The sequence below is a fragment of the Indicator indicator genome, unplaced genomic scaffold (assembly GCF_027791375.1).
Source record: "Indicator indicator isolate 239-I01 unplaced genomic scaffold, UM_Iind_1.1 iindUn_scaffold_99, whole genome shotgun sequence".
Lineage (NCBI taxonomy): Eukaryota > Metazoa > Chordata > Aves > Piciformes > Indicatoridae > Indicator > Indicator indicator.
In genome coordinates, this window is record NW_026539215.1 from 3,030 (window position 1) to 136,328 (window position 133,299).

Below are 133,299 nucleotides of genomic sequence, written 5' to 3' on the forward strand. Positions count from 1 at the left end.
ATGAGACCCGGCCTGGCACCAGGGAGGTGCCACCAGCAGCCTGTCCTTGTCCCCATCCTGTCCCTATCCTGTCCCCATCCTGTGCCCATCCCCATCCTGTCCCCACCTGCCCTCATGCCCCACCTTAGGGGGGTCTCTGCAGGGGGCAAAGTCTCTGCATTCCAGAGGGGCATCAGGGCACTGGGAGGGGCTGGGCTGTGTGTGGGGGTACTGGGGGCATCAGGGACAGTGGCACACTGGGGGGTGTTGGGGACACCTCTGGGGACACCACTGGGGACACAGGTACTGGTGCTGGTGGCACTGGGGACACTGGGGACTGGTGGCATGGGTGGTGCTGGGCACAGTGAGGGTGCTGGTGACCGGTGCCATGGGTGGTGCTGGGCAGAGTAAGGGTGCTGGGCAGACTGGGGGTGCTGGGCAGAGTGGTGGTACTGGGCACAGTGAGGGTGCTGGGCACAGTGAAGGTGCTGAGCACAGTGGTGGTACTGGGCACAGTGAGGGTGCTGGGCAGAGTGGTGGTGCTGCGCACAGTGGGGGTGCTGGGCACAGTGAGGGTACTGGGCAGAGTGGTGGTGCTGGGCACAGTGAGGGTGCTGGGCATAGTGAGGGTACTGGGCAGAGTGGTGGTGCTGGGCACAGGGTGCTGGGCATAGTGAGGGTGCTGGGCAGAGTGGTGGTGCTGGGCACAGTGAGGGTGCTGGACAGAGTGGTGGTGCTGGGCACAGTGGGGGTGCTGGGCACAGTGAGGGTACTGGGCAGAGTGGTGGTGCTGGGCACATTGGTGGTGCTGGGCAGAGTGGTGGTGCTGGGCGCAGTGGTGGTGCTGGGTGCAATGAGAGTGCAGGGCACAGTGGTGCTGGGCACAGCGGTGGTGCTGGGTGCAGTGAGAGTGCAGGGCACAGTGGTGGTGCTGGGTGCAGCGGTGGCGCAGGGCAGGGGTGAGGCAGGGCTGGGGTGAGGCAGGGGAGGGGTGAGGCAGGGCTGGGGTGAGCAGCTGGCACTGTGCCCCCCGCAGGTGTTCGACAGCTCTGGCTCCTTCCTGTCCTACATCAACACCACTGCAGATCCTCTCTATGGCCCCCAGGGGCTGGCACTGGCCCCCGACGGCCACGTCCTGGTGGCTGACTCTGGGAACCACTGCTTCAAGGCATACAGATACCTGCAGTAGCCTTGGGGACATGGGCACAGCCCTGGGCACAACCCTGGGGACATGGGGACGCAGCCTCTGCTTCAAGGCCTACAGATACCTGCAGTGGCCTTAGGGACAGCCCTGGGGACCCCTGGGACAGCCTTGGGGACATCGACTCAGCAACTGCTTCGAGACCTCCTGCTACCCACAGCAGCCAGCACCATGGGGACAGTCCCAGGGACATCGACCCAAGCACTGCTTCGAGGCCTACTGCTACCTGGGACAGTCTTGGGGACCCTGGGGACAGCCTCGGGGACAGTGACCCAGGCACAGCCTCAAGGGCTGCCACTGCCTGCAGCAGAGCTGGGGACAGCCTTGGGGACAAGAAGTCAACCACTGCTTCGGGAGCTGCCACCATGACGGAGACACTGGGGACAGCCCTGGGGACAAGGTGGCAGCCACAGCTTCAGGAACTCCTAGCCACAGCAGCCAGCACCTTGGGGACAGTGACCCAGCCACAGCTCCAGAACCTGCCACTGCCTGCAGCTGTCACCACCAAGGGGGCACCAGGGGCAGGCTGCCAGGGACAGAGGCCACCAGGCCCCCAGAGGGTGCCCCATGGCCACCCATAGCCACCCCTGCCCCCTGGCTGCTGTTGGCCCCCAGGTGCTGCCCCACAGCCAAAGCAGCCCTACAGCCACCATGGCCTTTGTCACCCCCCTGCTGTCACTGACTGCCAGGTGCTGCCCCACAGCCACCATTGCCCCCCAGGTGTCACCCCCCCAAGTGCCACCCCCTTGGCCTCTGCGTGCACTTTATCTGGGGGGGCAGGGATGGGGCAGCCATGAGGCTGTGCTCATCCCCCCCCAAGCTCCTGCCCCAGAGCCCTGCTGCTGGGGGTGCAAAGGGGAGCTGGGGGGCAGTGGCAGGTCCTGGAGCTTCCTGCTGCAGAGCAGGGTGGGGTGGGGCTGGCACACACCAACTCTGTACAAAATAAAGTCTGCTGGAGGTAGCCTGCCCCAGAGATCCTGCCCCAGGGATCCTGCCCCAGGGATCCTGACCAGAGAGTGTGCCCCAGAGACTCTACCCCATAGATCCTACCCAACAGATCCTGCCGCATGGAGGTCTGCAGGTCACAACCCCAGCAGGTCACACACTCAGCAGGTCACATCCCCTGCAGGTCACATTCTCAGCAAGTCACATCCTGAGCAGGTCACAGTCCCTGCAGGTCACATCCTCAGCAGGTCACATCCCCTGCAAGTCACATCCTCAGCAAGTCACATCCGCAGCAGGTCACAGTCCCTGCAGGTCACATCCTCAGCAGGTCACATACTCAGCAGGTCACATCCCCTGCAGGTCACATCCTCAGCAGGTCACATCCCCAGCAGGTCACATCCTCAGCAGGTCACATCCCCTGCAAGTCACATCCTCAGCAGGTCACATCCCCAGCAGGTGACATCCCCTGCAGGTCACATCCTCAGCAAGTCACATCCCCTGCAGGTAATAGCAGGTCACATCCCCAGCAGGTCACATCCTCATCAAGTCACATCCTGAGCAGGTCACAGTCCCTGCAGGTCACATCCTCAGCAGGTCACATCCCCTGCAGGTCACATGCTCTGCAGGTCACATTCTCTACAGGTCACATTCCCTGCAGGTCACATCCCCAGCAGGTCACATTCCCTGCAGGTCACATCCTCAGCAGGTCACATCCTCAGCAGGTCACATCCCCTGCAGGTCACATCCCCAGCAGGTCACGTCCCCAGCAGGTCACATCCCCAGCAGGTCACATCCCCTGCAGGTCACATCCCCAGCAGGTCACATCCCCAGCAGGTCACAGTCCCTGCAGGTCACATCCCCAGCAGCTCACATCCTGAGCAGGTCACAGTCCCTGCAGGTCACATCCCCTGCAGGTCACATCCCCAGCAGCTCACATCCTGAGCAGGTCACAGTCCCTGCAGGTCACCTCTAACCCAGGTCTATCAAAACTCACATCCTGATTGGAGTCTGTTACAGGTCACCCAACCAGGAGGAGGAGGCAGAGGAAATGTTCTATAAGCAGCTGGAGGCTTTCTTAGGATCTTCAGGCCTTGTCCTTGTGGGGGACTTTCACCTGCCAGACATCTGCTGGGAACTCAACTCAGCAGAGAGGAGGCAGTGCAGAAGGTTCCTGGAGCCTCTTGAGGACGGCCTCCTGCTGCAGCTTCTGAGTGAGCCTGCCGTGGGCCAGGCTGGGCTTGATCTGCTGTTGTCACATAGAGAGGGGCTGGCAGAGGTGTGGTGGGGGGAGGCTGTCTAGGGTGCAGTGACCACGAGGCAGTGGAGTTTGCAATGTGCAGGGAGATAAGGAGGAGCAATAGCAGAAGGAGCAGCAGTAGCAGAAGCCTCACCTTGGGCTTCCAGAGGGCAAACCTCAGCTTGTTGAAGCAACTTATTAGGAAAGTTCCCTGGGTAGCAGCCCCTAAGAACAAAGGGGTCCAGGAGGGTTGGACCTGCTTCAAACAGGAGCTCCTGAAGGCACAGGAACTGCAGCTCCCACGTGCCAAAAGATGAGCCCAAGAGGAAGGCCTGGATGGGCAAAGAGCTCCTGAAGGAATTAAGGGAGAAAAAGAGGGGAAATCACCTTGGGAAAGAGGGGAGGCAACTCCAGATACATTTAAGGATGTTGTTAGTTAGACCATGTTAGAAAAAAATCAGAGAGGCAAAAGCTCAGCTAGAACTGAAACTGCTCACTGCTGTGAAAGATGGATAATAAAAAGCATTTTCATAAATATTTTAATGCTAAAAAGAGAGGCAAGATAAACCTCCACTCCTGATTGGACCTGGAGGGGAACACTGTAACCAAAGATGAGGAAAAGGCTGAAGTGCTAAACACCTTCTGTGCCTCAGTGTTCAACAGCAAGGCAGGAGGACATCAGGACAACTGACCTCCTGAGCTGGTAGATGGGGTCAGGGAGTGGTGTAGTATCCGTGACTTCCAGGAGGAATTAGTTCAGGACTTGATGAGCCACCTGGATACTCACAAGTCCATGGGACTGGATGGGATCCATCCTAGGGTGCTGAGAGAGCTGGCAGAGGAGCTGGCAGAGCAGCTGGCAGAGGAGCTGGCCAAGCCTCTCTCCATCGTTTTCCGCCAGTCCTGGCTCACCACAGAGGTCCCAGATGGCTGGAAGCTGGCCAAGGTGATGCCCATCCACAGGAAGGGCTGGCTGGAGGATCCTGGAAACTCCAGGCCTGGCAGCCTGACCTCAGTGCCAGGGAAAGTTATGGAGCAGAACGTCCTGGGGGCGATCACTGAGCACCTGCAGGACAGCCAAGGGATCAGGTCCAGCCAGCATGGATTTAGGAGGGGCAGGTCCTGCCTCACCAACCTGATCTTAGTCTGTGCTCAGGGGAGTGCCTGCTGGATGTGGGGCAGGCTGTGGATGAAGTCTGCCTGGACTTCAGCAAGACCTTTGGCACTATCCCCCATGGCAAACTCCTGGCCAAGCTGGCAGCTTGTGGCTAGGACAGGAGCACTCTGGGCTGGGTTAGGAACTAGCTGGCGGGCAGGACCCAGAGAGTGGTGGAGAATGGTGCCCAGAGAGTGGTGGTGAATGGTGCCCAGAGAGTGGTGGTGAATGGTGCCCAGAGAGTGATGGTGAATGGTGCCCAAAGAATGGTGGAGAATGGTGCCCAGAGAGTAGAGGTGAATGGTGCCCAGAGAATGGTGGAGAATGGTGCCCAGAGAGTGGAAGCGAATGGTGCCCAGAAAGTGGTGGTGAGTGGTGCCACATCCAGCTGGCAGCCAGGCACTGGTGCTGTCCCCCAGGGATCAGTGCTGCACCCCATCCTGTTCAATATCTTCATTGGTGATCTGGAGGAGGGCATTGAGTCAGTCATCAGTGAACTTGCAGATGACACCAAGCTGGGAGCAGTTGATCTGTCAGAGGGTAGGAGGCTCTGCAGAGGGACCTTGACAGGCTGGACAGGTGGGCAGAGTCCAACAGGATGGCATTCAATGAGTCCCAGTGCCAGGTGCTGCACTTCGGCCACAACAACCCCAGGCAGTGCTCCAGGCTGGGGACAGAGTGGCTGAGAGCAGCAGGCAGAAAGGGACCTGGGGGTGTTGGATGGCAGCAGCTGAACAGGAGCCAGCAGTGTGCCCAGGTGGCCAAGGAGGCCGATGGCATCCTGGCCTGGATCAGCAACAGTGCGACCAGCAGGAACAGGGAACTCATCCTGCTCTGTGCCCAGCACTGGTGAGGCCACACCTTGAGTGCTGAATCCAGTTCTGGGCTCCTCAACTTCAGGACATTGAGAGACTTGAAGATGTCCAGAGAAGGGCAAGGAGGCTGGGGAGGGGTCTGGGGCACAAGGCTGGGGAGGGGTCTGCAGCACAAGGCCGGGGAGGGGTCTGGAGCACAAGGCTGGGGAGGGGTCTGGAGCACAAGGCTGGGGAGGGGTCTGGGGCACAAGGCCAGGGAGGGGTCTGGAGCACAAGGCTGGGGAGGGGTCTGGGGCACAAGGCTGGGGAGGGGTCTGGAGCACAGGACTGGGGAGGGGGTCTGGAGCACAAGGCTGGGGAGGGGTCTGCAGCACAGCCCTGTGAGGAGAGGCTGAGGGGGCTGGGGGTGTTCAGCCTGGAGAGGAGAAGGAGGATCAGGGTGACCTCATTGCTGCCTACAACTCCCTGAGGGGAGGTTGTACCCGGGGCGGGGGTTGGGCTCTGCTCCCAGGCACCCAGCACCAGAACAAGAGGGCACTGCCTCAAGCTGTGCCAGGGGAGGTTTAGGCTGGAGGTGAGGAGAGAGTTGTTAGAGGTTGGAATGCGCTGCCCAGGGAGGTGGAGGAGTCACATCCCTGGAGGTGTTCAGCAGGGGACTGGCTGTGGCACTTGGTGCCAGGGCATAAGGCCGTGGGTGACAGCTTGGACTTGATGACCCTTGAGGTCTTTTCCAACCTGATTGATGCTGTGATCCCCAGCAGGTCACAGCTCTTCACCCAGCACAGAGGGCAGCGCCAAGCCCTGTGCCAGAAGCTTCTGAAGGAGCTGTGGCAGCGCCAAAGGCTTGACCAGAGCCCAGGCAGGTGCTGCCCACGGCCCTGCCCACACCACCACATGGGCACCGTGCTGCAGAGCAGAGCAGGGTAGGGCAGACAGGACCTGCCCCTGCCCAGCCCCTGCCTCCTGGGCCCAACCCTTGGCACCCTGCTGTGTGCCATGGCATGGCCCTCAGGATACCCTGCTCCCTGGGCTGGCACCCAGCTCAGACTGGCAGGCCTGGAGCTGCCCAGGCCAGCCTGGCCCTGCCTGTCGGTTGGCATCACCCCCAGCCTCCAGGGCCCCTGCAGCTCCAGACGCTCCTGGACACTGCCCCTGGGCACCCTGCCCCGGGTGCCCCTGCTGGAGCTGGCATGGGGCTGGGTGGGCTCCAGAGGTGCCCCTGACCCCTAGGGTGGGGCTGAGGCTTTCCAGGACCCCAGCCCAGGGCTGGAGGTGCCCAAGGCCAGGCTGTGCCAAGCCCCAGAGGCTGCCCATGCCCAGGCTGGGGTCTGAGCCCGGTGCTCCCTCCCCATGCCCCCAGCCCAGCAGCAGCTCCAGTGGCTCTGATTGGTACCAGTTTTATTCTGGGGGAGGGGCTGGGGAGGGGGTCACAGGATGGGGAAAATTCACAAAACCCTCAGGTTTTGCCTCAAAAGTGCCCAAGTGCTGGGGAGGGGCTGGGGCTGAGCCCCCCCGGGTCACAGCCCCCCCAGGACACAGCCACCAGCGTTTGGTCCCTGCTTGGAGCCCCACAGCACCCCCCATGCCAGGGTAGGGGGCAGAGGGGCACAGAACCCCCCCCAGCCCCAGAACAGCTCTGGGGGGGATCGGGACCCTCTGACCCCCCCCAAAAGAGCCCTCCCGGTGGGGGGTGGAGTGTGGAGGGGGTGGAGTGCAAGAGCAGCTGCTGGGGGGCAGCTGGGAGGGGACCCTGGCATGGGGGGAGGTCAGGGGGGGCTGGGGACAGGCTGGGGACACAGAGACCCCCCCCCAGGGACACGTTGGGAACCCACAGACACCCCCTGGGACAAGTTGGGGACCCATGGAACCCCCCCGGGACAAGCTGGGGACCCCCAGCCCACCCTTGGGCACCCTGTGCCCCCTCAGTCAGTTTGGGTACCCAGAGCCCCCTCCAGGGTCACCCTCTGAGGGGGGAACAGGGCTGGAGCCAGGGGGGGAGGGCAGGGCAGGGGCCCTGGGGGGCAGCACCCCCCCAGCCCACAGCAGCAGGGGGGGGCACTGCCAGGGGGGCACTGCCAGGAGGGGCCCAGGGGGTCAGGGCCAGGACTCCCCCAGCCCACAGCAGCAAGGGGAAGGGGGGGCAGGAGGGGGTCTCCAGGGGGGTCACTGCTCCTCTGGCCAGGAGGGAGTCCCCGTGGGGGTTCCCAGGGGGGTCCCCAGGAGGTCATTGCTCCTCCAGCCAGGAGGGGGTCCCCAAGGGGGGGTCCCCAGGGGGTCACTGCTCCTCCAGCCAGGAGGGGGTCCCCAGGGGGCTGTCCCCAGGGGGTCACTGCTCCTCCAGCCAGGAGGGGGTCCCCAGGGGGCTGTCCCCAGGGGGGGCCCCAGGGGGTCACTGCTCCTCCAGCCAGGAGGGCTTCTCGGCGCCCGGGGGCCGCAGTTTGATGTTGAACTGCCTGAGGCTCTGCTCCAGCTGCTGCTGGTTGCCAGCGAAGTAGGCAGAGATGGCATTGTGGAAGAGCAGCAGCTGCTTGTGCATCACCTTCACCTGCGGGCACCAGCGGGCACCCTGCCACCACCCACAGGCACCAGCAGGCATTGTGGCACTGCCTACGGGCACCACCCACAGAGCCAGCATGGCCTGGCACAGGGGCAGGGCAGGGGAGGAGGGGGGGAGGGAGTGATGCAGGAGAGGAGGAGAAAGGAGTAGACGAAGAGGAGAAGGAGGAGGAAGAAGAAGCAGAGCCAGGAGGAGAGGAAGGAGCTGGAGAAGGCCAGAAGCAGCCAACAGGCAGAGGGGGGGACGCTGGCAGAGAGGGGGATACTGGCAGAGGGGGACACTGGCAGAGGGGGACACTGGCAGAGGGGGACACTGGCAGCTGCTCCCTGGCCCCTCCTTGGGGGTCTCTTGGCTGCCACCCACCCGAAGAAACCTCAGTGACACAAAGAGCACCTGGCAAAAGTGGCCACACTGTGCCCACCCCATGTCCCCATCCCAGCCCCACGCTGTGCCCACCCCATGCCCCCATCCCAGCTCCACACTGTGCCCACTCCACAGCTCCCATGCCAGCCCCACAGCTCCATCCCAGTCCAATTCTAAGTCCTTCAGCCCCATGCCTACACCCTCAGCGCCCTGCCCAGGTGCCAGCCCCATGCCCACACCCTCGGCACCGTGCCCGGGTGCCAGCCCCGTGCCCACCTTGTTCTCCTCCAGGAACTTGAGCTTGATTGCCACATCAGCTCTCAGCCTCTCGTATTTGTCCTTGTGGCTCTGGAAGTGGCTCTGGGCACTGTCCAGGCGGCACAGGCTGCTGGCATCCCGCGGTGCCAGGCTCAGCTCCTCCAGGTCTGTGCGGTATGCATCATACTCCAGCCTGGCACCGCGGGCAGGGCAAGAGCAGAGGGAGAAGAGGAGGAGGAGAAGGGGGAGGAGAAGGAGGTTAGGGAAGAGAACAGGAAGAGATGAAGGTCATGAGATCAGTACAGCCACAATGGCACAGCCAGGAGGGCAGCACAGCCAGGAGGGCAGCACAGCCAGGAGGGCAGCACAGCCAGGAGGGTACTGCAGCCACTGAGCCACAGGCATGAGAGCACAATGGGGGCAATACAGCCATGAGGGCATGGGCAGGAGGGCACCACAGGCACAAGGGTGCCACAGGCGTGAGGGCACAATGGGGGCAGTACAGCCATGAGGACACCACAGCCATGAGAGCACAACACTAAGGGCACCACAGGCACAATGGCAGCACGGCAGGAGGGCAGCACAGCTCCCCACACCCTGGGGGCGCCCGGTGCCAGCCCCGGTGCCAGCCCCACCTGGCAGTCTCGTACTGCTTGACAGTCATCAGGGTGTCCTCCATGGTCTTGTTGACCAAAGTGTTGATGCTGGAGACGAAGAAGTTGACAGCGCCCAGCAGGGTCTCTCCGTTCCTGCACAGCAGCTTCTGCGTCTCCGCGTTGTACCCAAACTCCTCCTGCGGGCACGGGGGCACAGGGACAGGGCAACAGTTGGCTTGGAGAAGATCTGCCCCAGCACCACCACCCCATGGTCCTCAGCACCACGGCTCCAGGGCTGGGGAAGCACTCCAGCCATGGGGACTGCACCCAGGGCCAACCCCAGCACCCAGTGCCTGCCCCAGCACACAGTGCCAGCCCCAGCACGTGACGCCCAACGCAGCACCCAGTGCCCAATCCAGCAGGCAGTGCCCACCTGCAGCTCGGGTGACTTCTGGCTGAGGTCGGCGAAGGCGTCGCCCAGGGCGTGCTGTGTCTGCACCAGGCTGTAGAGGTGGGCAGTCATGCCCCGTGCCAGCTGCAGGATGCCCTCGTAGCGCCGCTTGGTCTCGCGCAGGAGCTCGATCTGAGCCTCCAGCTCCAGGTCCACTGTGCGAGAGCCTCTCCCGAAGCGCTCTGACAGCAGCTGCTTGGTGCACTGCGGGCACAGGGAGCACGGGGGACATCAGCGGCACCCATCAGCGGCGCCCCCGGGCACAGCCTGGCGCAGGGGGGTGCCCACTGACCTTGTAGGTGTTGATGCCCCACTTCTTGACGATGTCGAACTTCTCCACCGCGATGCCACGCACCAGCTCGTCCCCGCCAGGCACCGGGCTGGCATGGGGCTGGTGCAGCGCAGAGCCTGTGGGCAGGGCCAGGGTGGGCACAGGGCACTGCCAGCTCAGCCGTGCGGTGGTGGCACAGGCTGAGTTCAGTGGCAGTGCCAGGCTCAGCACAGTGGCAGTGTCAGGCTCAGCACTGTGGCAGTCTGGCACAGGCTGAGTTCAGTGGCACTGCCAGGCTGAGCACAGCGGCAATGCCAGGCTCCCCGCACTCCCTGGCCCACCCCCGTGCCCGGACAGCCCCGGGTCCCCCTGGCCGGGTGGTACCTGCTGGGGGCGGCCGTGCCATCCTGCCAGCCGCCACCACACTGGGGGGCAGGGCTGCTCCTCGGGGCGGGGCACGCAGGAGACTGCCTGCAAACGGGGCAGGGACGGGCACCGGGATGGGCACAGGGACGGGAATGGGCATGGGGGAGGGCACAGGGATGGGCACAGGCACACAGGCAGGGGCAGCAACAGGAGGAGATGAGTGACAGGGACAGACGTGAGGTGGCTGCTGACAGACAGATGGACACCCCCCAGCCCCCCCCCGGGCACAGGGGCATGGGGACAGACCCAGAGCCAGAGTGCCAGGGCCAGGGGCATGGGCACAGGAGAACAGAAAGAGACAGACGTGATGGGGACAGGGACAGATGGACAGGACAGAGGCACAGACCCATGGGGATGGGCAAATGGGGACAGGGACAGACCCAGAGCGATGGGGACAGGGGCACAGGGCCATGGGGATGGGACCAGCCCCAGTGTGCCAGGGCCAAGGTGCCAGCCCCGGTGCAGGGTGGCACTGTAAAGCCTCCACTCACTGCCAGGGAAGCAGCCAGGAGCCAGCACCCAGCAAAGGGCAGGGACCAGCAGGGGCACCCAGAGGTCACCAGGGGCTGGCAGGGATCACCAAGGGCCCACCAGGGGCTCCCAGGGGCACCCAGCCCAGAGGAGGAGGAAGCTGAAGATTAGAGAAGGGCTGAAGAAGGCTGAGGGAGGAGGACGAGGAGGTGAAGTAGGAGCCACCTTGCCCAGGCAGAAGGCACTGGGCAGGAGCCACTGCACCAAGGGGCAGTGCCAGGGCAGACCCAGGTGCCACAGCCCAGGAGGGGACACCACAGGAACCAGCCCAGCTCCAGCCTCGCCTCTGCCCAGGTGCCCACACAGGACCTTCCCACCTGGCACCATCACATGCCAGGGCCTGGCTCTCCACCTTCCAGCACCACCATCCCTGTGCCTCCCCAGCTCTACCTCAGCACAGTGCCAGTCCCGCTGGTGCCATCCCCAGTGCCAGGCTGTGCCCACCTTTGATGGTGCTGGTGGGGATGATGCCCTCAGCCGTGCCCCCGTAGCCGCCCGACACGATGCTGGTCTCGTTCAGGTTGGGCCCTGACACCATCACCTGCTGCAGGTCCTGCCAGGGAGCAGAGCGGGCACCTCAGGCCTGGCACTGCCTGGGCAGCACTGCTTGGCATGGCCTGGCAGGGCTGAGTACAGCCTGGCACAGCCAGTTACAGCCTGGCATGGTCTGACATGGCCTGGTACAGCCTGGCACAGCTTGGCATAGCCTAGAACAGCTAAACACAGCCTGGTATCAATGAATCAACCAGGTTGGCAGAGACCTCCATGATCCTCCAGCCCAACCTCTCACCCAGCCCTGTCCACTCAACCAGCCCCTGGCACCAAGTGCCTCATCCAGGCTTCTCTTGAACACCTCCAGCAATGGCGACTCCACTCCCTCCCTGGGCAGCACATGCCAATGAGCAGTCACCCTCCCTGTGAAGAGCCTCCTCCTGACACCCAGCCTGGACCTCCCCTGGCACAGCTTGAGGCTGTGCCCTCTTGTTCTGGTGCTGGCTGCCTGGCAGCAGAGCCCAACCCCCTCCTGGGTACAACCTCCCCTCAGGTAGTTGCAGACAACGAGGTCACTCTGAGCCTCCTCCTCTCCAGGCTGAACACCCCCAGCCCCCTCAGCCTCTCCTCACAGGGCTGTGCTGCAGATCCCTCCCCAGCTTCGTTGCCCTTTTCTGGACACCTTCCAGCACCTCAACATCTCTCTTGAACTGAGAGGCCCAGAACTGGACACAGGACTCAGGGTGTGGCCTGACCAGAGCTGAGCACAGGGCAGAATAACCTCCCTTGTCCTGCTGGCCACACTGTTCCTGATGCAGGCCAGGATGCCATTGGCCTTCCTGGCCATCTGGGCACACTGCTGGCTCATGTTCACCTGCTGTCCACCAGCACCCCCAGGTCCCTCTCTGCCTGCCTGCTCTCAGCCACTCTGTCCCCAGCCTGGAGCACTGCCTGGGGTTGTTGTGACCAAGCTGTAGAACCTTGCACTTAGCCTTGTTCAATCTCACCCATGGTACAAGCTGCCACCGCTTGGCATGGCCTGATACAGCCTGGTACTGCTTGATGCAGCTTGGCACAGCCAGGTACAGCCTTGTATAGCCTTGTGTAGCCTGGCACAGCTTGGCACAGCCAGGTACAGCCTGACACATCTTGGCACGGTCAGGTACAGCCAAGAACAGGCTGGCACTGCCGGGGGCTCAGGAAGGTCCCTGCCCGGGCACCCACCTGCTCCAGGCCATCGTCCTCGGGCAGGCTGCCGGTGTCGCCGTTGCTGCTGATGGGGATCTCCATGGTGGCTGCTTTGCCCAGGAGCCCGTCCGACATCCTCGGGGCTGCGGGGCACCGGCACACTGGCACCGGGACACCGGCACGCTGGCACCCGGGCACAGCACACTGTCACCGTGACCCCATCGCCTGAGCACCGGGACCCACCCCCTACCCCGCTGCTCTCGGTGGGGCCGCCCCTGGCCCGCAGCCCGCGGCCACGTCCGCAGCCAGGCGCTGCTGCGCTCAGACCGGTCCGGGCACATTCCAGGGCGGGCGGTACCTGGCACCTGATCCGGGCCGCGGGCTCCGTTAACCGCCCGGCCAGGCGAGGTTACAGCCCCGGGGACCGGAGAAGAGCGCCCGAGCGGATAGGGCTGGCGGCTGCTCACCGAGAGAGGCGCAGCAGGGACCGGGACCCAGCACCAGCCCCGCAGCGGAACCGCCCGGCCCGCGGCCAGAACCGCGGCGTCTGTGAAGCCGGTCCCACTGCCAGACGGTGTCCAGCCCAGGGCGGCCCCGAGCAGGCAGCGAGTCCTTCCCGGTCGAACCTCCCCCAGCCCCAGGAGCCCCCAGCAGCCAGGGACCACCGGGGTCCGGCTCAGCTCCTCCCGGAGAGGAACCGCGGAGCCCCGCCCCGCCGGACCGGGGATCCTCGGGAGAAAGGAAGGCGCCAGACCCGGGGGAAGCAACGGCAGACGGCCGCGTCGCCGGCCCGCTCCGCCGCTCTGCCCCCCGTTTTCCCGGGGCCCGGCTGTCCCGGTAGGGCCCTGCCTGCAGCAGCCAGCACCGGCACAGCCCAGGCCCGACAGGCCGCATTCACCGGCCCCGCTTCCCCCGGCTGCCCCCGGCCCCTCGGACCCGCTCTCGGGCCCAGCCCCCCTCGCCCTCGGCCCTTCGAGCTCTCCCGGCGGCCCCGTGCCGCTCCCCCGCCCACCTGCGCCGCCCGGCCCCGGCCGGGCCCCGCCGCCCGCAGCTCGGGAGACCCGGATCCGCCTCGGTCCGGGCCCCGCCGGAAGTCGCGTCACGGCGCGAGACGAGACCGGAAGTGTCGTCACCAGCAAGAGCCGCATTGCCCATTGCGCCGGAAGTGACGTTAGCGCCACCGGAAGCGACGCCGTTTGGCCCCCATGAGGGCGGCGGGACCGGGCCGGGGCACCGTGGGATGGACCCCGCGACCGAGCAGCAGCAGCAGCTGCGCAGCGTGAGTGCGGCCCGGCCGGGCCGGGAGTCCCCAGGCTGGGCGTCCCCAGGCTGGGCTGGCAGTCCCGGGGGCGCCAGGGCTGGCGCGGGGTGCTGGTGGGCGGTCTCTGGGGTGCCGGAGGGTCCCGGTTCTCGAGGACTTCAGGGGGTCTTGGGTACACGGGGAAGGTACCTAAGGTGCCGAGTCCCGGGAGGGTCCGGGAGGGGTTGAGGGGTGCTGGGAAGACCCGGGTTGGGTGGCTGTTGGGGGTGTCCAGAAGAGTCCGGGGTTGGTGGGAGGTGTTGGGGGCGGCACAGGTGCGGTCCCGGGGTTGGTACCGGCTGCCCAGGGGCTCTGAGGGCAGGCCCCAGAGCTGTTGAGGGTCCTTGGGGCTGCCTGCCTGGCTGGATGCCGGGGAAAAGTGTCCCATATGCTGGGGACCCCAGGGGTGCTGGGGGTGTCCCGGGTTGGCAGGAGAGCCAGAAGAGGTCCCGGGGATACCTGGTGGGGCTTTGGGGGGTCTCAGGGGTGCCTGGTACCGAGCAGCCCCTGCCGTAGCTGAGGGACTTCCTGCTGGTCTACAACCGGATGACCGAGCTCTGCTTCCGCCACTGCGTCTCCAACCTCAACTACCGGCTGCTCACCGGCCAGGAGGTGAGGCCTGGCCCCCACTGAGCCCCCCCTGTTCCCCCGGCACCCCCCTGAGGCCCTGTCCCCGCAGGAGCGGTGCCTGGAGGGCTGTGCCGGGAAGTTGGTGCATGCCAACCACCGCTTGGTGCGTGCCTACGTGGGCACCATGCCGAGCATCCTGCAGCGCCGAGCACAGCAGCTCCAGGAGCCACCACCCGCGGCCTCTACTGACCCCCTGGCAGCACCGGGCCCTGGGGAGCCCTCACAGGGGGGTGCCAGTGCTGGGACGTAGCCCTGGGTGCCCCCCGTGCCCACGATGCCAGCGGGAGATGCCAGGGCCCGGTGCTGCGGTGCAGGCCTGGCACGCAGTGCCTGTCCCAGCGTGGAGCTGGGGTCCTGCACCAAGACACAGTCAGAAGGGGCCTGAGGGTCCATGTCCGACGGTGCTGGCACCAGGAGCCCCCTGGCAGTGGCTGTGCCAGGGTAGGGGACACCAAGAATGGGCACCAGCAGCCCCACCCGCCCCAGAGATGCCACCCAGGCTCTGCCCCAGTGCTTCCCTGCTCCAGGCCTGGGCTGGAGACAATACTGGAGAGAATAAAGGTCCTGTGGGTGACCTCCTGCTGGTGGGAGCTTGTGAGAGCTCTGCTGGGTCAGGGTTGGACTCCATCACGTTTGAGGTTTCTCCAACCTCCCCTGGGATCCAGGAGTTCCACTCTGCCAGGGCAGCACTGGCCCAGGGAAGTTGGAGATGCCCCGTGGCTGGCACCGTCCCAGGTCAGGCTGAACCCCGGCTGAGCCATGCCCAGGTGAAGGTGCTGCAGCCTCCAGCTGATGACTCCAGGCTGAGGACCGCACCAGGGGTGCAGGACAGCAGCTAGGCTGAGGTTGGGCTTGGGAGAGGTCTCCACCCTCCTGTTCCTGCCCAGAATGGGGCAGGAGGAGCCCCAGCCAGCACCAACCCAACAGGGCCCAGTGCCAGGAAAGTGCTCAGGAGGAGGAGAAGCAGAAAAAGGCCCTCAACAACCTGCTCTAGTTGGGAGGTGTGGGCAGGGGGTTGGCAATGGATGGTCTTTGAGGTCCCACCTGACCCAAATGATTCCATGACATGGAGAGAAGGAGGTGGAGATGGAAGAGAAGAGAGAGGAGATGGAAAAGAGGGAGGAGAAGCAGGAGATGGAGCAGAAGAAGACTTCTCTACACAAACAGAGTCTATTGCTGAGGCCCAAAAGGAGATGGGCAAGGGATGACCAGCAGGAGACCTCTATCCAAATAGAGTCTGTGATGAGGTACAAAAGGAGATGGAGCAGGATGGAGCAGCAGGAGACCTCTCCACACAAATACAGTCTGTGATGAGGTACAAAAGGAGATGGAGCAGGGGATAGAACAGGAGGAGCAGAAGGTGACCAGCAGGAGACCTCTCTACACAAATAGAGTCTATTATGAGGTACAAAAGGCGCTGCTGCCCTGAGCTCTGCGCCATAAATAAGGCCCCAGGGGGGCCCTGCGGGGGCCGGTGCCAGGTCCAGCCCCGCCGAACCCCCTCCCCAGCACCCCCCAGCCCGGCCCCGCCGGGTCACTTGAGGTCCACCTCGAAGTCCAGCACCAGCAGCTTTGTCTCCTCGGTGCCGTTGCGGCTGCCCACAGCGCAGACCAGCTTGGTGTTGGAGGCGCGGATCCGCCAGACGACGCCGCCGCTGCCGCCGCTCTCTAGCGCCACCAGGTTGCGCAGGAACTCTCCGGTGCGCAGGTCCCAGAGCTTCACGGTGCCGTCGTCCGAGGAGGTCACCACGAACTTGGAGCTGAACTGCAGGCAGGTCACGGCGCTCTGGTGCTTGCTGGGCCCTGCGGGACCAACCGGCTCAGCGCTGCCACCGCTGGCAAGCCCGGGACCGACCGGCTCAGCGCTGCCACCGCCGGTACCCACTATGCCTGCGGGACGGACTGGCCTCAGTGGTGCCGCTGCCGGCGGGCACGAGGTGCTGCACTGGGCAGAGGTAGGGCAGGAGAAGGTGGTGGGAAACGAGAAGATGGAGAACATAGAGACAGCAGGGGAAGGAGGAGATGGAGAAGAGAAAGGACAAGATGGAGAAGGGGAAGGAGCTCCACCCTGGAGTCACCAGCACAACACAACACAGCACAGCACAGGTGTGGACCTGCTGAAGCACCTCCAGAGGTGCCCCCAGAGACCAGCAGGAGGAAGCTCTGCTGTGGGGAGAGGCTGGGATTGGCTGCTCTGGGAAACCTGCTCCAGGTGCAGAGGCCTCTGCTTAGGGCAGGGCTGGCAGTGGGTGGTTCTGGAAGGTCCTTCCAACCCAAAGCTGATGTGGTTCCATGACTCCATCAGGGAGCAGAGGGCCAGGGGGGATGGTTGTGACTCCAAAGAGACCCAGAGCAGAGAGAAGTTCTTCAGGAGGCTGGGGAGAGCCTGGCAGCGCCAATGGTGCCCCCAGACTCACCCTGCAGGGTCTGCAGGCACTGCCCTGTCTTGATGTCCCAGATCTTGACGGTGGAGTCGGCGTTGCCAGACACCAGGATGTTGTCCCTCAGCTCCATGCCACTGGTGAGGGACTGGTGCCCCATCAGGGTGTGCAGGCAGTTACCACTCTCCACATCCCAGACGCGGATGGAGGTGTCCAGGGAGCCGCTGACAATGTGGATGCCATCGAACTGCCAGGGACAGCAGGGGTCAGGCAGGGATGGTGCCCCTGGGCTGGGCACAGTTGTGATCCTGGGGGCAGGGTTGGGCCCTCCCTGCCAGAAGGACATTGAAGGCTGGGGCAGGGCCAGGGCAGGGCAAAGAAGCTGGGGAGGGGTCTGGAGAAGGAGGAGAAGGCTGTGGAGCAGTTCTGAGGAGCAGCTGAGGGCCCTGGGGGGGGTTGAGGCTGCAGCAGAGGAGGCTGAGGAGAGACCTTGTGGCTCTCTGCAGCTCCCTGAGAGCAGCTTGCAGCCAGCTGGGGCTCAAGGGCTGCTCCTGGGGGCTGGGCCAAGAGGAGATGGCCTCAGGTTGTGCTAGGGGAGCTTCAGCTTGGCCCTCAGCAACCATTGGTGCCCCTGGGGGTTGCCCAGGCCTGTGCCAGGCTGCCCAGGACAGTGGTGGAGTCCCCATGGCTGGAGGGGTTGCCCAGCCCTGGAGCTGTGGTGCTGAGGGCCACGGGGTGGTGGTGCTGGGGCCAGGCTGGGGCCATGCTTGGTCTCCATCACTTTAAAGGTCTTCCCAAGCTCAACCACTCCAAGCACACTCAGGTCTCCTCTGGACCAACAGGGACCTGGCTGCAGGGCTCTGGGACAGGATGCCAGGGGAGGCTGTGGCTGCGCCCCCAGGAGCTGTTCAAGGCCAGGAGTAGCCTGGGCTGGGGGAGGTAGAGATAGAGGAGAAGGGACTGGAACTGGCTGATCTTTAGGTGCCTGCCAAGCCCCTCCATGGGCACAGGCTGTGTGTCACTGTGGTGGCACAGGGGTTCCTGTGGTGGCAGGATGGTGGCACAGGGCTGTCCCCTTGGTGGCGGGGCAGTGGCACAGGGGTTCCCCATGGTGGGGGGGTCACAGGGGTGGTGCCCCCACAGGGGGTGGGTCACAGGGGCGGTGTCCCCCGGTGCCCAGTACCTGCAGCGAGTAGACTCTGTTGGTGTGCCCCTGAAGGGTGTGGGTGCAGCTCTCGGTGTCGGGGTCCCAGACCTTGACGGTGTAGTCGTAGGCGCCGCTGACCACCCGGTGCCCATCGTACTGCACACAGCGCACGGCGGCCACGTGCCCCAGCAGCACATGCAGGCACTGCCCGCTCTCAATGTCCCACAGCCGCAGTGTGGCGTCCCGAGACCCACTCACCACCCTGCAGGCACCACGGGCACACTCACCATGGGCACCATGGGCACCCTCACCATGGGTACCACGGGCAGCTTCACACAGGGGCAATGCAGCACACCAAGGCCAATGTCACCGCAGGGCAGCATCACTCCCCACTCCCATTCTCATTCCTGTGCCCTCTCCCATGCCCATTGCCATTCCCATACCTTTCTTATTCCCACTCCAGTTCCCTTTCCCCTGCCCATTCCCATCCCTATGCCCACAGTGGGTACCTCTTCCCACGCAGGTGCATGCAGCGCACGGTGAAGGTGTGCCCATGGTGCCCATGATGCCCAGCCTGTGGGTACCTGGTGCCGTGCAGGTGCATGCAGCGCACGGTGGAGGTGTGCCCATAGAGGGTGTGCAGGCAGCGGCCGCTGTCGGCGTCCCAGACCCGCAGGGTGCGGTCAGTGGAGCCACTGATGACGGTGGAGCCACGGAGCTGCGACGACCACACTCCCCCGGTGTGCCCCACCAGGGTCTGGATGCACTGGGAACATCATGGGACAGTGTGGGCACATCGTGGGCACTACCCATAGACTGCCCTGTACCCCCCAGTGTGCCCCACCAGGGTCTGGATACACTGGGGATGGCACCCAAAGGCTGCCCCTGCACCCCCCCGCGCAGTGCCAGTGGAGCTCAGGATCCCCCCAAGCTTCCTGCCCACCCATGGCGACACCTCTGTGTCCCCCTCAGAGCAGCCCTGGAGCTGCCAAGGCCTCTCCCCAGCCTGGACACAGCCAGCAGGAGCTGACCCAGAAGGGAACTTCTGATGGCCTTCCTGTGCTGGAAGGGGGCAACCCGTGGAGACAAGCAGTGCCAGGGGAGGGGTTTGGCACCCAGCAGCCCTGAGGAGGTTCCTCAGCAGGAGGCTGGGGAGAGCCTGGCACAGGGTGCCCAGTGAGGTGAGAGATGCCCCCCGGCTGGCACCAGCCCAGGGCAGGTTGTTTGTGGCTCTGAGCTGTGCTTGGGGCTGTCCCTGCTGGCTGCAGTCTAGCACTGGCTGGCACTGGCCGTTCCCTTAATGCCATGGTGCCATAGCCTCTGAAGGTGCCCTGACCCTAACCTCCCCCCGCCCAGCTCTGCACCATCCCAGGAGCAGCTCTGGGGCCTCTGGTGGGGCAGGGGAGCAGCCACGGGAGAGGAGAAGGGGATAGGGGTGGTGTGGCCATGCCCATGGGCATATCCTGGGCATGTCCTTGGGGGTGGCTGTGCCCATGGGAGTATCCTGGGCATGTCCTCAGGGCTGCCCCAGGGGTGTCCGGGTGGTGTTCTGGGGGTGCCATGTGGGGAGCGCCATGTGGCTGTCCTGGGGCTGTGGGGGTGCCTTGGGGGTGTCTCAGAGCTGTCCTTGGGCCTGTCCTGGGGCCATGGGGGTGCCCCGGGATTGTGGGGCTGTGCCGGTGCTGCCCCCTGGCGGCGCTCACCTCGCCGGTGACAGCCGACCAGACCTTGAGGGTGTTGTCGTCGGAGCCGCTCACGATTCGGTTACCGCAAAACTGCAGGCAGGTGATCACGTGATCGTCGTGGCCCTTCAGCACCTGGGGACGGACAGACAGACAGCAACTAGGGTGGGGAGCTGCCTGTGCCACCCACCACTGCCTCCCTGGGGGCACTGGCAGGAGCCAGGGGCCATTGGCTCAGCTGGAGAAGGCTCAGGGGGGACCTGCTGGCCTCAGGGGGACACTGCTGGCCATGGGCCAGCATCCACAGGGGGCTACAGAGCCACCCTTTGCCCAGGGGTCCCATGGAGCAGACCAAGGGTGGGGAGAAGGACTCCTGGGGATGTCCCAGCTGGGCACAGGAGGAACCTTGGTGACCCCAGGGACAATCAGCCACTGGAGTGACCATCCCCGGGGCCCCAGTGGAGTCCCCAGCGCTGGACACTGGGAAGCTTCAGCTGGGCAGGGGCTGTGCCAGGCTTTGACCCAGAAAGGTTGAGCCAGGTACTCCTGGAGGGTGCCTCAGACCACCTGGGGCCCCCAAACCATGGTGTGACCCTGCTGGCTCCTGTGGTCAGAGCTGGTGGTGTGCCCTAGAGTACAAACTGGTGCCCACCACAGCTCCTAGTCCATAGGAGCCACTGGGGAAGCTCCATGGAGGTCATGGACCTGCTCCCTGCAGCACCCTCAGGAGCCAGCTGGGGCTCGAGGGCTGGGCCAAGAGGAGATGGCCTCAGGTTGTGCCAGGGGAGCTTCAGCTTGGCCCTGAGCAACAATTTATGTCCCTTGAGGCTGGCCCAGGCTGCCCAGGGCAGTGGTGGAGTCCCCAGCCCTGAAGGGTTCCCAAGCCCTGGAGCTGTGGTGCTGAGGGCCACGGGGTAGTGGTGCTGGGGCAGGGCTGGGGCCATGGGTTGCAAATGCTGGGGGGCAGTGCTGAGGGCTATGGGGTGGAGGTGCTATGGGCGGTGCTGGGGCGGTGCTTGTTCCCCAAGGCCATGCCAGCCCCAGCCGGTGCCCACCTTGGGGGGCCGCAGGTCGCCACTGCGCCAGTTGGCATCGATGCGGTGCTGCCGCAGGAATGCCAACTTCCAGGGGCTGTGCATGAAGCCAGGGCTCAGCAGGCGGCGCCGCCGCAGGGCCAGGGGCTCCTCGATGCCTGTGAGGGCGACACTGGGTGCTGGCACTGGGCTGGGGGTGCGGGGCAGCCCGGGGGGCACCGGCAGGGGGTCCTCACCCTCCTCGCGGCACTTCTCCCTCCAGAGCAGGTTGTCCTCGGCCAGCAGCCGCCAGTAGCGGCAGGTCTGGGCCGCACGGAGCAGGTCCCGAGGCTCCAGGAAGGAGAGGACGTAGAGGGCGAGCTGCAGGGAGCACCGGGCACTGCCAGGGCTGCTGCCTGCTGCCCAGCCCCACCGGCACCCTGCCCTGTGGCATGGGAGCCAGCAGCGCCCAGGAGAGGTCCCCAGGAGCTGCCAGCCCCCAAGACAGGTCCCCAGGAGCCCCCCACCGCGGGTGCCCCCCGAGCCCAGCCCGTGCCCACGCCATGCTCACCTCCTTGGGCAGCAGGGAGATGAAGTCCCTCTGGAACTGGGGCTCGATGACCTGCATCATGTGCCGGATCTGGGGGGGCTCGCAGCGGTCGATCAGCTCGTCCAGGGCCAGCAGCTTCTCCTGCCCGCTCCAGCGCTGCGGGCACAGCAGGCACCGTGCCAACAGCCCCCAGGACAGTGCCAACCCCACCCTGGCAGTGCCGATAACCCCCCCGGCACCGTGCCAGCACCCCCCTGGCACCGCCACCCTCCAGCTGGAGCTGGCACTGGGATCTCCTCAAGCCCCACGAGGTGGAGCTGGGGTGGCAGTGGGCACAGCCCTACAGGATGGGCACCAGGACCCCTCCTCTGCGCCCAAAGGCACAAGGCCCTCGTGGGAGCCAAACCCTCCCCAGAAGGCTTCCCGGAGCTGGAGCCCCAAGGCTTGGCACCATCAGCGCCCAGCTCCTCAGGCAGCCCCTGGCAGGGCCTCAGCAGCTACCTGGAAGGTCTGGAGCCAGTCCTGGAGCTCGGGCGGGGGCACCACAGAGGGCATGCGGCAGCGGCGGCCTGGGGCCCCCTGGGCGTTCCTCAGGTCCCCAAAGGTGGTGGTGGGGCTGGGGGTGCAGGGACCCAGGGTCCTGGGGGCACCAGAGCACAGTCAGGAGCCCAGAAGTGTCCCCACAGACCCCCAGCACCCAGGAGAGGTCCCCAAGAACCACCAGCACCCAGGAGAGGTCCCCAAGGACCACCAACATCTTGGAGAGGTCCCCAAGGACCCCCAGCACCCAGGAGAGGTCCCCAAGAACCACCAGCACCCAGGAGAGGTCCCCAAGGACCACCAACATCTTGGAGAGGTCCCCAAGGACCCCCAGCACCCAGGAGAGGTCCCCAAGAACCACCAGCACCCAGGAGAGGTCCCCAAGGACCACCAACATCTTGGAGAGGTCCCCAAGGACCCCCAGCACCCAGGAGAGGTCCCCAAGAACCACCAGCACCCAGGAGAGGTCCCCAAGGACCACCAACATCTTGGAGACGTCCCCAAGGACCACCAGCACCCAGGAGAGGTCCCCAAAGACCACCAGCACCTTGGAGAGGTCCCCAAGGAACACCAACACACAGGAGAAGTTCAGAGGTCTCCTGGTGCAACCTTGGTGGCTCTGGTGTCTCCCCAAGGATGGAGACCCCACCAGCCCCACTGAGAGACCACCGGGGGTCCCCAGGGGGTCTCTGCTCACCTGCTGAACTCGGAGCCCCTGCAGAGCTTCTTGCCCGGGGCCAGGGCTCTGCCATCCCCCCCTGGCTCCGACTTTCGCTTCCCCTGCAGGAGAGGACAACCAGGCTGGGCTGGGGCAGAGGGCACCATGGGCAGGCTCAGGGCTCCAGGGACTCTCCAGGCCACCAATGTGCCAACCACAGTGCCAGGGACCCAGCCTGGGCACCCCCTGAGCCCACGCCCATGCTTATGGTGGGGATCTGCAGAGAAGCTGCTGGGTGATGGGACCATGGAATAGGACCTGGGAGGTGCTGGAGAGATTTGGGTCAGGGGCTCTGAGCACCTGCTCTGGGCTTGGCTGAGGCCTTCCAGCTGCCCCCCATGGCCTCTCCGCAGCCACCCTGGCACCAGGGGCAGCCCCACACCAGCCAAGGCTCCTCACCAGTCGTCCCTCAGAACCCCCTGAGATGCCCCCAGCAGGTACCTGTGGGTGCAGGTGGCGCAGGAGGTGCCCCCCATGCTGGCAGTGGAGCCAGCGCTGCCCCAGGCTGTAGTAGAGATAGAGATTGCCTTCATCTTCCTCCTCTTCCTCCTCTTCCTCCTCCTCATCTTCTTCATCTTCCTTCTGCTCCCCACCAACCCTGGAGAGGTCCTTGGGGCCACCAGAGCCACAGGAGCCTGCGGGCACTGGTGCCAGGGTCCCTTCCCCACAGTGCCCAGAGTGCCAAGAGCCAGAACCTTCCTCACCCTCCTCATCCTCAGCATGGGGCACCTGTGGGGGACACTGGGAGCTGGGGGGCGACACTACGAGCACTGGGGGAGGCACTGGGAGCTGGGGGGGAGGACACACTGGGGGCACTGGGGGGGAGGAGACACTGGGACTCACCTGTGCTGGGGGTTCTGAGCTGTCCCCAAGCCTGGCCGTGGTGCCCCCAGGGCTGTCCCCATCGGTGCCCCCCGTGCCACCCTGGTGCCCACAGCGCAACCGCTGCCAGTTGAGCTCCAGCACCCTCTGCGTGATGCCCTTCACCTGCAGCAGCTCCTCCAGGCAGCTGAAGCCCCTTAGCTCCTGCGGGACACAGCAGTGCCCTTGGTGGCCTCAGGTGGCACCAGGGAAGCCATGAGGGGCAGCGACTGCCCTTGAGGGGTGCCCACAGCTGGCCCAGGCTGCCCTGAGTAGTGGTGGAGTCTCTAACCCCACAGAGGTCTCCAAACTCTGGAGCTGTGGTGCTGAGGTTGGCACCTGGGGGCTGTGCTCACGGATGGGCTCCAGGACCCTCTAGCCCAAGGGCACAAGGCTCAGCGTGGAGCTGTGAGCCCCGGGAGCAGCCCAAGCAAGTCGCAGCTTCTCCATCCCATGCCTGCTTCTGGGGCTGGTATCACCACCAGCTGGCTCCAGGGAAGGCACCTCGGGGTGCTCCAACCGGGTGGCACCTTCACACTGCTGCCACCCCAAAGAGCTTCCCCAACCCTGCTGAGCCCCAGGTGATGTTGGCACCGCCCGAGGAGCCCCTGAGCTGCCCAGAGAGGCTGCGGAGCCTCCTTCCCCGGTGGGATTCCAGCTCCCCCTGGACCTCCTGCCCCTCGGCACTGCGCTGTGGGTGACCTCCAGAGGTGCCTCTGACCTCACGGCGCTGGGGGCTCCGAGGCTGGGCGCCAGAACCCTCTGCAGAAGCTGCCCCAGATGCTTTCGACGCCTCCGACACGGACCCCGGGCGGGTCGCAGCCACCCCTGGGCCCATCGCGGCTCTTCCACGGTTCTCCCGCCGCCGGTGCCCGGCCCGCTATTCGTCCCCACCCCGGGTCCCTCCCCGGTGTCCGCCGCGCGGTGTCCCGGGCACCTCCAGCCCCAGTGCTCCCAGTCCGGCCGCGGGCCCTGTCCCGCCAGCTCTCCCGGTGATAACGATGGAGATGACCCTCAGCCCGCCGCCAGCCCCAGTCACCCGGTGCCTAACAACCGTTCGCACCGGACTCTGCACCCAGCCCTCACGGGGACCGTGAACGCCGCGCCGGGAGCAGCTATGACAAGTAGCGGACGTCGCTGTAACGACGGGCTACCCTCGCTCGTCTACCAGAAGGGGCCCCGCCAGCACCGGGGAGCGGCGGCCAGGCTCCTGTATGGCCCCAGCTGTGAACTTCCGGCTCGACTGTGCGGACCGGGGAGGCCAGCGGTGCCGGCCACACCGGTGCTGGACACACCCGTGCGGTTACACCCCTCCCGGTGCCGGTCACTCCCATCCCATCCGACCACCGCCACGGGCTCCGGCTACCGGAGACGGTCGGCGCCTCTCGGCCGCGCTGCGCAGCCCCATCCGTCCCCGGGCAGGGCGGCTCCGCTAGCCGGCGGCACAGTGCCCCCAGCCCCAGGCCCGCACCCCGCTGCCCCGGCCCGCACCTCTCTCTTGCGGACGATGCCACGCGCCCGGCGGCGGCCGATACCGCTGAGCGCTCCCTGCAGCTCGGCCACACCGGCGCGGTTGATGTCCAGCGGCCGTGCGCCGGGGCCTGGCCCGCCCGGCGCCGCCATCCCGGCCCCGAGCCGCCGCGCAGGCCCCGCGCTCAGTGCGCAGGCGCAGCCCCGCCCACACTGCGTGACATAACTGCTAGCACGCTGTTTTATTGGCTACCGCGCCTGTGCGGGGCGGGACCACCACGAGCAGGCCCTCCCGGAACCCCTACCCCCGCAAGTTCATTGGTTTGACCACAGCGGGGACGGAGCCATCCCACACAGCCCCCGCCCCTGTGTCCGTGGGTGGGTCGTGGCGGGGGCGAGGCCGCCCCGTGTAGCCCCGCCTTCTCGGTACCGTGGACCAATCGCAGGTGGGGATGGGGTCGAGGGCGGGATCATGGGGGCAGGCTCCGCCTCGCTTAGCGCCGCTTGTAGAGGCAGGGCAGCAGCCGCAGCCCGGGCACAGGGCGACGCCGGGGGGCTCCGGTCTTGGTAAACTCCAGGAAGTAGAAGAAGCTGCTGGAGAGGTCCTGGGGACCCCACACCCCATCACCACCTCTCCCAGGGCTTCGGGACCCTAAACTCTATCACCACCTCCCCCTGGGCTCTGGGACCCCCAAACCACCCCCAGGACCCCACACTTCATCACTGCACCATAGCCCTGCGGGCCCCAGGACCCTAAACCACATCCCCACTGCCACGGGACCTCCACATGCTCCCTAACCATGTTCCTGTGGGCCCCAGGACCCAAAACCCTACACCCCTGCCACTGTGTTCCCCAGGACCATCGCCTGCCTACTAGGATCCCAACTTGCACTTCTACCTCACTGTGGGCTCCAGGACCCCATGCCACGTGCCTGCAAGGCCCCAGCCCTCCAGCCTGTTCAGCTGCTCCTAACCCCCAGATCCCCATCACAGACACCCCACCCCCTTCCCCCGCCCAGGTCCCCCAGACCCTGTGCCCAAGGACTCACCTTGGAGACACTCCTGAAGCCCAGCTGCGCCATGGCACTCAGGAAGGTGCGGATGCTCTCGAAGCGGCTGGCAACCTCAGCTACCAGCAGCGTGCCCCTGTGCAACAGCCCAGCCCGGCTGACACCTCTGGGGCATGGCCTGGCTCCTCTGCTCCCCACTACCCACTCTGCTGCCCCCCCCCCCCGCACCAGACTGGCACCGGCATCTTTACCCACCCTGGCTTCAGCACGCGGTTGGCCTCCTCCAGGATCTCCTGCAGGTTGGTGCCCATCAGTGCCAGGCAGAACACGCCAACGTCCACCGACTCGGCCTCCAAGGGCACCTGAGGAGGGGGTGAAGAGGGGTCAGGGGCCCCTGGCCTTCAGTCCCTCCCCAGGCTCTGCCTGGAGGGCCCCCATTTTCTGTGCTGCCTTGGCACAGAGGACCCTCGAGATGCCCAATGACCCCCTCAGGGTAGCTCCCCGGTGCCCACCATACCTGAGCCATGTCGCAGACAGTGATGCGGGGGCACAGTGGGAGGAGGTCAAAGCAATGCACCTGGTTGGGGACACTCCTGGCGACCCTGCAGTCCCCGCACCCGAAATCGGCCACCACCAGCGAGGCTGGGCTGGGGGCACAGCAGTGCTCAGGACGCTCCTCCCCCACACCTCACTGGCCCCTGCTCCCCAGCCCTGTCGCTCCCCGCTGCTCCCTGCTGCTCCCCAGCCCTGTCGCCCCCTGCTGCTCCCTGCTGCTCCGCAGCCCTGCCTCCCACCGCCGCCTCTCGCTGCTCCTGGGCCCCACCGCCTTCCACTTCCGGTGTCCTCCCGCTGCTCCTCCGCTCACCGCTTCCGCAGGTACCGGACGATGCGGTCGGTAGGGTTCTGTGGCCAGCGGGCGACCTGCCGGGCAAAGCCCCGGTGGTAAATCTCGAAGGCCTCGGGGTCGCTGCGGAAGAGCTGCGCTGCCTCCCGGCTGCTGCTCGTGTACAGCCGCTCGTTCAGGTACCGGAACCGGGCACCCAGCAGCCGCTCCTCCATCCGCGCCCGCAGGGTCTCCGACCGATCCGGGGCAGCCGCGTCCTTGCCAGGCAGCCCCGGGGTGACCGAGCCCAGCCCCGCTAAGGGCTCCGCCAGCGGCTCCTTCTTCGGACCGCGCTTCTTCCTCCGCCGCTTCCGCGGCGGCTCCCCGGCGGTAGCTCCGGGTGGAATCGGCGGCTTAGCCGGTGCGTCTGAGGGGACGGACCGGGGTCAGGGCGGCGGTGGGCGGCCCCTGGCCCCGCTCCCAGCTCCCCACCAGCCGTACCTCCGTCGGGGCCCTGCTGCTGCTCTCTCTCTCGGGGCTCCCCCGCCGCAGCTCTGCGCTTCGCCGCCTGCCGCCTCTTCCCGGGTGGCTTCCGCGCCAGCTCCTCATCCTGACCGGTCCCGGCCGTGCAGACCCCCGGGAGCCCCCGCCGCCGCTGCCGCTTCCTCGACGCCACCGCGGAGGCCTGGGGAGGGCGCGGGACCAGTCACCTGCGCCGTGCCCGGGAACCGGCCCGACCTGCCGCGGCCCCTGCGCTTCCCTTACCGGCCGGCCCGGGGCCTGGGGGGCGCGGCGGGGCCCTGCTCCATCGCTCCACTCCTCCTCCTCCACGAACATGGCCGCGAAGCCCGCCTGGGTCGCCAACGGCAGGGGCAGCTCCGCCAAGAGCCCGCGGCCCTGCCCGGTACCGGAACCACGTGTGGGGAGCGGCAGGGATAGAGGGGCCCTTGGAGCAGCCACGACATCGCTGCCCCCTAGCGGACGGGATGGGGAGCGACCTGGCTCCGCCCCCAGGCGCACCCAGCCTGCTTAGCCCCGCCCACGGCATGTCTAGTCCCGCCCCCAGCCTGTGTCCCCCGGCCCCTGCCCGGGCCTGGCCGTTCTCAGTCCCCCCCTCTGCCGCTGCCCCGTGCCGCTGCCCGGCCCTCCAGGCCGCCTGCGCCCGGAGTCCCGAAGAGCCCCCGGTGCCGCTGCTGTGCAGCAGCAGGCCGACAGGGGGCGCTGTGCGCGCTCGGTGCCCGGGGCGGAGCCTATGCGCTGTCCCGCGCCCGCCGCAGCCGCCGCCCTGCGCCTAGCACCGGAGCGGTGAGAGCGGCCGGCACCGGCACGGGGACGGGGAGGGGAAGGAGGGGGTAGCTCCTGCCGGGATAGGGACCAGGATCCTGTTCGGAGGGCTGGCGGCCGGGCTGGGCCCCGGTGCGGCGGGGCTGGAGCGCGGGTGGAGCGGAGCTGGTGGCGGCCCGGGGCTGAGAACGGAAGAACCGGGCCCAGGGGGTGTGAGCCGGCGGGACCCACGGCTAGGGACGGAGTCAGCAGGCGGAGCGGGGCCCTCACGGAGCGTCCCGCGGACCGGGGCGAGAGAGACCGGCCTAGGGCTGCCCGGGGAGATTCGGGTTGGGCATGGAGGGCAATCGGTGCTCCGGAGGAGTGCTCAGGCCGGACCCTGGCTGCCCAGGGCAGTGGAGGAGCTCCCGTCCCTGGGAATGTCTCCTAAACCCCGGAGATGCGGTGCGGAGGGCACGAGTTCGGGACAAGGGATAGGGCTGGGGGCAGAGGGTGGCGGTGGCACGGGGGTACGGGGGTACTGAGTGCCCCGGGTGCCCCAACCCTAGTCCTGCTCCGGGATGCGGGGATGTGAACGAGCCCGGTCTGGTGGCAGTGCCACAAGTGCCACCAATGCCACCCTGTGTCCTGCAGCCGCCCAGCTGGGAGCATTGGAAGCGACAGTTTGGGGACCTGGGGGGTCCCAGCTTGTCAGAGAAGAGGAGACTGGGGGGGTCTCGGCGGTCCCGGTGCTCAGAGGGGGGCGTTTGAGGACCTGGGTTCTCAGGGGGAGTTTGGGGACCTCGGGAGGGGTCCCGGCTTTCAACGAGGGCGACTTTGGGCACCTGAGATTCAGGTTCGCGATCCTGCCACGGTGCCAAGCCTAGCCCGAGTCCGGGCCGGAGCTGGGGGGGTCCTGTCAGGAGGTGCTGCCCCCCCAGACCCCGGAGCTGCGGCCGCGGGCTCCGGCTGCCCCCCCCCGATAAGCTAGGGGTGCCGGAGCCGCTTCCTGCCGGCTCGGCCGCGAATTTCCCCTGCGGCTGCCAGCCCAGCGCCGTGCCCGGACCGCGCCGTCCCCCGGGGCTGCCCGAGGGGACACGGAGGCTCCCGGCCCTGCGTCCGCAGAGCAGAGGGGCTGCGGGAGGTCCCGGGAAAGGGGGGACAGAGGCCCAGGGACCCCTCCGTGTCCTCACTGCCCCCTCCCCGCAGCCCCTCCGCCATGGACGACATCTTCACGCAGTGCCGGGAGGGCAACGCCGTGGCCGTGCGGCTGTGGCTGGACAACACCGAGAACGACCTCAATCAGGGGTGAGCGGCGGCGGCCGGGCGGGGAGTGCTGGACGGGGCCCAGAACGGCTTCCGCCGCGTCCGTGCCCGGGCAGCGGCTGGGGCTTAGCTCCTCCTGGCCGGAGGAAGTTACGGCACCGCCCAGGCACGACGTGTCCGGCGGCCACCGCCTCTGCGGCGGCTCCGTGTCCCCTGCGGGGAAGTGTCCCCCCACGGCTCAGTGTCCTCTCCATGGCTCAGTGCCCCCCATATCTCCCCGCACAGCTCAGTGTCCCCTCCTTGGCTCTCTATGTCCCCATGGCCACCGCTGACCACGCCTGTGCCTGAGAATCCCCTCAAGGCAGAGCAGCGGTGCCCTGGGCATGAGACTATCCCTTGGCCTTGGCTCTTGGGCCCTCCTGCGGGTCCCAATCACCCCCAGCTGTCCCAGACCAAAGGGGTGCCAAGGGTCTGCAGTGCCAGGGGCAGTGCGGGGGAGTCTGTAGTGCCAGGGATTGGCAGTGCCAGGGGTCTGCCATGTGGGGAGCTGGAGGGAAGCAGGGTCACGCTGCCCCCCTGCCAGGCCCCAGGCTCCTTTTAAGGCCCCCTCTGGCCCTGGTCTCCTCCTCCTCCTCCCCCGTACTTGGCCGCGGGCCGGGGGCGGGACCTGGCTGCTGCCAGCGCCGCTGGGCCAGGGCTGGAGAGGAGACAAGGATGAGGCCCTCCTGGGGGGGCAGGGACATGGATGAGTGTCCCCCCGCAGCTCAGTATCCCCCCCCCGGCTCAGTGTCCCCTCCGAGCTCAGGATCCGCCCCCGACTCAGTGTCCCCTCCCAGCTCAGTGTCCCTCCCAGCTCAGTGTCCCCTCCCAGCTCAGTATCTCCCCCCTGCTCAGTGTGTGTCCCCCCAGTTCAGTATCCCCCCCCGGCTCAGTATCCCCCACCCCACCTCAGTATCCCCCCCGGCTCTATATCCCCCCCCCAGCTCAGTATCCCCCCCCAGCTCAGTGTCCCCCCCAGCTCAGTATCTCCTCCCTGCTCAGTGTGTCCCCCCCCCAGCTCAGTATCCCCCCCCCAGCTCAGTATCCCCCACTCCACCTCAGTATCCCCCACTCCACCTCAGTATCCCCCCTGGCTCTATATGTCCCCCCAGCTCAGTATCCCCTCCCCCAGCTCAGTGTCCCCACCCCCAGCTCAGTATTCCCCACCCCACCTCAGTATCCCCCCCCACCTCAGTATCCCCCCCCACCTCAGTGTCCCCCCCCCCAGCTCAGTATCCCCCCCCAGCTCAGTATCCCCCCCAGCTCTATATCCTCCCTCGGCTCAGTGTCCCCCCCCCTGCTCAGTGTCCCCCCCAGTTCAGTGTCCCCCCATGGTTCACCTTCTCCCTGTCCAGCTGTGGTGGGTGGCTGATGGCAGCCCCCAGGCTGTGTGACAGTACTCATGGTGCCCCCCGGGCATGAGCCTCTCTAATCCAGAGGGATCTGGAGGGGCTTGGGAGGTGTCCAGAGCAGGGCCAGCAGCAGCAGAGGGCTGGAGCTGCTCTGGAGCCAGCCTGAGGCAGTTGGGGTTGTGCAGGCTGGAGAGGAGAAGGCTCCAGGAGACCTTCTGGTGGCCTTGCAGCATCTGAAGGAGGCTCCAGGAGAGCTGGGAGGGGACTTCTGGGGGTGCCAGGAGGAGGGGGGGGGGATGGAGCAAAGCTGGGAGTGAGGAGGTTCAGATTGGAGGTGAGGAAGAAATTCTTCCCCAGGAGGGTGGTGAGAGCCTGGCACAGGTTGCCCAGGGAGGTGGTTGAGGCCCCATCCCTGGAGGTGTTCAGTGCCAGGCTGGAGGTGGCTGTGAGCAACCTGCTGTGCTGTGAGGTGCCCCTGCCCATGGCAGGGGGTTGGCACTGGGTGAGCTTTGAGGTCCCTTCCAGCCCTGACTGAGTCATGATTCGATGATTCTGTGTGGGTGATGGTGCCCACAGTGCCCTTGGGGCTGTGTGACTGTGCCCACGGTGCCCCCAGGGCTGTGTGACTGTGCCCACAGTGCCCCCAGGGCTGTGTTACTGTGCCCGCGGTGCCCCTGGGGCTGTATGACTGTGCCCACAGTGCCCCTGGGGCTGTGTGACAGTGCCCACGGTACCCCTGCAGGGATGACCACGGCTTCAGCCCCCTGCACTGGGCATGCCGCGAGGGCCGTGCCAGCGTGGTGGACATGCTGATAATGCGTGGTGCCCGCATCAACGTCATGAACCGCGGTGATGACACCCCCCTGCACCTGGCAGCCAGCCACGGGCACCGTGACATCGTCCAGAAGGTACCCACCCCCCGGGCACCCCAGCCCCGGCAGACCGGGCACAGCTGAGCTGCGGGCGGCAGGGCCCTGCCAGGCTGATGCCCCTGTGCCTGGGGGAGGTGCGGGTGGCAGGGCCCTGCCAGGCTGATGCCCCCGTGCCTGGGGGAGGTGCGGGTGGCAGGGCCCTGCCAGGCTGATGCCTGTGGCTGTGCCAGCTGCTGCAGTTCAAGGCAGACATCAACGCGGTGAATGAGCACGGGAACGCTCCGCTGCACTATGCCTGCTTCTGGGGGCACCAGCAGGTGGCAGAGGTGAGGAGCAGCCCTGGGCACCACGGGAGGGCCCTGCTGGGCACCAGGAGGGCAAAGCTGAGGGCCTGGCCCTCTGTGCCCGCAGGACCTGGTGGGCAGCGGTGCCCTGGTCAGCGTCGCCAACAAGTACGGAGAGACTGCCCTGGACAAGGCCAAGGCACCACTGCGGGAAGCCCTGCGAGGTGAGGGGTGCCAGCTGCCCCCTGCCTACCCTGTGCCCGACTGAGCCCTGTGCTTGGCACTGGCCCCCCGCTGCCACCCTGCACCCTGCTGTTATCCCTGTGCCCCGCTGCCACCCTGTGCCCCCTACTGAGCCCTGTGCCCTGCTGTCATCCCTCTGCCCTGCTGTCATCCCTCTGCCTCACTGCCCACCCTGTGCCACCTGTGCCCCCACAGAGCGTGCCGAGAAGCTGGGGCAGAGCCTGACCAAGATCCCCTACAAGGACACCTTCTGGAAGGGCACCACCCGCACCCGGCCCAGTAAGGACAGCTGGCACTGGGGGGACACGGCGGGGGCCAGCTCAGCTCTCCTGGGGGTCCTGGGCAGGGGATTGGCACTGCCAGTGGCTCTGCTTGGAGCTGGAAACATCTTCAAAGAAGGTGGCACTTCGGGGGGCAGGGGTCCCATAGCCACTGTCCTCCCATGAGGGCATCCCTGGCACCAGCTCCATGTCCAAGGGTTGGTCCAGTGGGCACCAGCTCCATCTCCAGGGGCTGGTCCATGGCACCAGCTCCATGTCCAGGGGTTGGTCCCTGGCACAGCTCCCTCTGCTCCCAGGGAATGGCACCCTCAACAAGCTGGCTGGCATCGACTTCAAGCAGCTGAGCCTCAGCCAAAAGCTCAACGAGAACCAGTCAGGAGAGGTAAGGTTGGGCTGATGCCAGCCCAGAGTGACTGCACCCTGTGATGATGGGCACCATGTGATGGGTTCCTCATCCCTGTGTGGAGCTGTGCCATCACCACTCCACCTCCTGAGGCCCTGTTGGTGCCCAGGGTGTCCTGGGGTACCCTGGTGACCTGCTGCCCCCCAGCTGTGGAAGGGGCGCTGGCAGGGCACCGACATAGTCGTCAAGATGCTGAAGGTCAGGGACTGGACCACGCGCAAGAGCAGAGACTTCAATGAGGAGTACCCCAAGCTACGGTGAGTGCACCGGCAGGGCACCAAGGACACTGCACAGGTCACCAGGGACACCGGGCTCTGGGGGGTGAGGAGGCTCTGGGGGGGGGAGGAGGCTCGGGGGGGGGAGGAGGCTCTGGGGGATGAGGAGGCTCGGGGGGGGGGGGAAGGAGGCTCTAGAGGGGGAGGAGGCTCTGGGGGATGAGGAGGAGGTCTTACAATGAGGCCCTGGGGAGCTGCAGAGGCCCTGGGAGGCTGCAGAGCAGCAGCAGTGCTGGGGGGGCTGTGGGCACCCCCCCCGTGCTCAGGGCTGCCTCCTCCCCTGCCAGGATTTTCTCCCACCCCAATGTGCTGCCAGTGCTGGGAGCCTGCCAGGCGCCCCCAGCGCCACACCCCTGCGTCGTCTGCCACTGGATGCCCTTCGGCTCCCTCTACAACGTCCTGCACGAGGGCACCAGTGAGTCCGGGGCACCTCTCTGGGGTATCTGTGCAGGGGGGGCACCTCTCAGGGGGGGTGCCACCCTGGGCAGCTGATCCAGGGGCTTCTCAAAGCTCATCGAAGGGAGGGGAGGGGGAAGGCAAGAGACTGGGGCCTGACCTCCTCAGGGGTGCCCAGGGGCATCAAGGGGCAGGCAGGAGGTGCCAGCAGGAGCAGCTTGTTTGGGGTGAGGCTGCTGGAGGCCTGGAGCAGGCTGCCCACAGAGACTGTGGAGTCTCCTTCTGGGGAGAGCTTCTAACCGCCCCCCCGGGCAAGCTGCTGGGGGTGCCCTGCTGGGGCAGAGGGGGGTGGGTTGGCCTGGGTGGGCTCCAAGGGTCCCTTCCTACCCCCCCCAGGCTAGCCCTGGGGCGTTCCCAGGCGTTCCTGGGGTGGGCTGGGGCTGAGGAGGGGTTTCCAGGCCCTGTGTCGCACCCCCCTGTGCCCCCTGCCCTTCTGTGGCACCCTTCCTGTGCCCCCTGCCCCTGTGTGCCACCCCTCTGTGCCCCCTGCCCGCAGACTTTGTGGTGGACCAGACACAGGCAGTGAAGTTCGCGCTGGAGCTGGCTCGGGGCATGGCCTTCCTGCACACGCTGGAGCCGCTCATCCCTCGCCACCACCTCAACAGCCGCAGCGTCATGGTGGGCACCCCCTGCCTCCCCTGCCCCCCACCCCGCGGCCCCGGGGGGCTGGGCGCAGCCATGATCTCCCCCCCCCTACCCCGTGCGCAGATTGATGAGGACCTGACGGCGCGGATCAGCATGGCTGACGCCAAGTTCTCCTTCCAGTGCCCGGGCAGGATGTATGCCCCGGCCTGGGTGGCACCAGAGGGTGAGTGGTACCTGCCCCCCGCTGCCCCCCCGTTGCCCCCTGCCCCCCCTGACGCCCGGGGCCACTGCAGCCCTGCAGAAGAAGCCTGAGGAGATCAACCGGCGCTCGGCTGACATGTGGAGCTTCGCCGTGCTGCTGTGGGAGCTGGTGACCCGCGAGGTGCCCTTTGCAGATCTCTCCAACATGGAGATTGGCATGAAGGTGAGGGCTGGGCACAGCCAGGGGCACGGCCAGGCCTCGAGAGGGACCTCCAGGCTCAGGGAGCCCAAGCATGGCCCCAGCACCACCACCTGCTGGCCCTCAGCACAACAGCTCCACACCTGCCAAACCCCTCCAGCCATGGGGACTCCACCACTGCCCTGGGCAGCCTGGCACAGGCCTGGGCAACCCTCCAGGGGCACCAATGGTTGCTGAGGGCCAAGCTGAAGCTTCCCTGGCAAAACCTGAGGCCATCTCCTCTTGGCCCAACCCTCAGGAGCAGCCCTTGAGCCCCAGCTTGCTGCAAGCTGCTCTCAGGGAGCTGCAGAGAGCCACAAGGTCTCCCCTCAGCCTCCTCTGCTGCAGCCTCAACCTCCCCAGGGCCCTCAGCTGCTCCTCACAACTTCTCCACAGCCTTCTCCTCCTTCCCCAGACCCCTCCCCAGCTTCCTTGCCCTGCCCTGGCACTGCCCCAGCCCTCAATGCCCTCTGGCAGGGAGGGCACAACCCTGCCCCAGCATTGCAGCTGTGCCCCGCCAGGGGCACAATCCCTGCCCTGCTCCTGCTGCCCACACCATTGCTGCTCCAGCCCAGGCTGCTGCTGCCCTCCTTGCCCCCTGAGCACCCCGTGGCTCCTCTCCAGCCACTGGCTCCAGTTCCCCAGGTCCTTTCCCAACTGGTAGTTTCCAACCTTTCCCCAGCTTGGAGTCTCCAGGAGCTGTTGGCACCATACCCCCAGCCTGAGCAGTTCCCAGCCTGCAGCTCTCAGCTCTCCATGCTTGGTGCCCCCAGTCTGGACCTGGCTCTCAGCCTGGCCAAGCTCTGGCCCAGAGCAGCAGGAGGGGGCAGATGTCCCAGGCAGTGTCAGCTGCAGGTCCCCACTCGTGCCCCATGCCCTCTGCAGGTGGCCCTCGAGGGGCTGCGCCCTACCATCCCCCCTGGCATCTCCCCACACATCTGCAAGCTGATGAAGATCTGCATGAACGAGGACCCTGCCAAGCGCCCCAAGTTCGACATGATTGTGCCCATCCTGGAGAAGATGCAGGACAAGTAGGGCACTGCCAGCCCTGCCCTGCTGCCCCCTGCCCTGCCCCCCTCAAGTGCCTTCTCCACGCCTCTGGGGCCACAGCAGCTGCTGCCCCTCGCCCCGGGGCACACGGTACGGACACGCCGCGGGCACGCTGCCACCACAGGCACAGCGTGGGACCATGGGCACACTGCTACTATGGGTACACTGTGGGACCCTGGGCACACTGGCACACCATAGGCACATGGTGACACCACGGTCACACTGTGGGACCACACACTTCCAGACCATGGGCATGCAGTGGCACCATAGGCACATGGTGGCACCATGGGCACACTGCAGGACCATGAGTATGCTGGGGGGAACATGGCTTGGGCAGCTCCTGTGCCCTCCTGGCAGCCACGGGCAGAGGCCCATGGGGCTGTGAGGCCATCCTGGCCCTGCTGCTGCCACCTGGTCCTACGGCGGGCAGTGCCCAGAGCCCCACTCCAGCAGCAGGCAGTGCCCAGGGTCCCAGCTCCACAGCGGGCAGTGCCCAGGGCCCTGGTGCCCTCCTACCCAGCATGGCGGGGTGCAGCTCGCCCAGCACTGCCCCAGCTTTGCGCTTCACTTGGCGCCACGGCCAGCACCAAAATAAACATTTCTGAACCCAAAGCTGCTGCTGGTATGGGGCAGGGGCAGCTTGGGGGCACCCAGCTGGGGGGCACCAAACCCCTCCAGGGCTGGGCAGGAGGAGAGCTGCCCCCTCCTCCCCCCTCCCCCAAGGGGCTTCTGCTGTGGGTCAGCACAGACACCAGGGAGCAGCTCTGCTGGGAGAGGGTCAGCACAGAGCCCAGGGAGCAGCTCTGCTGGGGGAGGGTCAGCACAGAGCGCAGGGCAGCTCTTGGCAGCCTGGGCCGTGGGGCACAGAGGGCACTGCAGCCCCCCAAGTGTTTATTGGCACACAGCAGCCCCCTCCCTGCTTCCTCCTCACGAGAAGTAATGAGGCTTCTTCACGTTGATGCCGTACTCAGCCAGCGCCGGCGTCAGGTCCTCCATGGTCAGGGTGTACTTCTTGTCCTGGGGGCACAAGGGGGGGCATCAGCAGGGGCACCTCGAGCTGCTGCAGCCCCTCAGCATCCCCTGGGGTTGGGACGTGCCCCCTGGGACCTGCCCAGCTCCCTACAGCAGCAGTTGTGGCTCTCGGCAGCTCCTAGGTGGCCTCAGCTGGGCCATGAGCAGGACACGGGGCAGGACTGGGCACCAGAGATGCCACCAGCCTCAGGCCGTGGTGCCAGCTGGCAGGGCGGAGCACCCTCTGCGTCTGCTCCCCACTGAGGCTCCTGCCCAGGCATCAGCATTGCTGTGCCCCCAGAGGGACACACAGGGCTTGGGGGCCCTTGGGTGGTTCTGCAGTGCTGGAGACGCTGCAGATGCCACCTGGGCACGTTCCTGGGTGACCACTGGTGACCCTGCCCAGACAGGAACAGCCCCAGAGGGCATCACTGCCCAAAGAGCTCAAGGCGCTGTGGTCAGGCAAGAGGCTGGGGCTGGCAGCTGCTGAGTGGTACCCAGGGCTGGGCCAAGGGGAAGCAAGGGGCAGGCAGGAGGTGCCAGCAGGAGCAACTTGTTTGGGGTGAGGCTGCTGGAGGCCTGGAGCAGGCTGCACACAGAGGCTGTAGAGCCTCCTTCTGGGGACAGCCATGGTGCCCCTGGGCAAGCTGCTGGGGATGCCCTGCTGGGGCAGGGGGGTTGGCCTGGGTGGGCTCCAGAGGTCCTTTCCCATCAGGCTGTGACAATTCTATGGCAGCTGCAGCTCCTGAATGCTCCTGAAGCCACCAGCCCAGCTCCAACCAGCCCAGCTCCCACCAACCACCTCCCACCAGCCCAGCTCCCACCAACCACCTCCCACCAACCACCTCCCACCAACCACCTCCCACCAACCACCTCCCACCAACCACCTCCCACCAGCCCAGCTCCCACCAACCACCTCCCACCAGCCCCGCTCCCACCAACCACCTCCCACCAGCCCCGCTCCCACCAACCATCTCCCACCAACCCAGCTCCACCAACCCAGCTCCCACCAGCCCAGCCCCCACCAGCTACCTCCCACCAGCCCAGCTCCCACCAACCACCTCCCACCAGCCCCACCCTGCCCATACAGCCCCTGCCCACCACCTCCACCCAGCAGGTCCAGCACCCCCCAGGAGGACACTGAGCAGGACACAGCCCTGGGAGGGCACCACCTGCCCCCAGGAGAGCACTGTCTGGCCCTAGCATGCTCAGCAGGGCACCAGCCAGCCCTGCCCCCCCCAGCACCTTGCTCTTGTTGCGGGAGCTGCCCGAGGCAGTGCCCTTCATCTTGCAGTGCTGCAGAGCATCGTTGGCGATGTCAGAGATGAACTTCTGTGCTGCCAGCGAGATCAGGCGGATGCTGGGGAGCAGAAGGCACCTGCTGGGCACAGCTCCCAGCTGCTGCTGCTGCCCCTAGCCCTGCCCCCCACAGACTGCCCACCCCCACACTCACATTCGGGGGTCCGAGGCCTCGAAGCCTGCCCGGTTCAGGTAGTATCCAGTGACGGCGTCTGGGATCTGCAGGGACAGAGGCTGGAGGAGCCCTGGGCAGCTGGCACAGAGGGCACCCTGCAGACCACCCAGCCTGACCCCTGCCCCCAGAGCAGGGCCACAGGCCACCAAAAGTGGGGAAAGCAAGGACAGGGCCACCAGAGAGGACACAGGGCAACCAGAGAGGGGACAGAAACCAGTAGAGCTGGGATGGGGCAAACAGAGAGGGGACAGAGGCCACTAGAGCTGGGATGGGACAACCAGACAGGGGACAGAGACCACTAGAGCTGGAATGGGACAACCAGAGAGAGGACAGAGGCCACCAGAAAGGGCACAGGGACACCAGAGCAGCCTGGGGCAGGCTCCAGGTGCCGGTACCGTGGGAGTGTAATCCTCCAGCTGCAGCAGGAAATCCACCAGCGGCGTGGAGGACACCACCGGCTTCACGTCGCCATTGGCCGCGCTGGGCGGCATGTAGACGCCGTTGGACATCGCCCCTTCGCTGGGAGCCGCTGCCACCCCCGCCGAGACCGGCACTGCGGGCACCGGGGCTCAGCGAGCGGCACAGCACCGGCCCGGGGCCGGCGCCCGAGGCCCGCTGCCGGCCGCGCACCCCAAGGGAGCCTCCGGGAACAAGGCTCAGCCTCTGAACCCACGGGACCCGCCGCGGGCGCTGGTGTCGTCCTCCACCCCCCATCCCTACCCCCAGGAGCCCGTTCCGTCCTCCACACACCCCCATCCCCGTCCCCCGGGAGCCGGGCCCGTCCTCCAGTCCCCTCACCCCGCAAGTCCGCCTCGTTCTCCGGTCCTCGCACCCCGCCCATCACGGACACTCCCCGTGGACGGTTCCCATCCCGCCGGTCTCCCGCGACTCTCCGCCGGCACTCCCCCACAATCCCTTCCCGCAACGCTCACCAGGCCCCCTCCCGCCGGCCGCTCCGCCCTCGGCTCCCCGCGCCACAGCGCCCACCGCGCCTGGGGCGGCCCCGGTACCGGCACTGCCGAGGGCGGCGGGGCTGGGCTTGCTGTCGGCGGCCGCGGCGGGCGGCGCGGGGGCGGCCGGAGGGGCCGCGGGAGCCGGATCGGCCTCGGCGCTGCCGCTCATGGCCAGCCGCCTCCTGCTCCGCGCCTGCGCACGGCGCGCTGCGCCATTGGCTGTGCCACCCGGCCCGCTTCACCGCATTGGCTGCGCTGCTGACTTCGCCCCGCCCTCCAGCCGCGACCCGCCTCGCCCCTCCCCCCGCGGCCCAGCGCGCCCCCGGGGGCCAGAGTGATACACAGCAGCAGCGGCGGCGCCAGCGGCTTTATTGGCCCGGGAGCCCCGCGCCGTCCCGGTGTCCCCACGCCCCGGTGTCTCCATGTCTCGCGTTACGGTGTCTGTCCAGTATCCCCACGTCCCGATATCTGTCCCGTGTCCGGTGTCCGTCCCTGTGTCCTGTGTCACGGCGGCAGCAGCGCTCGCAGGAGCTCGGGGAAGTTGGGAGTGCCCCAGCCGGTGACCGGGTCCCAGCCGGGGCTAGCGCAGAAGCCCTGGCCCTGCACGGCGCCGTCCAGGCAAGACAGGTGGCAGCCTTGCGTCACCTGCAGGATTGGGCATCAGCGGGGGCACCGGGGGGGTTCCCGCAACGGGACCCCCTCAGCGGGGACCCCTGGCTGCACCTGACCGGAGCACAGCGGGACACTCACCCCGGCCACTGCCCGGCGGGGCAAGGGAACCACCCCACGGCACAAAGCAGCAGAGGGACCCCCGGGATTCCCCCTGGAAGCCCCCGCACTGGGACCCACCAGGAACACCCTCTAGGACCACCCTGAGACCCACAGAACAGGGGAACACCCCTAAGACGCTCCCACAGCAGGACAAGGACCCAAATTGGGACAGGGACCCTCAGGACCACCCCCATAACAGGCCAGGGACCCCTGGGAACACCCTCTAGAACCCCCACGCGATCGGGACCCCTGGGCACGTCCCCTCGAATATGTCCCCCAAAGGCCCCAGAGGGAGCCCCAGGATGGGCCCCCGGGACACTCTCACAGCCCAAGAGGGACCCCAAGGCAGGAGCTGCTCCTCCTCAGGCAGCAGTGGTTCCACCTCAGGACCTGCCCCAGCACAGTACCAGCGCCCCCCACCAGCGCAGAGCCCCCTCTCCATGCATCACCCCCTCCCCAGGAGCACCAACCCCCCCCTCCCCAAACAACCCACGGGTGCCCACCCAGGTGCCCCAGCCCCGCCCTCCCGCAGGCCCCCGCCCCGCTCACGTCGCGGAGGGCGGCGCCGTGGCCGCTCTCCTGCAGCCGGTAGAGCGCGGGGTTGAGGAAGCCGAGCGGGGGCAGCCCCCGCTGCAGCCGCCGGTCGTTGATCAGCGCCACCATGCCCCCCACCACGGGCGTGGACGCCTGCGGGGACAGCGGGCACTCAGCCGAGGAGCAGGGACGCCACAGGGCCACCGCGCGGTGCCCACTTGGCCGGCAGAGGGTGCCTGCGGTGCCCACTCACCGAGGTGCCCGACACCCAGGGCAGGGGGATGCGGTTGGTCACCACCCAGTAGTTGTCGGAGAGCGCTGCCAGGTCCGGGTAGGCTCTGCCACTGCCGTTGAAGTAGGAGCTTGGGGGTAGTTTGGGCGCCTGGCGCAAGAACCGACTGACCGCTGCCGCCTGTGGGGGGTGATGTCAGCAGGGCACCCTGGCACTGCGCTGCCTGTGCCCCCTGTGCCCACCAAGCTCAGGACGAGCAGTGGCACTCTGGCACCTCACCTTCCATGCCCTCTGCCCCAGGGCTGCCCATGTCCTCCACAGCCCAGTGCCACCCTGCCCCAGGGCTGCCCCTGCCCCCCACAGCCCAGTGCCACCATGCCCCAGGGCTGCCTGCATCTCCCTACAGCTCCCAGCCCCAGCTGGAGCTCAGCTCTGGCCAGATCCCAAACCCAGCTGCAGCCCCCAGCCCCATGCAGTGCCCTGGCCCCAGGCAGAGCCCCCCAGGGTGCCCACCTGGTATCTGGGCATGGGGAAGACGTTGCTGAAGCCCCCCCCGCTGATGTAGTCGCTCACCTCGGTGGTCACCAGGAAGGGGTTCTTGAAGGAGGTGCCCCCCACCGTGGTGACATAGGGGCTGGGGGACAGGGGGAAACAGGTGGGCTCACAATGGTACGGTGGTCCTGGGCAGCACCCCACACAGCAGCCCCCTCCCCAGCAGCTGCACAGTGCCCCCAGCGCCAGCGTCCCCACACACTGGCAGGGGGCACTCGTGTGCCCATAGGGGCACAGAACAAGCTGGAGGCAGCAGCCAGGCACGGCCCAGGGGTCACAGTGCCCCCAGGAACTGTGGTGTCGCTGAGCAGCCCTCCGTGCCCAGGGGCCACCCCCACCCTACCTGGAGGCTGGGAAGCTGGGCCGGAAAGTGTGGTTGCCACCAGAGACCCTCCTGCAGCCAGCACCATCGTCACCTGTGCCAGGGCATGGGGTGACCGCAGTGCTCATGCTGGGCTCTGCCCATTTGCCACCCAGATGCCCTGTCCCAGGCTGCCACCCAACTGCCCTGTGCCCAGCTGCCACCCAACTGCCCTGTCCCCAGCTGCCACCCAGCTGCCCTGTGCCCAGCTAACACCCAGCTGCCCTGTGCCCAGCTGCCCTGCCGGTGCAGGTGCCCACGGGCAGGGCGCACCTGAGGCGAAGAGCACGGAGAGGCCGCGGGCAGCTGCCTTCATCAGCTCTGCGTTGACCCTGCGCAGGTAGGGCAGGGAGAGGCTGTCCTCATCATCCCCATAGCTGACGGAGTGCACCCAGGGCACCGAGCTCATGTTGGTCAGCAGCAGCAGCCAGGCCAGGAAGGGCTCCTGGCTCTCGTGCCTCCCTGTGGGGGCACCGCGGGTGTGAGGGACCCGGGGGCACCTCTATGGCATGGGAGGGCCCCTGGATGCTGCCCAAAGCAGAGCCCTGGCACAGCAGGTTGGCATCGTGGGACCTCCAGGGGCATCAATTCCAACCTTCAACCCAGCACCACCATGGCACCAAACCAGGTCCCCAGGGCCCATGCCCACAGGGTTCTGGAGCACCTCCAGGGATGGGCACTCCACCACCAACCTGGGCAGGCCTGACCACTCTGGCAGGGAAGAAACTGTTCCTGTCCGATCCAAACCTGCCCTGGCACAATCTGAGGCCATCTCCTCTTGGCCCAGCCCTCAGGAGCAGCCCTTGAGCCCCAGCTGGCTGCAAGCTGCTCTCAGGGAGCTGCAAAGAGCCTCAAGGTCTCTCCTCAGCCTCCTCTGCTGCAGCCTCAACCCCCCCAGGGCCCTCAGCTGCTTCTCACAACTTCTCCACAGCCTTCTCCTTCTTCTTTGCCCTTCTCTGCTCACCCAGCTCCTGCACCCAGCAGACACCTGGCACACCTGGCTGGGGAGGGTCCTATGAGCTCTGCCCCAGGGAGGCCACAGCTGCAGTGCTGGGGCCAGGCCTGGGCTGCCCAGTTCAGAGACTGGGAGCTGCTGGGGAGGGTCCAGGGGAGCCTGGGGAGAAGCTTAGGGCCTGGAACAGCTCTGTGAGGAGCAGCTGAGAGCCCTGGGGCTGAAAGCCTGGAGAAGAGCAGCTCCAGAGGGGATCTGAGCTGTGGGGGGCAAGAGGCTGGGGCTGGCATCTGCTGAAAGGTGCCCAGGGCCAGCAAGTGGCATGCAGGAGGTGCCAGCAGGAGCAACTTGTTTGGGGTGAGGCTGCTGGAGGCCTGGAGCAGGCTGCCCACAGAGGTTGTGGAGTCTCCTTCTGCGGAGAGCTTCCACCCCCCCGTGGCCATGGTGCCCCTGGGTGACTCAGCTGCCCACACAACCCTCACCCAGCTCCACACCCTCATGCCCAAGCACAGGAGGAGGTGGCAGCAGGGCAGGGCTCTCCCTGCTAGGTGTCACCTGCTGCTCAGCTGGTTCCCAATCTGGGGCAGATGGCACTGGGTCCTGCAGCACCACCCCCACGCTGGGGCAGATGTTTTGCATCCTGGGGTTCCACAGCTGCCTCCCTCTGCTGCAGCTTGGAGCCAGAGAGAGCCTCAGCCCCAGAGCAGGAGAAACACCAAAGCAGCCTTGGGCTAGGCCAAGAGGAGATGGCCTCAGGCTGTGCCAGGAGTACAGGGCCGGGGAGGGTACAGGGCCGGGGGGAGGGAAGGGGGTGGAGGGGGGGTACAGGGCCCTACCTGCGTTGCTAAAGACCCAGGTGGAGATGTTGGCACCAGTGCTCATGATGTACTCCACATCCAGGCTGGCCTCCAGCCCAGCCTTGCCCCTGCCCTGGTGCCCGACCACGCGGTCGACCTGCGTGCGGTGAGCGAAGCCACGGCCGAAGAGCTGCATGAACTCTGCCAGGTCAGCCTGGTGGAAGTACTGCTCCAGGAACTGCACAGGGCACACAGGGGCACAGGGACAGAGGGGCACACGACTTGTTGGCTTCTGGAGAACCAATGCCAGCTCTTGGCTAACCAAGGCCAGCTCCTGGCTCACCAAGGCCAGCTCTCACCCCTGGCTAACCAAGGCCAGTTCTTGGCTCACCAATGCCAGCTCTCACTCCTGGCACACAAAGGTCTGCCATGGGCCTGTTGCACAGCCACTCTGCAGCCACTGCCAGCAGCCAGGGAGGAGCGCCTGGAGCAGGGCAGCATGGGCAGTACCTGGGCACAGGCCTGGCTGTTGTTGGGCAGCTGCCCCACATCGGTGGCACTCAGGTTGTATCTCTGCCGCAGCACCGCTGGCGTCACACCCAGGTGGAAGCTGCCCTGGTGCCGCTGCCCTGCGTCCTGCCCAGCCCAGGCTCGTGCCACCTCCTTCCGCTCTGCAGGGAACCGGTGCAGGCCTCCCACTGCCAGGCACACAGCAGGGACATGCACAGGCTGGGACCTGGAGCTCAGGGGGAGGCATCACTGCCCCGTGGGCACCCCTTCAGCAGCTGCACCCAGAGAAGGGACCAGAGGAGGCCACAGCCATGCTGGGAGGGCTGGAAGGGCTCTGCTGGGTGCCCAGGCTGGCAGAGCTGGGGGTGCCCAGCCTGGAGAAGGCTCCAGGGACAGCTTCTGGTGGCCTGGCAGGGCTGGAAGGGGCCCAGGAGCAAGCTGCTGCCAGGCTGTGGGGCAGGAGCTGTGGGGCCAGGCCCAGGGGGGATGATTTGGAGCTGCCTGAGGGCAGAGCTCAGGGAGAAGTTGTTCAGCAGGAGGCTGGGGAGAGCCTGGCCCAGGGTGCCCAGGGAGGGGAGAGATGCCCCCTGGCTGGCACCAGCCCAGGGCAGGTTGTTTGTGGCTCTGAGCTCTGCCTGGGGCTGTCCCTGCTGGCTGCAGGCTGGCACTGGGTGCCCTTGGAAAGTCCCTTCCCACCCAACCCATGCCAAAGCTGACCTCGGACAGTGCCAGGGATTGGACATTGACACCACCTGCAGGAAGCTCCTCAGGGAGCTGAGGGGCAGCCAGGACCTCTCCCTCTGTCCCCCTGTCCCCTGGGGCCCAGCAGCCTCCCCCCGTGGGGCCATACCGAAGTCCAAGTGCGGTGCCAGCTCCTTGGGCACGGTGTAGGGCACTGGGGAGCGCACGGCAGTGAGCTGCCCCTTCACATAGCGCTGGAACCGGGCACCAGGCAGCAGCCGCTCGGCTGTGCTGCAGGGTGGGCACAGCCCCCACAGGTGGGCATCAGATCATGGCCCCTGCCTGCCACTGCCCCAGCTCTGCCACCATCCCTAACCTGCCACTGTCCCCAACCTGCCACCACCCTGTGGTGCTTCCAGGGCAGCTGGGGGTGATCTTGGCTCCCCCCCAGCACCCCACAGGCACAGAGACCCTCCCAGCCCAGCCCCCCCTGGCACTCCCAGCCAAAGCCCTGGCACCGCAGGGGCCCCTCCAGCTCCATGCCCAGTTCCTCATGGAGGCTCTGTGGCCCTGTAGAGGGACAGGGCACGGGTGAGGCTGGCACAGGCTCCTCATGGACCCCTGGCTCCCAGCACCCCAGGCACTGGGTGGGTCTCCCCCACACTGGGGATGGGCAAAGCAGCAGCCAGGAGACCCCAGCCCTGGCAGAAACATGGCTCTCTTGGCACCTTGCCACCCTCAGCCCCTCATGCCCTCCAGCCCCTCACCCTCAGGCTGTGCTGCAGCACCCCAGGGATGGGGAAGCCTCAGCAGCCAGGGTGGGCTCCAGCCACTCCCATCCCTGGGCACAGCTCTGCCAGCCTGGCTGTGCCCAGGGCTCACCTTGCTGGCATGTGGCAGTCCAGGAAGTCCAGGGTGGTGACGCTGTGGCACCGCTCCACGCCATGGCCCTGCAGCCACTTCAGCACTGCCAGCAGTGTGCCCGGGGAGGGCTGCACCAGGTCCCGCAGCTGCTCCAGTGTCAGGAACTTGCCTGCCAGGGCACCAGGCTCAGGGCACCAGGCTCAGGGCACCCAGGTGAGAGGCAGCCTGCCCGTGCCACCCACCGGGTCAGAGGGGAGGGCAGGGCCCTTACCATACTGTGGCGAGTGGGGGTCTGAGATGGCATCAATGAGCTGTGCCAGGCGCCCCAGGCCGCGCTGGCGCAGTGCAAATGTCAACTGCAGGTCCTGCCCAGGGCTCACGGCGCCCACATGGCTCCAGCCGGGGGGCACCCTGCGGGCAGCCTGTCAGTGGGGGCCAGTGCCACATCCCACTGACCCCCATGGGTGCCAGGGCCCTGTCCCAATGCACTGACACCAGCAGGTGCCATGCTTGGTACCATCTTACTGACCCCCATGGATGCCAGGGCCCTATCCCAACCCACTGACACCAGCAGGTGCCATGCTTGGTACCATCTTACTGACCCCCATGGATGCCAGGGCCCTATCCCAACCCACTGACGCCAGCAGGTGCCATGCTTGGTACCATCCTACTGACCCCCATGGATGCCAGGGCCCTATCCCAACCCACTGACACCAGCAGGTGCCACGCTTGGTACTGTCTCACTGACCCCCATGGGTGGCAGTGCCCAGTCCTGTCCCACTGACCCTGGTGAGTGCTGTACCCTGTCCCAGCCACCAACCCCAGTGGGTGCCATGCCCGGTCCCACTGACCCTGGTGGGAGCTGTGCCCAGTCCCATTCCGACAACCCCACGGGTACCGTGCCCAGTCCTATCCAACCGACCTCAGTGAGTGCCAGAGCCTCATTCCCCCATCAGCCCCGGTGGGTGCCGTGCCAGCTGTCATGCCCAGTCCCATCCCACCAACCCCACTGGGTGCCGTGCCCAGCACCGGTACCCACCGGAAGGGTTGGCCCTCCTCCAGGCCCCTGGCACAGCTCCAGACCACCGCACACAGCGCCAGCAGGGCAGGGACCCCCCGACACCTGCGGCGAGGGTCAGGGCACGGCGGGCACCGGCATGGCACCGGGACGCCCGGTGCCGCAGTACCTCCCGAGCCCCATCGCCGGGGCCCCCCCGGCCCGCCCTGTGCCACCCCGGTCCCCGTTACCGCGGACCAAGGAGCGCCTCCTGATCGCCTCCGCTCCCGTCCTCCCCGATCCCCTCGGTGCCCGCTGCCCGCGCTGCCGCCGGGTCCCCGTTATCCCGGATCTGCCCGGGCTTCCCCGTCACCCCCGGGGCGGGGGAGTCCCGCCTGACCTCACCTGACCCCCCAGTTCGCCTGGTGCCCCGGTTCCCGGTCTCGCCGTTACCCCTCGTACTCTCCGTTGTCTCGTATCGCTGCCCGTCCCCCCGTTACCCTCGGGTGCCCCTCGGTACCGCCCGTTGCCCACCAGCAGCCCCATTCCCCCCCGTACCCCCCCGCTGCCCCCCACTGCCCTCCGTTACCCCGGGGCCATGCCGCTGCCTCCCGCCGCAGCGCCCCAGTCACGTGCTCGGGCGCACGAGCTGGTCACGTGAGGAGGTGGGGATGCGGTCACGTAATGGACGGTGCCCCGAGCCTGCCAATCACCGGCCAGCACCGGGACCGGGACCGGGACCGTTCTGGAGGCCCAGAGCGTCGAGGCTGTGCTTGTGGCGCTGGCGGCGAGCACGGAGCGGGGTCCGGGGGCCGCTGATCGCTCCGTGACTCGCTGGCGGGGCCGGGGTCCGCTGATCGCTTCGTGACTCGCTGGCGTTGCCGGGGATCGCTGATCGCTCCGTGACTCCCTGGTGGGGCCACGCCGCCTCGCCTGGGACGGGATCCGGTCCCGGTCCATGTCCATGTCTCGGCGGGGCTGCTTGATGGAGGCCCGGGGAGGCTGTGCTCGGTTCCGGTCCCGGTCCCTTCCTGCAGAGCTCGGAGCCCGGCCCGGGGCTGCAGCCGATGCCGAGAGTCCGTACGGGGCCTTTGCCGAGAGCGGCGGTGGTTGGGGCTAGCCGTGGGGTAGGTTTGGGTTGGGAGAGACCCCAGAGGCATGGAGAGAGCCTGGCAGTGCCGAGGCACCACCAACCCGTGGTCCTCAGGGACCTCTCTAGGGCTGAGGACTCCACCACTGCCCTGGGCAGCCTGGCACAGGCCTGGGCAACCCTCCAGGGGCACAAGTTGTTGCTCAGGGCCAAGCTCAAGCTCCCCTGGCACAACCTGAGGCCATCCCTCTTGGCCCAACCCTCAGGAGCAGCCCTTGAGCCCCAGCTGGCTGCAAGCTGCGCTCAGGGAGCTGCAGAGAGCCACAAGGTCTCCCCTCAGCCTCCTCTGCTGCAGCCTCAAGTCCCCAGGGCCCTCAGCTGCTCCTCACAACTGCTCCAGAGCCTTCTCACAGTACCTTAGAGGTTGGGAGGGACCTCCAGAGATCATCCAGTCTAAGCCGCCTGCCAGAGCAGGATCCCCCAGGGCAGTCTGCACAGGAATGCATCCAGGTGGGTTTGAAAGTCTCCAGAGGAGACTTCACAACCTCTCTGGGTAGCCTGCTCCAGGGCTCTGTCACTGTGAAGAAATTTCTCCTCATGTTAAGGTGAAACCTTTGATGTTCAAGTCTGAACCCATTGTTCCTTGTCTTATTACTGTGCACCACCAAGAGGAGCTTGGCCCCCTCCCCTGCCCCCCACCCCTCAGGTACTGACAGACATTGATCAGATCCCTCTCAGCCTTCTCTCAGACTAAACAGCCCCAGGGCTCTCAGTCTCTCTCCTCAGGGGAGATGCTCAAGTCCCCAGGTCACTCTCGTGGCTCTCCCTTGGACTCTCTTCAGCAGGTCTCTGTCTCTCTGGAACGGGGGAGCCCAGAACTGGACACAGGATTGCACTGTGGTCTCAGCAGGGCAGAGTAGAGGAGGAGAAGAACATTCCTAGCCCTGCTGGCCACACTCCTTCCTTAGACCCCTCCCCAGCTTCCTTTCCCTGCCCTGGCACTGCCCCAGCCCTCAATGTCCTTCTGGCAGGGAGGGCACAACCCTGCCCCCAGCATTGCAGCTGTGGCCTCCCCAGTGCCCACCCCAGGGGCACAATCCCTGCCCTGCTTCTGCTGCCCACACCATTGCTGCTCCAGCCTAGGCTGCTGCTGCCCTCTTTGCCCTCCTGGGCACCCCCTGGCTCCTCTCCAGCCACTGGCTCCAGCTCCCCAGGTCCTTTTCCACCAGGTAGTTTCCAACCTTTCCCCAGCTTGGAGTCTCCAGGGGGCTGCTGGAGCCTGGATCCAGGGGGTGGCTGCAGAAAGCACCTGAAGGTCAGAGTCCTTGGTGGGGTCTGCTCCTCTGTGCCCACCCCAGGGCTCAGGGCAAGGAGCCATAGGAGGGGCTGCAGGCAGGGGTGCCCAGGCTGTTCCCTCTGCAGAGGTTGGGCATCACCAGTGGGTCCAGATGAGCCAGGAGGTGTGGGGCTGGTGGCAGAGCAGAGCTGCACAGCCAGGGTGTCCCACGCCCTCCTGGGAAGGTCCCAGCAGCAGCTCAAAGCATCAACAAAGGTGTTGAGACATCACCAAAGAGGTGTTAAGACACCACCAGAGGTATTGGGACACCACCAGAGGTGTTGGGACACCACCAGAGGTATTGGGACACCACCAGAGGTGCTGGGCACCACCTCCAAGGGATGGTGCCCAGGTTGTGGCAGGGAGAAGGTGCAAGGCTGAGGCTATGCCACTCTTCTCCCTCTCTACTCCCAGGCAGTTCCAGCTCTGCCAGAGGTGGAGGTGCCCTGTGCTCAGGTGAGCAGTGCCTGCTGCAGACTCCTGGCCCTGCTCCCCTTGGGTGAAGAGAGGCAGCCAGGAGACCTGGTGGGGCTGAGCTGGCACCTCCTGCTCACCAACCACCACCCAGCAGCTGCAGGAGCCTGGACCTCCCCTGTGCTCCTCAGGCTCAGCCAAGCACTGCTCTGGGCTCCAGCTGCTTCCCTGGTGCCCTGGGGCAATTTCTTAGAGTCATGGAATGGTTTTGGTTGGAGGAGAACTTTAGGACCATGGAGTCCAAGCATGGCCGCAGCACTGCCCAAGCACCACCACCCCATGGCCTTCAGCACCACAGCTCCAGGGCTTGGAAACCCCTCCTGGGTTGGGGACTCCCTGGGCAGCTAGGACCAGGTCTGGGCAACCCTCAAGGGGCACAAATTGTTCCTCAGGGATAACCTCAACCTGTTCTGGAACAACCTGAGCCCATCTTGTCTTGGCCCAGCTCACAGGAGAAGACCTTGACCCCCAGCTGGCTCCTAAGGGTTCAGGCTTAGGAGGCTGCTCAGAGAGGTTGTGGAGTCTCCTTCTGTGGAGAGCTTCCAACCTCCTCTGGGGGGCAAGCTGCTGGGGGTGCCCTGCTGGAGCAGGGAGGTTGGCCTGGGTGGGCTCTAGGGGTCCCTTCCAGACCTGCTCCTGCAAGGCTGCACTGCTCCTGCAAGGCTGTACAGCCCCACAGCAGCCCCTGCAAGGCTGCACTGCTCCTGCAAGGCTGCACAGCCCCACGGCAGCCCCTGCAAGGCTGTACAGCCCCACGGCAGCTCCTGCTCTGGGCTGTGGAGATTTCAGGGGTGGGCAGTGTGCTGGAGGAGGACTTAGTTGGAGGATGGCATCCAAAGGGCGGTGGTCAGTGGCTCAATGTCCAGGTGGAGATGGGTGGCAAGGGTGTCCCCCGGGGCTCCAGACCAGAGCTGTTCAACACCTCCTTCAGTGGCACAGGAGGCTGAGGCAACCTCAGCAGTCTGCAGATGGCACCAAGCTGAGCAGAGAGGTTGATGAGACTGAAGGATGGGATGGGGTCACCCAGAGGGACCTGGGCAAGGCTGCAGAGGTGGCTGAGGAGAACCTCAGGAGAGTCAGTAAGAGAAAGGGCAACATCCTGCTCCTGGGTCAGGGCAATCCTGGTGTCAATCCAGGCTGGGAGTGATGAGATCCAGAGCAGCCCTGCAGAGAAGGAATTGGGGGTGCTGGGGGGTGAGAAGCTGGAGAGGAGCCAGCAATGGGCACTGGCAGCCCAAAGGCCAAGGACAGCCTGGGCTGCATCCAAAGCAGTGTGACCAGAGCTGGAGAGAGAGGATCTTGCCCTTCTGCTCTGCTCTGGGGACACCTCCCCTGCAGGGATGGGTCCAGATCTGGGGCCACAAACAAAGGAGAAGGTCTAGAGGAGGCCACAGAGATGCTAAGAGGCTGGAGCAGCTCTGCCATGGGGACAGGCTGGGAGAGTTGGGGTTGCTCAGCCTGGAGAAGGCTCCAGGGAGAGCTCAGAGCTGCATTTCAGTATCTGCAGGGGAAGGCTGGGGAGGGGCTGTGGGGGTAGGACCAGGGGCAATGGTTGGGAACTGGAGCAGGGCAGGGTTAGGTTGAACATCCGAAGTTCTGCACCATGAGGGTGGTGAGACCCTGGCACAGGCTGCCCAGGGATGTGGTGGAGGCCCCATGGGTTGCTTCCAACCTGATGCATTCTGTGGCTCTCTGGTCCCAGCTTGCATGCCCCAGGAGCTGCCCAGTGCCCATGGCAGGGTGCAGGTCCTGCCTGCCATGGCACGGCACTGGTGGCCCCACTGTGCCCAGGGCTGCCCCTGCCCACCATTGCAGCGTGAGCCTGGCACAGCAGCCATGGCACAGTCTCCATACAAAGTGTGGTTTATTAAGGCATTTTGGAGAGGTTGGCACTTGGGCACAGGCTGTGCTGGGCGCCCGTACATGCAGCTCCGATACAAAAGGTACAGATCGAGTAGAAATGGGGGGCTGGGTACAAAGTCTACAATAAATAACTGGCGGCTCCCGGCGGAGGCGGGGCCGCGGTGCGGCGCCCCGGGGATGCCCCTCCTGCGGCTGCCGGGAGTGACCCTTTCGTGATCCCCTGTCCCAAACATGCAGCGAGGAACGGTCCCCGCCCCATAGAGGGCGCCCGTGGCACCCTCGCCCGCTCCGCGCGGTGCCCGTGAGCGGGACAGCCCTGCCGGGAGGGAGGACACGAAGGGTGCCCTCCCTAGGAGCTCCCGCGGGCTGTCCCTGTGCTGAGTGCTGTCCTCCCTGCCCTCCCCACCCCTGTGGTCCCCATGCAGCCATGGCCCTGCGGCCCCTTGGTGCCACCATCCCCGTCCTGTGTTGCTGCCCCGTGCCCAGGGCAGCCCCAGGGCCGCCCGCAGCAGGGATATGGGCACATTGCCCGCTGTGGGACCAGCCATGGGGCAGCCCAGGCTGGAGGTTCAGGACTGGGACAGTGCCAGACGGGGCTGAAGCCACGGATGGTGCCCAGTGGGAGATGTGGGTGGGCAGATGTGGACGGTCTGGGTGCTGTGATCAGAGCCCGGGGATGGGTTGCAGCATGGGGCTGGGAACAGCCTGAGGGAGGAACCCCCCGAGGCCCCTCCTCGGGGGACCAGAGTTCCTCCTGGATGTGCCCAGGCCAGCTGCATTCATGGGGCTGCCTCACTGCCCCCATGCCTGCTCCCAGCCCTCACTCTGTGCCCGTGGCCATGTGTGGGGCACAGCACCTGGGGGCACCCTGGCTCATAGTGGCAAGACATGACCATGCCTGTGCCACCCTGAACAGCCACGGGGCGAGGACTAACCCCAATGCTGGGGTGAGGATGGGGACCAGCCCCATGGCAGCATGGCTCCATCCCATGTCCATGGCATGGCACAGAGCAGCTCCTGCTCAGAGCTGGGGGTGCTTTGGAGGTGTCCGGGGGACACTCTGTCCTGGCAAGCACCACAGGGCCCCAGGGTAGAGGGCAGCTGCCTGGTGCCCCACCCTGACACTGTGAAATACTGACTGCGACCATGCCAGCTTCGGGCTCTCTGGGGCACCTCTCACCCCTCCTCTGCCCACCAGACCCAGAGCAGAAGGAACAGGAGGAGGCCACTGGTCTGTGCCACCGAGTGGCCACAGTGAGGCCTCTCCTGGGGCCCTGGGACCAGTGCTGTGGCAGCTCTCGTGCTGTGGCTCCTGCCAGTGGGTGCCTGGGCAGTGCCCGTGTCCAGTGCCCATGTCCAGTGCCCATGTCTGGTGACGGGGTACAGTGCCCATGTCCAGTGGCCAGCCTGCAGCCCAGGGAGGCACCTGGTCCCTGGCATGTTCTCCAGAGCCACGGTTGTCATGGTAAGCCTGCCACCTGCCTGCCAGCCTGGCACGGAGCAGCAGCTCAGGAAGGTGCCCTCAGAAAGGTGATGTGCAGTGGCAGGAGTTGGGAGGGGCTGTGAGACCCCCAAAGGAGCCTCTGTGCCCCCCACCAGCCATGGGTGGTGAGCAGAGCATGGGCACTGCTTTCTCCTCCTCTCCAGCCTGGCCTGGCATGGGGCACCCACTGCTTCCAGGAAGCAGGTTTGGCCATCCCATGCCCACAGGAAGTGTGGGTGGAGTGGCAGCTGCCATGGCTGTGTCCCTGTCCAGGGACCCACCCTCACCCTGCTGAGACCCTCCTCAGCCCATGGAGCTCCCGTAGGGATGCTGGGCCAGCAGGCATGGCTCAGCCATGGGCACGGCTCTGCCATGGACTGCTGCACCTGCTGCTGGGCACCTGGCCGGGCACAGGCAGGGGCTGTGCCCCCCAGAGCACTGGGTCCCGTTTGGCACCGTTGGATGCCGTGAGCAGCACAAGGAGTCATGGCCCCGGGGCACCGGCCCCAGCAGTAGCGGTCCGTAGGACACCGAAACCGGCACCGAATCTGCCAGACTGCCAGCGGCCCCAGAGGGCACCACCCCGAGGCTGTGAGCAGCGGGATCGGCCCCCGTGCCCAGCGGCCCCAGGCTCGGCCCCGCTCCCAGCCCGCTGCCGGCGCCGCGGCGTGGGGCAGGAGTCCTTGGGCCCAGGCTAGATGCGGAGCTCGGCCTCCTCGGGCGGCTCCAGCGAGTGCTCGGCGCTGATGGCCGAGGCCGAGGGCCCCTGCGCGACGCCGAAGGGAGAGACCACAGGGGAGCGGGCGGCCAGCGGCGACAGCGAGGGCGAGAAGCTGGGCGACATGGCACAGGAGGAGGAGATGGAGCCCTCGTGGCTGATGGGCGAGCGGCGCAGCGAGCCGGGCTGCGGGAAGGTCCTGCCCGGCGGCGGCTTGGGCGGCACGGACTTGGCGCCCGGGTGGGCGACGGCGGTGATGAGGGGCGGGGGGTCGATGCGGGGCTTGGGCTCCGCCTTGGGCTTGGCCGGGAAGGGCTTGCGCAGGGAGCTCTCGTCCTTCAGCCGCGCGATCTCGGTGAAGACGCTGGCCAGGGGCTGGAACTGCGGGCACCAGTCGAGGAGGTAATCCCAGCTGTAGCTGCCGCGCAGCTCCTCGTCGCCGGCCACGATTGCGCTCAGCGAGCCCTCGGCCGGGGGCTTGCCGTCCTCAGGGAAGGCGTAGTCCTGGGGCGGCGAGGAGACGCCGAGCCCGCAGCGAACGCCCAGGAAGGCTCCGCCGCCGCCGTCCTCGCGGTAGAGCTGCGGGGGCGGCCCCGGCAGCAGCAGCCCGGAGCCCTTCTTGCTCTTGAACCACTGCGCACCCTCCATGGCCGCGGGCTCGCAGGAGATGTCGGAGAGCTGATCGGCGTCCTGCTGGATGCCCGAGTCGGGGCCCCGCGCCGCCAGGTGCTCCTGCATGGAGGCCGTGATGCTGGCCACGCGTGGGTACTCGTTGATCATCCGGATCTCGTCGTCCTCGGCCGCCTCGGCCGAGCCGCGCCCGCTGGAGTGCGAGGGGTCCAGAGAGCCACCGCGCGTGTAGGGCCCGGCCGGCTCCGCGCCGTACCCCGGCAGCGCCTGGTGGTAGATGTGCTCCGCGCCGGACAGCGCCGGCTCGTCGCGACCCAGCTTCTGCAAGGAGCCGCTCTGCCCGCGGCCCAGCTTCTGCAGGGAGCCGCTCTGCCCGCGGCCCAGCACACCCTCCCCCTCCGCCTTCTCGCCGCCGCGGCGCTGCCGGGAGCGCACCAGCGCCAGCACGATGGCCACGGCGGCCAGCACCACCACCACCCCCAGCGAGGCGGCCACGGCCACCAGCAGCAGGTTGAGGTCCGGGGCCAAGCCGAAGGAGGTGTGGGTGACGTCAATGGTGACCTGCGCCGAGGCCGAGCGCGAGGCGGGCAGGGGGCCGCGCGCCAGCACCTCCAGGCTCATCTCACGCGGCTCCCGCTTGGCATGGCTGGCGCCGGCCTGGGGCTGGCTGTCTGCCCGCAGGTAGATGGTGCCCGTGGTCTGGTTGATGGCGAAGTAGGGCGAGGGCTTGGCCAGGGAGTACAGCACCACGCCGTCGGCCCCCTCGTCCTCATCGGTCGCCAGCACCTGCCCGATGCTCTGCCCCGTGCGGGCGCCCTCGGGGACCTCGAAGCTGAAGGAGGGGCTGAGGAAGATGGGGTCGTACTCGTCCTCCCCCGTCACCAGCACCCGCACCGTCACCGTGGCCGAGGCGTTGCCGGCGTCGGTGGCGCTGACGAGGAGCTGGAAGGCTTTGGCCCGCTCGTAGTCGAAGGCGAGGCGCGAGCGCAGCTCCCCAGAGCTGCCATTGAGGGTGAAGGCCTCACGGCCCTCGGCCAGGCTGGGCTCTGCTGCCGACTGCTCCAGCACTGTGTAGCGCAGCTCCCCAAAGATGCCAGCGTCGGAATCAGCAGCGCGCAGCGTGGTGACCAGCGTGCCGGGGGGCAGGTTCTCGCGCAGGCTGGCGCTCAGCATCTCCAGTGGGAAGTAGGGCTTGTGGTCATTGACGTCCTTCACCTCGATGGCCACGGGCACCAGGGCGAAGTGCCCACCTGGCTCGTCGGCCGCCTGCACCACCAGGGCATGCAGCGCCTGCGCCTCGCGGTCCAGTGGCTGTGCCAGGCTGAGGGCGCCGCTGGCCTCATGCAGCCGGAACAGCCCCCGCGGGTCGCCCGAGGTGATGGTGTAGCGCAGGCGGCCACGCGGCCCCGAGTCGGCGTCGTGTGCCTGTAGGCGCAGCAGCTCGGTGCCTGGTGGCGCTGCCTCGCTGACAGCCGCGCGGTATGCAGCACGCATGAACTCCGGTGCGTTGTCGTTGACGTCACGCACGGCGATCAGCACCGGCACCGTGGTGCTGCGCTGCGGCACGCCCCGGTCCGAGGCTGCCACCGTCAGGTTGTAGAGCTGCACGGCCTCGAAGTCCAAGGGCTCCACCAGCACCAGGGCGCCCTGGGTGCGCAGCCGCCCCCCGGCCCAGCCCGCACGGCTCTCCAGCTGGAAGGCATTGCCATTGTTGCCGCTGACGATGGTGAAGTCGAAACCGGAGTTCTCCCGCAACAGGTCGGCGTCGGCCGCCTCCAGCGTCAGCACCGTGGTGCCCGGAGGCAGGTCCTCAGGCACGCTGGTGTTGTAGTGCGGTAGCTGGAACCGGGGGCTGTGGTCGTTCACGTCCAGCACCTGCAGCTGCACTGCCACCCAGGACGAGAGGCTGGGCGAGCCCTGGTCATATGCCTCCACCACCAGGTCCAACGTGGGCTGCCTGGCATCGAACTCCAGTCGCCGGATGGTGAAGAGGGTCCCTGCGAGGGCACAGAGCCAGAGTCAACGTAGGGGAAGAAGCAGGAGCCGAGAGGGTTTGGGGTCAGCGCAGGACACCTCCATGGTATGCTCCATGGCCACCCCACCATGCCCACCTCACTGGCCATCCCAGATGGTGCCACCCTACTGTGCCCCCCTCAGTGTCCACCCCAGATAGTGACCTAGGAGGGCCTGGGCTGTGCCAGCGTGGAGATCCCTCCCTCTGCAGGCCCCTCCAGAGCCCTTCTTCAGCCCCCACCCCACGCACCGTTGCTGGGGTCGATGGTGACGTCAGGGCTGGGCACAGCCAGGCGGAAGGTGACATCCCCGTTGCTACCTGTGTCCGGGTCGGTGGCGCTGACGGTGAGGATGGCACTGCCCGCAGGTGTGTGCTCTGGCACCATCACCTGGGATGGAGGAAGCTCTGCTCAGCACCATGGCCCCCACACCAGGGCAGACATGGCCATGGCTGGACAGAGCCAAGGCGGCAAAGCCTGGTGCTGTGCCAAGGCCACCAGGGCTGTCAGGGGAGCAGACCTGTCCTACTGGCCTGTCCACGCCCTCCTAGTGTGACCCTCCCAGTGCCAGCCCCCTGCCCTGCCCTCTCCTCCACCTGCTCTGCGCTGCTGAAGAACTTCTGCTCTGAAGAACCAGAGAACCACAGCAGGGTGTGGGCTGGCAGTGACCTTCCAGATTGAGTCCAACCAGAACCAATATGCCAAGGCTGCCACTAAAGCACCTCAGGAGCTGGCATCTACTCCATGGCAGCATTCTCACCACCCAGAGCATTCCCTGTCCTGCTGCTGTGCCAGGCAGCACCTGCAGACTGAGGGGTCCCCAACCTGGTCTCTCACAGCCCTGAGGCAGTTCTGTGCCCTCTCAGAACGAGGCAGAAGGCACCAGCTGCAGGCACCTCCTGCTCTGGTCACGGCACCCAGGCTGTGCTCCATGCTCCAGCCTGGAAGCTACTTGAGTCACTGAGCAAGGATCCTCTGAGACCCTAACTCCACAGGGCTCCTCTGGCTGCTGGTGACCCCCACTTGCTGCCCCAGTACCCCCCAGGGGCCTGCTCAGGTGCTTCTCAGGCCCTGCTGCTGAGGCACTTCCCTGTGCAGCCAGAGGCTTAGCCTCGGAAAGTGGCTAGTTGTGCAGGCTGGGAGCCACCTCCCACCACTTCTGTCCTTCCCACAAAGCTCTGCAGGGCCACAGCTGCTGCCTGCGTGCTTCCAGCCTCCTGGCTACTGGGCACTCCTGATGACATCACAGTGGGAGTCAGGACATGGATGGAGCCCAGGAGAGGGGCAGGATGGGCACAGACACATCCTTGGGGGAATCTCATAAGAAAGTCCCTCCCTGCCAGAAGGACATTGAGGGCTGGTTCAAGACCAGAGAAGGGCAAAGAAGCTGGGGAGGGGTCTGGAGAAGGAGGAGAAGGCTGTGGAGAAGTTGTGAGGAGCAGCTGAGGGCCCTGGGGGGGTTGAGGCTGCAGCAGAGGAGGCTGAGGGGAGACCTTGTGGCTCTCTGCAGCTCCCTGAGAGCAGCTTGCAGCCAGCTGGGGCTCAAGGGCTGCTCCTGAGGGCTGGGCCAAGAGGAGGTGGCCTCAGGTTGTGCCAGGCAAGGCTGAGCTTGGCCCTGAGCAATAATTTGTGCCCCTTGAGGCTGGCCCAGGCCTGTGCCAGGCTGCCCAGGGCAGTGGTGGAGTCCCCAGCCCTGGAAGGGTTCCCAAGCCCTGGAGCTGTGGTGCTGAGGGCCATGGGGTGGTGGTGCTGGGGCAATGCTGAGGCCATGGCTGAGCTTCAGGGTCTCCAAGGTCTCTCCCACCCAAAATGGTGCCATGGTTTGGTGCCCCCTGAAGCTGTGTGCCGCAGGCAGCAGAGGGGCTGGCATGGTGCCAGGCACCTCTGTGCAGGGTACCTGGTAGCAGGGCTGGCTGAAGGCTGGGGCATTGTCGTTGACGTCCTCCACCAGCAGGGTAAGGTTGGCCTGGCCCCGGTGCTGCCCGTCCCAGGCGCTCAGCGTCAGGCTGTAGCGGCTCTGCCGCTCGTGGTCCAGTGGTGCTGTCAGTGCCAGGCCACCGCCGTAGCGCAGCACGCTGAACGTGCCTGCGGCCTCCCCTGGCACTGCCAGTGTGTAGGACAGCGCCGGGCCCGAGTCCACGTCGTTGCCAGTCAGCTGTGCGATCTGGGTGCCCAGCAGCGCATCTGCGGGGACGAGAGGCCCAGCGCTGGCACCAGTGCCTTGGCGGAGACCCCAGAGCCAGGCACAGGAGCTGCTGCAGGTGAAGGGCTTGGGAGCTGGGCAGGGGGCAGCTGGGGCAGGACAGGTAACTGCTAGCACAGGGCAGGGAATGTCTCTGGGGCAGGGCAGGTGACAGCTGGCACAGGAAAATGCAGCCATTGCCCCACAGCATGGGCAGGGCCAGGGCATGCAGCTGGCATCTCAGCAAGTTCCATCTAGACACAGCTCCAGCACAGGGAACTCAAGCTAGGGTTGGCACCAGCCAGCCCCCGGCAGAGGGTGGGTGAAGCTCTCTGGGGTTCCTGCCCAGCCCGGGGTGCCCACCCTGCCCTGGTGCCCTCCTGTGGGGCAGCACTTACTCTCAGGCACCCGCACCTCAGCGGGCACTGGAATGGTAGGGCTGTTGTCGTTGATGTCCAGTACCACCACAGTCAGCGTGGCAGAGCCCACCAGGGGCGGTGTGCCCCTGTCCATGGCTGTCACCACCAACCTGTGGGCAGGCACAAGGTCCTCAGGGACGAGGGCACATGGGTGAGAGAGCGGCACGGACATGCCCAGCACCCAGGATGTGCCTGCAGGTGCCACACTGTGCTGGAGCTCTGGGACCCTCAGGAGGAGCTGGGCTTGGGCTGAGCCTCTGGAGCTCATGTGTGGGCAGTGGCTGCCTGTGGGTCCCAGTGTGGCAGAGCATCAGATGGGCACAGACTTGAGGGGTGTCTGGAGGGCAGCAGGACTGTTCCCAGCACCTGGAACATCCCAGTGGGGAGAGAATGTGGGCACAAGGGTCTGGAGCATGTGGTGGGCAGCAGGTGCACAAGGGACAAGAGACCCCACACGTGGCTAGACGCTGTGCCAGGGGAGCTGGTGGCACCCAGAGTACATCTAGTCTGAGTCTGGATCGTGGTGGGAGATGGCACAGGGTGGGTGCAGGGGATGTGTCTGGCACAGAGCTGGGTGCTGGGCAACACCTGGAGCCTCTGCAGTGGTGATGGTTCTGTGGGTGGCAGGGGTGCCCAAGGCCTGTGCCCAGGGGGAGTGCACAGGGACACGTGGCCACCAGAGCACAGGCATGGGGGCAGAGACCCAGGCCGGGGTGGGGTGGCAGAGGCTGCGCCTTCCCTCTGAACCAGGCAGGTCTGGGGGATTTGCCATCGTCTCACAGGTGTGGCTGGGGGTGGTGGTGCCCAGGGCACCTGGGCTGGCTGCAGGAGGAGCTGCAGGAGGGCTCTGCAGAGCATGGTAAGGCAGCAGGCTGTGATCCTGGGGTGTGTGGGCAGGCCTGGATTGGTCAGGCAGGAACAGGGCAGGAGCCCACTGCCCCCTTACCATCTCCTCAGCCCATCTCATGGCCACCTGTGCCACCTTTGGTGCCATTTCTTCTGCATGTCTCCACCATGCCTGAGGTCCTGCTGCTGGGCAGCAGCATTGCCTGAGCAGGGCTGGGACAGTGTTGTGTGGCACCAAGCAGCAGAGGACCCTCTGCAGCCGTGGCCAGGACACCTGGGGCCAGTGCCACTCACCGTGTCTGGGACCAGATCTCCCTGTCCAGGATGGCAGCCGTGGTGATGGTGCCAGTGTGAGGGTCGATGTGGAACAGGCCGGCAGTGGGCAGTGCGGGGTCAATGCCGTAGGTCACCTGCCCGTTGGCTCCCTGGTCTGGGTCATCTGCCAGCACCTGCCGAGCCCAGGGGAGGTCCAGCAGGGCACTTGTGGGGCTCTGCAGACCCCACCAGGGCCAGCCCCGGGCCCGGCAGAGCCAGGGGTGCCCTGCCCGTGCCCCCTACCTGTATAAGGGGCGAGTGGTAGCTCTGGGACTCGCGGACGAAGGCAACGTAGTGGCACAGCTGGAAGCTGGGGGCATTGTCGTTGGCATCCTGCAGCAGCAGCGTCACCGCCGTGAAGCTCAGCGACGCTGCAGCCTCTGCCTGCACCACCAGGCGCAGCCGCGGGCTGGCCTCGAAGTCCAGGCTGCTGGGGTCCTGCACCAAGATGGCACCTGGGGGGGCACAGCAGGCAGGGCTCAGGGGGTGGCATGAACCGGGAGATGCCTCCCTCAGCCTCCCTCTCCTCCAGCCCTGGGCTCCTCTGTTCTCCAGCACACAGAGCAAGTATTGAGCTCTGCTGGGCATGTGGGCCATGGGCTGCAGGGGGCACAGGCACCGTGCCAGCTTGGGACTGTCCCAGACCAACCAGCCAGCGAGCACCAGAGGACAGGGTTGTGGTGTGAAGCTCCAGCTCCATGTGTGGGCTGTGAGCAGCTTCCTCATGTCATAGGATCACAGAATGGTTTCGGGTGAAGGCCCCTTGGAGGGTCACCCACTGCAACCCCCTGCAGCCAGCAGGGACAGCCCCAAGCAAAGCTCAGAGCCCCAAACAACCTGCCCTGGGCTGGTGCCAGCCAGGGTGCATCTCTCCCCTCCCTGGGCACCCTGGGCCAGGCTCTCCCCAACCTCCTGCTGAACAACTTCTCCCTTCCCTCTGCCCCCAGGCTCTTAGAGCTCCAAACCATCCCTTGGCCTGGCCCCACAGCTCCTGCCCCACAGCCTGGCACCAGCTTACTCCTGGGCCCCTTCCAGCCCTGCCAGGCCACCAGAAGCTGTCCCTGGAGCCTTCTCCAGGCTGGGCATCCCCAGCTCTGCCAGCCTGGGCACCCAGCAGAGCCCTTCCAGCCCTCCCAGCATGGCTGTGGCCTCCTCTGGCCCTGTCCCAGCAGCTCCCTGGCTGTGCTGAGCCCTCCAGAGCCTCCCCAAGCACTCAGGAGGTCTCCCCAGCCCTGCACCCCCAGCCCGGATGGACCCCAGGGGTTGTCCCAAGCTAAGTGGTGGTCCTGGCCAAGTCTTGTGCAGGGCCTGGGAGGTTTGGGGAAAGGTCCCACTGAGCGGGGACCAAAGCTCTGCTGGGAGCTGCACTGCCAACACCAGGGCAGCAGCAGGGCAGTGCCAATTCTGGCACCATTTCCTCTGCCGGTGCAGGGGTGTGGAGGGTGGCACGGTGCCCGTGTGGCTGTGAGCCGTGGGGTGCTGAGGAGCAGCAGGGGTGGGTGGCAGGGGGGCTGAGGCCGTACCTGAGCTGGGCTGGATGCCGAAGGCGCCGCGCTCGTTGCCGCTGACGATGCTGTAGCTGATGCGGCCAGAGGAGCCCCCGGTGTGCGCTGCCTGCACCCTGGCCACCACGGTGCCTGTAGAGAGACGCCAGGGCAGCACTTGTGGCACCACCTGTGGCACCACCTGTGGCACCACGGGATGCCCAGGGCTCTGCTACCAGGAGCCGATAGAGACCTGGGGCTGGGAGCAGGACTTGTGGGGCCTATCCATGGCTCCCTTGGTCTCATCATGACCCCTGCAGATCTTCCAGGAGCGCCTGAGGCTTCCCAGGGCAATCTGACCACCCTGAGATGAGCCCACAGGGATCAGCACCCTGAGTAGCCTGGGCACCACTCAGACTGTGCCATCCCCTGGGTCTACCCAGAGCCCATTGGGGCCTCCCAGGAGCCTCCTGTTCTGAGCTTAGAACCAGAGAATCATGGAATGCTTTGGGTTGGAGAAGACCTTTAAGATCATGGAGTCCAACCATTCTCTACCTCTGCCGAGGCTGGTGCTGAACCATGGCCCTCAGCACATCTCTGCAGCTTTAAAACCCCTCCAGGGATAGGGATTCCACCACCTCCCTGGGCAGCTTCTTCCAGTGAAGAATTTTCTTCTGATGTCCAACCCAAACCTCCCCTGCAGCAACTTGAGGTCACTTCCCCTTGTCCTGTCCCTTCTTGTTATCAGACCCCAACCCCACCTGGCTCCCAGCTCCTCCCAGACAGCTCCTTCCACCAAGGCCAGCCCAGCATCCCCCACCCCCAGCAGGTACCTGGGGCAGGGTTCTCGGGCAGGGTCACCTCGCTGGCAGCGCGGGCGAAGCGCAGCCCCCGCTGGGGCTCGTCCTGCAGCAGGATCTGCACCACGCCGGTGGAGGACAGTGCCGGCTGTCCCAGGTCGGCGGCCAGAACGAAGAGGGTGCGCTGGCGCGGTCCGAGCGCGGCCAGGGGCTGCAGCAGCTGGATCTCGCCCGTGTAGGAGTTGATGGTGAAGGCGGCATTGGGCATGGCCAGGCGGTACAGCACCGAGGCATTGGCGCCCGCATCGCGGTCCTCCGCCCTCATGGTGGCCACAATGTGCTTGGGCGCGGCGTGGCGCGGCAGGGCCAGGCTCAGGGGGCTCTGCGGGAAGGCCGGAGCGTGGTCGTTGACGTCACGCACGGTGACAGTGACCAGCACGGCCGTGCTGCGCGGCTCCCGCGGCGCCCAGTCCACCGCCGTGGCCAGAAAGCTGTAGCTGTGCTGCCGCTCGCGGTCCAGCGCCAGGGCGCTGCGGACGTGGCCACTCTGCGGCTCCACCTGGAAGGCGCCCAGGGACTCGTTGCCCAGGTAGTAGGAGACCTGCCCGTTGGTGCCCTCATCAGGGTCCTCGGCTGCCAGCTGCAGCACCAGGGAGCCTGGGGGCAGGTCCTCCGGCACCTCTACGGCGTAGGCGGCCTGGGCGAAGCGCGGAGGGTTGTCGTTCAGGTCCAGCACCCGCACGGTCACCACCATGCTGGCGCTGCGCGGGGGGCTGCCCTGGTCCTGCACCACCACCGTCAGCAGGTACGAGGCCACCCGCTCCCGATCGAGGGCCCGTGCCGTGGAGAGCACACCGGAGACTGGGTCCAGGCTGAAGTCCTGCCCGGGGTCTCCGTCTGAGAGAGAAGAGATGCCAAGGTTGACACAACCACAGAATGGGTTGGGTTGGAAGGAACCTTCCAGATCGGTCCAGTTCCAAACCCCTGGCCCTGAGCACCTCCAGGGAGAGGGCAGGCACAGCCTTGCTGGGCAACCTGTGACATGGTCTCAAGATGGGAGGTCTGGGGTGTCAAGGCAGCATCATGACAGCTGGTGCAAGGAAGGACCTGCCCTGCCTTGCCCAGATGTCAGAACGGAACCCACACCAGCATGCCCTGGCAGGGAGGGCAGAGGCTGCTCTCTGCAAGGCCCCAGGCCGGAATCTCCTTGATCCAGCTCCCTAAGAGCTGCCATAGGCAGTCCCAGGCCACACGTGGCATGGACAACTGCACAGAGCCCACTTGGCAGCCCCTGAAGTCAACAGCTCAGAGTGGCCAAGGGTGGTATGGACCAGACCAGCCTGGGGAGCCAGGCAAGAGCCTGGGGAATGAGAGCAGCCTGTTCAGATTTGGGGGTGCTCCTTCCTGGGCACAGACTAGCTCCCTGTGGTCTGGAGCACTGAGGTAGAAAGGCCAAGAGCCCTGGCGCTGAGAGTCTGGAGCAGAGGAGCCCCAAAGGGGATCTGAGCAATGCTCAGCAAGAGCTCAAGGGTCTGTGGGGGGCAAGAGGCTGGGGCTGGAAGCTGCTGAGTGGTGCCCAGGGCCAAGGGGCAACAAGTGGAAGCCAGGAGGTGCCAGCAGGAGCAACTTGTTTGGGGTGAGGCTGCTGGAGGCCTGGAGCAGGCTGCCCACAGAGGTTGTGGAGTCTCCTTCTGGGGAGAGCTTCCAACCCCTCCTGGCCATGGTGTCCCTGGGCAAGCTGCTGGGGGTGCCCTGCTGGAGCAGGGTGGGGGGTTGGCCTGGGTGGTCTCTAGAGGTCCCTTCCCACCCCTCCTTGCTGGGATTGGGAATTCTGTGAACAGGAGCTGCCATGGGTGATGCTCCCCTTGGCTGTGGGCAGCCCAGGGTGAAGAGCCCTGGCTTTGCTCCCAGGAGGGCCCTGGAGCTGGCCCTGGTGCCCACCTGCCAGGTGGTACTGCAGGCGGCCGTTGTCGCCGGCATCAGGGTCAGTTGCCCGCAGTGTGTGCAGTGCCACACGGCTCTGGTTCTCGGGCACCTGCAGGGCACAGGCCTGGCTCTCCAGCTGTGGGGCGTGGTCGTTCTCGTCGCCCACCCTCACCAGCACCGTGGCCGTGGATAGCCTGGGTGGGAGGCCTCCATCCCGGGCGTAGACTGCAGGGAGACAGCAAGATGCCACCTGCTGATGGCACCTGCCTGGCCTTCCGGGCCTATGCAGATGCCCAGAGGGTGGCTGTGTGGGATCACTGGCACTCATGGAATTAGAGAGTCCTTTGGGTTGGAAGAAACCTTTCAGATAATGGAGTTCAACCATGCACCCAGCCCTGCCAGGTCAGAACCAGCCCCTATCCTCCAGCACCACATCTGCACAGCTGTGAATCACAGAACCATGGAACTGTTTGGGTTGGCAAAGCTCTCTGAGGTCACTGAGTCCAACCACAGACCCAGTACCACCGTGGGCATCAAACCTTGCCCAAGGTGCCATAGCCAAGGGTTCTGGAATACCTCCAGAGACCCCACCACTGCTTATGCTTTGCACACTGCTGTGCTCTGCACACCCAACCCCTCCAACGGTCCTGGTGCCCCTTAAGGCCCACCCTGCTGCAGCACCTCTGTACCCCAGCAGTGGGCAGCCACATCTGCCCCATGACCATAGCATCTCTTGCCCAGCACCACCTCACCCTAGCACCCCCTCACCCTTGCACCCCTTGCTCCAGCACCCCTCACCCCAGCACCCTGGCCCAGCACCCCCTCACCCCAGCACCCCTCGCTCAGCACCCCCTTGCCCCAGCACCCCTGGCCCAGCACCCCTCACCTGTCAGCAGGTACTGCTCCTGCTCCTCGCGGTCCAGGGTGCGTGTGGTGACAATCAGCCCTGTCTGGGGGTCGATGGAGAAGGGTCCCCCAGCCAGACCCCCATAGGATACCTGCCCATTGGCACCTGCAGGGAACAGCAACAAGGTCTGGGGGCACCCCAGCAGCCTCTCACTTGGCTGCACCTCCCGGGCCTCCTACCCAGCGGTCACACAGGGTCGGGAGGGGGTGAAAGCCAGGTAGAGAGGTGGGCTGCAGGGAGGTCCCAGACCAGTGTAAGGGAAAAGGGCTGAGGAACCCCCAAGGAACAAAGGTCGTGGGGGGCAGAGGGGACCACAGCCCTCATCCCCATCTCTGCTTCTCCCACCGCTCATCTCCAGGTGATGATCCCCCTCCATGGCCAACCAGGGCAGGGGCAGGGGCAGGGGCAGAGGGCAGGGGGCAGGGGGCAGGGGCAGGGACAAGAGCAGAGCACACCCAGCCGCGGGTGCTGCACCTCCAGAGGGGTCCCTAGCGCCCTGGGCAGCTGTCCCTGTCTGTGTGCTCACCCAGGGGCAGAGGCAGAGGCAGGGACAGAGCATACCCAGCCGCGGATGGTGCACCAGAGGGGTCCCCAGCACCCTGGGCAGCTGCCCCTCGCCGTGTGCTCACCCAGGTCGTGGTCGCTGGCCAGCACCCGCAGCACGGCGCTGCCCGCGGGCAGGTTCTCCATCACCTGCGCCTCATACTGCGGCCGCTCGAAGGCCGGCGCCTGGTCGTTGGCGTCCAGCACCAGCACTGACAGCAGCTGCGTGGCCGAGCGCCGCGGCAGGCCGTGGTCCGTGGCCACCACCGTCAGGTTGTGCTGGGCCACCTCCTCCCGGTCCAGAGCACGCACAATGGAGAGCGCCCCTGGGGGACAGGGAGCGGCGGAGCTGGCACTGTGTGGCACCAGGACGGCGCTGGAGCCATCACCGCCGAGAGTCAGGGAGACAGCAGTAGCCGGCGACAGCAGTGCCAAGGGACAGCGGTGCCATGCCAACCAGGCGCTGCTCTCGGGACTCGCCACACTCCGTGTGCCCCTCCCGAGGCTCCTCCAGCCCAGTTCTCCTCATGTGCCCCAAACCGCAGCCCCCGTGCCCGCACCCCCTCCGGCCCCCCGCTCCCGGCGCCGCCGCCCGGCGCTCACCGGTGCTGGGGTTGAGGTGGAAGCTGCCGTCGCCGTTGCCGGCCCGCAGCGCGTAGCTGACGCGGCCGTTCTCGCCCAGGTCGCCGTCCCGGGCCACGACGTGCAGCGCCACGAAGCCCGGGGGCTGGTCCTCCGGCACGGAGACGGCGTCGGGCGACAGGAAGCAGGGAGCGTGGTCATTCTCGTCCGTCACGAACACGCGCGCCGTGACGGCGGCCGAGCGCCGCTGGCTGACGTTGAGCGCCTGGTCCGTGGCCTCCACCACCAGCAGGAATGAGGCGGCGGCCTCCCGGTCGAGGCCGCGGCGGAGGCTGAGCACCCCCGAGCGGGCGTCCAGCTGGAAGGGGGCCCCGGGGGGCTCCTGGCGCCGCAGGGCGTAGCGCACCTGGCTGTTGGGGCCGGCCCCGTCCCCGTCCCGCGCCTGGAAGGTGAAGATGGAGGCGCCGGGCCGAGCGCTCTCGGGCACCACGATGGTCACCGGGTCCTCGGGGAAGGCTGGCGCCTGGTCGTTGCGGTCCTGCACCTGGACCTGCACCAGCAGCAGGCGGCTGCGGGGGTAGCCCTGCCGCCGGTCCTCGGCGCTCACCGTCAGCAGGTGCCGCGGCGCTGACTCGTAGTCCAAGTCCCGAGCCACCAGCACCTCGCCGCTCTCGCTGTCCACCACGAAGCTGCCGTCCCCGCCGCCCCCCACCAGGGTGTAGGTTACCTGGCCCCGCGCCGGGGCATCCGGGAGGGCCACCGAGCCGATCACCGACCCCGGCCTCACCCCTTCAGGGGGGTGCAGGGTCAGCACCATGGCATCCGGCCGCGGCAGCACCCGGGAGGATGGCAGGACCTGCGAGGAGGGGCGGCGGTGAGGGACGTGCCACGGGGACCACGGGGACCAAAGTCTCAGCTCCTGTGGCCCACAGGTGAAGAATGGCCTGGAGAAGGCTCTGAGAAGAGGCTGGGTGAGGGAGCCAGGCTGTGTGATGGAGCCAAGCTGGGCGAGGGAGCCAGGCTGTGTGATGAAGCCAAGCTGGGTGAGGGAGCCAGGCAGGGTGTGAGAGCCAGGCTGGGTGTGAGAGTCAGGCTGGGTGTGAGAGCCAGGCTGGGTGAGGGAGTCAGGCTGGGTGAGGGAGCCAAGCTGGGTGAGGGAGCCAGGCAGGGTGTGAGAGCCAGGCTGGGTGTGAGAGTCAGGCTGTGTGTGAGAGCCAGGCTGGGTGAGGGAGCCAGGCTGTGTGATGGAGCCAAGCTGGGTGAGGGAGCCAGGCTGTGTGATGGAGCCAAGCTGGGTGAGGGAGCCAGGCAGGGTGTGAGAGCCAGGCTGGGTGACAGAGCCAGGCTGGGTGACAGAGCCAGGCTGGGTGAGGACAGTAGAGCTGCTGACTGCCAGAGAAAAGCCTCTGGAGCCATTGATGCCTGCAAGGGTGCCACAAAGACAGAGCCAGGCCCTTCCCAGTGCTGCCCAGGGGCACAAACTGGAACACAGGGGCACCCTCTGGACATCACCATTCTGAGGGTGACCAAGCCCTGGCACAGGTTGCCCAGGCAGGCAATGGAGTCTCCATGCCTGGAGATCTTCAAAAGCCACTTGGACATGGTTCTGGGCACCTGGTGGGATGGTCCTGCCTGAGCAGGGCTGGGAGGAGACACAAGGAGACCTCCAGAGTTGCCTTCTCTACCAGTCTGTGACTGAGCTCAGTACTGGAATGACAACAGAGCCCAGCAGCAGCAATGGCAAGAGCCGACAGGAAGAGCAAGCGGGAGAGGGTGCACGGATTAGGGACAGCAGGTTGAGGTTGGCCCTGAGGAACAATTTATGCCCCTTGAGGGTTGTCCAGGCCTGGCCCAGGGCAGTGGGAGTCCCCATTCCTGGGGGTTTCCCAAGCCCTGGAGCTGTGGTGCTGAGGGCCATGGGGTGGTGGTGCTGGGGCCATGCTTGGACTCCAATGGACCTTCCAAGTCTCTCCCAGCCCAGGGGACACCTCGGCTCCGCGACCGCCGGGGGCGCCGGGAACCGGTACCTGGATGCGGAGGCTGGCGGCCGTGCGGCGGGGCTGGGCGCCGCGGTCGCTGGCGGTCACGGTCAGGACGTACTCGGTGCGCTCCGAGCGGCGCAGCACGGCGGCAGTGCGCAGCTCCCCGCTTGCGCCGTGCAGCGAGAAGCGGTCGGACCAGGCGCCTGCGGGACAGCGGGAGAGGGCGAGGGGGCAGGGGGTGAGAGGGGGAGATGGTGTGGGGGAAATGGGGGGAATGAGAGGGGGAGATGGCGAGGGGACAGGGGGTGAGAGGAGGAGATGCCATGGGGGACAGGGAGGGATCAGGCCGGCCGTCAGCAGCCAGGGCAGGGTGGCGCAGGGCAGGGCAGCCCCTACCTGCCAGCGAGTACACGACGGTGCCGTTCTCGCCCTCGTCGGGGTCCTTGGCCTGCAGCGAGGCCACCAGCAGCCCTGGTGGCTTCTCCTCCAGCACCTGTGGCACCACCCGGGCAGCAGTGAGTGGTGCTGGGCACCCTTTAGCCACCCCACCACCCCCGGGCATGGCAGAGGACCTGACTTCTGGCACCAGTCCTGCTCCTCGCCCCCCAGTGCAGACACCAGGCGGTGATCGAGGGCACAACATGAGAAGTCCACAGAGAGTTAGCAAAGGGGCTCCTGCTTCCCCTCCTCCCACTCTGCCCCCTTGAACCCAGCCTGGCAGCAGTGAGCTGCAGGAGATGGCAGGGCACCACCTAACCCATGCCACACTCAAAGCCTCTGCAGCTGGGACAGCCCCAGGCTCCACAATACCCCTGGCTCTCTGCTCCCAGCAGAACCCTTCAGCAGCAAACAAAAAGATGTGGGCACCACCAGGCTCCTGTGCAGTCAGCCTGGCAAGGGCCGGTCAGCTCCTCAGGTCCCACCTGCTGGCCCAGGGAGGTCCCTGGTCTGGAGAGCAGCTGGCATCTCCTCCTGGGCATGGATTCCTGGGCTCCCCAGGGTCTCTCTTCTCCCTGTGTCCCTAGCTGGCACTGCTGATGGCCTCTCTGTAGACACTCAAGACCTCCATTTTATGCCAGTGCCTCCCAGTATCACCAGGGCATGAGCCATTAGCTCCTGGTGCCACCAGCTCCTGGAGCCACCAGCACTGCAGCCAAGACCTTTTCTGGAGCCATGGCAGCAGATGTGGCCCCATAGTGCCCCTCAGCAAATACCCACTGCCTGCTGCACAGACCCCTGGCACCTACCCACACCTGGCTGGCAGAGCAGTTCCCCACTTGGCACAGACTCTGAGGCCCCTTCCACACCAGGAGACAAAATTCACAGCCTGAAGTCACAGATCTGCAACTCAGGGCCTGAGGCCAGCAGGGGCACGGAGGTTCTGCTGCCCCTCTGCTCTGTCCTGGTGAGGCCACAGCTGCAGTGCTGGTGCCAGGCCTGGGCTGCCCAGTTCAGAGACTGGGAACTGCTGGAGAGAGCCCAGGGGAGGCTGGGGAGAGGCTAAGGGCCTGAAGCAGCTCTGTGAGGAGCAGCTGAGAGCCCTGGGGCTGAGATCCTGGAGAAGAGCAGCTCCAGAGGGGATCTGAGCAATGCTCAGCAAGAGCTCAAGGAGCTGTGGGGGGCAAGAGACTGGGGCTGGCATCTGCTGAAAGGTGCCCAGGGCCAGAAAGTGGCAGCCAGGAGGTGCCAGCAGGAGCAGCTTGTTTGGGGTGAGGCTGCTGGAGGCCTGGAGCAGGCTGCCCACAGAGGTTGTGGAGTCTCCTTCTGGGGAGAGCTTCCAACCCTCCCCGGCCCTAGTGCCCCTGGGCAAGCTGCTGGGGGTGCCCTGCTGGGGCAGAGGGGTTGGCCTGGATGGGCTCCAGAGATCCCTTCCAGCCCCCCATGCTGGGATTCTCCCAGACCAGCTGTGGGAGATCTCTGTGGCACCACTTCAATGCATTTATGGAAAGGCCAAATGGGACCTGAGCCCAGACCCAAGGAGGGAGGCTGCAGGGCCCTGCAAGGAGGGCAGAGAGGAGAACCCTGCACTGGGCACTGGTGAGACTGCAGCTGGAATCCTGGGGTCAGTTTTGGGCCCCTTGCTCCTAGAAGGACACTGAGGGGCTGGGGCAGGGCCAGAGAAGGGCAATGCAGCTGGGCAGGGGTTTTGGGAAGGAGAAGGCTCTGGAGAAGTTGTGAGGAGCAGCTGAGGGAGCTGGAGGAGTTGAGGCTGCAGCAGAGGAGGCTGAGGGGAGACCTTGTGGCACTCTGCAGCTCCCTGAGAGCAGCTTCACCAGTATCAGGTGAGAAAAGGACAGGAAATGGCCTGAAATGGTGCCAGGGGAGGTTCAGGTTGGACATGAGGAACAATTTTTGTCCTGCAAGAGCAGCACAGACTGCCCAGGGAGGTGGTGGAGTCCCCATCCCTCGAGGTGATCACTGAATGTGTGGCCATGGCACCTGGGGACAGGGTTTGATGTCTGTGGTGGTTCCAACCCAAACAATTCTGTGATTCTGTGAGGCCAGCAAGGAGGACATCAAGGATAGCGAGGAGGACAGTGAGGAGGACAGTGAGGAGGACAGCAAGGCCAGGCAGGAGCCCAGGCAGGAGCCCATCCCTGACACTGTTGCACAAGCTGCTGGCACCAGGCTGGTGGCTCGGGGAGGGCAGCCCAGGGAGCTGGACTTGTTTGGCCAGGCCAGGCTGTGGTGGGACTGCACTGGGTAAACACTGGGAGAGGGCAGGGACATTCCAGTGGGAGAGGAGAAGCTGCCTAAGCAGAAACACAACCTTGGCAGGAGAACAAATGAGGCCAGAGTGGTCAGAAATGGGCTGAGGCTGGAGATGAGCTGGTTCCTAACCAGCAGACCAAGGAAGCTGCAGCAGAGACTTCTAAACATAGCTGAGCTGCAGTCACCCCCAGCACAGAGAGCTCAGAAGGCCACTTCCAACCCCCTGAACTGCCTGGGGCAGGGCCTGGCCCCCATTCTGTCTCCAGTCTGCCCCAGCCAGGCTGTGAGGGGCTCCTGCATGGTTCCACTCCTGCCCACAGGGCAGGAGAGTCCTTCCAAGAAGAGCAGCAGCTGAGGAGGGGCTAAAGGAGCAGCAGCTGCAGGGCTCTGTGCAGAAGGTCCCAAAGGGACTCACTGCAGGTCCCAAAGAGAGGAGCAGGCAGCAGCAGAGGTGGCCTGGCCTCTGCAGGGACCTCAGCCCAGACAGACTGCCCCAGGCTCGGCCAGACCTGGTGCACACCCTCCCAGAAGCTTGTGGCAAGCACAAGCATGGCCCAGAGAGCAGAGGGGAGCCACCTCCACCCCTGGCATGGCTCTGAGGGTGGCTGGATGCAGGGAGCAGATGGGGGACCTCAGGGACGTGTGGAGTCATCCTCCTGGGGAACCCCCCCAGCTGCCAGCAGCTGCTGGCCGAGGCACTTCCTGAGCCTCAGCTGGAGGCTTTCTGCAGAGCCCCTGGGGGGTTTTGTCTTTTCCATGAATCCATCCAGTTCTGAGCTCAGCATGGAGCTCTCTGCACTGGTGGGTTCCAGACCCACTGCTTGGCCAGGCCTGGGGCTGCCCAGGTCCTATGAGAAGACAACCTCTCCCTGTGCCACCCACCCCACACTCCTGCCACACTGCTGCCACTTCTCCCACCCCAAGGAACCCCGGGTGTCTTCTGTCTGTATGGGAACCATCACCCCCTGCTAAGGTCTTTTCCCTGGAGCTCTCCAGTTCTGCTGCTGAGCGAGGGACCAGGGGCTGAGCAGGACTGGAGGTGCTGCTCCCTGCATTTCCTTCCATTCCCTGCTCCTCTGCTTGCAGAGCCCAGGACCCAATTTGCCTTGGAATGCTGGCTGAGCCCTGAGCTGACAGCTCCTCAAAGAACCCCTGGTGATGTCCCAGCCTTCTCTAACCCTGTGGCTGGGGCACTGCCCACCCGTGGAAGCCACATCCATGTTGCTGCTGGCCACATCTGTCCCCTTCCAGTCAGCAACTGGGAATTTCATCTCCCACCTTCTTCCTAGCTAAACAGGGAAGCCAAGATCCTTCCACAGCTCCTCTTGGGGAGCCCTCACCCTCCTTGCTGTCAGCAGAGCCCCAGCATCAACAAAGCAACTCCTCTGGAGGAGTTCAAAGATTCAAACCTGTTCAAAGGTTGCTGTCTTCTTACAGGCACCAACACCTGTCCTCGGCACTCACCAGTGACACCCCCTCCATGAGGACAGCAGCTGTGCCCTCCCCTATGCTCCTGCTCCCCTATGAACTCCTCCTTGTGCTGCCAGAGAGTCCCCAACGTGCTGCAGAACCCTACACCTGCACTGGGAGACTGCACCTTTCCAGATGGGTGCTGGCACATGGGACCTGCTGGGGTGTCCCTGTGCAGGAGTGGAGACCTGCTGGGGTGTCCCTGTGCAGGAGTGGAGACAGGCAAGAAGGCAGCTGGGCAAGGGACAGCTGAAAGATGGAGTAAGGAGGGCAGAAGGAGCAGCCAGGGAAGGTGTCCTGGAGCTGCAGCAGGTCCCCAGCAGTGACCAGGGAAGGTGTCCTGGAGCTGCAGCAGGTCCCCAGGGCCTGGTGCTGCTGGGGGATGCTGATCCTCACCCACCTCTGTGGGCAGCACAGACACACACTCAGTGCCCGAGGGACCAATGCCACCACCTGGCAGGAGGAGCTGGGCTGGGCCCACAGTGGGCTCCCAGCAGACACTCGTGGAGCAGAGCCTGGCTGGGCAGGGCCCTGCTGACCACCCGGAGTGCTGCCTGACCACCACGAAGCTCCTGGGGCCTGGAAGTTACCAGCTCCTCGTGCCCCCTGCCCACAGGTGGCTCTGTTGGGTCAAGTGTGGGATGTGGGCCAAGGTGTCCTGCCCGCGGGCCAGACCCACTGGTGGCAGAGCCATCTGCAGCTCAGGGGTCACTGCCAGAACCATGCCCACCTCACCCAGAGTCACCAGGCTGCCCTGGCTGCTGCTGGCTGCAGCTGGTGCCAGCTCACCCCTCCCACCCCTCCCGGGTGCTCCTGCCCACCCGAGCCCAGCAGGTGCCCTACCTGCAGGGGCAGTTCATGGCCCGCGCCGTGCAGGAACGTGGGGGCGTTGTCGTTCTGGTCCAGCACAGAGACATAGACGGTGCCCGTGGCACTGCGCGGTGGTGCCCCCCCGTCCGCCACCACCACCAGCAGCTGGTAGCTGGACTGCAGTTCCCGGTCCAGGCTGCGCTGGGTGCTCAGCTCCCCTGCAGCAGAGGAGGGGACGAGGCTCAGCAAGCAGAGAGGAACCTCCCTGTGTGCCACCAGCCTGGCCCCACTGCTGCTGCCCACTCCACAGAGTCACAGAGGGCTTTGGGTTGGAAAGCACCCTCCAAAGTCACCTTGTCCAAACCCCATGCAGTGAGCAGGGACACCTCTGACTAGAGCAGGCTGCCCAGGGCCCCATCAAGCACAGGCTGGAAGGGACCTCAGATCTTATCTCCTCCAACCTCCCTGCCATGGGCAGGGATTCCTCTCAGCTAGATTCAGGTGCTCAGGGCCTCATCCAGCCTGGCCTTGAACACCCCCAGGGAGGAGGCAGCCACAACCTCCCTGGGCAACCTGTGCCAGAGTCTCACCACCCTCCTACTGAAGAACTTCTTCCTCAGCTCCAGTCTAACCCTGCTCTGCCTCAGCTTCAAACCATTCCCCCTTGGCCTCTCTCCAGACACCCTCATGAAAAGTCCCTCTGCAGCCTAAGGTCCCCCCAGAGTCTTCTCTTATCCAGGCTGAACACCCCCAGCTCTGTCCTCAGAGCACAGGTGCTCCTGGATCATCTTTGTTGGCCTCCTCTGGACTCACTCCAACAGTTCCATGTCCTTGTGGTGAGGGGACAGCAGGACTGGACACAGTATTCAAGGTGGGAGTCTCACAAAAGCAAGTCTGACCTTGAATGTCTCCAGAGATGGGGCCTCAACCACCTCCTGGCATCCTGTGCCAGGGTCTCACCACCCTCATGGTGCAGAACTTCTCCTGATGTCCAACCTAACTCTGCCCTGCTGCAGTTCCAGTCCAATGCCCTCTTCCCACCACCACAGTCCCCTCCCCTCCCCAGCCAGGCAGCCCCTCACCGGTCTGGGGGTGGATGAGGAAGCCAGGGTCGGGCGGCAGCAGGCGGTAGGAGAGGCGACCGTTCTGCCCCGCGTCGCGGTCGGTGGCTGTCACCCGCCCCACGCTGCTGCCAGGGGCCTGGTTCTCGGGCACAGTGAAGAAGTATCGCTCCTGGCTCAGCCGGGGGCTGTTGTCATTCTCATCGGTGATGGTGACCCGCACGGTGCTGCTGCCCGTGCCACGTGCCTCACCCGCAGCGCCCGCCGAGGCCAGCACCGTCAGCAGGTACAGCTCCCGCGCCTCGCGGTCCAGCGCGCTCCTGACGTACAGCCAGCCGCTGTCAGGCACGATGCCGAAGCTGGCGGCATCACCGTCTGCGCGCAGGTGGTAGGCTAGGGCGGGGCCCTCGGTGCCACGCGCCCGCACCTGCAGGAAGTGGGTGCCCACGGGCACGCCTTCGCACAGCTCCACGCGGTAGGTGAGCGTGTCGAAGACAGGCGCGTGGTCGTGCTCGGCCTGCACGTGCACCAGCAGCGTGAAGGTGGCGCTCAGCTGGGGCGCGCCGCCGTCACGCGCCACCACCAGGAGCTCGTAGCCCGCACCGGCCTCGTACCGCAGGGCACCAGCCAGCCGCACCGTGCCCGAGGAGGGCTCCACAACGAAGGCTCCAGCACCACCTGCTGCCAGCTCAAAGCTGACCTGGCCATTGGCGCCGCCGTCGTGGTCCTCGGCCTGCAGCGTGTACACGGCGGTGCCGGGCGGCGTGGCCTTGGGCAGCAGGATGGAGTCGGAGGGCGCGGGGAATGCTGGTGCGTTGTCGTTGACGTCCAACACCGCGATGCGGACACGCACCTGGCTGTAGGCGGGGGGGGAGCCGCTGCGCGCCTGCACGTCCAGCGTCAGCACTGCCTGCGACTCATGGTCCAGTGCCAGGCTGGTGCGGAGCTGCCCCGAGGTAGAGTCAATGGAGAAGTAGCCGTGAGGGTCCCCCGAGGAGATGGAGTAGAAAATGTCCTCAGCATGCCCTGCGCAGGAGGGAGAGAAGCCACAGGATTGAGTCGTGTGCCTGGGGCACCTCCTTGGCCCTGCAGACAGCAACTGGGCTGGGAGGGCTCCAGGTGGGAACTGCAGAGCAGAACCATGTACATGTGCATGGATGCAACCATGGAGTCATGGAACCACTGGAAACATGGAATCATTGGAGCCATAGAGCCATGGAGCCATGGAGTCATTGGAACCATAGAGTCATGGAACCATTGGAACCATGGAATCATTGGAACCATAGAGCCATGGAATTATTGGAACCATGGAATCATTGGAACCATAGAGCCATGGAACCATGGGAACCATGGAATCATTGGAACCACAGAGCCATGGAACCACTGGAACCATGGAGTCATTGAGTCAAGGAACCACTGGCGCCATGGAACCATGAGACATCAGGAAGAAGTTCTTTACTTGAAGGTGAGGCACTGGAAGACATCACCCAAAGAAGCTGTGGATGCATCATCTCTGAAGACCAGGCTGGATGAGGCTTTGAGCAACGTGGTCTAGTAGGAGGTGCTCCTGCCCATGGCAGGTGGTGTGGATCTGGATGATCTTTAAGGTCCCTTCCAAGCCAAATCATTTTGGGATTCTCTGATTCCAGATGGAGAAGCCCTTTAAGCTCATCCAGCCCAATCCTCCTCTGACCCTGACAAGGCTGGGGCTAACCCATGGTACTCAGCTCCACAACTCTGCCTCTTGGACACTCTTCCAGGGATGGGGATTCCACCACTGACTAGGGCAACCTGGGCCAAGCTTTGAGAACCCTTTGAGTAGAGAAGTTCCTTCTGATGTCCAACCTCAACCTCCCCTGGGGGACCATAAGGCCATTTCCTCTTGTCCTGTCCCTTGTTCCTTGGGAGAAGAGACCAAGCCCCAGCTGGCTGCAAGCTGCTCTCAGGGAGCTGCAGAGGGCCACAAGGTCTCCCCTCAGCCTCCTCTGCTGCAGCCTCAACCCCCCAGGGCCCTCAGCTGCTCCTCACAACTTCTCCACAGCCTTCTCCTCCTTCCCCAGACTCCTCCCCAGCTTCCTTGTCCTTCTCTGGCCCTGCCCCAGCTCTCAATGTCCTTCTGGCAGGGAGGGCACAACCCTGCCCCCAGCACTGCAGCTGTGGCCTCCCCAGTGCCCAGCCCAGGGGTAAAATCCCTGCCCTGCTCCTGCTGCCCACACCATTGCTACTTCAGGCCAGGCTGCTGCTGCCCTTCTTGCCCTCCTGGGCACCCCCTGGCTCCTCTCCAGCCACTGCCAACAACCCCCCCCGGTTATTTTCCACAAGCATCTTCAGACAAAGGGCCAAGGCCATACCTGGAGGGTTCTGTGCCTGCACAGCCCCCACGCTGGTACCCAGGGGCACGTCCTCGGGCACGGTAAAGAAGTACTGGGCTTGCTCAAAGACGGGGGGTGAGACAGTGCCCTCCACGATGCTGATGTTGACCCTGGCACTGGGCTGGGCCTGCAGGCCCCCCCCATCCTGCGCAGCGATCACCAGCTGCACCAGGGTGTTGGCTTTGCCACTCAGGGACCAGGAGAGCGAGATCACACCTAGGGAAGAAGGGAGCTCAGAGGGCACTGTGCCTGACTGGCACCAGGAGCAGGACAACCCACGGGCTTGGGCTGGAAGACCTAAGGGGGTAGCAAAGCAGGGATGTCACAGCAGAGAGCTCGCCATGGCTGCAGTGTAGGGCACGGGGCCAGGGTGGCACACCACCCTGGTGGCATCTGGGCTGTGGGGAGGCTGTTGGAGGGGAATGCAGCACTGAAGTACCATCCTTGCCATGCCCTAGAAAGAACAGCTGCTTGGCCTGGCTCATCCCAGTCACCTTCTGGGGGCTTGGGGACCAGCATGGAGAGACCTCAGGAACCTTCTCACCCTATGGCACCACTGGCCCGTGCCCTCACCTCCCCAGCAGGAGCTGCCTTGGCTCTGGTGGCCAAAGCAGGATGGAATAGAGGCAGGTTGCGTGAGACAGGTGGCAGCGAGCGAGACAGAGGGGCAAAGGTGGCACTGTGACAGAACTTTAGGGAAGGAGTGGAAGCTGAGCAGGAGAGGAGAGAGCTGGGCAGGGACAACAGTGGAGGAGGACACAGCCCAATGGGCCACAGCAAGTGGCATGTGGGTGAGAGGAAAGTTGAGACACGAACAGGGACGAGGGACAGAGATGGGACAGATGGAAACAGAGCAGGGAGCAGAACCCAGAGCTCAGAGGCCGAGGCTGGACACGGCTGGCAGCAGCTGGAGGAGCTGAGGCCGTGGAGATGGAGCAGGGAGAGGAGCAGACACCTCTGGTGGCACCACACCGCTGGGGGCTGGATCCTGCACCCACCCAGTCCCTCTGCACCGTCCGCTGCTGCCAAGCCGTGCCCCTCACCCGTGTCCTGGTTGAGGGAGAAGAGTGGAGGCGAGTTGCCCCTCAGGATGCTGTAGGACACCTTCCCGTGCAGACCCTCGTCCTTGTCGTGTGCCGCGACGCGCAGCACTGCCGTGCCGGGCATGCTCTGCGTGCTGATGCTGGCCGCGTACTCCAGAGGGTAGAACACGGGCCGGTTGTCGTTGATGTCCTCCAGGAACACCTTCACGTACACCATGGAGTTGAGGCCGCCCTGCGGAGGGAGCAGAGTGGGGCCGGTGCCGGGGGCACGGACGGGACCCCCTGCCCGGGCGCGCGCGGCCCCGCGGCCGCCGCAGCCTCACCCCATCCACCGCCGTGACCGTGAAGTCGAAGGCGGCCGTGCCCTCGTCGCGGTCCAGCGGCTGCGCGGTGCAGAGCTGCCCGGTGGCCTTGTCCACGCTGAACTGCGTGGGCACCACGCTGCCGATGCCGGAGCCGATGGAGTACGAGAGGGACCCGAAGGCGCCGCTGTCTGCGTCCGTGGCCGTCACCTGGGGTAGGGGGGAGCACAACGTCAGCAGGGCCGGCTGCACGGACACCGCCGGCCAGCCCCAGCCCACCACCGGCTCCAGAACCTCGTGCTGCCCTCTGCTCCATGCCCCCACCACCGCCAGTCCTGCAACCATAGACTGGCAGCTGCCACCCCAGCCCCACCACCCCTGTCCCAGGCAAGCCCCCGCCTCCCTCTGCAGCCCCCCAGGGCCTCTGAGGGTCTGGCTGTCTGCAGTCCATGCCCTGGGCAGTGCCACAGGTAGCTGTGGGGCGTCTCAGGACCGGCCTCTGCTGGCCTGGTCCCTCTGAGGGCACATAGAGGTGGGGGGCACAGCGCTGCCCACCTCATAGCTGCACCACTCCTCTATCTCCTGCAGCTGGGGGTCCCTGCACCACCAGAGGTGCCTTGCTCGGGTGACACCTCCCCTCCTGCAGCCAAGGGCAACAACCTGACAGGGCCACACGGAGAGGGGTGCAGGGGGACCAAGCCTCACCCAGATGCCAGGGCAGTAGCCAAGAACCCCTGTGGCACCCGGGCACGTCCCTATGCTGCTCCAAGCCCGGTGCCAGCAGCCCCAGGCTCAGGGAAGGCTGAGCGAGGGCGGCATGGCCCCGTGGCATCGCCCAGCGGGCAGAGCAGGACGGGCAGGAGCCTGCTCCCGACCCCCGCCGCGCTGCCCTGGGCCGGTCCCGCGGACCCGCGGAGAACAAAGCGCGGGCCGGAGCCAGCGGCAGCAGCTGCCCCGGCGCGGGTGAAGCGGAGTTCAGCGCTCGGCAGCCACGGCCCCGCCCCGCAGCGCCGCTGGGGCCTCGGCTCGGTAAGCCCCGGGCCAGGAACGCGGCCCCCGCGCCAAGGAAGGGCCCGGCCGGGGGCTGCGGGCAAGACCCAACCACGCCACGCAGCCCTGCACACAAACCCATGGCCACGCACCCATAGCCACGCACCCATAGCCACACACCCATTGCCAGGCACCCCTGGACACAAACCCATCCCCATGCACCCACCCCCACACACCCACCCCCTCACACCCATCCTCACGCACCCACCCCCCTCACACCCATCCTCATGCACCCACCCCCTCACACCCATCCCCACTCTCCCATCCCCCACACACCCACCCCCTCACACCCATCATGCACCCACCCCCACACACCCATCCTCATGCACCCACCCCCACGCACCCACCCCCTCACACCCATCCCCACTCTCCCATCCCCCACACACCCACCCCCACACACCCACCCATCATGCACCCACCCCCACACACCCACCCCCTCACACCCATCCTCATGCACCGACCCCCACGCACCCACCCCCTCACACCCATCCTCATGCACCCACCCCCTCACACCCATCCTCACTCTCCCACCCCCCACACACCCACCCCCTCACACCCATCATGCACCCACCCCCACACACCCACCCTCATGCACCCATCCCCTCACACCCATCCTCATGCACCCACCCCCTCACACCCATCCCCACTCTCCCATCCCCACTCTCCCACTCCCACTCTCCCATCCCACGCCAGTGAGCACAGAGAGTGGTGGGGCCAAGGGAGAAGGATCCCAGCAGCTAGGGTGGGACATTGCCCCCAGGCCCTGTGCTGCACCGCAGGAGGGGACACCACACCTGAGGGGGCCCCAAGCAGCTCTCTGCCCAAGGACCACAGCTGCAGGAGGCAGCTCCTCCAGCATCCCCTGACCAGCTCTGCTGCTTGGGTGGGAGGGGATGCCTGAGGGGAGCAGCTGAGCCCCCCATGCTGAGCACCCCCACGCTGAGCACCTCCACACTGAGCACTCCCATGCTGAGCATCCCCATGTTGAGCACCCCGTGCTGAGCCCACTCTGAGCACTGTGCTCCCCGTATGCAGCAGCTGCTCCTCAAGCCTCCAGCAGCTGCCCAGGGCACCTCAAACAGGTCCTCCTGCCCTGCCCCAGCGTGGAGCACCAGAGCCGTGGTGGCACCTTGGCAAACTGCTCCCTCTGCATCCCCCCAGCTCAATGCCCTCCTCCTGCCCACCCCAGCTGCTCTGCTGTGGAGTTGCTCCTCAGAGTCCAAGTCTCAGTGGCCCTGCTGAAGCCTCTGCTCAGGCTCCAGGACAGTGGTGTGACAGTGCCAGCACAGAGCCGTGTGTCATGCTGGGCTCAGCTGGTGCTGTGCACTGCAGATGGCAGCACAGCTCAGGCTGGCCACTGCAGGAGGCTCTGTGACAAGCTCATAACTCTTCTCCAGGAGAAGCTGCTTGTTTCTCTGGAAGCATCTTAGATCCCTCTGGAAGTGTCTCAGATCCCTCTGGAAGCATCTCAGATCCCTCTGGAAGTGTCTCAGATCCACCTCAGCACCAACAGGTGTAATAGGCTGCCTTGAGAGGTGGTAGGTGCCCCCTGGCTGGCACCATCCCAGGGCAGGTTGGTTTGTGCTCTGAGCACCCTGCTCTGCTTGGGAATGTCCTTGCTGGCTGCCGGGCTGGCACTGGGTGACCTTGGAAGGTCTCTCCAGCCAAAGCCAGCCTGGGATTCTACCTCTGCAGCAGGGCAGGACATTGTCCTGAGGCTCCCTGGGCTCTGGTGCTTCTGCATCAGCCTCACTCACACACCATAACCATCCTCCAACAGTCACCACCCTAAGACAGATGCCCTCAGGAGAAGCCACCTGGAAATCCAGATTTCAGGACCAGGGCAGGAGCAGAGGAGCTCTCCATGGGAGCATCACCTCCCAGCTGCTCCTGGGCACCCAGAGTCACCTCCTGGTAGGACTCATGGAGTCTGGCATCAGTGCCAAACCTGCTGCAGAGCCAGGGCAAGGCATCATGGAATTGTTGAGTCATTTGGGCTGGAAGGATCTTGGAGATGATGGAGTTTAACCATGGACCCAGCACTGCCAGGGTACCACCAAACCATGGGCCTCAGCACCACATCTCCATGGCTTTGAAACTCTTCCACCACTGCCCTGGGCAGCCTGGAACAGGCCTGGGCACCATTCAAAGGGAAGAGGAGTTCCTTATTCACCTTTCAGCTCCTCATCCAGCTGTGGGACTCCGTGGACCTGCCTGGCTGGGTGGTGTCCTGGAGACTGCTCAGAGGCAGCACAAGGTTGGGTCAAGCACCAGGAGCAGCAGACCCTGAGGCTGGCCGGGACATGAGGCTGGGAGCCAGGGCTGCAGACACAGCAGCTGGGGCGTGGTGGGGGACCAAGGAGAGGGCACTGGGGCCAAACTGTCCACGGGCCAGCCCAGGAGACACTGCTGGGGGATGGCAAGGCCTTCAGCTCTGAGTCTGGAGCCCCCACACCTCTGCCTGAACACCCCCCAGGGCCAGCGGTGGCTGTTCCCAGGAGCAGCTACATGAGGAGCAGGGAGAGGAGAAGGCTGCAGCTGGGAACAGGACACCTGCAGCAGCTGGCAGGGCCAGCGAGCAGAGAGGAGCTGTGGCCAGAGCTGCAGGGTCCTGCCGGCGCCAGACACCTGCAGCGGCTCCCAGAGTCCCCAGAACACCCTGAGCAGAGCTGAGGAGCAGGGCGAGGTCCTGCAGCTGTGAGCCCATGAGCCAGGAGCAGAAGTGTGCAGGCAGCAGAGTCCCCAGTGCCACCAGACAGCAGAGACATCACTGCCCAGCACACCCTGCCCCTGGGCTGGGCACTGGGGAGGCCACAGCTGCAGTGCTGGGGGCAGGGTTGTGCCCTCCCTGCCAGAAGGACATTGAGAGCTGGGGCAGGGCCAGAGAAGGGCAAGGAAGCTGGGGAGGGGTCCGGGGAAGGAGGAGAAGGCTGTGGAGAAGTTGTGAGGAGCAGCTGAGGGCCCTGGGGGGGGTTGAGGCTGCAGCAGAGGAGGCTGAGGGGAGACCTTCTGGCACTCTGCAGCTCCCTGAGAGCAGCTTGCAGCCAGCTGGGGCTCAAGGGCTGCTCCTCAGTGAAAGGAGAACAGGAAACAGTCTCAAGGTGGCCCAGGGCAAGTTGAGTTTGGCCCTGAGGAAAAGTTTGTGCCCCTTGAGGGTTGCCCAGGCCTGTGGAGGCTGCCCAGGGCAGTGGTGGAGTCCCCAGCCCTGGGAGGGGTTTCCAGGTCTTGGAACTGTGGTGCTGAGGGCCATAGGGTGTGGTGCTGGGGCAGTGCTGGGTCCATGGTTGGACTCCATCATCTCCAACGTCTTTTCTAGCCTAAGCAATTCCATGATTCTAACCAGGGGTGCTCCAGGTCAGGAGTGTGGTGGCCCTGGAGCTGGGACTCCAGCTCCCCATTCACAGACCCAGCCAGGCCAGCAGGTAGCCAAGGCCAATCCCCTCTGTGGGTCACTGTGTCCTGCTTTGAAGACATTCCCCTAATCACTGCTCCTACCCTGGCCTGGCTCTGCCCTTGCAGGACCAAGGGGTGGCTGCTCACTGGGTGGAGAAACCAGCTGAAGGTCAGAGCCTGCCCTGCCCCTCTCCTGCTCTCAGACTCCCTTCTCCAGAGGGAAACCCTCTCCCACCAGGACTTGATGGCTGCAGGACGCATCCTGCTCCTGGCAGCACTCAGCTCCTTGGTCCCCACGAGTGGAAGGCTGAGAGTCCTGCAGGGCATCCTCGAGCTCCAGCAGAGCTTTCTGAGCAGAGTTTCTGCTGCTCCCACAGCCTGCAGCCTGCCTGAGCTGTGCTTGGCTGCAAGGGTGGTGCCCCTCTGGGACCTGCTGCACAGTGCCTGGCACAGGGACCACAGCTGTCCCTCACACCTTGGCCTCCCATCTGCTCCTGGGACACCCAGCCCTCAGCCAGCCCAGGCCAGAGCCCACCCAGCCTGGGCAGCTCTGGTGCCCCCAGCACTGCTCACCAGGACAGCGCTGGTGTCCCCTGCACTGCTCACCAGGACAGCTCTGGTGTCCCCAGTCCTGGTGCCCAGGACAGCTCTGGTGTCCCCTGCACTGCTCACCAGGACAGCTCTGGTGTCCCCAGCACTGCTCACCAGGACAGCTCTGGTGTCCCCAGTCCTGGTGCCCAGGACAGCTCTGGTGTCCCCTGCACTGCTCACCAGGACAGCTGTGGTGTCCCCTGCCCTGCTCACCAGGACAGCTCTGGCATCCCCTGCACTGCTCACCAGGACAGCTCTGGTGTCCCCTGCCCTGCTCACCAGGACAGCTCTGGTGTCCCCAGCACTGCTCACCAGGACAGCTCTGGTGTCTCCTGCACTGCTGACCAGGACAGCTCTGGTGTCCCCAGCACTACTGGCCATGGCTAGATATGCCCTGCCCCAGGGCACCACACCTCTGCCAGGTTGCTCTGCACACCCCAGCCCTGCCTGCCTCTTGTGTCCCAACCTGGCCCAGCTCCATCACATCCCAGGCCCTACACTGATGTTCCCTTGGGCACTGGGACTGCCACCTTCCTCCTGTCATGCCCAGTAACATTCCACAGAACCCCAGCATGGTGGGGTGGGAAGCAACCTCTGCAGCCCTCCCATGCCAACCCCCCTGCCCCAGCAGGGCACCCCCAGCAGCTTGCCCAGGGGTGCCATGGCCGGGGGGGGGTTGGAAGCACTCCCCAGAAGGAGACTCCACAACCTCTGTGGGCAGCCTGCTCCAGGCCTCCAGCAGCCTCACCCCAAACAAGTTGCTCCTGCTGGCACCTCCTGGCTGCCCCTTGGTACCACCACCCCAGCCTCTTGCCCCCCACAGCTCCTTGAGCTCTTGCTGAGCATTGCTCAGATCCCCTCTGGGGCTGCTCCTCTCCAGGCTTTCAGCCCCAGGGCTCTTGGCCTCTCCTCCTCAGGAAATGCTCTGCTCACCTTCATCCCCTCCTTGCCTCCACTGCCCCATCCAGGGCATTCCCCGGGCATGCAGTGGTGCCCCACAGATCTGTGGTGGCTGTGCAGAGCTGGCACCTGGCCATGGGCTTGAGAGCATCAGCAGGGCTTGGGGCCCTCCATCTCTCCTCATATCTGCAGGGCAGCATGGCCTTGACCTGTGGTGCTGGGGCTGGGCATGGGGGGCTAGGCATGGGGGGCTGGCTGTGGGGGGCTGGCCGTGAGGGACTGGCTGTGTGGGGCTGGCCGTGGGGTGTTGACCATGGGGGGCTGGCTGTGGGGTGTTGACCACGGGGGGCTGGCCGTGTCCCAGATCAGCTCCAGCTGGGGCTGGCTGCCCTCCAGCCACGCTGGGTTCAACCCAAGCTGTGGAGCTCCCCGTGCCAGGGCATGGTGACCCTGAGCTGTGCAGCCTCAGGCAGCAGCTGCCCAGTGATGGAGGAAGATCCACCCAAAGCTTCCCACACCAAGACATCGATGGGGAGCCAGGACAGCCCCAGCTGAGGCTGCCGAGGAGGCAATGGCACCTGAGGGAAGCCCCTGGGCCACAGAGCAGGCCAACCAGGGGTGACACAGAACTGGATCTGCTGCTCACCAGGAGTTGGCAGACTGCTGGCCAAGCCACTTTCCATTACTCCCCTGAAGTTCTGTCTGCCTGGGGAGGTGCCAAAGGGCTGGAGGGTGGCAAATGTAACATCCACTTACAGGAAGGGAAGAAAGGAGGATCTGGGAGGAGCTGTCAGTGTGACCTTGGTGCCAGGGCAGGGCATGGAGCAGGGCGTCTCAAGAGCTGTTACACACCACAGAGAGGACAACCAAGGGATCAGGCCCAGTCACCATGGGCAGGTCCTGCCTGTCCAACCTGATCTGCTTCTGTGCCAAGATGACCAACTGCTGGATGAGGGCCAGGCTGTGGGCATTGCCTTTAGGCCAGCCCTAGTCCCAAAGCCTTTGGCACTGTTCCCCTCAGAATCCTTGTAGGCAATCTGGCAGCGGATGGCCTGGATGAGCAATGCTCTGCTGGGCACAGCCCTGCCTGGATGGGCACATCCCTGTCTGGGTGGGTACAGCCCTGCCTGGATGGGCACAGTCCTGCCTGGATGGGTACAGAGAGCAGTGGTCAGTGGAATGAAACCCAGCTGGCAGTTGGGCACCAGTGGTGCTCCTCAGGGCTCTGTGCTGGCCCCACTTCTGTTGAACATCTTTGTTGATGACCTTGATGAAGACACAGAGTTGTGCCAGCAGTAAGGTGGCACCAAGTTGGTGGCAGAGTTGATCTGCACCAGGGCAGGGAGGCTCTGCAGAGGGACTTGGATAGGTTGGATCTATGGATGAGCTCCAATGAGGCCAAGTGCCAGGCCCTGCCTTGGGGCACAACAACCCCAAGCAAGGCTCCAGGCTTGGGGCAGTGGCTGGAAAGCTGCTGGCAGAGAGGGACCTGGGGGTACTCATGGACAAGCAGCTGAGGAGGAGCCAGCAGTGCCCAGGTAGCACAGAAAGCCACTGGCATCCAGTCTGGGATGGGCAATGCTGTGCCCAGCAGTGGCAGGGAGGTGGCTGTGCCCCTGTGCTCAGCTCTGGTGCTGGGTCCAGGTTTGGGCACCTCAGCACCAGAGAGATGTGGAGGTGCTGGAGCCAGGGCAGAGGAGGGCAGGAAGGGGAAGGGCCTGGAGAAGGAATCTGATGAGGAGAGGCTGAAGGAGCTGGGGCTGGGTGGGAGGAGAGGAGGCTGAGGGAGACCTCATGGCCTCTACAGCTCTTGAGAGGAGGTTGTGGAGAGGCTGTGGTGGCCTCTGCTCACAGGTCAGCAGGGACAGAACAAGAGGGAGCAGCCTCAGGCTGCAGCCAGGGAGGCTTAGGCTGGGCAGCAGGAGAGGTCAGGCACTGGCATGAGGTGGGCAGGGAGGTGGGCAGGGAGGTGGGCAGGGAGCTGGTTGGAGTCACCAACCCTGGAGGTGTTCAGAGGTGGTTTGGATGTGGGGCTTGGGGCTGTGGTTTAGGGGTGACCCCTGCAGGGTGGGGTCAATGGTTGGACCTGGTGGTCCCCAGAGTCTGTTCCAACCTGAATGTTGCTGTGAGATCATTGGTGGTGGCCTTGCCTGACATGACCCTGAAGCAGCAGTGTTCAGGATTCCAAGGGAGTGAGCAAGGAGAGGACTCAGGATCCTCAAGGGATCTCCTGAGGAAGGAGAGCAGCAGAGCATGGACCTGGGGCTCCAGGCAGGACTCAGCTCACATGGGGATGGGGGAGCTGGGAGGCAGCTCTGGAGACCAAGGGAACTCAGGCAGCTGGCAAGCCTGAGGCCAGTGTCCTGCAGGCAGAACATCCCAGGTTCAGGACAAGGGGACATCAGTAGGTGGCCTTGGCTGAGCAGCGACCTCAGGACTAAGCTGCAGAGAGGCAGCAGATGGGAGATGGCTGCAGAGGCTCCAGAGGAAGGACTCCAGACAGTGCCAGGCAGGGGATGGTGTCAGGGGAGTCAACCTTCTGCTAGGGCTGAGACCTGAGAGCCAGGGGGTGCCAGGAGGAGCCTCCACCACAGCTTGGGTGGCAGGAGGCTGGAAAAGGCCTTTCTGGACAGGGGGGTGACATGGTGACAGCAGAGACAGCCTCCACCTCCCCCAGGTCTCAATGGCTTCTGCAAGGGCTCAGAGAACTCCAGGCAGGGATGAAGCAAAGTCCCGGCAGGGATGAAGCAAAGTCCAGGCAGGGATGAAGCAAAGTCCAGGCAAGGATGAAGCAAAGTCCAGGCAGGGCTTCTGCAGTGCCCTTCACCCACGTGGACTGTGGAGCCCAGCTGCAATGGCGGCTGACAGGAGCAGGCTCACAGGGCTGCCTTCCAGACGTGGTGGAGCTCAGAAGAGGTCCCTGGCAACCAGGTGACAGCAAATGTTGCTCCCCACCTTCAGACAAGGCCAGAAGGAAGACCTGAGGAGCCACACTCGTGTCAGCTACACTTTGGTGCCTGGGAGCACCATGGAGCAAGTTCTCCTGGAGCATGTTTGTAGCCACATGGAGGAGCCTGGGAGGGAAGAGCCAGCACAGGATGACCCTCCTGTGCTTCCTACACTGCAGTGAAGGGATGGCAGCTGTGAGGGACAGCTGCCTTGGCACTGAAGGATCTTGGAACCTTCTCCCACTGTTCTGATAGCCAAGGCAGGATGTCCCCCACAACATCCTGCTGGCTAAGCTGGAGAGATGTGGATTTGCTGGGTGGACTGTTCAGTGGATAAGGAATTAGCTGGAGGGTCACATCCAGAGGGTGGTGCTCAATGGCTGAAAGTCCAGATGGAGAGCAGTGACAGTGGTGTCTCTCAGGGGTCCATACTGGCACCTGTGCTGTTTGATGTTTGTATCAGTGCTACAGACAGCAGGATCAGGCACACAGCGGTGTGCAGATGGCACCAAGCTGAGTGGCACTGTCGATACACCAGAGGGACAGGATGGCATCCAGAGGGACCTGGGCAAGCTGGAGAGGTGCCCAGGTAAACCTGGGCTGGAACAATCCTCACTGTCAGTACAGACTGGGGGAGGAGGTGATGGAAAACAGCCCTGCAGAGAAGGAATTGGGGGTGCTGGGGAGTGTGAAGCTGGAGAGGAGCCAGCAATGGGCACTGGCAGCCCAAAGGCCAAGAGCAGCCTGGGCTGCATCCAAAGCAGTGTGACCAGAGCTGGAGAGAGAGGATCTTGCCCCTCTACTCTGCTCTGGGGACACCTCCCCTGCAGGGATGGGTCCAGATCTGGGGCCTCCAGCACAAGAGAGCCCTGCACCTGCTATGAGGACAGGCTGAGGGAGCTGGGGTTGTGCAGCCTGGAGAAAAGAAGGCTCCAGGGAGACCTTAGAGCTGCAGAGCTGCCTGACAGTACCTGAAGGGGTTACAGGAAGGCTGCAGAGGGACTGCCCCAAAGGCCTGCAGGGACAGCACAAGGGACAATGGTCTGAAATGAGAGCAGAGCAGACTGAGATTGGATGTAAGGAACAAGTTCTGCACCAGGAGGCTGCTGGAACACTGCAACAGGTTGCCCAGGGAGGCGGTTGGGGCCCAGCCCTGGAGATATTCAAGAAGAGCCTGGTCAGGGCTCTGGGCAACCTGATCCAGTGCAGGATGTCCCTGCGACTGCAGGAAGTGGCACTGGGTGACCCTTGGAGGTCCCTTCCAATCCAGACCATTCCATGGTTCTGTGATTCTGTTATGGTTTGGAAGGTTGGACAACCAGGTGGGTCAGAACCAGGTCGAGAGCTGGGTACAGAGGGTAGTGGGTCATGAGCTGTGCTCTGCCTACAGGTGGTGACAAGTGGAGCACCACACAGACCAGCTTGGGGACCTCTGGAGCTGACCATCTTCAGCAGTGACCTAGCCTGGCTCTGGGTGAGCAGGAGTTGGGCCACAGAGCACAGTGGCAGCAAGAAAAGCCTAGCAGCACTTTGGCCTGCACGGTCCAGGAGCTCCAGGATCATCCCTGCCCCTACTCAGCCTTTGCTAAACCCCATCCTGACCCTACATCAAGTTCTGGGCCCCCAGCATAGCAAAGACCTCACCAAAACTGTGGCAAGTTCAAGGGGAGACCAGTGAGCTGGTGAAGGGCTGGAGACCCTGCCCTGTGAAGGGCTGCTGAGGGACCAGGGCTTGCTCAGCCCTCAGAATGCTGCAGACCCAGCAGCAGCTGATGGGGAGCTGACCACAGAATGGAGCCTGGATCTGCAGGAGAGGGACCAGAGGCACCAGCTGGAAGGAGAACTTTAGGCTGGTGTCAGGGCAAAGGCTGTGAGGTCCCTGTGAGGACCATCCAGCACTGGAGCATGCTGCCAAGAGAGACTGTGAGCAGCCTGGCCTGACCCCACCACTGCCCTACTCTGAGCAGGGGTGGACAGAGACCTCCCAAGATGCATCCAGTCTGGAGCACGCTGTGACTCAGGCTCCAGCTGTCGCAGCCCTTCTCCAGCACAGGCTGATGATCACCAGTGAAGGACACCATGAGGCCCTCGCTCTGTTGTGGAGGACGTTCCCCTGCTGCTCCCCCTGCTCAGTGACCCTTGCCCTGAATGCTCCAGGATCTTCCTCTTGGGGTGCACAACACTGCACACCCAGCAGCAGTCCTGGATTGGCTCCAGCAGATCTCCAGCAGATCCAGCAGGGGGTGGGTTGGAATGGCCCTCTGGAGACCACCCAGTCCAGCTCCCAGCCAGAGCAGGGTCACCCAGAGCAAGCTGCACTGGAGCCCAGCCAGGCCCAGCAGCAGATGCTCCCTGTCCTCTTCCTCCACCACACACAGCCCAGGTCCCTCTTCTGGACCCTGGTGCTCCTCTGTGCCCAGGGCTGGGAAGGAAGACACCTGGGGCCTGGAGCTGCAGTGTCCTCACATCCCAGGGGCCTGGGGCTGCAGGACTCACTGGGTGCTCTTTGGGCACCTGTGCCCCTTGCACACCCTCAGCCCCTCTGTGCCACCAGGAGGTTCTGCAGTGCCCTCACCTCTGTCCACAGCCCACGGCAGGGTCCCAGTGCGCTGAGGTCCAGTGGGGAGCTACAGGGACAGACTTCCAAGAGGTCCAACCAGCAGAACCTGCACCTCCCAGCCCCAGGAGCAGACAGTGACCTGCAGCCAGCACTGACTCAGTGACCACATCCCATGAGACAGGCATACCAGTGGCATGCAGCAGGACCTGCACCTCCATGTGCTTGGTCTCCATCCCCTCAGCCCTGACCTGGCTTCACTGAGCCCCCACACCAAGCCTGGACCTTCTCTAGCACCTCCTGAACTTCTGCCCTGGGCACTTTCACAGCTCCAGCACCTCCAGGGTCCATCCTTCACGAATCCTTTTCCACTCCTGGGTCCTAGCAAGGGCAAAGCCTCCTCATGGCACAGGTCAGCAGCTCCCAGGTGCTGCGTAGCCAACAAGAGGAAACATTCAGAGAGTCCCAGCATGGTGGGGCAGGAATGGTCTGGTGCCCACCCAGGCCACCCCCCCTCCTCCAGCAGGGCCCCCACAGCAGCTTGCCCAGGGGCACCAAGAAGGAGACTCCACAACCTCTCTGGGCAGCCTGCTCCAGGCCTCCAGCACCCTCACCCCAAACGAGTTGCTCCTCTCTGGGGAAGGGAGGAAGGAGGACAAACCAAGGGCTGGGAGATAGCCAGGAGATCCCCACTGTGCCAGGAGATCCCCACTGTGCCTGGCTTGGAAGGAGTTTTGTGAAGGCAAAAGGGAGCAGCAGCCAGCAGTACCCTGAGCCTTTTGCTAACCACAGTCACAGAAGGGGTTGGGTTGGAAAGACCATCAGAGGCCACCCAATGCCAGCCCTGCAGCCAGCAGGGACATCCTCAGGCAAGGCAGGGTACTCAGAGCCCCAGCCAACCTGGCTTGGGGTGGTGCCAGCCATGGGGCATCTCCTACCTCTCAGGCACCTGGGCCAGGGTCCCAGGCTGCCTTTCTCTGCCAGCTCAGAGCTGAGCCCCAGGAAGCCAGGCTGGAAGTTTGGGGCTGCTTGGGTATTTCTGTGGTTTGCTCCTTACAGCAGGCAAGGGAGCAAAAGAGAATGGAGAGGAGAAGGGAGGCCCAGGAGAAGAGAAGGAGTTGCCCTGCATGCCAGCAGCAGCCAAGAGCTGCAAAGGGAGCCCCAAGGCGATGCAGTCCTTGGTGGCTAACAGGTGAAGGGAGAGCCCAGCAGGATCAGCCACTGCTGCTGCTGCAGGAGGACCTAGCTGGGCCCTGGGGCTGGACACTGGCTCCAGGGCTGGGCACCACCAGCACCCACAGTTGGTGGCCAGCAGCACCATGGCTGTGTCCTGGCACAGGATGGGGAGGCACAAAGGCACTCAAGAGCCATGGCGTGGACAGCATGCCCTGGCACAGCCCCAGCAGGACCAGTGGCACCAGGAAGCCTCTCCATGTCCACTGCAGATGTTTGGTGCCACTGTGGGAAGCTGAGGATGCCCTCAGCCCCTCTGTGGGACAAACATCTGGGGATGGGACTAGCCACGGCCTTCAAGCTCAGCTTGGCACAGTCCTGACAGATGCCAGCGCTCAGTGCAGGAGGCCTGGCAGCAGCAAGAGTGTGCCCACTGCCACACACTGACCCCGGAATGTCCACATGGGACAGCTCCAGCTGGGCAGAGCCACCACAGGTATACCAGGGAGGGTAGGGAGAGGCCTGGAAAGGGCAGGCGAGGACATGAAATGCAGAAGGAAGTGCATGGGGCTGGGATCTGCTGTGGGATGGATGTGTGGGAAGGTGGATGGAGGGATGGATGGAAGGAGACAGGGATGGATGGATGGATGGATGGATGGATGGATGGATGGAGGGATGGATGGAAGGAGGGAGGGAGGGATGGATGGATGGAGGGATGGATGGAGGGAGGGAGGAAGGGAGGAAGGGATGGATGGAGGGATAGATGGTGGATGGGTGGATGGTGGATGGATGATGGATGGTGGATGGGTGGATGGTGGATGGGTGGATGGTGGATGGGTGGTGGATGGATGGGTGGGTGGTGGATGGATGGATGGGTGGTGGATGGATGGATGGGTGTGGATGGATGGATGGATGGGTGGTGGATGGATGGATGGATGGATGGGTGGTGGATGGATGGATGGGTGTGGATGGATGGATGGGTGGGTGGATGAGTGGGTGGGTGCATGAGTGGGTGGGTGGGTGGGTGGGTGGATGGATGGATGGGTGGATGGATCGATGGATGGGTGGATGGGTGGGTGGGTGGAGGAGTGGGTGGGTGGATGGATTGATGGATGGGTGGGTGGGTGGATGGATGGAGAAGCACAGCCCCATTCTTATTTCTCAGCTGCAGCCTCAGCCCCATTCTGGGTTCCTCAGCCCCATGCTGGGTTCCTCAGCTGTAGCAGTCAAGGCTTTCCCTTCCCACAGACCCACTTAGGGTGTCTCAAACACAAACCAGAGCCCCCCCAGCAAAGCCACCCCCTGTCCTCCAGCCTTTCTGCTGCCCATGTGCCACTCACAGGCCTTGTAGCACTGGGAAGGGCTGGAGCATGTCCTGGCAGCTCAGGCACATTCCCTGTGCCATCTCCAGCAAGCACAGGCAGTGGGCAGCAGGCAGCAGCGGGCAGCAGCAGAAGACAGTGGGCAGCAGCCTGCAGCAGAAGACAGCAGCAGCAGGCAGTGGGCAGCAGCAGCAGGCAGGGACTCCTCTGGAGCCCTGCCCTGGCTGGGGCTCTGCTGTGCAGATGTTGTGCTGTGGCTTTGGCAAACATCTGGCTCTGGGCTGCCGCCCCTGTGAGTGAGGGCTCCGGGTGGAAGCGGAGGGGAGGCTGGCGCCACTGTGGTCACCGCTCCCACGCATGGCTCCTGCCGCTGAGCACTGCCAGCCTGTGCCCGCCCCGCCTGGCACCGCTGCTGCCCGGCCCAGGGCAGGCAGGCAGTGGCCGCGGCTATTTCAGGAGCTGGCCCTGGTGCCGTGCCAGCCGCCAGTGTGCCCAGGCCTTGCAGGACATGGGGGATCAGGGCTTGGCCCCAGCCAGTGCCTGGCACATGTGGCTGAGGCGAGGGGCAGACCCTGAGCTCCCTGTGGGGAGCTTGGCCAGGGAGTCCTGGGCACAGCCACAGGCACTGTGTGCTACCCACAGCTGCAGGGCTGTGCCTGGCACAGCCACAGCCTTGGTGTGGATGGGCACAGACCTACCACAGCCATGGCCCTGGCATGGCCAGGTGCAGGCCTGCCACGGCCATGCCCAGCAAGGTGTGAAGGAGAGGGCAGCCTGCAGCCTCCATGGGTGCTCCAGGACTGGGCACAGCCCTGTTTTGCAGGGGGGGAGGGGCAGTGGTTTGATCCCAGACACTGGCAGGAGGTAGGACTGTGGTGGGTGAGGCTGGGCACAGGCTTAGGAGGTGGGGGGATGATCCCTGCCCATCTGGGGGTACCGGTGCCTCTGGGCACAGGGCAGAGCAAGGCACAGAAAGGCAAGGAGCAAGGCTCAGAGATAGGCTCAGACAGCCCAGGCAAGCACCAGTGAGTGAAATGAGGCTGCAGCACGGAGCTCCTGGGCACTGGGAGCTATTGGGCACTGGGAGCTGTGGGGCACTGGAAGGCTGAGGGCACTGAGGGCCCCACAGCAGCACACGGGAGTTGGGCAGCTGAGCAGGGCAGGGAGACTGAGGTTCTGAGCAGCAGTGCCCAGGGTGAGAGCCTCAAGTGAGGCAGCAGCCATGCAGTTGGGCAGTGCCAGGGTCTGACCATGACCTCCTGTAGGGCATTGGTGCCAAGAGGGGCTCCAAAGCAGGGTGCTGGGCTGCATTTCAGCTGGGCAGGGAGAGCTCCCAGAGCACATCCACACCAGGAGATGGCACATGGCAAGGTGAGGTGGGGCAGCAGGACAAGGAGAGGGCATGGGGGCAGGACAAGCCTGCAGTGTCCCAAGGTAAGGGGTAGCAGGGCCAGAGAGCTGCCCTGAGGAGTGCCAGGAGACAACAGCTGGAAGCAGCCGAGGGTGTGGGGAGAAGAGAGGGAGCAGAGCCTGCAGGATGGGGACCAGGGCCATGCTGAGGGGCTGGGGGCTTAGGACAGGAGGTGCAGGGACTGGCACCTTGGAGGGCAGTGGGCACAAGTGTAGGGCTGTGGGTGGACATAGGGCAGGGAGGAAGAGGAGTTGCAAGGGGTTCGGGGCTGAAGCAGGGGTGAGGGAAGAGGGGCAGCGGCGGGGGACTGGGGAAGGTGTGGAGGGAGGAGGAGGCATGCGAGGGGCTGGAGGAGGAGCAGAGCACGGGGGGAGAGCAGCGAGAGGGGCCGGGGCCTCTCGGCTGCAGTGGAAAAGCTGCTGCAGCTCCAGGGGAAATGCTACTTGAATTAATCATGGCGCTGGCTGCTGTGCCAAGCCCAGGAGGAGGCTGCTGGCAGCGCCAGGAAATAACTTTCGCAGGAATTTGGAACCGACACAGCTCTTCTGGCGGCAGCGGCTGCGCTGCCTCCCCCTCTGCATCTCCCATGGCCCAGCGCTGCCCACGACCCTGCTGCCCGTGGCCCCCAGCCCACTGCCAATGGCCCCAGCCTGCTGCCCACTGCCTGCTGCCCACTGCCTGTGCTCCGCCAGCTCAGGGCATCCCAGGCCTGGCACCTTCCTTCGAGCAGGGGAGGCCTTGGCGGCATGCAAGGCTCTGGAAATTGGTGAGCAGCAAGACCCTGGTGCTGGGCACACAACGCCTGCAGCCATGGCCTCTGGGCACAGAATATCTTTCTTTGGGAGAGGCCTCCAAGCTCATGCAGTCCAACCCTCGACCCAGCACTGCAGGGTCAACACCAAACCATGTCCCTAAGCATCAGGTCCACAGCAGCCTGAACACCCCCAGGGGTGGAAGCTGCAGCAGTGCCCTGGGCAGACCATGCCAAGGGCTGAGAACCCTTCCAGTGCAGGAACATTTCCTGGCACCCAGCCTGAGCCTGCCCCGGAACAGCTTGGCACCACCTCCTCCGCTCCTGTCCCTTGGCATCAAGGAGCAGAGGCTGCCCCCTCCCTGCTCCAACCTCCCTGCAGGGAGCTGCCGAGGCTGATGAAGGCTTCTCTCAGCCTCCTCCCCTCAGCCTGGGCACCCCCAGCTGCAGAGTGATGAAGGTTTCCCTCAGCCTCCTCCCCTCCAGCCTGGACACCACCAGTTCCCTCAGCTGCTCCTCCTGCTCCAGGTCCTTACCAGCCTCCCTGCCCTTCTCTAGACACCTCCAGCCCTCAATGTCCTTCCTGGAATGAGGGTCCCAGAACTGAGCACACCTGGCACTGGTCCTCACACTGCTGTGGTCCCCAATGTGTCCCCAGCCCTGTGTCCCCTCACAGCTGCCTCCTCCATCGGGATTGTCTGTCAGGAAGGCGCAGGAAGGTGCCACCTGAGCAGGCATGCAGTCAGGTGCTGAAAGCCAGGTTAAGGCAGCAGGTGAGGCAGAAGGGAGCCTCACACCATGGAACCGCAGCATCTGAAGGCAGCCCCAGAGCCTGAAGCTCCTCTAAACCCAACTCAGGCCACAGAGAGAAGCAAGGACACCCAGACAGGGACTGTCCCCAGCCTCTGTTGGGGTGCTTGCTGACTCCCCAGGCTCCTGCTCCACTGCTGCTCCTCTCCCATCTCAGACTCGGCCTTTGCTCAGTGCTGGTGCCATGGCTGTTGCCATGGGACCTGGCCCCTGGCAAACACCAGCCATGAACGCAGGAGGTGTCACCAGATCCTCTTTCTTCATCAGGAGCTTCAGCCAGCAGCCAGCTCTGCCCCTACAGCCAGCACCAAGACGCCCCTGGCAGAGGGCACGGGGCACGCAAGGGAACAGGAGACCTGCAGCCTTCAAGCCCCTCCTGGCCACCACCATGGACTCCACACCCACGGGGAGCAGATGGCACCAGACCTGATCCTCCCAGGATTTTCTGCTTAGAAACATAGCAGCCACATGGAGAACTGGACCCTTTCGATCCTGTGCTGGCCTTGGAGGACGTCCTGTGTCCTGCACACCTCACGGATGTGTGCCCATGGCCTAAGCTCTCACAACCATCATGTGGGTCTGGACCAAACCCAGACCTTGGCAGAGACCCCCCAGCTGCCACGGCAGGATGAGCCCTGATGCTTGAGAGCCTCAGACAGATGGAGCAGATCAGAGGCCATGGAACATCTGCCATGGCTAACCCTGTGGGACACGCTGCTGGCCACCACGGTCACCGCCAACCCTCTGCAGCTCTGCAGCGTGGCGCAGCAAGGGGTGGCCACGGCGGGCGGCTGAGCTCCAGGCCGGGTGCTGCCCGGTGAGGCTCTGCTCGGCTGCCCTTGCTGGCGGCTCCCGCGGCGGCAGCCCGGACAGGCTCGGTTCCCATCCTCTCACGTTTCCCGGCGCAGAGGAAGCGGCAGCAGCTGCGTGAGCCGTTTGCTTTGTGCCGAGGCCACGCGGGAGTTACCTGCGCCCGGCCCAAGCGCGCCGCGGCCAAGCGAAACACGGGGCCGAGCCAAGGCCGAACCTGGCCAAGGCCTCCACGGCCAGCGCCGTCCCTGCGCCGCGGAGCCCCAGCGCTGCGCCTGCCCCGCCGCGGGCCGGACCGGCTCCCGGTGCCCCCGCCGCGGCCGCGCTCGCTCTCGCTCGGCCGGGCGCAGCAGCCGCAGCTCGGCCGCCATCTCCGATTGCATTTCCAGAAGGCCTCCGCACACGGCGAGCGGCACCGCGCAGGGGAAGGGGCGCGGGGGCCTTCCTGCGGGGGCTGCCGCAGCCCGGACGCACGCCTGAGGCCTCCATGTTCGCCCAGCCACACGCGGCTGCCCCAGGCTTGGCCCGGAACCCCCGCGGGGCCCCTTCTCCATCTCTGTCCCCAGCCCTGGCCCTGCCCCTGTGCCCATCTCCTCCCCCCGGGACAGGGGGGGTGTTGCTCTGCACAGACCAAACCCAAATGTTCCCCACCCAGATCTTCCTCAGTTCCCAGACACTTCAGCCGTCCAACCCTGACCCATCCCTTGCCCACCCAGATCTGCCCCACCCGAGACTTGCCCTGCCCCACGTCCCTTCTCCATGGTCTGGTCTTTACAGAACCATGAAATGGTTTGGCTAGAAGGGGCCATCAAAGGTCACCCAGTCCAACCCCCTGCAGTCAGCAGGGACATCTGCAACGGGAGCAGGTTGCTCAGAGTCCACCCTTCCCTGGAATGGTTCCAGAGATGCAGCCTTTCTCCCATCCCATTCTTCCCAGCACTCCCATCCTGTCCCCTGTCCTCAGCCATGGCACAAGCCCCTCTCCAGCACTGCCATCCCATCTCCCCAGCCCCCCACAGCCACACACCCCACACGCCCCACACTCACACCCCATGGCCCAGCCCTGCACCCACAGCATACCCAACAGCCATGCCAGCGCCACTCCTCCTCCTCCAGGCCCACCTGGAGTCCTTCTCCCTGACCAGGTTGCAGGACCTCCTCCTGCCTTGTCTCATGGCCCCAGAATTGCCCCTTGGCCGCTCCTCCTGGTCCCATGGACACTGCTCCCTGCGTGGCCCCAGAGCTCCTTACAGCCCCTAGACACCGCAGTACTCCCCAGCTGCAGGCCCCAGCCTTCCAGTGTTCATCTCAGTAGACAGCCTGGAGCTACCCCAGCTGATGCTGCCCTCCACATCAGTTCCTCCCCATCAGCCCCATGTCTCCCTGCCCTGATCTCTCCAGGGCTGGGCTGTGATGGCACACAAAGACATCCAATACAAATGGCATCACCGCTGCCACCTCTTGAGGTCTGTGGGGCCTGGCACAGGGGCAGCACCTCTCCAGCTGGCCCCATGACCTCTCCCTGCACCAAGGTGGACGCAGCACGTGCCTCAGCTCCAGTCCCACCAGGGCTGTTTCCAAGGGAATAGGCCCAAGCTAATTGGGCATAATTAATGCTGCTGTTCACAACCAGCCTGACGAGCACCAGGGAGCTCAGGATAATGACCTCACAGGGGGAGAGGGGAGGCAGCAGCTTCCTGGAGGTCTCACCCAAGCACCACTTTGAGTGTCCTGCTGGCACAGCAGCCCTGCACTGGTGAGAGTATGGCCTGGCACCCCAGGTCCCAGTCTCAGCTGAGGCCATCACCATACTGTACACAAAGGGGAACCTCAGAATGTGCCCATGGCACCATGGTGCCACCCAGCACTGGCATGCAGAAGGTGTAGCAGTGTTGGAGCTCTGCTCCAAGCATTCCTGCTGCAGCCACTGTCCACTGCATCAGGGCCACTGCCCATCTGCACCATGACAGCTGCCCCATGGCCACTGTCCACTGCACTGTGGCCACTGTCCACTGCACCACAACAGCTGCCCCATGGCCACTGTCCGCTGCACCATGGCCACTGTCCACTGCACCACAACAGCTGCCCCGTGGCCACTGTCCGCTGCACCATGACAACTGCACCATGGCCACTGTCCACTGTACCATGATAGGTGCACCATGGCCACCTCCCAGTGCATTATTAGAACTGTATCACAGCCACTGCCCATTTGCAGCATTACTGCACCACAGCCTTCAGTGGAGGTCCCCCACACACAAGCTCTCCCAGTCCCACTCCAGCTCAGCTGCACCTACCTGTAGGAAGCAGGTCCCAACAGGGGTGTTCTCCTTCAGGGACACATTGTAGAAGTTGCTCCTGAAGACTGGCTCATTGTCATTGACATCCTGCAGCACCACGTGGACCACAGCTGAGGAGGAGAGGGCAGGGCTACCCCGGTCTGTGGCCACCACGGTCAGCTGGGGCTGAGGGTCCTTCTCATAGTCCAGCGGGGCAGTGGTGGTGATGATGCCCGTGGCAGGGTCTATGGCAAACCAGCTGGAGTGGGTGTCACGGCCCTGCACGATGCTGTACCGCACCTCCCCGTTGGGGCCCTGGTCCTTGTCACGAGCTGTCACCTGCAGCACGAAGCTGCCCGGGTACACGACCTCGGGGATGCTCTGCCTGTACTCCTGCTGGTCGAAGAGCGGGGGGTTGTCATTGACGTCCACCACCTGCAGCACGAAGGTCGACTCTGCACGCAGCGGCGGCGTCCCCGAGTCAGTAGCTGTCACCCGTAGGTCGTAGGAGTCTCGTTCCTCCCGATCCAGCAGCTGGTCCACACAGATCAGGTAGATGATGTTGTCCTTGGTGGTGAGGGCAAACTTGCCATCACCCCCCTCCAGTGTGACGTTGACGTTGGAGTACTCACCATAGTCTGGGTCGGAGACGGAGATGCGTGCCACGTACTGGCCTGGCTGGGCACCCTCAGAGATCTGTGGGGAGCCGTCCTCGCTCAGGAAGATGATGGTCATGGTGGGCTGGTTGTCATTGTAGTCCCGCACGTGGATAGTGACAAAGGCCGTGGTGACCTCGGGATGGACAGCCTTGTCCCTCGCCTGCACCACCAGCTCGTGCACCTTCCTCACTTCATAGTCCAGACCCTTGTTGAGCTTGATGACTCCAGTCTGGGAGTCGATGGTGAAGTACTGGTCGGGGTCGCTCTGCCGCCGATTGATCTCATAAACCACAGCCCCATTGTCCCCCTCGTCTGCGTCAGAGGCGAAGACCTGCAGGATGCTGCTGCCTGGTTTCAGGTTCTCCGAGATGAGGGTGTGGTAGCGGCTCTGGTTGAAGCTGGGAGCGTTGTCGTTGATGTCCTGGATGGACACATCCAGCGTCATCTGGGTGCTGCGGGGCGGAGAGCCACCATCGTAGGCTTCCAGCAGCAGCGAGTAGGACGAGTGGTTCTCCCGATCCAGGACGTTGCTGACCACCAGGTCCAGGAAGAGGACCCCGTTGGGTCCCCGGCGCGTCTCTAGGCGGAAGGCCTGCCCCACGTTGCCCCCCTTGATGACGTAGCCCTGCGTGTTGAGCAGGCCACTGTCGGCGTCGAAGGCAGGGTCCAGGGGGAACCTGCTGCCAAGGGGGGTGTGCTCTGGGATCTGGAAGGTGCTGTGCCCCTTGGGGAATGCCGGAGCATGGTCATTGATGTCATTCACTTGGATGTTTACCTCCACTGTGATGCCCTCTGGGGTGACCGCAATGAAGCTGTAGTGGTCCCGCGCCTCCCGGTCCAGCACGCGGGCCGTGGTGATGATGCCGGTATTCTCATCAATGCCCAGGTCGGTGCTGACCCCGCTGCCCTCCTGCGCCGAAATGAAGTACATGTAGGCACTGGTCCCGGGGGGCAGCCCAGCGCTGATGTCCCCAATGATGGTGCCAGCTGGCTGCTCCTCATCTATTTGTAGATCCAGGGTGCCCAGGACGGCAGAGCCCTTCCCCACTCTCAGGCCCCCGAGAATGAGCAGCTCCAGCAGCAGCATGGCCGAGCCCCTCCACGGCTCCATGGCCGCTGGCAGGCAGAGCAGGGGGCAGCTGGGGCCGAGGCTCCCTCGCAGAGAGCTCTAATCCTGCACGGAATGCGGACCATGGGAGGCTGGTTAGAAGAGAGCAGTGAAGGGAGGACAGAAAGCAAACCCTGCAGAGGGAAGCTGGCCATGGACCTGCTGCCCAACAGCTGTGTGCCACCTTCCCCATACAGGGAGCGAAGGTGACCATGTGCCAGGGCAGAGGGTGCCCAGCACAAAGGGCTGATACAGCACCCAGAGTCAGCCAGGCAGGTGACACCAGCCATATGCTGAAGGTGGCAGAGAGTGTCCCATCACCAGGTAGTGTCCTACACGTCCCAGCCTTGTCCCCAGCTGCCCATCCTCCTGGTGGCACCAGAGCCAGCTACCCACAGCCGTAGGTTCTGTCCTTGAGCAGCCCCCTGCTGTCCGGGGGGACAGAGGGCTTTGGACACAGCCGAGCCCAGCAGCCCCTCACCCTGGAAGAGCTGCTCTCGGTCTGGGGGGGGAGCTCAGAGGTGATCGTGCAGAGCCCCTCAGCCCTGCCCAGCAGCCTGCCCTGGGGGACTACAAAGATGTGGGTGCCAAGCCCCCTGCAGTGCCAACCCATGAGGGGGCAGGGCTGAAGCGGGCTGGCATCCAGGGCACGATAAATCAGCAGCGAAGAGGCTGTCCCCAGCGCCGGGAAAGCCCCGGCCAGGGGCTTTTGTTGGCCCTGGCACAGAGGCCCACGGATGCCCGGTGCCATGGTGGGCAGAACGGGGTGGTGGGAATGCGGCGGCTCCCTCGGCAGCGGCAGCTGCTGCTCGGCTCCTGCCGCTCCCACTCCCTCCTCTGCTCCTTTGTCTCCTCCGCTGCTCCTGGCTCCAGCTCCTTCACGCCATTTCCCCCTGCCGAGGCCGCATCTCACTGCAGCGGGGAGGGACGGCTGGGGGAGCGGCTGGCTGCGACAGGGGCACACCGGACACGCTGGGAACTCCGGGCACACTCCCGGTGCCCACAGACCTGCCCACCCTGCCCGGGGCTGATCACCCTGTCCACCCTGCCTGCGAACACCGGAGTTCTGCTGGGCTCAGTGGTCTGCAGGGATGGCAGCTGCATGAGCTCACTCTTGGCCTCTCTTGAAAGCATCTGCTGAGGTCCCACAGCCACTCAGGAGCTGCTGTGGCAGAGCAGGAGGGCAGAACCTCCCCGGCTCGGGGGCTGAAGGGTGTCAGCCCCCCGCCCCAGAACGCTACAGCAGAGCCAGCCCTTCCAGGGGCCACAGGGTGACTCCTGAGGCCAGCTGCTTGGGCTGCTCTTCCCTGTGGAAATCCTGCGCCAGCGACAGAAGGAGATTAAAGTTTTTACATCTAAGGAGGTGTTTGTTTGCTCAGCAGGCACCTGGTGTCTGAGGTCCACAGCTAGCAAATCCTCACACCCTCTTGCACCCAGCAAGTGTGGATGCTCACCACCCACCAGGAGCAGAAGCCAGAAGACACTTTCACCTCAGGGGCTGCTGGCACTAACCACTGACTGACCTGCACCCACTGTGGGCCCAGCCAGGTCCCTCTCTGCTGGAAGTCGTGAACCCTCCAGTATTGGAGCCTCTCTTTTTACAAGGAGCCACATGGCAAAGACAAAGGGTGATGGGGCCAAGTTACTACTCATGAGATTCCCATTGGACTCCAGAAGAAAATGTTTCCCCATGAGAACACTTGGACATTGGAATCATCTCCCAAGGGAAGCAGAGGATTCCTCTTCATGGGACAGCTCTAAAACTCAGCTTGACAAGGTGCTGGGCCAGCTTATTTCATCTACACCATCACCTACGAAGGTTGGACCAGGTGGTCCTTGGGGTCCCTTCTGACCTGGCGTTCTATGAGTCAGTGAAAGCTCCCCAGCTGGAGGGGCAGCCTCATGGATCCAGAACATGCAATCCTGGGGAACAAGGCTCAGGTTTCCCTCTGTGATGGAACTGCCCCATCTTAGCTGTCACCAACTGCTCAGGTCATAGAGCCACAGGGCAGAGGGTCTGAAGCCTTGTCAGGGCTTAGACCAACACTGAGCAAAAAGGAATCAAAAAAACAGGGAGACAGATGAGGCTCCCTGGGCAATCTCAGTGGCTGAGGACAGGATGAAGCTGGAACAGATCAGGGCACAGATACAGGGAAAAAAACCACCTTTCTGGGGACATCCCCCTGGTCTGATTTATGATGTGGCTCTTGGGAAGCAGAAGGGAATGCAGCAAGAGCTCCGTGGGCTGGAGGTAAGGAGGGGAGCATGAATCCAGGGAGCTTGAGGAGCAGCTGAGAGCTCTCAGAGAGCCAGGGACAGAAACTGGTGTCCTCAGGTGGGCAGCTGGTGGGGACAGGCTGTGTGAGCTTCTCCCTCCCTGCTCTCATTGGGCACCCAGGGCAGTTCCAGAGCCCAGACACCTCCAGCAGGCCGTCAGCCTGCCAGCGGGCACAGCCCGGGCTGGGCAGGGTGTCCATGGCACGAGCCATGCTCCGTGCTGGCACGGGGGGACAGAGGCAGCAGCAGTGACCTCGGTGGATGTGGAGTCACCACATCTGAGCAGCTGCTTCCAATTAGTGGCTCCCAGCGCTCAGGGCTGGCCGGACTGGTCCGGGCTGGGCCCTGGAATGTGAGCCAGGCTCCCCTGTTCCCCCCCAGCCGCGGGCACAGCTCCCCAGTGGAACACAGCTGCCAGAGCTGAGGAGCTGCTGGCAGCAGAGTCTGTCCCAGGGGGTGCTGGGGCCAGGGCCAGCACCAGGAGGTGGCCCAGGAGGGCAGCTACAGTGGAGCCAGCCACACGCACACCAGCATCTGCCAGACCAGGGCTGCCTGCAGGGCAGCAGAAGAGCCCAGCCCACGCTCAGCAGATAAGAGATGGGGGCTGACAGACAGACCCCCGCATTCCTCCCCTTGTTAGGGGCAGCATCAGGGAGGGGAAGTGGAGCCACAGCGGCCCCAGCAGCGAGGCTGGGAAGAGGCACCCCCTGTGCATGCCACAAACAGATGTGGGAGGCTCTCTGTGCGAGCTCCATCAAAGCTGCAGATGCTGCTGATGCCATCCCCAGCGCTCACATGAGGCCCTGACTCATGGAATGGTGCTGCTGGGGCTCTGTCCAGATGAGGAGAGACCCAGACCTCTTCGATCTCTGCTGAGCACCAGTCACTGACCTGGGATGTGGTTTTCTCATCTGCATCCAGAGATGTCCCCCCAGGAGCTTCAGAGGCTCTGCCCTCAGAGGAGACACAGCCCTGCCTGCAGGGCAGCCTCGGGCTCACCAGGCACTGCCAACTCCTGCTTGGTTTGCCACCACCTAGGGCCATTTCCAGGCCTCCTGGGTCATCTCTCACCTGGCCTTTCAGGACCAGCACCCTGCAGCTCGCTCTCACCCAGACTCAGATCCCTCTGATGCCAGCTCTGGGCAGTGCCCAACCCTGCATCCCAGTTCATCCCACTTCATCCCAGTACATCCCAGTGCTGTGCCACACCAGGGCTCCCTGCAGGCTGTCCTGACTGAACACTTCCCACAGAGGAAGCTCTCACCAAATTTCCTCAGGCATCTGCCAGCTCCCATAGACCTGGCCCACACCAAGGCCCCACCAGCCTGGCCCTGCTGTGTGCCTGGAGGTGCTGCCAAGTCAGGGCTGCTCCTGCCCACTGCTGCCAGAGCTTCTGGGCAGCCTAGACCCCACCTCTGGGGGGCTCTGCTGCTCTGGGGGGTCTCCTGGCTCTGGGGGGTCCTTGGTTCTTGGGGGTCTCCACCCATCTTGGGACTCCTTTGCTCTGGGGTCTCCACTTCTCTGGGGGCTCCCTGGTTCTGGGGTCTCTCTACCCATTCCAGGGCTCCCCAGCTCTGGGGACTCCCCTGCAATGGGGAAGCCCTGGCTCTGGAGGCTCCTTGGCTCTGGGGGACCCTCGGCTCTGGTGTGTCTCCACCCATCTTGGGCTCGTCTGTTCTGGGGGACTCCTGGTTCTGCAGAAGCCCTGGCTCCGGGGGGTCTCCGGATCTTGGGGACCCCTGGTTCTGGGGGCTGGGGTTTAGGGCCCCATCCTGGGACTTGGTGTCTCCGGGAGCTCCCTAGCTTTTGGGGCTTACTGGCTCTGGGGCCCCCCTGGGTCTGGGGGATCCCCACCCATCCTGGGACCCCCGGCTCTGGGGCAACCCGCCCCACCCGCCTCCCGCACAGCGCCGTCCCGGGCGCTCCCGGCCGTCCCGCCCGGTACAGCCGCGGCCCCCGAACGCTGCCATCCCCGGTTCCGCTGCCCTCGGGCCGGCAGACCCCTCTCGGTGTCCCAACGGCGGGTCCTGCTCCCGCCCCGTCCCGCCTGGCTGCCTCCAGCCCCGGTCCGGCCGCGGATCCCCGGTGCTGCGCCGCCGCCCGCCCCCTCCCCCCGGCCCCCCCGGCCCATTGTCTGCGCAGCGGCGGCAGAACAAAGCGCCCGGTGCCGGTGCCGGTGGGCCATCGGCGATGCCGCCCTGCGGAGCACGGGGCGCGGGCAGCCGGGACGGCTCTGTCCCGGTGCAGGCACTTACACCGCGCGTCCGTGCCGCTGCCGCTCACATCCCGCAGCGTCCGGCCCCGCCGAGACGTCCTGCAGCCGCTTCGGTGCCGCGGTGCTCCAGTGCCGCCAGACGCCCCGGTATCCCCCGGTGCTCCAGTGTCGCTGGCCGCGCCCGTACCGCTGACCGCTCCGGCACCTCAAGGCGCTCCGCTGCTCTCCTATGCCGCGGCCGCCCCGGTGCCTCGGTGCCGCCCCCCGGTGCCTCGGTGCCGCCCCCCGGTGCCGCGGCCGTCCCGGTCGTCCCGCGGAGCTCAGCGGCAGGCGGCGGCGGGTCGGCGCTGGCTCGGCGCGGAGGCTCCGACTGAAACCCGACCCAGCACCGCCTCCCGCAGCCCCCCGCTCCCCCCGCCGCCCCCATCCCCGCCCCGGCACCGGAGCGCGCCGGCCGAGCGCGGCCACGGGATGGGCTCCCGGGGCGGCGGGGAGAACGGACAGGGAGCGGCGGGACAGCGGGCACGGAGGGGCATGGAGGGGCAGGAGCGGAGTGGGGAGCACTGGGGGAGCAAGGGCCGCGCGGCGGGAAGGGAATAGAACGGGCACCGGGAACACCGGGATACGGGAAGGGGAAGGAGGGCGCTGGGATCCGGCAAGGAGAGGGCGGAGCGGGGATTGAGGGGGCTGGGGGCGACATTGGGAACGTGGTGGGGGCACTGGGGACGTGTAGGTGACACAGAGGCACAGCTCACCCTGTGCTCTGGGCACAGCCCCTTCCCCAGCCCAGAGCCCCAGCAGGGGACCTGCCACCACGCTGACCCAGCAGGGGTCTGCCGCCCAGGCTGGAGGGAAGCTCATCCACTGGGACTGGGGCCCCACCAGTCGGTACTGGGACAAGCCAGGCCTCTGGCCAGCAGCTGGCTGCGCTTCCCCACCAGCAGCTCCCTGGCCCAGCCTGGCCACGGATTATCCTCCCCTGCTTGGCCAGGCCACAGCTCTGCTTCATCCAGGAGCGTCGCAGCTCTTCCATCAGTGACAACCAACTCAAGCAGAGGACATGGATAACTAACTTCACAATGAAGGAATCCTTCAAGGTTTGCTGTCTCCATCCCCTCCCAAATGCCACATGGGCTGATCTTCTCCTGATCTACCCTGGAGAACCCACACCCTTCTGACCCTGGCAGCACATCACAGGCTGTCACAAATTCTGTCCATTTCTTCCTCCATCTGCCTAAAGAAGGTCACAGGAAGGCAGGGAAAAATTCAGAAGTGGGAAGCAAGGATGTTAAAGGTCCAGATGAGCTTCAGGGGTGGACCAGTTTAGTCTCCCACTCTGGAAAGGAGACAAACGAGGGCAACAAAAAGAGGACAAGGACACCGTGAGTGCTCTCTGGAAGGTGGCTTTGTTCGGCTCTGTGGAACTGATTTGATTCACCTCCAGCAGACAAGGGGCATGAAATAAGGCTCACAGAAGCCAAGATCAAAGCAAGCAAAAAAAGGTGGCACCTCAGGTGATGGGCTTGGACCTGGGGAACTTTTTGCCAGAGACAGCTGAGGATGCTCAAAATTCCCAGCCCAGAAGGCGCTTGGATTAGGTCAAAGAGAACTCCTTGGAGGGTTCCTGGACAGGGGAAGCCACCTTCAGCTCATGAAGCCATGGGTCACAGTGAGCTGGGTCTGGAGCTGTGCTTAGGTGAGGCCTTATTTCCTGCTCTTCCACTACTGGAACCTGGGCTAGAGGGAGTCTGGGGCTGACTCCCTGTGCGCTGCCAGCCCTCTGCCCCCAGTTCCAACACCGACATTTCAGCCTCAGTCCAGCTGCCTCCTTTCCTTCTCTTTAGCTCTGGCTACAGCTAGTTCTGCTGCCAGCACCATCTTCCCCCAGTGTTTTCTCATCCCACAAATTCCAGCAGATCTTGCTCTGCCCTTATGCTCAGCTGCTGTCCATGTGCAGTTCTTCCAGCGGAATGTCTTCCACAGCAGCAGATCAGGATCCCCCTGTCCTGAGGAAGCATCTCCTGCGCCAGACCTGGAAGGGAGGTTTCCTTCCTCCACTGGAAACATCTTCCCTGAGGTACCTCGAGACGACATCTGCTGTTTCATAGCTGAACCATCCCACTGTCACTCATGGTCCCACTGTCACTCATGATCTCACTGTCACTCATGGTCTCACTGTCACTCTTGACCTCACTGTCACTCATGACCTCACTGTCACTCATGGTCTCACTGTCACTCATGACCTCACTGTCACTCATGGTCTCTCTGTCACTCATGATCTCACTGTCACTCATGGTCTCACTGTCACTCATGACCTCACTGTCCCTCATGACCTCACTGTCACTCATGGTCCCACTGTCACTCATGGTCTCACTGTCACTCATGACCTCACTGTCACTCATGATCTCACTGTCACTCATGGTCTCACTGTCACTCATGGTCTCACTGTCACTCATGACCTCACTGTCACTCATGGTCTCACTGTCACTCATGATCTCACTGTCACTCATGACCTCACTGTCACTCATGGTCTCACTCTCACTCATGACCTCACTGTCACTCATGATCTCACTGTCACTCATGGTCTCACTGTCCCTCATGACCTCACTGTCACTCATGACCTTGCCTGTCACTCACAAATGTCCTTCCTCTGATGTGGTTTCTGCCTAGGGTTTGGCCCAATGCTGTCCAATGCCAGCTGATGAGGAATGGATCCTCTGGTGAGCTGCTTGGTGTCCAGATCCTTTACTTGACTCAAGCACCCTGCATTCTCCTGTGTCCTGCAGTCCTCTCCTCATCAGACAGATCTTCTATTCCCTTCATCATCCTCATAGCCTCCACTGGGCTCTCTGCAGTAGTTCCCTGTCCCTGTTGAACTGGGGAGCCTAGAATTAGACACAAGACTTCAGGTGCAGCCTCACCAGAGCAGAGCAGAGGGGGAGGAGAACCTCCCTTGACCTGCTGGCCACACTCTTCTCCATGCCCCCCAGGAGACCATTTACCTTCGTGGCCCTGAGGACACATTACTGTCCCCCAGCAGAGCTCCAGAGAAGGTTACTGGCAGTAGAAGAGGCTGGGGCAGGACTGCAAGGCTGCCAGCTGTGCCATGCCTTGTGACAGAACTATCAAAGATACGGAGACCAGAGCACAGAGAAGGGAATGAATTCAAAGGTGACCAAGTTCTGTGGAGTCATCAGTGCTGCCATCAGAGCTTTGGAGACCTTCAGAAGCTGCAGTGATTGAAAAGGGGTTGAAGATAGCAAATGGGGCCAGCAGTGCCAGGGCCCAGATGGGAAGCAGCACAGGAAGCTCTCTGCAGCGCAGTGGATATCCTGCTCTGCCTCACCTTCCTCTTCTGCCAGGACCCTGGTCCTGGAGCCATGCTACCCCCACCTGCATGTCCCCAGCCTGCCCCGCAGCGGGTGGGATGTGGTTCAGCACCTTCCTGCTCAATGCCATCTTGCTCCTGAACCCCAGCAGCCTTGGCAGGCAGCCCAGCTGCACTGAGCTGCTTCCAGGCCTCCACTGCTGGAACTGGAGCTGGGCTGCAGAGTCCCGAACAGGAAATCCTCTGAGGATGTTCTCCAGCTCCAACACCCAGATCTGCTCAGCAAGAGAGGGCTTCCTGCCTCAGAGCTGGGGTAAAAATAACTGCAGGCACCTGCTAGGAGCAGCCATGGCCAGGGAGGGAGGGGACAGTTTTCCTAGGACAAGAGCAAGCTCTTTCTGGGAGGGTCCCATGTGTCCCTCTGCCATTTGGAATGACCTTGAGATCCATGAAGCACAGAGAAGGAGCAGCCAGAGGATTGCACCCAGCAAACAGAGCCTTGCAGCTCCACGTTCATCCCCTGGGCAGGAGGAGATGGTGCTCAGCTGCTGGCTGGAACCTGACTAGGTGGCTTTGAACTTGGCCCTGGAAGAGGTCTTCTGCAACTCATTTGATCATGGCACTCAAAGAGTGACGGTCAATGGCCCAGTGTCATCTTGGAGATGAGCACAGTGGGATAGAGGCACCCTCAACATGTTTGCCAGTGACACCAAGCTGTGGTGACACTCTGAGCGGAAGGATCCTGGGCAGGCTGGAGAGCTGGGCCCATGCTGACCTCATGAGGTTCAGCAAGGCCAAGGGCCAGGTCCTGCAGCTGGGTTGGGGCAATCCCAACCACAAATCCAGGCTGGGCGTAGAATGGATGGAGAGCAGAGCTGAGGAGAACGACCTGGGGGTGCTGGGTGAGGGGAAGCTCAGCACAAGCAGGCACCGAGCACTGCCAGCCCACAGCCAGCTCTGCCCTGGGCTGGTCCCCAGAGGGTGGGCAGCATGGGAAGGGAGGGAATTCTGCCCCTCTGCTGCACTCTGCTGAGACCCCCTCCCCGCAGTTCTGGGACAGCTCTGGTGTCCTCAGCACAAACAGGGACCTGTTGGAGCAGGGCCAGGGGAGGCCACAGCAATCCTGCAAGGGCTGGAAGGGCTCTGCTGGGAGGCCAGGCTGGGAGAGTTGGAGGTGTTCAGCCTGGAGCAGGCTCCAGGGAGATCTTCATCTGGCCTTGCAGAACTGGAAGTGGCCTCCAGGAGAGGTGGAGAGGGACTTTATGCAAAGACCTGGAGTGACAGGATGAGGGGTGATGGCTTCAGACTGTAAGCTGGGTTGAGGTGGACATGAGGAGGAAATTCCTGCCCATGAGGGTGGTAAGGCATAGGGACAGGTTACCCAGAGGAGTTGTGGAGGTTTCAAGCCTTGGAAGTGTACAAGACCAAGTTGGATGAGGCCTGGAGCAACCTGGTCTGGTAGGAGGTGTCCCTGTCAATGGCAGGGGGTTGGGACCGGATGATCTTTAAGGTCTCTTCCAAGCCAAACCAGTCTGGGGTTCTGTGGTCTGCTTGGCTGAGGAACACAGCTCCTGTCACTGAGTCCCTGCTCAGGGGCATTTCTGTGCCATGGGCACAGCTCCTGAGCAGCCTGGAGTGTGAGGTCCTGTCCCTGGGCTGCACCTGGTGGGAGGCTGTCAGGTGGAGCAGTAGAGTTCAGGGCACCACCTCCCCTTGCTGCCCACCTTTCTCATAGCAGCTCAGGAAGGACACCATGGTCTCTTTGCCAGCCTTCTGCAGAGAACTTCTCCAGCACAGCAAACCCTGTGAAGTTCCTGGACTTGAGATGTGGCTCCCTGCTGCCTCCTTGTCTCGAAGTGCCCTTGCACCATGCACCCTGCAGGCCACAGTCCTACTGCCCATGTCCTCACTGGAGTCCTACTGCCCATGGCCCCACTGGAGTCCCACTGCCCATGGCCCCACTGGAGTCCTACTGCCCATGTCCCCACTGGAGTCCCACTCCCCGTGGCCTCACTGGAGTCCTACTGCCCATGGCCCCAGTGGGATCCCACTGCCCATGGCCCCACTGAGGTCCCACTGCCCATGGCCCCAGTGGGGTCCCACTGCCCATGGCCCCAGTGGGATCCCACTGCCCATGTCCCCACTGGGATCCCACTGCCCATGGCCCCAGTGGAGTCCTACTGCCCATGACCCCACTGGAGTCCCACTGCCCATGACCCCACTGGAGTCCCACTGCCCATGGCACCACTGGGGTCCCATTGTGCATTGTCCCACCTGTCCCAGCCCTGCTCTTGTTCTTCCCTTTGGCAGGTCTGTGCATCCCCAGCCTGCAGCTCTCTTGTCACTCAGCTTGGGCCTTCTCAAGCAGCTCAAGTTGCAGCAGCATCTAAAGGTTCAGACTTCAAGTGCAGCTGAAGACAATTCATGGCCAGAAGACAGAAGTGGGGACAAGGAGGTAGGCAGAGCCTTGTCAGGAGGACAAGGCCAGGGGTGAGCTGTGTGCTTTGCAGGGACTTCCCAACCAGCACAGCACAGGCAGTAGGAGACCACCCAGGGCTACCTGCTGCTTCATTCCCACGCCTCGGATAGGGTCCAGCCAAGCCCAGAAGCTCCACTATGCCCCGCAGATGTCTGCCTGGGTCTTAAAGCCCTCACAGATGGAGCCTTCAGGGACCTGCTGTTCGATCTGCTCAGGGCTAAAGCTGCTTTGTGCTGCTGGCAGCCAGCACTCCTCCTGCAGCCCTGGCCTGGGGATGTCCTCGTGACAGCTGGCTGCCACCTCTCCTTCTTCTGGAGGCCACACTGCCCTCGGCCACTCCTTCTTCCACACTCCTCATCCTCTCAGCACCTCCTCTGGACATTCTCTGAAGTCACCAAGACTGGACATGGAGGCTTCACCACAGCAAAGCAGAGCCAGCAATGTTCCTTGGTGCATCCTGCAAGTCACACTCCTGTCCTTACCGCCACACATGATGCCCACACCACCCACATGATGCCCACACCAATCACATGGTGCCCATACCATGCCATATGATGCCCATACCACCCACATGGTGTCCATACTACCCACACGATGCCCATACCACCCACATGATGTCCATACCACCCACATGATGCCCACACCACCCACATGATGCCCACACCACTCATATGATGCCCATACCATGCCATATGATGCCCATACCACCCACATGGTGCCCATAGTACCCACACGACGCCCATACCACCCCACATGATGCCCATACCATGCCATATGATGCCCATACCACCCACATGATGTCCATACCACCCACATGATGTCCATAACACCCATATGATACCCATACCATGCTACATGATGCCCATACCACCCATATGATGCCCATACCAACCACATCATGTCCATACCACCCATATGATGCCCAAACCATGCCATAAGATGCCCACACCACCCACATGGTGCCCATACCATGCCATATGATGCCCATACCACCCCACATAATGTCCATACTGCTCCACATGATGCCCATACCATGCCATATGATGCCCATACCACCCATATGATGCCCATACCACCCACATGGTGCCCACACCACCCACATGCTGTTGGTTGGTTTTGAACACCCAGTGCATGCCTCCAGGTTGTTCCTCCCTCTGTCTGCACAGCTCTCTCTGCACATTGTTCTCACCAAGCAGTCCATCTTCTACCAAGGAGCCAAGATGATGACTTCAACCTTTCCATTGAGGTCCTTCAGCACCTGGGCTGATGATTTGCAGGAGCAAGGGACTGCCTGGAGTGCACAGACATCTGCAGCTGCCCTCCTGCAGCTGTCCCAAGGGAAAATCAGTTCTCAGCAAAGACTGCAAGGAGCTCCAAGTGGCCAGGGAAGAGTCACAGCAATGAGCCAAGGCTCACAGAGCAAGTTTCCACTTGAAGAGCTTCAGAAAGAATCACAGAATCACAGGATCACAGAATGTCAGGGGCAGGAATGGACCTCGAGAGATCATCCAGTCCAACTTCCCTGCCAAAGCAGGATCACCTACACCAGGTCACACAGGAACACAACCAGGCAGGTCTTGAATTCCTCCAGAGAGGAGGAATTCCTCTCTCAACCTACTAACCACAGCCCTTCTAATCTACCCAAGGATGGCATTGGCCTTCTTGGCCACCAGAGCACATTGCTGGCTCATGGTTAACCTTCCATCCACTAGGACCCCCAGGTCCTTTTCCCCTTCACTGCTCTCCAGCAGGTCAGTCCCCAGCCTATACTGGTACATGGGGCTGCTCTTTCCCAGGTGCACTTGCCATTACTGAACTTCATGAAATGTCTCCCTGCCCAACTCTCAGCCTGTCCAAGTCCCATTAAATGGCAGCACAACCCTACAGAGCCTACAAAAATGGCTGATTTCTAAGGATCTGAAGGAAAGGAAACACTTAATTGTGTGTAACTCAGTCCTGCAGATGAAGAGAGAAGAGGAACCATGGAGTGGGACCACATATGTACAAACTAGAAAAGCAGCAGCTCGATGGGAGGAGGAATCATCACCAGAGGAACTAATGAAAAGGCCTAAGAGATTCCTGCCAGTCAAGGTTGTCCATCATTGCCTGGGTCACCTTGTCTGGATCAGGCTTTTTGCCAGGAAAGGATGGAGCATATGGAGGTCCCTGCCAGCCTGGTGTTCCATGACCATTCTCAGGAGATGTGCAAGCCCAGACAGAGTTACAGGGTTGGAAAGCATGGAGGTGTGGCGCTGAGGGACACGGTTTGCGGGTCAACTGGCAGCGCTGGGTTAATGCTTGGACTCCATGATCTTAAAGGTTTCTTGAAGGTAAATAATTCTATGACTGTGCAAGACAAGAACCTCCTCCTGAGGTTCTGTGTGATTGCAAAGGTCTCACAGTGTCACCCAGCCTGTGCCTGCCTGCCTTTGTCTGTGTGCTGCTGCCCTAGCAAACTGGTCCCAGAGGAGGCTGAGCTGGATCAGCCCAAGGGATGTTTTTTATGGTGGGAAAAGGGGAAGGAGAGAGCGATGAGCAGGAAGCATCTCCTACACCTCACTGCCTGAGCCAAGAGAAAAGTGCAATCAGCATTTCCAGAGGGGAGCTGACTGCGCCGAGCCCTGCGCTGCTGACGGCTCCGCTTCCTGCCCTGGCTTCTTCCATCCTCCTCTGCTGGAATCTCTCCGTCCACGTCTCTGCAGAGGGTGACCTCACTTGGCAGTGGCGCCACGTGCTGACTCCAGCCCACCGCTCCTAGGTGCCTCTCTGAGAGCTCAGGCCTGGACTTCCTCCCTGGGAGCAAACAAGTCTCCTTCTGTTCCCCTGGAATCAGCTGGGAGGAAGCGATGGGGAGGTGGTTTCCGAACGCATGGATGCGAGCTGCAGACTGGGCTGGGGGTGGGGAGCAGGAGCTGCTGGGGAACCCAGGTCACTCCCTGCGAGGTGGACAAGGGCCTCTGGCCAGCATGGTCACAGACAGACACCAGCTGACAGCCCAGGGCTGTGGGAGCAGAGAGCAGTGTGAGCAGCTCCTGCCCAGAGAAGATGGCCGAGCTCTGGAGGAGCTTTCTAAATATAGAGAGGGGACTATTTCAGAGTGGAAAATGCTTGTTCAGGAAGGAAAGGCTCTGAGATCAGCAGGCAAGGCTCACCCACACGCTTTGGACTCTTCTGCCCAGTAGCAGGGAACTGGGAGGCATCCACAGGGCTGAGGTGACCATCCAGGAATCGCCCACCTACCACCGAGGTCTCCAGGAACTGGGGTCCAGCTCTGCTCTGAACAAGGGCAGGTTCTGGAGGAAGGGTTGGTAGTTGATCAGGAAGCAGGAGGCTGCAGATGGCCTGACCTGTTTGTTACCTTCCGCAGATGAGGTTCACCCCCCTCAGCCGATGCCCACTGGGAAACAACCAGATGCCGCACCGAGCTCCTGCTCAGGCCAGCAGCCGACCGGGCACGGTGTGACCCTGGCCCAGGAGCCCATGCCCACGGTGCTGCAGGCCTGGCAGATGTGAGCTGTGCTGAGCCTGCCAGGGACACGGCAGCTGCAGCTCCCAGCCCGGAGGTGACACCAACCCCGCCCCTCCGCTGCCCCTCCGCTGCCCCTCCGCTGTCCTCCCCAAGGGAGGCACCGCACAGTGTCCGACAGCTCCACCTAGCGGGGCTCCGGGAACTGCAGGGAGGCACCGCTCTGTGTTCGACAGCTCCACCTAGCGGGACTCCGGGAACTGCAGGCTCTCACCCGCGGTGTGGTACCCCGAGCGCAGACCAGCCTGGGCCAAGCTGCCCCTCTTTAAAGCAGCCCAAACCCACCAGCGATCTGCGTTCGAAGCTGCTCTGATGCACACGACTCTGCAAGGCGATACCATGAGGTGCCGTCAAACGCTCCAACCCAAGTCGCAACCCCCAAACACCCTGCAGGTTAAAAACGGACATTAAATAGACAGGCAGGGACTAACCCATGGTCCTCAGCACCACAGCTCTGCCTCCTGGGAACAGCTCCAGGGATGGGCAATCAATTACCTCTCTGGGCAGCCTGTTGCAGTCCTTGAGAACCCTTTCAGGGAAGAAATTTCTTCTAATGTCCAATCTAAAGCTCCCCTGGAGCAACTTGAGGCCATATCCTCTTGTCCTGTCTCTTGTTCCTTGGGAGAAAAGACCAAGTCCCAGCTGGCTCCAAGCTCTTCTCAGGGAGCTGTAGAGAGCCAGAAGGTCTCCCCTCAGCCTCCTTTGCTCCAGGTTCAACAGCCCCAGGTCCCTCAGCTGCTCCTCACAAGTTCTCCAGACCCTTCTCCTTCTTCTCCAGACCATCCATCAGCTTCTTTGTCCTTCTCCAGATCTGTTCCAGCCCCTCAATGTCCTTCTTGGAGTGAGGGGCCCAAAACTGAACCTAGTACTCGAGGTGAGTGCCCAGTGCCTAGTCCATGGGGACAATCCCTGTCCTGCTCCAGCTGGCCACACCATTGCTGATCCAGGCTAGGATGCTGGTGGCCTTCTTCGCCACCTGAACACATACTGGTTCATGTTCAGACAGCTGTCAAACAACACCTCCAGGTCTTTCTCTACTGGGCAGGTTTCCAGCCACTCTCTCAAACCAGGAGTGTTCTTTCTTCCATGGACACTGAAAGATGTTTGAGACCAGCCTGAAGTCTCCAGCACTCTTCTTTCCTGTCCTAGATGGGCATGGCCTCTGCTCCAGTTGATGCTGATAGAGGACTCACCAAATGCCTTCACTGGTTCTTTGCTGCAGTCTTTAATGCTAATGCTTGGGCTCTCCTCTGAACTGGAGGACCACAGCTGTGTGAGCAACCACAACTGTGTCAGCAGCTTTTCCTCTGTGGACACTGAAATTGTCAGGGACCAGCAGAATCAGCTGAATGTTCATGAGGCCATATGGTGTCTGGTGGTATTCAACCCAGAGGATGTTACAGCAGGACCCCTCTCAATCACCTGTCAAAGGTCTGGAGAGCCTGGGGAGGTCCCTGCTGACAGGAAGCTGGCCAGCCTCATCCCAGTTTACAAGGGCTTGAGGGAGGACCCAGGAAAGCACTGACTGAGGAGTCTGACCTCAGTGCCTGGACAAATCATGGAGAAGATCTTGCTGGGTGCTCCTGCAAGGCATTTAAAGGACCAGCACAGTCAGCACAGCTTTGCCAAGGGAAAGTCCTGCTAAGGTGCCTACATCTCCTTCTAGGACAAGGTCAGCTGCCCAGTGGTTGAAGGGAGGGTGGGGATGCTGTGTTTCTGGATGTTGATACTGTCCCTCACAGCATCCCTCTGGACAAGCTGTCCAGCCATGGGCTGTGCTTGCGAGGAACCAGCTGCAGAGCAGAGTGAATGAGGCTGCCTCTGACTGTGCCTGGCCACCAGCAGTGCTCCTCAGGGCTCATGCTGGGGGCAGGCCTGTTCCATGCTTTCATCCAGGGGCTGGAAGCAGGATGTGGATACACCATGAGTGAGTCTGCTGATGACACCAAACTTGGAGGTGCTGTCGACTCTCCTGAGAGTCAAGGGGCCTTGCAGAGGGATCTGGGTAGATCAGGACACTGGGCAATCACTCATGGCATGGAATCTAACAAGAACAAAAGTTGGATCCTGCCCTGGGATGGGGTAACACTGACCACAAGGGTAAATGGGGAGAGAAGTGGCTGGAGAGCAGCTTGAGCAACAGCCCTGGGGTGCTGGTTGGTGAGATCAGGAGGAGCCAACAGTGTGCCCTGGCACCAAGGGGGCAAGCTCCATCCTGGAGTAAATCTGTGCTGGTTTGGGGCCAGACAGATCGTCTCTTGCCCCGAAAGGGACAAAAGAATGAGACTCACACAAACGGATTGGAGAGTGATGGAAAGTTTAAATGGAAAAGCAATTGGTGAAGCTACAGAGAACTACAAGCTACAAAGCATAGTGACAAAGAGTATCCCAAAGCGTACAGAACCCCTCACAGAATTCCCAAAGGCTTCCCAATCCTTCCCTTCTTCCCACCTGAGGGTAAACCCAACCCCCCCCCAGGGCTCTTTCTTCCCCCTCCTGCTGCTAGGCAAGTCTCAGGCTGGCCAGGTCTGAGACTGCCCCCCCCCCCCCCCATTCTCCTCCTGGCATTAGGCCTAGACAGGCCTAAGAGGCCTTGAGGATACTCCCCCGGCATTACCCAATAAGAGAGGACATCTCCCAGGGGAGCAGAGAGGGAAGAAAGAGGAAGAGAATGACTTTGCAGATGGCCTTATAGGGTGCAGGACTTATGGGTAGAAATACGTCGTTTCCTGTGTCCACCCCTGTGGGTGGGCACCCAGGACACCAGAGGTGTATCTCATGTGGCAGTGGCAGGGGGCACCCAGCCTAAACTGCCACAGCATCAAACACAGCATGACCAACCGGGCAAGAGAGAGTATTGTCCCACTGGATCCAGTGCTGATGCAGCCTCATGTCCAGAGCTGTGTGCAGTGCTGGGTCCTACCATTGGAGAGGGACCTGAATGTCCTTGAATGTGTCCAGAGCAGGGCAACAAAACTGATGAAAGGGGCTGGAAGGCCTCTGAGGAGCAGCTGAGGAATCTTGAGTTTGTCTAGTTTGGAGAGAAGGAGGCTGAGGGGTGACCTCATCGCTTTCTGCAGCTCCCTGAGCTCTTCTCCCAGAGATGGGACAAGTGGAAATGCCACACAGCTGCATCAGGGAAGGTTCAGACTGGACATGAGGAAGTGTTTGTTTGCTGAGGGGGTGGTGAAACCCTGGAACAGGCTTCCTAGAGGGGTAGTGGATGCCCCAAGCCTGTCAGGATTTAAGAGGCCCTTAATGCCTTCATGTCCTGAAGTGGTCAGACATTGGACCAGATGGCCATGGTGGGTCCCTTCCATGTGGCACTGTTCTATTCCAGTGCAGAGCAAGAATGGTCCTCTCTGGCACCTGCCAAAGGTGACAGACACTTGGGGGGTCTGTCCCACCCAGCCCTACTCACCCAGGGCACACAGTGGCTCTGGCATCCTCCACTACAGCCCCAGGACAGAATAAGCCACAGGCAGCTCCGGATGTACTGCAGTCCTGAGAGCCACCATCCCTCATTTCATCCCATCACCATCCCATCATTTCTTGCTGCTTTCCTCTGGGAGGAAGCAGAGAGCTGAAAGAAACAAAAGCAGCAGGAAAGAGTTTGAGGAATGAGCTAAAACGTGCCAAGGAAATGAGAAATGGAGGGCTGGGGAGTGAGCCCTTCCCACTTCAAACTGGGATGGTGGTAAAACAGGAGTGGGAGGAGAGGCTGGGACTGGCAGAGGGTCCATGAGAGTTCCTCCCAGTGTGGGTCTGAAAGAGGTCCCAGGGGTGTGGAGGGGCTGAGGATGTTCAGGATTGAACTCACAATTGAAGAGGGAAACGGACTAAGGGTAGGGAACAAGAGAGCAGAAGTGTGCCAGGTGACCAAGCAGGAGAAAGGGCCAGAAGCTGGAGGGAGAGAGGAAGGCTGGCAGGGTGGGCACGGTGCCAGCAACCTGAAGCTGAGCACTGCTGTGAAGAGGACGAACAGGCAGCAGGCAGGCTGGGGAAGAGGTAGCAGTGGAGAAGCAGCAGTGCAGCATGCCCACAGCCTGGCCCCATCCAACCAAAGTGATCCACCAGCAGTTAGACCTTGAGAAATGTCAAACAAAGGCATCAAAGCCTCTGAAGGAGGATGGATGATTGCATCCAGAGGGTGGTGCTCAGTGGCTTGAAGTCCAGATGGAGAGCAGTGACAGTGGTGTCCCTCTGGGGTACATACTGCGACCTGTGCTGTTTGATATCATTATCACTGATACAGACAGGAGGATCCAGGCACCATCAGCAGGTTTGCAGAAAGCACCAAGTTGAATGATGCTGTCAATACACCAGAGGGACAGGATGGTATCCAGAGGGACCTGGGCGACTTGCAGGGGTGGTGCCCAGGTGAACCTCATGAGGCTCGACAAGAGCAAGTGCAGGGTCCTGCACCTGGGCTGGAACAATCCTCACTGTCAGTACAGGCTGGGGGAAGAGGTGATAGAAAGCAGCCCTAGGAAAAGCACTTGGGGTGCTGGGTGATGAGAAGCTGGCCAGGAGCAGGCAGTGTGAGCTCGCAGCACAGAAGGCCAATGGCAGCCCGGGCTGCATCCAAAGCAGCATTGCCAGCAGAGCCAGAGAGGTGATTCTGACGCTCTGCTCTGCTGAGACCTTACCTGGAGCACTGTGTGCAGGTCTGGAGCCCTCAGCACAGGAAGGACATGGTGCTGATGGAGACAGTCCAGAGGAGGGACATGAAAATGCTCAGGGGATTGGAGCAGCTCTGCTGTGAGGACAGGCTGAGGGAGCTGGGGGTGTTCAGCCTGCAGAAGAGAAAGGCTCCAGGGAGACCTAATAGCAGCCTGCCAGTACCTGAAGGGACTCCAAGAAGTCTGCAGAGAGACTGTTCCCAAAGGCCTGCAGGGACAGGATGAAGGTCAATGGCTTCAAACTAGAGCAGAGCAGATTTAGATTGGGTGTTAGGAACAGGTTCTTTGCAGTGGAGGAACACTGTAACAGGTTGCCCAGGGAGGTGTTTGAGGCCCCATCCCTAGAGATATTCAAGATGAGGCTTGGCAGGGCTCTGGGCAACCTGATCTAGTAGAGGATGTCCCTGCTGACTGCAGAAGGGGTTAGACTGGATGACCTTTGGAAGTCCCTTCCAGCCCAGACCATTCTATGATTCTATGAAGGGCTCAGAGCATGGACAGAGAGGCTGTGAAGGTGCCAGGGACAGCTGCATTTGTTACAGAGGGCACTCCAGGAGCAGCAGCAGAAGGCAAGGTGGTGCTAGGTCACAAGGTGACCTGGTGAGTGAGCAGGAAGGGAACCACACTGTGGGGAGGGAAGAGGGAGGCAGCTCCTGCAGCAAGGATGAAGGACTGAGGTTTAGATTTACAGTGGGAAAGCAAAAATGATGCAGGAGAAGGACCCAGCAAAGGTAACAGGAACCACATCAAGCTGTGCAGGGCAGTGGCAGAAGGATGGAGCCAGGCTCTACTCAAGAATGTCTAAAGACAGGACAAGGGGCAGTGAGTGCAAGCTGGAGCAGAGGAGATGCCATGGGAACATTAGGAGAAACATTTTCACTGTGAGGGTGCTGGAGCCCGGGAGCAGGAGCCCAGAGAGGTTGTGGAGTCTCCTTCTCTCCAGAGATTCAAAACCTACCTGGATGTGTTCCTGTGTGAACTGCCCCAGGTGACCCTGCTCTGGCAGAGGGATTGGACTAGATAATCTCCAGAGGTCCCTTTCAACCCCTAACATTCTGTGGTTCTATGTGGTCTCACCACAAGAAAGCAGGCCCAGCACAATTTGCATTGTTTCCTCCCTTACCCTCTCTGTGTGGAGCCCCAAAGTAATGACATCGTGGCCCAGATGCTACAAGCAGGGCCAAAGTCACAGGCCACAGACTCCCTGGAGTCCAGCTGGATGTTGTGTCAGGTGAGGGGTTCCTAGGAGCAGAGACAACAGCAGGATGAAGCTGGAGGATAGGGAAGCTGCAGAATTGGAAAGATGCTTCCCCTTTGGGGTACTGCTCACCTGAACCTCATTGGAGGAAGGTGGTGAAGGTGGTCCTGGTTTTAACATCAGGAGGGCCCTGTAATGCTGGTGGTGCCTGGAACATGAGGACATCAAAAGAACTGATGGCATTGCCAGAGCAACACAGAAGGCACCACACTCCTGGGACCTGGGCAAAATCTTCTCCCAGTCTGAGCAGCAATGGGCATTCATGTTCTGAGGGCCCTGGGGTGGCTGCAGGCTGCTGAATTTTACAGCCAGCTGAAGAGACTCTGCACCTTCAGCCTCTGGACACGGGAGAGGACTCCAGCCAGACCTCCTTTGGACAACCAGAATGGGTGTGAGAGGCTGATCCCAGAACACCAACACTGATGAGATGCACAGATGAAACACCAACCCCCTCTGCAGTGGGACCAGACTACTGGTGTGGGCCTTCCAACTCCTCTCCCCTCCCTTCCCCTCCCCTCCCCTCCCCTCCCCTTCCCTCCCCTCTCCTCCCCTCTCCTTCCCTCCCCTCTCCTCCCCTCTCCTCTCCCTCTCCTCTCCCTCTCCTCTCCCTCTCCCCTCCCCTCCCCCCTCCCCTCTCCTCTCCCCTCCCCTCCTCTCCCCTCCCCTCCTCTCCCCTCCCCTCCTCTCCCCTCCCCTCCTCTCCCCTCCCCTCCTCTCCCCTCCCCTCCTCTCCCCTCCCCTCCTCTCCCCTCCCTCCTCTCCCCTCCTCTCCTCTCCTCTCCTCTCCTCTCCTCTCCTCTCCTCTCCTCTCCTCTCCTCTCCTCTCCTCTCCTCTCCTCTCCTCTCCTCTCCTCTCCTCTCCTCTCCTCTCCTCTCCTCCTCTCCTCTCCTCTCCTCTCCTCTCCTCTCCTCTCCTCTCCTCTCCTCTCCTCTCCTCTCCTCTCCTCTCCTCTCCTCTCCTCTCCTCTCCTCTGATTCACAGAATCACAGAAACATTCAGGTTGGAAGAGACCCTCAGGATCACCAAGTCCAAACATTGACCCTACTCTACAAGGCTCAACCCTAAACCATATCCCCAAGCACCACATCCAAACCACCTTTAAACACATCCAGGGTGACTCCACCACCTCCCTGGGCAGCACATTCCAATCCCTGACCACTCTGGCTGGGAAAATTTTTTTCCTAATGTCCAGTCTAAACGTACCCAGTGGCAGCTTGAGGCCATTCCCTCTTGTTCTATCACTAATTACCTGTGAGAAGGGACCAGCACCAACCTCACTACAATGTCCTTTCAGGTAGTTGTAGAGAGCCATGAGGTTTCCCCTTAGCCTCCTCTTTTTCAAACCAAGCAGCCCCACCTCCTTCAGTCACTCTTTGTGAGATTTATTCTCCATTGCTCACAGAACTCCTCCCCTGTTGCCCATCTAATAATAATGAATCTCTGCTCTCCAGGACACAGCCACCAGTCTGCATCCATAACCTGCTCTGTGGGACTCTCCTAGAAACAACCCTGCTGACTGACAACCACAGAACTTGTTGGGGTTGGAAAGGACCTTCAAGATCATCCAGTTCCAAGCCCCTGCCTCATCCACCCTGGCCCTGAACACTGCCAGGCTTTGAGCCTCCACAACTTCCCTGAGCAAAGAATTTCCTCCCAATGTCTCTTCTCAATCCATCTTCTTCCAGTCTGAAGCCATCTCCCCTGGTGCTGTCACTCCATGTGTGTCCCTTCTCAGCTGCCACACCTTGTCAAATACAGCACCAGAGTTTGCCCCTAAACACAGGCAAGGAGGTCACTGCTGGAACATCCCTCAGTGGAGGCTCCTGTTTTGCTCAAACCTCCCTGAGAAAACCCCACACTGGACAACTCAGACTGGAGCTGCCCCTGCTTGGAGAGGAAAAGCCCCTTGAGAGAACAGGAGCTCTGTGGAGGGTAAGGAGGTGAAGAGTTCTTGCCAAGCAGGTGAGCAGCCATGTGGGAGTCAATATCCCTTGATGTGAGGCTTAGGAGCATCCTCCAGCAAGAAGACCTCAAGGTATTTCGGAAAGCTCTGGTGGCTTTTCAGAGGAGCTGATCACAGCAGTGCCTAAGGGCAAGCTCTGGTCCTTCTGCACCATGAAGTTCTGAATCACTGACAGGGAAGTCTGAAGAGACCCCAGCATTAGGCAGAATGAAGCAGGGAGGCAAAGCTCCTGGGACAGCAGCACACCTCTGGTGGAACTCAAGCAGTCAGATATGCACACAGCTGATGGCAGCCACCACTCCCTCCCACAACAGGCACTCAGCCCCTCCACGAGCTGGCCCAGGGCTGGAGCTGTTTGGTTGAAGAGGAGGTGCCACAGGCAGCAGCACCCTGACAGCTTCCCAGGGCTTCACTCCAAGATCTCTGCAAAACAAGACCAGAAGCAACCCAAGCCCCACCTCAGCACCCTTTGTCCTCCTATCTGCCCCCTAGTTCTTCTTGTCCTCCTTGCTGACGTGCAAATCTCAGTCCATTGTAACATGGTGCTGGTGTCATCCCCAGGCCACTGCTTCAGCCACAGCTGACCTCAGTTCCCCTTCTCTACAAGGGGTTCTACAAGGCCACAAACCCATCCACTGCTCTTACCTTCTAGAAGTCCTCACAAGTGCTTCCTGCACTTCCTCATTTTTGTGACCAGACACAGGGTCACTGTTTCTTCTCCCACTTCCATCACCACTGCCATCAGTATCTGAGGATATGTTCTCAACTTCCTTTCCTCTTTTGAAGGTCCCACCAAACACCAAGCAATGAGACCATCAGTGTCTGCCTTGACAGTGACAGGTCACTTTTGCTGGAGATGTTTATGTTTGTAACAACCAGCAGGAAGCTGGTTCCTGTGAGTGTGTCCAGAGTCAGGCTGGGCAGGGCTTTGAGGAACTTGATCCAGTGAAGCTGCCCCTGCCCACCACATGGGGCTGGACTAGATAGCAGATCTTTAAAGGTCTCCTCCAACCCAAACCCTCCTATGATTCTGTGGTTGGATCTTGTTCTGGTCACCCCAGCCCCCGTACTTTGTGAAGAATTCGGGCACTACACTCAAGAATTCCACAAGCATCCAAGAGCCACAAGCTCTGCTGGGGCCTCTCCAGGGTCTCCCATCCCTGTGAGATGGTCAGGATCTGAGACTTACTCCACACGTTTTCCTGGTCCAGTTCTTACCATGTTGTCCCAGACTGGCAGGTGACTCCAGCCCATCACTCTTTCAGTGACTGGGAGCAACAGGACAGTGTCACAAATGTTGGAACCAACTATTTTGGGTCCTAGAACCTTAGATCTGTATCCTTCTGATCATCCCCAGAACTGTTCTCAGGTGGGAGCTGACACAGAGCCTGTGCTGCACCTGAGAGCTTCCAGCATCACCCAGGTGGTTAAGAGAGCAGAGCAGGTAAGGGAAGAGAGGATCGTGGAACAGTTTGGGTTGGAGAAGACTTCAGCAGCACCACATCCCTGCCTCTTTGAAACCCCTAACAGGGATGGGGATTCAACCACCTCCCCAGGCAGCCTGTGCCAGTAGTTGAGAACCCTTGCAGTTGAGAACCCTTGCAGTGAAGATGTTTCTTCTGATGTCCAACCTGAACTGCCCCTGGTGCAACCTGAGGCCATTTCCTCTCATCCTATCCCTTGTCACCAGGGAGAACAGGCTGTCCCCACCTCGCTCCAGCCTCCCTTCAGATGCAGTAGGTCAGAAGCTCAGACTTTGTGCTACAGTTAGCCCACAGAAGGGCCTAAACTTCTCCAGCCCACCTCGACACAGAGCACTGGGGGCACCTTTCTGTGGAACAAGGCCCTGCTCTGCTCTCTCCTCTCCCTCGTGGTGCAGGGCTCCCAGCGGTGGCCTGGCTGTGCTCCCCTCTCTGCAGCCCTCCCTGCTGCTCCTGCAGGGGGCTCTGACGCCAGCACTAAGGTGACACAGGCAGGGCCATGCCTGCCCTGCCCACTGCCCGCTGCCAGCACCCTGCCTGCTGCCAGCACTCCGGCTACAGATAGCTCCTGCAGCAGATGCTCCTCGTTAGTGCCCCCTCCCCAGCTGGCTGGGGGTGGTGGAGTCCTGATGCCTGTGCTGGGTTTGGGCGAGAGGAGTGTTCCTCACGAGCTCCAGATGCCAGCAGAGCCCCAAGGAGACGCCAGGCAGGGGAAAGCTGCCCATGGTGGGAGGCATCTGCTCCCCTGTCAGGCTGGGATGGTGTCCAAGGCATAGGGAAGTGCTGGGTCCATGATGTGATCAAGCACCTTCTGTGTGCCACCAGCAGAAGGTGCTGAGCTTGCCCTGGCCTGGCCAGCACAGGGCAAAAGGTGACATCTGTCTGCTTGTCTTCTGGGAGCCAGGCACAGGAACAACCTCTGGCTGAGCCTCCCTGTGAGCAAAGAACAAATGGGAATGAAGGCCACTGATGTGGGCACCATGAAACCTGGGGAGGTACTCCTGCCTGCCACAGCAGCCAAGCTGCAAAACGCCTCCAGACTGCAAAATGTTCTCCAGGCTGCAAAATGTCCTCCAGGTTGCAAAATGTCCTCCAGGCTCTAAAACGTCCTCCAGGCTCTAAAACGTTGTCCAGGCTCCCAAACATCCTCCAGGCTGCAAAACGTCCTCCAAACTAAGGCCATGGACACCAAACCTGTTTCTAACCCAGCACCTGTTGCTAACCCAGAGCCTGAGAATGTGGCAGGTGACCATAAGATCTTCTACCTGTGCCAGAAGGGAGTGGACAGAACCCTTCATATGGCTCAGCACCCCTTGGAGGAGCTCAGCTCTCCCCACAGTGCTCAGTGCCCCACAGCCCTCTTTTCCTCAGGACCCTGTAAAGAGCTCAGCACCCTCCACAGAGCTCAGCACTTGCAGAGAACTCAGCACCCCGCAGAGAGCTCAGCATCCCGCGCAGAGCTCCACACTCCGGCAGGGAGATGGGCACCGTGCCCGAGCACCTCGCTCCTGCCCCGGGTCCCTGTGCAGACGCTGCCTCTTGCCCTGGCGACACGCTCCCGGTAGCCGGGTGCCGCTGGGAGCGCAGCGGCCAGGCCGGAGTCCCCGGGACCGGGATCCCCACGGGGCAGCCAGGCCGGGGCAGCAGCCGGCACCGGGACCGGCATGGGGAGACAAGCGACGCCGGCCTGCCAGGGGGCGCTCTCCACAAGTAGCTCCACGCCGGGCGCCTCGCGATACGTCACACGCGCTGCTACGTCACTGGCTGCGCCTCGCGCTCCGCTCACGCTGCCGCCAAGCCTCAGAATGGGTCACGGCCGTCCCGGGGCCCCGCGACCTGTCGCCGTGAGTGATCCCCGGTGCCGCGGTCCCTCCCCGCGGGGGTCCGGTCCGGATGGCGGGGCCTGGCCCGGCTTCGGGGGGCTGGGACGGGAACGGGGCTGGGGCTGGGCGGCGCCGGCGGGAGCTGCCCTCCTCTCGGAGCCCTCTCGTCGCTGTCCATGCCTGGGCACTCCTCGGCCCGCGGCGGGGGTTGGCCTCACCGCCGGCGTCGTGGCCTTGTTCCGTCAGGTTCAACGCACCGGCGGCAGCAGCGCCGTCAGCAAGTGCTCGGCGGCGGCGCGGGGCTACATCCACGACCGGTTCCTGCCGTTCCTGGTAGGTCGACAGCGACGGCGAGCCCCTCTAGTCCACCGGTGAGGAGCGAGCGGGTTCCTTCGGCTTCCCGGGCCGCCGAGCCCCAGCGGCTGTACCGGCAGGTGGCGCCCGGGACGCGAGAGGCTCGCAGCCACCTCCCCTCCGGCTGCAGAGGTGTCCCGGTGGTTCCGCTTGTCTCGTTCAGGCACAGCCTTAGGGAAGTACAGCGAGGGCTGAGTGGCAGCTGCAGAGCACAGCTTCAGGAACCTGACCCTCAGCAAGTCTGCTGATGACACCAAGCTGTGTGGTGCAGCAGACACGCTGGAGGGAAGGGATGCCATCCAGAGGGACCTGGACAGGCTGGAGAGGTGGGCACAAGCCAACCTCATGAGGTTCAACAAGACCAAGTGCAAGGTCCTGCATCTGGGTTGAGGCAATCCCAAACACAAATACAGGCTGGGCAGTGACTGGCTAGAAAGCAGCCCTGAGGAGAGGCACTTGGGGGTGCTGGTGGACGAGAAGCTCAACATGAGCTGCCAGTGTGCACTTGCAGCCCAGAAAGCCAACCAGATCCTGGGCTGCATGAAGAGAAGTGTGGCCAGCAGGGCAAGGGAGGTGATTCTCCCCCTCTACTCAGCTCTGCTGAGACCCCATCTGGAGTACTGCGTCCAGTTCTGGAGCCCCTATTACAAGAGGGATATGCACGTGCTGGAACGTGTTCAGAGGAGGGCCACCAGGATGATCAGTGGGCTGGAGCACCTCTCCTATGAGGAGAGACTTGAAGGAGTTGGGGCTGTTCAGTCCGGAGAAGAGAAGGCTCCGAGGTGACCTTATTGTGGCCTTTCAATATCTGAAAGGGGCCTACAAGAAAGCTGGGTAGGGACTTTTTAGGATATCAGGTAGTGATAGGACTGGAGGAATGGAATAAAGCTGGAAGTGGGGAGATTCAGGCTGGATGTGAGGAAGAAGTTCTTCCCCATGAGAGTGGTGAGAGCCTGGAATGGGTTGTCCAGGGAGGTGGTTGGGGCCCCATCCCTGGAGGTGTTTAAGGCCAGGCTGGATGAGGCTCTGGCCAGCCTGATGTAGTGTGAGGTGTCCCTGCCCATGGCAGGGGGGTTGATGATCCTTGTGGTCCCTTCCAACCCTAACTGATTCTGATTCTGTGATATTTGTTGTACAGAAGGGAGTGGGCCCAGCTGGGCGGCAACATTCCTGTGGTCTGTGGTGATGCTGGTCAAGAGCTCCTGAGGCCAAGAGCTTTGCTTGCCAGCAAGCTCTAGATGTGACTGAGCCAGCAGACAGCTCCGAGTGCAGGGCTGTCTGTGGGCTCACTGGGCAGGAGCTGGGAGCCAGCTTTCTGAGCTGGAGGATGCTGGAGCTGCAGAGGTGGGCTCCTGGAGGGGCTCACAGCTGGATTTCCCCCCAGAGGTTATTACATCCGTGCCCGTGCTGTGGATCACTGCATCCAGGACTTCCTGCTGAGGACCTGCAGACACCCGAGGACCCAGGTGTGTGTCTTTGGCTCTGCTGGCAGCTGCCACCCTGTGTTTGAGGAGTCTTGGGCACCTTGGCACCACTGTGGTTTGTTGGTGACCTCCTGTCACCCTTTGCCAGAAGGTCACAGAGGATCTGGCTGACACTTCTGTGACTCTCTCTGTGTCACATAGAAGTATCTGGAGGGGGCAATGTCCATGCAGATTTACTGCTTTTTTGCAGGATGTTGCATGATTTTATCACTGAAGATGCTATCATGGAGAGTTGCTCACCCCCAGATGCTCAGGGTGCTGCCAGAGCTGGGGGTGACTCTCTCTGATGCTTTCTCTGCAGATCCTGTCCCTAGGTGCTGGCTTTGACTCTCTGTACTTCCGCCTGAAGGACCTGGGTTTGCTGTCCCACACTGTGGTGTATGAGGTGGACTTCCCCAGCGTGGTGTCCCAAAAAGCTGCTCTGATCAGAGAAGTGGAGGAGCTGTTGGCACTGGTGGGAGATGCTGGAGGAGAGCCAGGTATGGGGCTTGGGGAAGCCTTTGTAGACCCCAGATGTTTAGGAGCAGTGAGCAGCTGCAGCCTGAGACAGCTGAGGTGTGGTGGTGAAGGAGCTGCAGAGTTGTGCGTTTTCTGAGGAGCTCTTGAACAGAGATTGCTGAACAGCGGGAGACACGAGAAGGCCTGGCTGCCAGAGAGGGGTGGGTCACACCAAGCTCAGGGCCTCTCTGGTACAGCTTTTGGTGGTGCTCAGTACCAGGACAAGGAACAGCAGGCACAAGCTGCAACACAGGAGACTCCACCTCAACATGAGGAGACTTCTTTGGGGTGAGGGTGCTGGAGACCTGGAGGCTGCCCAGAGAGGTTGTGGAGTCTGCTCTAGAGACTTTCAAAATCCACCTGGATGTGTTGCTGTGTGACCTGCCCTAGGTGATCCTGCTCTGGCAGGGGAGCTGCATTCAATGGTCTCCAGAGGTCCCTTCCAACCCCACTGTTCTGTAGTTCTGTGCATTTCTGGTGCACCGTGTCAGGAACTGCCAAGAACCCAGCACAGAGCTGCAGCACATCTGGTGAGAGGTCATGGAGTGGCCTTCAACACTTCCATGGACGGGACAGCCATAACCACTCTGGACAATCTGTTCTAGTGTCTCCCCATCCTCATGGTGAGGAGCTTCTTCCTCACACCTGATCAAGATCTCCCTTGTGGCACGGGAAGCCACTGCCCCTTGTCCTGGCCCTTATCAGTGATGGGTGGTGGTCGTGTGCGTCCCTTTGGTCTTGCTGTTGCAGCAGCACTGTGGTGAGGTGGCACCATCTCTCTCTGCCAGGGGTCATGCCCTTGTCTGCAGGGGATTACAAACTGCTGGGAGCAGATCTGTCACAGCTGCCTGAGCTGGAGAGAGCCCTGGAGCAAGCAGGGATGGACAGGGAGGTCCCCACCCTCTTCATCGCAGAGGTGGTACTCGCCTACATGGAGAGCAGCAGGTCAGTGGGACTGTTCTGGGGGTGGTGACAGCAGCCTTTGTGTGCCACCTGGGGCTGGCAGAGCTGCTGTCTGATCACTGAAGCCTGAGGGTTTCTGTGCCAGGCCCAGACAGCTCCTTGCATGGTAATGGTGGTGGGTAAGTGGTCTTCACGCCCTGAAAGGGAGGGGAAAGAGAAGGAGACCCTCTGACAAGTGGAGCTGAGCCCTTCGAGCTGCACAGCCCTCAGCTCTGCTTGGGTCAGGAGATGTTCCCCATCCCAGCACAGGAGTTTCCTCTGTCTGTTGCCTCTCTCAGGAGGCCCACACAGCATGCTGGGTGTGCTGCAGGAGGATGGACTCCTCCTGCCCTGTGCCAGGAGCTCCCTCAGAGGTTCCACCTGCCCCATGCCTGCAGCCCCCTTCCGTCCCGGTGCCCATAGCGTTGTCCTGGTGTCCATAGTGCCCTCCTGGTGCCCGCAGGTCGGATGCGCTGCTGTGCTGGGCTGCTGAGCACTTTCTCTGCGCCGGGTTCCTGCTATACGAGCAGCTGGGCCCCCAGGACCCCTTTGGCCGCGTCATGCAGCAGCACTTCGCCCGCCAGGGCTCTGCCCTTCGCTCCCTGGCGCAGTACCCAGACTGTGGGGCGCAGTGCAGCCGCTTCTTGGCACGGGTGGGTACCTGAGCTCCAGGGCACACAGGGGGCCCAGGGGCTGGGGATGTGGTGATGTGGGACAAAGTTGTGACAAGGGTTGGGATGAAGGGAGATGGCCTCAAGGTGCCCCAGGGAGGTTTGGGTTGGACATCAGAAGGAACTTCTCCACTGGAAGGGTTCTCAAAGCCTTACCCAGGCTGCCAATGCAGAGTCCTCACCCCTGGAGGGCTTTGCAGGAGGCAAAGATGTGGTGCCTGAGGGCCATGGGTTAGCCCCAGCCATGGCAGGGTTTGAGAATGGTTGGACTGGAGGATCTTGGGGTCTTTTCCAACCCAAACCATTCCATGAGGCTGCAACTGAAGTGTTCAGAGGTCACCAGTGGTGTAGATGAGCAGGCGCTGGAAAGTCCTGCCAGCCAGCTTGCAGCCTGCCTGCCTGTATGGGACTGGGGCAAGATGGGCTCCTCTGGGAGGTTTGATGCCATAAATCACATTCTGAAGAGGTTTACAGGTGAGAGACCTGCCCTGGCCAGGTGCTGGGCTGCTGCTCTGCCAGCTGGACTGTGTGAGAGACTCCTGCAGTGTCTGAGTTGGGCTGTGTTCTGGTGGCACTGAGTCCCTTTCCTTCTAGAGGTGACTCTGAGGGCTTTGTGCTGCAGGGCTGGAGTGAGTGCAGCACCATGGACATGAACCAGTTCTTTACCTGCTGCACCCCAGAGCATGAGCAGCAGAGGGTGCAGGCTCTGGAGCCCTTCGATGAGTATGAGGTAAGCTCCAGAGCACTGCTGGCCTGGCTGTGGTGGGACAAGTGGTCTGCAGCCTCCTGTGGCCACAGCTGTGTCCCAGAGCTGCTGAGCCAATGGAGTTTGTGGAGGGGTCTTGAGTCTGAGTTAATGCAGAGCATGGGGGAAGCTCCATGTGGAGCTGTGGCAAGCAGCGCTGGAAGAAGACTTGGATGTTGTAGAAGCTTCTTGTTCCTTCAGTGAAGTCTCAGGGAGGAAGCCTCAGCATCACAAAGCAGCTGGTGGCATCAAGGGTGTTGCATATCTCTGCTGGGGCTCCAGGGGCAGTTCCTTGAGTGGGACCCAGTGGGGATTGTTGGATGCCCTGGTGTGAGGCTTCTGGCTGCAGACAGTTGGAGCAGCCTGGGGGGAAGCAGATGCAGGTGTCCTGCTCACTCAGTGTCCCTGGGCTGTGGCTGTTGGTTGGGGCAGGTCACCAGCTGCAGATGTGTTTTGGTCTGACTTTGCTACATTCCTAAGTGGACAGCTGGAATGTGGCTGTGGCTCTGCTCTTGGTCATTGCTTTGTCAGATGCTGGCAAAGTTGGTGCTTAGCTGAAGTCTAGGAGAGAACTGAAAGATCCTAAGCAACTCAAGGCAGATATCCTGTAGGACACTCACTAGAAGCCTCCCTCTCAGTCCTGTGGCTTCTGTTGTTTGGCACTGGTGAGGCCATAGCTGGAATCCTGGGGTCAGGATTGATTCCTCCCTGCCAAAAGGACATTGATGGCTGGAACAGGGCCAGAGAAGGGCAAGGAAGCTGGGGAGGGGTGTGGAGAAGGAGGAGAAGGGTCTGGAGAAGTTGTGGGGAACAGCTGAGGGAGCTGGGGGGCTTGAGGCTGCAGCAGAGAAGGCTGAGGGGAGACCTTGTGGCTCTCTACAGCTCCCTGAGATGAGCTTGGAGCCAGGTGGAGCTTGGTCTCTTCTCCCCAGTATCAGGAGAGAAGGACAGGAAATGGCCTGGAATTGTGCCAGGGAGGCTTGGGTTGGACATGAGCAATTTCTGTTCTGCAAGAATGGTCAGGGATGGAACAGGCTGCCCAGGGAGGTATCCTTGAGGTGTTCAAGAAGCCTGTGGCCATGGCACTTGGGGACATGGTTTGATAGCCGTGGATGGTGTTAGGTTGAAGGTTGGAGTCAATGGTGTTGGAGGGCTCTGCCAACCCAAACAATTCTGTGACTAGAAATCACAGAAACATTCAGGTTGGAAGAGACTCTCAGGATCACCAAGTCCAACCTTTGACCCTAGTCTACAACGTTCACCCCTAAACCATATCCCCAAGCATCACATCTAAACCACCCTGGGCAGCACATTGCAATCCCTGACCACTCTGACTGGGAAAACTTTTTTCCTAATGTCCAGTCTAAACCTACCCATTCGTAGCTTGAGGCCATTCCCTCTTGTTCTATCACTAATTGCTAATTACCTGTGAGAAGAGACCAGCACCAGCCTCTCTACAATGTCCTTTCAGGTAGTTGTAGAGAGCCATGAGGTCTCCCCTCAGCCTCCTCTTTTCCAAACTAACCATCCCCAGCTCCTTCAGTTGCTCTTCGTAAGATTTATTCTCCAGGTCCTTCACAGCTTCCTTGTCCTCCTCTGCACTGCCTCCAGCACCTCCACATCTCTCTTGTATTGTGGCCTCACCAGGTCTGAGTACCAGGGGACAATCACCTCCCGACTGCTGGACACAGTATTTTGATCCCAGCCAGGATGCCATTGGCTGTCTTGGCCACCTGGGCACACTGCTGCCTCTATTCAGCTGCTTGTCCATTAGCACCCCCAGGTCCCTTTCAGCCACACTTCTCCAAGCCTGTAGCATTGCTTGTGGTTGTTGTGACCCAAGTGCAGGACCTGGCACTTGGCCTTGTTGAAGCTCATCCCATTAACATTGGCCATGGACCCAATCCATCCAAGTCCCTCTGCAGGGCCTCTCTACCCTCATGAAGATCAACACTCCACCTAACTTGGTGTCATCTACAAACTCACTGCTGACACACTCTGTGTCTTCATCAAGGTCATCAGTAAAGACATTAAACGGAAGTGGTCCCAACACTGAGTCCTGAGGAGCGCTGCTGGTGACCGGCTGCCAGCTGGATTTAACCAGCATTCTTTGGGCCCTTTCACCCAGCCAGGGCTTTAACCAGCAGAGTGTGTGCTCATTCACGCCATGGGCAGCCAGTTTGTCCACAAGAATTCTGTGGGAAATGGTGTCAAAGGCTTTTTGAAAAATCAGCCTGCAGCAGGAGCAGGTTGAGGTGCTGGTGTTGATCTTGCCAACATGCAAGATCTGCTTTGCCTCATGAAGGCAAAGATCCAGGCCCACTGGAGCAGGCTTGATCCAGATGGATAAGATATGGTGCTGAGGGTGGTGGATCTGTGGAAGGCTTTGCCTGGCACTAGCAGTGGATGCTGCCACTGCCAGTGTCTGTGTTCCCTCTTGGATCTCACATTCCAAAAGGTGCTGGGTGACGGTGCTGATACTGTGGCTTCTTGTGCCTTTGAGGCTTGGGTTGATGCTGTGGAGTTGGCTGAACACCTCCCACCCTGCAGGGTGGACATTCCCAACTCCCCGATGTCCATGAAGCCAGGGTGGTCCTTGGCCTTGCTACTGACCTCCTCTTGCTTCTGCTTCTGCCCAGAATGATTCTCAGACCAGACTGGAGATCATATTGGTCATTACTGGCCGGCAGACACCACGTCCTGCCTGTGGTGGTTTCTTTGGGGTCGTGACTCCATGACCTTTAATCAACCCAGGCCCTCACTCTGCTCAGCACTGGGAATCATAGAGGGGAAGCTGAGGTGCAGTTGATCAGAGCAGGGACTGGGAATTGTAAAAGGGAAGCTGAGCAAGAGCAGAAGCTGTTCCTTGTGCTGAGCAGGGATCTCCTGCCGCGGCAGCTCGGAGACACTGAACACTGGTGTGAGCTCAGACAGTTGGGCAGGAGCCCATTGCCAGCTGCCCAGTGCCAAGCACAGCTCCTGGCTGAGACAGTCCCTGAGCTGTGAGGCTCTGAAGGCTGAGGAGTGACCCTGCTGACTCTAGTCTTCTGCTTGGCCACTGCTGGGGACAGCCAGGCCTGGCTGGGCTTGGGTCTGCCACACAGTTCTGTGGCTGCTTTGCTCATCCTGGCTGCTCTGACAGTTTGGGGCAGACTGTTCGGTTTTGTTCTTTCCTTGCTACAGGAGTGGCACTTGAAGTGTTCTCATTACTTTGTCCTGGCTGCTTCCAAGGGGATGGAACCTCCCTGGACTCCGTTGGTGCCCAGCAGGACAGGTACCTCCTGAGCAATGCTCCTGTTCTTTTATCTCTGGCAGGTAGGCTTCCCTCAGAGGTTTTAGAGGACTGCAACACCCTGGAAGGAGCAGAGGGTATGCTGCCACCTGAGCAGCTTTCTCTGTCCTTCTCACAGTGGTTCTGCTGTCTGTAGCGAGGTCAGGGCCACATCCTGAGCCAGCATCACTCTTCCAGTGTATGGAACCTTCCAATCTGAGCAGTTTTTCCTTCTTTTGGTACATGGGCCCCCTCCAGTGCATGGCTGCAGTGCCCCTCTGCCCTGCTCCCCTCGTTTTGGGGTCCTGCAGCCTCTCCACTTCCTTCCAGATGTGGCTCCAGGGGGTTCTGTCCTTCCAGCTCCCAGAGGTGTCTCTGTGTCCCTTGCTGCACCATCAAGTGCAGTCCAGTAGAACTCTCTGCCACAAGTTGTCTGCTTTGCTCCTCCCATGGGTGGAACTGCAGGTGCAGCATCTCTGAAGTGCTTTGACATCTCTGCTGCTCTGTTCAGAGGGGCAGGAGTGGTGGAGCTGAGGAACAGCCAGGATTGGAATGGTGCTTCTGTGATAAGGAGCTGGCAGCAGCCCAGACCATTCCTGCTTCTGGTTGCTTGCTTCCCTTTGCAGGGTGGACAGCAGAAGGTGGTTTCTAACCCATTTCCCTCCACTAGTCCTACTCACAGACAGCACCACAAGCTCTGTCTGCAGCTAGAGGTTGAGAGCTGTGTTCCAGGGAGCAGAGAAGGCAGCTGGGCAGGGGTGAGGCAGGATGGCATTGCCAGCAGGGCCATGGAACCCATCGTGGTGTGTCCCAACCAGAGCAGTGAAATGGAAGCCCAGGGAGTGTGTGGGGTTAAATCTGCTCTGTGGGCATCCCTGGTCCTTAGAGTACAACCTCAAAGGCTCCTCAACATGTGGGCTCTGTCCTTCAGTTAAGGGCCAACAAGTGGGGAAAAGCTGGCAGCCCAGAAGGGAGAGCCACCCTCCAGGAGGATCTCAACAGGTTGCTTGAGTGGGCAGGAAGGAGCTGCTTGAAGATTAATGAGCTCAAGTGCAGGGTTTGCCCCTGGAAACACACAACCCAGCAATGCAG

General features: G+C 63.3%; 10 protein-coding genes across 14 annotated transcripts in view; 4 read left to right on the top strand and 6 right to left on the bottom strand.

The window, feature by feature from the left end:
- LOC128980293 (tripartite motif-containing protein 3-like) overlaps positions 1 to 1,350 on the top strand; it is a gene marked incomplete at its 5' end in the record, with an annotated part of 3,944 nt that extends 2,594 nt beyond the window's left edge. The window contains one exon of the mRNA XM_054398752.1: positions 1,016 to 1,350. Coding sequence (XP_054254727.1) covers positions 1,016 to 1,168 — 153 coding nt within the window. The remainder of the gene's footprint in view (positions 1 to 1,015) is intronic.
- Positions 1,351 to 7,722: 6,372 nt separating this feature from the next.
- ARFIP2 (ADP ribosylation factor interacting protein 2) lies at positions 7,723 to 12,601 on the bottom strand. 5 transcript variants are annotated; one of them, XM_054398742.1, is made up of 7 exons: positions 12,503 to 12,601; positions 11,245 to 11,339; positions 9,851 to 9,923; positions 9,541 to 9,762; positions 9,147 to 9,304; positions 8,530 to 8,704; positions 7,723 to 7,878 (listed from the first exon to the last, which is right to left on the bottom strand). In XM_054398742.1, the coding sequence occupies exons 1-7, from the start codon at positions 12,599 to 12,601 to the stop codon at positions 7,723 to 7,725; spliced, it is 978 nt and encodes a 325-aa protein (XP_054254717.1). The 5 variants fall into 5 exon arrangements, with proteins under 5 accessions (XP_054254717.1, XP_054254714.1, XP_054254716.1 ...); XM_054398739.1 differs by having other exon boundaries at positions 9,147 to 9,301; positions 9,851 to 9,966; positions 11,243 to 11,339; XM_054398741.1 differs by having other exon boundaries at positions 9,162 to 9,304; positions 9,851 to 9,966; positions 11,243 to 11,339.
- A 1,105-nt stretch (positions 12,602 to 13,706) lies between these two features.
- Positions 13,707 to 14,646, top strand: TIMM10B (translocase of inner mitochondrial membrane 10B). Its single transcript, XM_054398744.1, has 3 exons — positions 13,707 to 13,745; positions 14,283 to 14,378; positions 14,446 to 14,646. Exons 1-3 carry the CDS (start codon positions 13,707 to 13,709, stop codon positions 14,644 to 14,646), a joined length of 336 nt encoding a protein of 111 aa, XP_054254719.1.
- Positions 14,647 to 15,930: 1,284 nt separating this feature from the next.
- On the bottom strand, positions 15,931 to 25,232 carry LOC128980285 (F-box/WD repeat-containing protein 7-like). The gene is made up of 13 exons (XM_054398746.1): positions 25,104 to 25,232; positions 24,780 to 24,971; positions 23,271 to 23,453; positions 22,407 to 22,489; positions 21,671 to 21,809; positions 21,191 to 21,325; positions 20,877 to 21,000; positions 20,662 to 20,798; positions 19,628 to 19,741; positions 18,509 to 18,690; positions 17,961 to 18,186; positions 16,814 to 17,024; positions 15,931 to 16,199 (listed from the first exon to the last, which is right to left on the bottom strand). The coding sequence occupies exons 1-13, from the start codon at positions 25,230 to 25,232 to the stop codon at positions 15,931 to 15,933; spliced, it is 2,124 nt and encodes a 707-aa protein (XP_054254721.1).
- A 20-nt stretch (positions 25,233 to 25,252) lies between these two features.
- RRP8 (ribosomal RNA processing 8) lies at positions 25,253 to 27,428 on the bottom strand. Its single transcript, XM_054398747.1, has 7 exons — positions 27,357 to 27,428; positions 27,093 to 27,276; positions 26,634 to 27,018; positions 26,286 to 26,415; positions 26,024 to 26,130; positions 25,808 to 25,904; positions 25,253 to 25,363 (listed from the first exon to the last, which is right to left on the bottom strand). The coding sequence occupies exons 1-7, from the start codon at positions 27,426 to 27,428 to the stop codon at positions 25,253 to 25,255; spliced, it is 1,086 nt and encodes a 361-aa protein (XP_054254722.1).
- A 1,645-nt stretch (positions 27,429 to 29,073) lies between these two features.
- On the top strand, positions 29,074 to 35,384 carry ILK (integrin linked kinase). Its single transcript, XM_054398743.1, has 12 exons — positions 29,074 to 29,162; positions 31,254 to 31,419; positions 31,614 to 31,709; positions 31,795 to 31,891; positions 32,106 to 32,189; positions 32,488 to 32,573; positions 32,742 to 32,851; positions 33,157 to 33,284; positions 33,822 to 33,943; positions 34,034 to 34,133; positions 34,204 to 34,334; positions 35,235 to 35,384. Exons 1-12 carry the CDS (start codon positions 29,074 to 29,076, stop codon positions 35,382 to 35,384), a joined length of 1,359 nt encoding a protein of 452 aa, XP_054254718.1.
- An 875-nt stretch (positions 35,385 to 36,259) lies between these two features.
- On the bottom strand, positions 36,260 to 39,006 carry TAF10 (TATA-box binding protein associated factor 10). Its single transcript, XM_054398751.1, has 5 exons — positions 38,817 to 39,006; positions 38,280 to 38,437; positions 37,864 to 37,928; positions 37,656 to 37,770; positions 36,260 to 36,416 (listed from the first exon to the last, which is right to left on the bottom strand). Exons 1-5 carry the CDS (start codon positions 39,004 to 39,006, stop codon positions 36,327 to 36,329), a joined length of 618 nt encoding a protein of 205 aa, XP_054254726.1. The 3' UTR covers positions 36,260 to 36,326.
- Positions 39,007 to 39,219: 213 nt separating this feature from the next.
- On the bottom strand, positions 39,220 to 46,634 carry TPP1 (tripeptidyl peptidase 1). The gene is made up of 14 exons (XM_054398748.1): positions 46,542 to 46,634; positions 46,340 to 46,449; positions 46,131 to 46,214; positions 45,363 to 45,502; positions 45,110 to 45,260; positions 44,397 to 44,518; positions 43,547 to 43,734; positions 43,076 to 43,274; positions 41,561 to 41,749; positions 41,270 to 41,342; positions 40,888 to 41,008; positions 40,396 to 40,554; positions 40,158 to 40,295; positions 39,220 to 39,482 (listed from the first exon to the last, which is right to left on the bottom strand). The coding sequence occupies exons 1-14, from the start codon at positions 46,632 to 46,634 to the stop codon at positions 39,342 to 39,344; spliced, it is 1,908 nt and encodes a 635-aa protein (XP_054254723.1). The 3' UTR covers positions 39,220 to 39,341.
- Positions 46,635 to 53,028: 6,394 nt separating this feature from the next.
- On the bottom strand, positions 53,029 to 99,212 carry DCHS1 (dachsous cadherin-related 1). Its single transcript, XM_054398750.1, has 21 exons — positions 97,461 to 99,212; positions 77,472 to 77,660; positions 77,149 to 77,380; positions 76,085 to 76,321; positions 73,755 to 74,759; positions 72,706 to 72,890; positions 68,077 to 68,173; positions 67,726 to 67,883; positions 65,720 to 66,554; positions 65,203 to 65,442; positions 64,553 to 64,678; positions 63,682 to 63,891; positions 61,774 to 62,637; positions 60,980 to 61,093; positions 59,700 to 59,911; positions 59,436 to 59,590; positions 58,275 to 58,405; positions 57,592 to 57,878; positions 55,946 to 56,084; positions 54,070 to 55,679; positions 53,029 to 54,036 (listed from the first exon to the last, which is right to left on the bottom strand). Exons 1-21 carry the CDS (start codon positions 99,210 to 99,212, stop codon positions 53,029 to 53,031), a joined length of 9,786 nt encoding a protein of 3,261 aa, XP_054254725.1.
- Positions 99,213 to 124,083: 24,871 nt separating this feature from the next.
- Positions 124,084 to 133,299, top strand: part of LCMT2 (leucine carboxyl methyltransferase 2) — a 15,372-nt gene continuing 6,156 nt past the window's right edge. The window contains exons 1-8 of the mRNA XM_054398749.1: positions 124,084 to 124,613; positions 125,981 to 126,062; positions 126,382 to 126,566; positions 127,155 to 127,201; positions 127,367 to 127,523; positions 127,984 to 128,173; positions 128,814 to 128,921; positions 132,120 to 132,210. Coding sequence (XP_054254724.1) covers positions 124,084 to 124,613; positions 125,981 to 126,062; positions 126,382 to 126,566; positions 127,155 to 127,201; positions 127,367 to 127,523; positions 127,984 to 128,173; positions 128,814 to 128,921; positions 132,120 to 132,210 — 1,390 coding nt within the window. The remainder of the gene's footprint in view (positions 124,614 to 125,980; positions 126,063 to 126,381; positions 126,567 to 127,154; positions 127,202 to 127,366; positions 127,524 to 127,983; positions 128,174 to 128,813; positions 128,922 to 132,119; positions 132,211 to 133,299) is intronic.

Bases quoted from the DNA above. Each gene is read 5' to 3' on its own strand.
- TPP1 (XM_054398748.1), bottom strand. From the start codon at position 46,634: ATGGGGCTGCTGGTGGGCAACGGGCGGTACCGAGGGGCACCCGAGGGT. The intron at 41,009-41,269 runs GTAGGGTGGGGG...CCTGTCCCCCAG, and splicing joins CCCAGCTTCCCAGCCTCCAG to CCCCTATGTCACCACGGTGG. The intron at 40,296-40,395 runs GTGAGTGGGCAC...CTGTCCCCGCAG, and splicing joins CCTGGGTGTCGGGCACCTCG to GCGTCCACGCCCGTGGTGGG.
- DCHS1 (XM_054398750.1), bottom strand. From the start codon at position 99,212: ATGGAGCCGTGGAGGGGCTCGGCCATGCTGCTGCTGGAGCTGCTCATT. The intron at 59,591-59,699 runs GTAGGGGGCACG...TGGGCTCGGCAG, and splicing joins ACCACTCGCCCCTTATACAG to GTGCTGGCAGATGACCCAGA. The intron at 55,680-55,945 runs GTGCGTGGGGTG...GTGCCCTCGCAG, and splicing joins CACCATCGACCCCAGCAACG to GGACCCTCTTCACCATCCGG.
- TIMM10B (XM_054398744.1), top strand. From the start codon at position 13,707: ATGGACCCCGCGACCGAGCAGCAGCAGCAGCTGCGCAGC. The intron at 13,746-14,282 runs GTGAGTGCGGCC...CCCCTGCCGTAG, and splicing joins AGCAGCAGCAGCTGCGCAGC to CTGAGGGACTTCCTGCTGGT. The intron at 14,379-14,445 runs GTGAGGCCTGGC...CTGTCCCCGCAG, and splicing joins GGCTGCTCACCGGCCAGGAG to GAGCGGTGCCTGGAGGGCTG.
- RRP8 (XM_054398747.1), bottom strand. From the start codon at position 27,428: ATGTTCGTGGAGGAGGAGGAGTGGAGCGATGGAGCAGGGCCCCGCCGC. The intron at 26,416-26,633 runs GTGAGCGGAGGA...CTGTGCCCCCAG, and splicing joins GTCCGGTACCTGCGGAAGCG to CCCAGCCTCGCTGGTGGTGG. The intron at 25,905-26,023 runs GTGGGTAAAGAT...GCTGTTGCACAG, and splicing joins AACCGCGTGCTGAAGCCAGG to GGGCACGCTGCTGGTAGCTG.
- ILK (XM_054398743.1), top strand. From the start codon at position 29,074: ATGGACGACATCTTCACGCAGTGCCGGGAGGGCAACGCCGTGGCCGTG. The intron at 31,892-32,105 runs GTGAGGGGTGCC...GTGCCCCCACAG, and splicing joins ACTGCGGGAAGCCCTGCGAG to AGCGTGCCGAGAAGCTGGGG. The intron at 33,944-34,033 runs GTGGGCACCCCC...CCCCGTGCGCAG, and splicing joins TCAACAGCCGCAGCGTCATG to ATTGATGAGGACCTGACGGC.
- TAF10 (XM_054398751.1), bottom strand. From the start codon at position 39,006: ATGAGCGGCAGCGCCGAGGCCGATCCGGCTCCCGCGGCCCCTCCGGCC. The intron at 37,929-38,279 runs GTACCGGCACCT...CTGTCCCTGCAG, and splicing joins TGGAGGATTACACTCCCACG to ATCCCAGACGCCGTCACTGG. The intron at 37,771-37,863 runs GTGAGTGTGGGG...TCTGCTCCCCAG, and splicing joins GAGGCCTCGGACCCCCGAAT to CATCCGCCTGATCTCGCTGG.
- ARFIP2 (XM_054398738.1), bottom strand. From the start codon at position 12,601: ATGTCGGACGGGCTCCTGGGCAAAGCAGCCACCATGGAGATCCCCATC. The intron at 11,340-12,502 runs GTGGGTGCCCGG...GCTCCCTGGCAG, and splicing joins AGGACGATGGCCTGGAGCAG to GACCTGCAGCAGGTGATGGT. The intron at 9,305-9,540 runs GTGGGCACTGCC...CCGTGCCCGCAG, and splicing joins AGAAGTCACCCGAGCTGCAG to GAGGAGTTTGGGTACAACGC.
- LOC128980285 (XM_054398746.1), bottom strand. From the start codon at position 25,232: ATGATCCCGCCCTCGACCCCATCCCCACCTGCGATTGGTCCACGGTAC. The intron at 24,972-25,103 runs GCTCCGTCCCCG...TATGTCACGCAG, and splicing joins GGCGGGGGCTGTGTGGGATG to TGTGGGCGGGGCTGCGCCTG. The intron at 20,799-20,876 runs GTGAGGACCCCC...TCGCCCTCACAG, and splicing joins GGAGAAGTGCCGCGAGGAGG to GCATCGAGGAGCCCCTGGCC.